Source organism: Loxodonta africana, chromosome 21 (genome assembly GCF_030014295.1).
Source record: "Loxodonta africana isolate mLoxAfr1 chromosome 21, mLoxAfr1.hap2, whole genome shotgun sequence".
Classification (NCBI taxonomy): domain Eukaryota; kingdom Metazoa; phylum Chordata; class Mammalia; order Proboscidea; family Elephantidae; genus Loxodonta; species Loxodonta africana.
Window position 1 is genome coordinate 31,067,311 of NC_087362.1, and position 141,954 is coordinate 31,209,264.

General features: G+C 47.5%; 3 protein-coding genes, 1 non-coding gene and 1 pseudogene across 20 annotated transcripts; 3 read left to right on the forward strand and 2 right to left on the reverse strand.

The window, feature by feature from the left end:
• Nucleotides 1–2,996: 2,996 nt before the first annotated feature.
• MAP1LC3B (microtubule associated protein 1 light chain 3 beta) lies at nucleotides 2,997–15,341 on the reverse strand. Of its 15 annotated transcripts, XM_064273682.1 has the most exons (5): nucleotides 15,215–15,341; nucleotides 14,257–14,301; nucleotides 7,671–7,726; nucleotides 5,904–6,010; nucleotides 2,997–4,816 (listed from the first exon to the last, which is right to left on the reverse strand). In XM_064273682.1, the coding sequence occupies exons 1-5, from the start codon at nucleotides 15,252–15,254 to the stop codon at nucleotides 4,642–4,644; spliced, it is 423 nt and encodes a 140-aa protein (XP_064129752.1). In that variant the 5' UTR covers nucleotides 15,255–15,341; the 3' UTR covers nucleotides 2,997–4,641. The 15 variants fall into 15 exon arrangements, 6 of the variants coding, with proteins under 6 accessions (XP_064129752.1, XP_064129755.1, XP_003418117.1 ...); XM_064273685.1 differs by lacking the exon at nucleotides 14,257–14,301 and having other exon boundaries at nucleotides 2,997–4,813; nucleotides 15,215–15,339; XM_003418069.4 differs by lacking the exon at nucleotides 14,257–14,301 and having other exon boundaries at nucleotides 15,215–15,338.
• A 12,625-nt stretch (nucleotides 15,342–27,966) lies between these two features.
• On the forward strand, nucleotides 27,967–28,039 carry TRNAM-CAU (transfer RNA methionine (anticodon CAU)). Its single transcript has one exon. It is a non-coding gene; the product is annotated as a tRNA-Met (tRNA).
• A 505-nt stretch (nucleotides 28,040–28,544) lies between these two features.
• Nucleotides 28,545–65,787, forward strand: FBXO31 (F-box protein 31). Of its 3 annotated transcripts, XM_023558093.2 has the most exons (11): nucleotides 28,673–28,875; nucleotides 45,085–45,156; nucleotides 48,751–48,837; nucleotides 54,508–54,584; nucleotides 56,055–56,222; nucleotides 57,425–57,499; nucleotides 61,157–61,266; nucleotides 61,836–62,123; nucleotides 62,202–62,355; nucleotides 62,852–63,234; nucleotides 64,339–65,786. In XM_023558093.2, the coding sequence occupies exons 3-11, from the start codon at nucleotides 48,783–48,785 to the stop codon at nucleotides 64,559–64,561; spliced, it is 1,533 nt and encodes a 510-aa protein (XP_023413861.1). In that variant the 5' UTR covers nucleotides 28,673–28,875; nucleotides 45,085–45,156; nucleotides 48,751–48,782; the 3' UTR covers nucleotides 64,562–65,786. The 3 variants fall into 3 exon arrangements, with proteins under 3 accessions (XP_003418118.1, XP_023413861.1, XP_023413860.1); XM_003418070.4 differs by lacking the exons at nucleotides 48,751–48,837; nucleotides 61,836–62,123 and having other exon boundaries at nucleotides 28,545–28,875; nucleotides 64,339–65,785; XM_023558092.2 differs by lacking the exons at nucleotides 48,751–48,837; nucleotides 54,508–54,584 and having other exon boundaries at nucleotides 28,766–28,875; nucleotides 64,339–65,787.
• Nucleotides 65,788–66,281: 494 nt separating this feature from the next.
• Nucleotides 66,282–76,021, forward strand: C21H16orf95 (chromosome 21 C16orf95 homolog). The gene is made up of 6 exons (XM_023558094.2): nucleotides 66,282–69,986; nucleotides 71,894–71,930; nucleotides 72,486–72,626; nucleotides 73,363–73,506; nucleotides 74,176–74,212; nucleotides 75,336–76,021. The coding sequence occupies exons 1-6, from the start codon at nucleotides 69,895–69,897 to the stop codon at nucleotides 75,548–75,550; spliced, it is 666 nt and encodes a 221-aa protein (XP_023413862.1). The 5' UTR covers nucleotides 66,282–69,894; the 3' UTR covers nucleotides 75,551–76,021.
• A 47,728-nt stretch (nucleotides 76,022–123,749) lies between these two features.
• LOC100669130 (inorganic pyrophosphatase-like) lies at nucleotides 123,750–124,998 on the reverse strand (annotated as a pseudogene).
• Between the last annotated feature and the right edge of the window lie 16,956 nt (nucleotides 124,999–141,954).

Here is a 141,954-nt window from a genome sequence, read left to right on the forward strand (position 1 = left end):
ACATATACGTTATACGGTACAGGAAAAATTCAACTGCTGATATTTGAAATCTCTTCCTAAATGTGTCCCACACTTGGACTTCGGAGTATTTGCTAGCAGTATTATCTCTGATGAATTTCTCTCCACAAGTCACCGGAGTCGCTAAGCCTAACGAGCATTTCAGTCATCAGAAGACGTCATAGCCAGTTGAAAACAGATCACGCAGCTCCCTCGCCCTTGGTCATCTACCTGAAACGGTGATCTGTTCAGATGCTGCAGCGGTCGGTGAGGCACCACCCACTCATGTGCCCCCGAGCATGGCTTATGTTAAAGGTTCTCACCCATTGATCTCCAAGAATGGGGAGAGTGGAATGTACAGATCAAAGTAGAACACAATGTTGGGATAAAACAACTATTTAGTCTTTTTTCGTTTAAGCAAAATGCTCAATTTTCTACTTTCTTTGTAATTTTTATTTCACGGTGATACAGAAAATTGCAAAGTGTTTAAATGTTAACTCCTAATTGCTGAAGAGCACTGAGGAAATGGGAGCTAGCACTTAACAATAGAAATAAAGACACTGTTCTTGAAAGCGTAAGTGATTGGGTATTAAAAACCAGCATCATCTATAATCTCCACAAGACTACAGGAGTCAGCTTGTTAATATAGTAGTTAGTAGGTTCAGTATTTTAATTCAGTATTTAGAATTCTAGTTCCTTTACTGCAAGAAGTCAACAGTTAGTTTACACTACAGACTATGTACCGAGGCACAGTAGCAGTGTATTAACTTTGCCTAAAGTTAACAGCTGTCTTACTGTTTCCTATTGGGAGCACAGTCCACATTAGCTCCCACTGTGATGAGCACTGGCCGAGGGGTGTTGGGTGGCTCCTTCCTGATCCGTCATCCCCTCCTCGCTCTTCCTGTGTCAGTGGCGTTCCGTTTTACGCCATGCTAGTTTTGCATACTGGTAACCGGTGGCATTGCACATTGAAGTATTAGGATTGTCAGGGAGATGCCTGGCTGCTCACTGTCCACCACCCAGAGCAGCCCTATGGGACAGGAGCGGCTAGCCAGTCTCCAGCACAGGGAACTCCCAAAGATCGAGTCAGGGGACGCTGAAAGCCATGGGTTCCAAAGAGGCTGAGCCGCTGAGAAATCCCAAGGGTCTGAGTGAAGGTGAGCATCTTTTATCAACACTCGCAATATTCTAGAAAACTACATACTGTGCTGGTTGAGGCCAAAGGTCAACGTTACTATGCTATTTACTGAGGGAGGGGAGCAGAGGTCATCAGTCCCCAGACACAACTTCATGTGTAATAACCCCTCATCACGTTTTTTTTTAAAAAGATATAAGTTCTTACATGCACAAAAAGATAAAGGCTTTGGTACTGAAAACCTTGTGTACTCAAGAATCTTTACAGCTTCTATTGGACTTTTTCTTTTTAGGAATGAAGGAAAATTCTCCCATTTTTGAGCCATTCTTTTATGTCAATTCTACAAAATTGCATGTAACTTTATAAATATTTTTAAAAGATATAGTTTTGTAAATATTTAATATTCTGCTAATTTGATTTTGAATTGTAAATGTCAAGTATTCTGTTTTTGGGGTTTTTATGTTTTATTATACTTTGTTAAAAAGGAAAAATTGTACATTTTTAGAATGTTTTTATGAGTAAATTTAATGTACTGAAAATAAAAATTAAAAAAAAAAAGGCTTTTAGTGCTTCATTTTGTTAGGTTTTTTTTTTTTTTTTTTCTCATAGACTACAAAGGGCGTATCTTTTCAGTTCTATTCTTGATCTCCAAACTAGGGGTTTAGTCCTTCCTCCCTTATGCCTAAACTGGCAAAAAGGACACCTGGTCTTGAACCCATTCATTGTCTTGTAAAGCTTCCCAATATTTTGTTTTTCTTAAATGTCCTTGCTGAGAATATAAATGTAAATGCTTCATTTGGGGTTAAAAACACTGCTCTAGGTTCCGTAAAAATCAAGGTTGACAGTAATACATTCAGTCCACGGTGAACATGCATTGAGGCAGGCTTTTTCCCTGAGGAAGCACCCTATTACGATTTTTGACCTAGAAAACTGAGGGTAACTACGTGGGGCAATTTAACAAGGAGCCATACCTACACGGCATCTAAAATCCTTTTTCTGCATTTGGGTAGGTGGCGGTATAAAGACGGATTCGTCCAGGACTGAGGATGTGAGCTGAGTGTCAGGCACCAGAGGTAGAATTCTGGTGCCTTTTACCCAGCTGGGAGACCTCTTGGTCTTGGTCAAGTCTGTGTTTAGGACAAGAGTGCGCATACAGACATACAGTTCCAGGCACAGGAGGGGCTGTGCTCAGATCAATGAGACCAGAGAGAAGCTGGCCACTGATAGGATGGTCCTGTTTGAGCTCCAGGACCTCCGGGTCACCTGAAGGAGCGCACTGGCCAGAAGCAGCAGGAAGACCAGTGTAATTCAATACATTATCAAGCAGCCGACTCTGGAGAGCAGTGTATCCTCAGCCCCCAACGTTAAGAGACAGCTTAAGTCTGAGCTGGGTCCAGAATTTGTCAAGTGGGCAACGCTGGCTACTTCCTGTCTGGTCTCACCCTGCAGGTACATCACTAAGTACACTAACACCACAGCATTACCGAGTAACAGCCGCTCCCATGCTGTCATGGGAGGCTCCAGAAACCATGTGATGTTCTGACACGTACATACACACTTCCTCTGTTTTACCTTGTTGTCAGGTATGTTTCAAGTCTTTACTCCCCCCAGAACCCATAGGCCCCACACATCTACCCTCCTCCTGATACTCTGTGGCATGTCAACACAGTTCTCGGGAGAGTTATTGTCAAGGCGTGACCTGGTGCAGGGCCTTGCACGGTGAGGAAGGGGCCCTGAGAAGTCGCTGCGGCTACATCTGCAGTGTGCTCCAGCACCCCCAAACTAGCTTATGCGCTTGTTAAGAAAGTACAAGCAGTGCGTAGGACTGAAGCCTCAAACAAACACTGACCCCATTAAATTGAGCTTTGATGAGTTTTTCGTTGTGCCTTTATTCACCTTAGTTCATTAAAAATGTTTCAAAGATCCTATAAACAAAAATGACCACCTGCTGATGTCACAAATCACCCCTCTGGGCATGGTTTCTTTTTTTTTCCAAACAGTTGCTTATAGGAATCTTATCTATCACACAGTAGTTACAAGAATGTCAGATATAACGATGTATACAATCAAAACAAGACAAGCTGGTTAAGAATTTACATAATGTGGCAAAAATACACATATTAGAAGTGGGCACTGTGGACAGCCGCATGCAGGAGAAGGTCAAGGGAAGTGGAGCTCCGTTAGCGGCAGGGAGAGCGCCCATAGGGAAATTTTGCTTCCCCTCCGGCAGAGTGACGGTTACTGACAGGGATCCCACACACCTACATACACAAGGATAAGCTGAGACCTGCCACACAGTCTACAGGGACTGACTTTCAAGGATGCTCCCATGAAGCCAGTAAGTAGTAAACCCATGCAAGGAGAAGGAGGCATCAAGTCATTTGTTCTCAGGTGAACTCCAACGATACATAACTCCTGTCATTTGTGAACAGCTTATGTCTCCTTTTGCTACATTTTCCTCACAACTGACATGCACTTAGAACGGGGGGATCTTGGTGGTTTCACGTAATGGTGATCACTGAAGTACTCTTAAAAATGTGAGAATTTTTAATGACATTTTAGTCACAGTTAACATATAACATGGACTTAAGCTTGGTGGGGAGGGGTGCATCTGAATTATAATGCTTTCACATTTTAGCATTCTATATAGTTTCTACCACTGTCCTAAAGAATGGAATTGATATAACTGCGTATTTACCAAACCATTACTGGTTTGAGTTCTCAGATTGGAAAAAACCTAAAATAGAAAAAAATACCATTCCTTTCTCCTCTGGGGCTAGAACAAAATTATAAATTATTCAAGATTCCTATTAAGCTGTGGTGTTTTTCTATGTGTAACTGTCTAGAGAACAAACCAAAACAAACAGCTTGGTGTTTATTAAACTTTGTAACACTGGAAAAGAGTTGACTTTTGCTATTCTTCCTATAAGGAATCAGGAAGCTTGGACAGCAGCTCGGAGCCAGAGGTGTGTTTTTAATTTACCCCACTTTGTGCCACCTACTATGGCAAATGAGTTTTGGGGGCGCTATGCTTGACAACTGATGTGTTTGAAGATACTCTTGTGGAGATTTCTCTAATGGAGTAGAAAGCCTTCTGTAAAAAGTCTGCAGGCTCTCTGAACCTCAAGAGAAGACTGAGTGTCTCTCTGAAGGACTTTAAATTACTGCTCAGATTGCATGTTCCTACTGGGGAAAAGAGCATTGTAATAACTCCAAGATCTATTTTATTGGCAACTTACAATGCAAAGTATTTTATTTGTAAACTTCTAAAATTTGAAAACAAGATAGCCTAGGTTAAATAATAAAAGTTTTCTGAAGCTGAATGCGCTCATTTGGAGCTCAGTTTTGCTGCTTGAAAATACAAAAACAACTCCCTAAAAGTCCTAGGTGGGAACACTACTGCTTTGATGACCTGTGATTAGATGAACTGATCAATCTCAGTTGGTAACATCCCTTTTTTTCCCTCAATAAGGGTTTAAAAATTCTAGAATAGATGTGTTTTGCTAGCCTTACACGGTGGATTTCATTCCAAACGTCTCCTGAGAGGCATATACCATATACAGGAATCCATCTTCGTCCTTTTCACTTTCATACACTTCAGAAATGGGTGTAGAGACGCTCACCATGCTGTGTCCGTTCACCAATAGGAAGAAGGCTTGGTTGGCATTCAGCTGTAAGCGCCTTCTATTGAAAGAAAACAACGGGAAGAAATATTGACACATCAGTACAATTTACACACCCTAGTATCCAGAATGGAGCACTGTGCCTCCCTCTAGGTTTTTATGAAGATTTTATGCGGTGGGTGGTCTTGTTTCCAGGCTAGTTCTCCATGTTTCACTGGTACACTGTATCACCTATTAACCTTGAGGAGTAAACGAGGCGGTGGATCACAGCACTCTTGTTGATGGCACTGCCCTGAAATGATCACATCTGAAATGCAAGGGAGCACTGTAGCTCATGCACATTCCCACCCTTGCCTGGCCTGATCACATCTCAAGCTGTGGAAGAAGGGAAAAGTAGAGACTTTCTTTCTAATTCATGTTAGAACTATCTTCTTGACCTGGATAGTGGACAATTTTCTTTGTAGTACATGATCTAAATGTAGAGTGTAACATAAAGAACAGTAAGACAGTCACAAAAAGGTCTGTCTAATGTTTTATATACGGAGTGTGTGTGTGTATCACCTACCCAGATTGATATAAAAACGCATAAAGATTTTGTAAATGCTGCTTCTGGCAAGATAAAGTATATGCCCTACTGAGGATGAATCTCATATTCTAAAGCACAGGAAATTTTCTGTGATTATATTCATGGTAAGTATTAGCTGTAATCAATGACAGATAACCCTATGGCACTACTGAGGCCATCTTTAAACTCGTATTCTTTCTGAACAGCAGTAGTGTCTAATGTGAGAAAAATAGTTCACAATATAATTTAAAAACTATTCTAAGATCTAGGCCAGTGTAACCTGCCATTGTAGCGTCTGCAATTCTACTTTGCTAATTTTACTGTATAAAACTTTAGTAACTTCTCACTTTTCTGATAAAGAAGAGACCACATCTAGGCTGAATAATACGAATGAATACAGATGGGACACAAGGTCCAGCAGGTAAGAAATATAAACTTCAGAAACGAAGCAATTTATAGATCTCTAGTTTTACTGAACTTGCATAGACTTTAACCAGAACTGCACTAAAAACGTCTCTGTAAGTCTGATAAAGAATGAGAAGGTGCCCAAAGGACAAACAAAGCACAACAGGTGATTCAATACCTGATTATTTTGATGAGTTCACTCATGTTGACGTGATCCGGCACAAGGAACTTGGTTTTATCCAGGACAGGAAGCTGCTTCTCTCCCTTGTATCTTTCTATTATCACCTAGAAAAAGAAGCCAGAAAAGTGGTAACACTTCTGCTGATTTTTTAACAGTGAAAATGCCTCCCATGTTGTACCTGGCACATACCAAAATGGGATTAAAAACCAGCACATTCCTTAGTCTCCTTAGAGCTGTCTTGTGAAGAGTGCTCGTTTATCAGCTGTTTGGCTGGCTATTTATTTCCAGCTATGAGCATGTGCCTGCAAAGAGACACAGCAGTACTCCAAGCAAAGAAAAACCTGAAAATTACTTAGTAATTTTCTCCTGCAAAGTACAGGTGGACCAGCATTATTCTGGAAGGTTCTGTGGTGAAGCTCTGGTCCTAAAGGGCATGGTCTGAGAACCACGCTGGCTCAACAGGAGAGACCAGGCTGGGGAGAAGGAAAAGCCGAAAAAGCACCCAATTACTTCAAACCTTGTACAACGTTAGTGGATATTTTTTAAAATGTTATTTGCTTGCTTCTTAAAAGCGCCAGGGAACACATGGTCTATTAATAGGTAGAAGGTCTCTGAGATGTAGCCCCCTGACCACACTCAAAGGACTCTACCCAGAAGGCTCACCCCCTGGGCCACAGAATGACCCCCAAGTGCAAAGACAGGCTGTGAACTATCCAGCCAGGCCAGTGAAATCAGAGAACACCACACTTTTTACTGTAGATTCAGTTGTGAAATGCCAAGCAGACAGATCTTTGCTCCTTTTATGCTCTTCAAAGCATCAACACGACCAGCTCAACAATGCCACTGCAATGCCGGCATCTCAGATCTTCCTCCCCCTTTCTCTGGGGCATGATAACCAGTCAGAAAGCCAAAAGCTAAGTTTCCACAGAATTTAGTGGTGGAATTTCTTTCCAAGTGGTCTGCAGAATTAGGAAGAGGTGATTTCAGCTAACATTAAGTGACTACCATGTGCCCAGAATTATGCAAATCTTTTAACACCCATAGGGGTGGGATTTTCTTTCCATTTTGCAGATGAGGAAGCTGCAGCTCCTTGCACAATTTCAATAAATAGCCTAAGGTCACTTAGAAATAACCTCAAACCGAGGACTTGACTTCAGCTCTGTCTGAAAACAAAGGTAGGTTCTTCTGAACCATTTCTCTCTAGGCCTGATGGTTGGGAGGAAGCCATGAGCTAGCCTCAGCAAGTAGCGTCTGACGCCCCTGCATGTGACAAGAAAGAGCAGAGTCATCTCCACCTCCTGCTTTTTAAAAAAGCCAAGTCTAAGAAGAGACTTCTTTGGGGCACCTACTCAATTCAAAGTCAGGCAGCCTTGACCTGCAGTGATGTTCACATTTTGAGCACTACTGAACCTCACAGCAGTCATCTCTGCTTCCTTGAACCAAATACTTCCTTCCATTATTAAAACACTAACAGTTCTAGCCCCTGACCCCTTTCCTCCCAAATGAATACATTTGATTTGTGAAGTGTGTAACATTAAGGCAGCAAATGCAGAGAAAAGAGTGATTAAATATGGATAGAGGGGAAACTGATCTCTTCTAAAAGTTACTTTAAAAAACAAAACTGTAGATTAAGACATCTCAACCCAAGGTCCCGCACTGGCACATGGTGTTGAAGAGTCTGCGTACTCCTCCGGAGGCCCCTGTAGGGTGGTTCTAGGTCAACGGTGCTCTCTCCTGCTGTAACAGAGGGCTGAGGCTACCTACCGGGATTTTGGTAGGATGCTGCTCTCGGATAAGTCGGACATCTTCCACTCTTTGTTCTGCAAAGAAAGGAAAAAAGATATGCATTATGATGGGCCGGACAGCTCTTTCCTGCATTTCCACTGGACAGTTCCATGTCTGAACTCAGGCGTCCTGAGCCGTGGCGCAACTAAGCAGTGAAGGCATCTTTCCCAGAATTCAGAGCCATCAAACACGAACATTTCATATCTGACGATGTTGGTATCTAAGTCCAAGGCAAAGTAGCAAAGCATATGGAAACCAAGATGTGATTACCTGATCTCTCAGGTGGTCTAACACAAGGCCAGAACACCAGAGTTCCTAGTTAAGGGACTGGGACCCTGGGTTGGCAGTCTCAGATATGGTCCGGAAATTAACTGGGTGGGATGGACAACGAATCGTTTCTCCAAGGACTTCTACCACTCATAATATTCAGGTCAATTTTTATGAATTTGACATAATTTGTTAAGTTAGTATAGGAATTCATTATAAACCACAGGCTGTTCAATACAATTTTCTTTCTTCTTCCAGCTTTTCAATGACAACACGCCTGAGAAAAGAAAGTATCCAAGAAGAGAAAATGATTATGGAAAGAATGCTGTTGTCTGAGTTGTCAATCATTTTGCTCAGTGCCTAAAAGCAAAGTTTAAATCACAAAGTCTACTGCTGAGTACTTTTCTGAGAATATCTCCCGATTCCCCTTTTTAACATCATCAATCATTTATGTTTCCAACAATTGTACTAGGCTCTAGGGAATACAGGAAAACAAGCCCAGTCCTGTTCTCGACAAGCTGACAATTAGTTGGAGAGGCATGTCATACACAGGGCGATACACATCTATATAATTTAGACAGCTATGTTGTCTAAAACTTTCTACCAAAATATTAATAAAAGCACCTTGACTTACTGTGTAGGATACATTTCTCACGGTTGGCAAATAAATTATCAAAGTCACGAACTTCCTGAGAAGGTGCTTGTCCTGGTGCTTCCAGGAAAAAGATGCTATGAACTATATGGATGTGAATTTATTCTAGTATTGCTGCCAATTTCATTTGTGTTTTTTTAAAAAATGTTTAGCATCATCTTTCAAAAAAAGGATTGAAAGAATCTCATGATATCCAAACACAGCCAGATAGGCTCTATGCTCCCACCCAAGGTTTTTTTTTCTTTACATCGGCTTCTAAGACATGCAAATCTCTACGTAGACCAAGAGGCACTCATTGAAACAGAACGAGGGGATACTGCGTGGTTTAGGATCCGGAAAGGTGTGCAACAGGGTTGTATTCTTTTACTAGAACGCAGCATCAGGATTGGAGGAAGACTTACTAACAACCTGTGCTATGCAGATGACACAACCTTGCTTGCTGAAAGCAAAGAGGATTCAACAAAGCACTTACTGATGAATATCAAAGACTACAGCCTTCAGCATGGATTGCACCTTAACATAAAACAAAAATCCTCACAAATGGACCAATAAGCAACATCATGATAAATGGAGAAAATACTCAAGTTGTCAAAGATTTCATTTTACTTGAATTTACAATCAAAGCCCATGGAAGCAACAGTCAAGAAATCAAACCATTCACTTAAAGCACAGTAAAAAAAAAAAAAAAAAAGAAGAAGAAGAAAGAAATCAAACCATGTATTGCACTGGGCAAATCTGCTTCAAAAGACCTCTTTAAAGTATGAAAAAACAAAGTTGTCATCTTGGGGACTAAGGTGTGCCCAACCAAGACACGGTTATTTTCAGTCTCCTCAGATGCATGCAAAAGCTGGACAAGAAGGAAGACTGAAGAAGAACTGATGCATCTGAATTATAGTGTTGGTGAAAAATACTGAATATACCATGGGCTGCCAGAAAAAACAAATCTGTCTTGGAGGAAGTACAGCCAGAATGCTCCTTAGAAGAGAGGATGATGAGACTTCGTCTCACTCTGGACATGTTATCAGGAGGGACCAGTCCCTGAAGAAGAACATCATGCTTGGCAAAATACAGGGTCACCGAAAACGTGGAAGACCCTCAATGAGATGGACCGACAGTGGCTGCAACGATGAGCTCAAACATAGTAACAACGATTGTGAGCATAGCTCAGAACTGAGCAGTGCTCTGTTCTGTTGTACACAGGGTTGCCATTAGTGAGAGTTGACTCAGTGGTACCTAATAACAACAACAAGACAAATTACTAAGTTTAAACATATTTGCTATAGACCAAGAAGATTACAAACTCATAGATTTCTACCAGTACGTATTCCTATTCAATAAATGAGGATAAATATAAAATGTATCTCATCCTTTGAGTATTAAGACTTCTATTTAAAGTCATGAAAACCTAAGACGGCAATATACCTTTTAGTATCTTTTGATTAAAGAAAGAACAAGCAAAAATTATGAATTTAGTAGGGTTTCTAAATAAATGTTTATTTTTATCATCTTACAGAAGCTGGAAAAGGCTCTGCTTTAAGCTCTTTGAGATGGAGAAAAAAAAGACTCCTTTCTTTCCAGGGTGAGCCCTGGCCTCAGGTAGTTCTGAAGGCTGAAGCTATAATAGCCCTCTCCTTTGGGAGTGTCTCCTTAGGGTCCCTCTTCTTACCCCTCCCAGCTTTAAGGTCTCTCCCTAGGGCAGCTACCCAACCCCAGAAAAGGTGCCCTGCAACCCAGACTTAACTACCAACCCTCATCATCATAAAATCTTCCATTTCATCAGTGTAGATTATTTCATGGCTAAGGCAGTCCCCGGGTTATGCAGATACATTCCTAAGTATGTCTTTTATCTGGATTTATCCCCAAAATACATAAGGCACAAAAGGGAAAGATAAGAATGATTACTTTTATTAAAAGTGGGACCACTGGGGCATGAAGAAGACAAGTGACTTTTTTAAGGTAACAGAGTAGCACCAAAGTCCTGTAGGAAGGTCGTTAAAGTCTAGGCCGGTTGCAAGGAAAAACCAGATAAGCCTGGAGAAATTGAGAATATACAGTATATGCTGACACCTCACTTTTTTTTTTAATTAGATAGCTGTTTTCACAGGGTACTGAAGGCATTACCAATGCAGAACAATGGCCCATAAGAGCAATTATTTCCTCAACGCGGTAATTATCTGTTTACTATTTCTGCCTCAACAGACTACCAACTAAAGGGCACGGACCCACCTCTACAGCTCAGCATGTTGTTGGGTACCGCCAGTGGATTCCTACTTATAGCGACCCTGAAGGACACAGTAGAACTGCCCCACAGGGTTTCCCAGGCTAAAATCTTTACAGGGAGCAGACTGCCAAGTCTTTCTTCCGTAGAGCTGCTGCTGGGTTCAAACCGCCAACCTGTATGTTTGTGGCTGTGTGTTTTAACCACTGTACCATGAGGGCTCAGCACAGAGGGTCTGGTATTAAAAAAAGAAACCAAACCCATTGCCTTTGAGTCGATTCTGACCCTGTAGGACAGAGCAGAACTGCCCCGCAGGGATTCCAAAGCTGTAATCTTCACAGAAGCAGACTGCCACATCTTTCTCCAGAGGTTCAAACCAACGACCTTTCAGTTAGCAGCCAAAAGCTTTAACCACTGCGCCATTATACGGTTAAGAAGCAAATCAATACTGAAAAATGGAAACAAATACTGCTCTAAATGTCTATCAAGATATACTCCCCCAGATTCCTTTTCGTCCTGCCTCTAAGAACCCTTATAAGCCTTGCAAACAAAGAGGTGATAGGCACTTAAGGTTTCTTAGTTAACCAATATCTCACTTGCAAAGCTGCTTTGAGATTTCATAGGCCATTTAAAATAAACCTTTATGTACACAGATTTTCCAGGATTTATTCTACTTATTTAGACCAACATATAAACTTCCCCTAAGACATGCAGACACTATGGTTATTAATGAAGCAGCTCAAGGCCTAAGTTTACTATCCTCAATAAAATTCCACAGGAAGTATCTGGGGGACTGATCTGTTATGAAACAAACTGAAGGCATCCCAGAAGAAAACTGAGTGAAACTTTGACACCGAGAGGACCCAATCCAAAATTACGTGCATGTATATAATTTTTGAAGCTTATGAGTTTTCAAAAACATTTGCAAGGATACACTATCCCTCTTGACTCACAATCTTGGTCCACTTCATAGAGCTGGAAATGATGGCTATTCGAGGTTGGAAGAATCCACACCATTTTGCTCCTCCATTATCTTCTGTTAGAGGTTAAAGGTACCAGTCCAGGCTCTGCCACTAGGTGGACCATGACCTTCACCTCTCCAGGCCCCACTGGTTTTCTTCAGGTACAAAAGGAAGAGGTTGTTGAGGGTGAACTCTAACATCGGTTTCAATGTTAAGGATGCTCTCAAGCCCCCCGCCCCGGGGGGAGGGAACATCAGCATAGTTAGGTGCACTTTTTCGTTAACCTTAACCTCACTTACTTGGCAACAGAAAGAACCGTTCGAGTTTAACTGAGGCTAGTATTGAGCTGCATAAACACGTTCTCTCAAAGAATTATCTCCCTCATGTACTGTGCTACAAATCTCTCCAAATTGTCAGAGCTGATAGTCAAGGTTTACCATAATGAGGAGCAAGGAAAGGCAGGAGCCATTAAATGATACTTGATATTTTTCTGCAAGATGACTCCTGAGATCTTTAAAAAGAGAAAGGTGAGCCTGCAAACACAGTATGATGGGGGCCAGGGGAAGGCGTTCCTGCCTGTTCACCTCCAGGGCCACTTTTGGGTTCCAGGCCAATTCCTTGTTCTACTGTGTAGTCTTTTCTTGCTCTCACCATCTACTTTCCTTACAGATTATGGCAGAATAACCTAAAAATACCTAAGGAAAAGGCAAATACAGTTTCTTTCAAGAGGAAAAGGGCATCTTTCCCATATGACTGTCCCCAGTTAATTTTCGAATCCATGAGTCAATGGCTCGTTACCAGTGGTTTAATGGTATGCCAGTCCTGTTTATGCCTCTGGACTTCACAGATAGCATGTTATTCCAGTTCTCATGTATTTAGTGACAAGGTGGGTCTTTTCTGAAATGCATGGAGCTCAGCAGACCAGAGCTGGAGACTCAGGGTTGCACAAGCTGAACATTCTATTAGGTGATGCTCCCCGGATGTGTTAGTTTGGTAAACTTTCGCCTTTTTAAAAATTTATTTCTGTGAGATAAGGCTTGCAAGCATAATTATGGCTTTTTGGTGTGATAGTTAGGGAGCCCTGATGGGTTTGTTTTGATTTTTCAGTGTCATATTTGGAAAACTAGAGGGTCCGCATGTAATCTAGCCGGAAGATGCCTGCAAAAAGCTCTCTGGTTCTTACCGTTGCATTTGTTATACCACAGATCAGTGGTGCCAGAGCGGCGCTTGCCTTTTTGGTGGCTCACATTACCAAATCATACTTCTCAAAATCCCTATTAACCAACCCCCAAACCCGCTGCCATCAAGCCAATTCCAACGCATAGCGACCCTACAGGACCGAGTAGAACTGCCCCATGTGGTTGCCAAGGTGGATTCAGACGGCCGACCTTTTCGTTAGCAGCCAAATGCTTAACCACTATGCCACCAGGGCCCCAAAATCCGTATTACCCACCAAAAATTTAAACACATTCTATTAGTAATTGTGCATTCCAATACTGAAAACACATGCCGTCAAAGAATTTTTTAAAAAACAAAAATTTGGTAATGAAAGAGTTTTCAAGCATAGCCTTCACTGTGTCTAATTCAAACACTAAGGTTACAAAGTATGAGCTGGACTTGTCACAGATTCAGAATGTCCCACTCTAAATGGGGTCTAAGCAACAACTACTATGGCAGCATCTGACACCATTAATTGTGATGGTCATATTTTGGCTACCGTCCTGGGTGGATTTATTACCTGTGACTGAGGCTGCTGACAGGAAGACTGGAGAGAGATCTGAGAGCATGCTGGTATTTGGGAACCTACCTAAAAGATGCAATCCGCCGATTTTTCTGCTATTAATCTGGCAACCCTAAGTCACAACCAAGGAGCCCTGGTGGCGGAAAAGCAAGCAGGGGAGCGAATGGAAGCCAGATACAACAGCAAATCTACTTCAAATGCTGCTCTCTGAGGACTCCATAAAATCTAAACAAATTTAAGAGTTCATTAAGGTCACTAAAGAGAAAATTTCCAACAAGAAAAGGCACATTTAAGCCTTGCTAACCAACAAACTGCCTCAGGAGGCTGCTTAAAAAGATAAGCTCAGCAGGCCAAAGTAAATTTTCAATTACTGAGGCTTCTCAGGCACAAGATACCAAACAACTATCAATAATAATGAGATCTGCAAACCACGTCCAAGCTCAAATGAATGCTAAGTTCTTTCTAGACTCCAAGCAACTAGATAAGAGTAAACAGTATCACTGTTGAAACTCCTAAAGATTACCACAGGAAGTTTTTTGTGCACTGAATAAACACTAAAGTACTCCCTTACTATACCTGTAACTCCTAAAACTGTTACCAACAAGTCCTACAAAACAGATATCCAAAGACTGCTGCAACCGTTACTCTGAAATTTTCTCAATAAGCTTTTTCACGTCATTCTCCTTTGTGTACTGGAGGTGTAAACATTATGATGATGGCCTTACTTTCATTTTCAATCAAATGCCAGTAACCACAGTTGAGTTTCTCATCTAAAAGGCAAGAAAATTGATTTATTACTGGGGTGAAAGTAAGCATATAATTCTAAGCCAATATGAAAGACACCCAAGTCCCCCCTGTGCTACAAGTAAGAATTCTAAATACCGAAAATCACATGCCCCCGGGCGATATCCGGTCTCCCCTGGGAGAGGCAGCTGCCTGCCAAACCGCACTTGCAGGGAGTTCGCCCGTTTTTACTCCTTCCCTCAGTTAAGGTATCGACTTTATATGTGATCACCTGTGATCAGTAAGAATTTTTCTTTTTAGTTAATAAAACTGAACCTGACGGTGGTTCACTTGCCGCCTGGGTACCCCCCCTTCGAAACAGAGCTGTCATGTCAGAAGCTTAGCGTCCAGGGCTCCGGGGCCCCCGGTCCTGTCTGCGGCTCCCAGAAGCAGGGCACCTCTCCAACGAGCCTGCACCTCTGCTGGCGACGGCAACCGACCACAGCAGAGAGGAGAGCGGGCCTTCAACCCGCGGAGCCCCACCCGTGCGGGCCAAGTCGACCCAGCCCCGGCCCGCGGGCCTCCCCCGGACAGGCCGAGCTCGAGGCGCGGTCTCCCCCGTGGGCTGTAGGCCGTTTGGGACCCACACCCTCAGGGAGTCCGTCCAAGCCCGGAGCGGCCGGCCCACGGCCGTTTACATAACACAGGACCACGGGCGAGCTCTCCGGCTGCTCCTCCGTCCTCCAAAGGGAGCCTGCCGGCGGCACGAACGGACGCAGCCTCCGGCCCCGAGCGCCCTCCAGAGCGCGGCCCGGGGCTGGACGCCGGGCGGGCAGGGGCCGCCTCCTTGGCCGGGCAGCGTCCGCCCGGCCGCGAGCGGGATCGGGGCTGGGGCCGGGGTCCCCGCTCGGCCCCACGGTGCCTCCGCGCGCCCGCCCGCCCGCCCGCCGCGATACCCACCGAAGGTACGGCGCTGCTTGAAGGTCTTCTCCGACGGCATGGCGAGGGACGGCGGCGGCGGCGAGGCTGAGGGTCTCGGCGGCGTCTGGCGCTGGCTCCGACTCGGACGACAGCGACTTCCCTTCTGTCTCCTCAGCCTGCAGCCGGGTCAGGTGACCAGCGGCGCGTCATGGGGGCGGGGCCGGCGGCCGGCTCGGGCCGACGCCATGGCGGGCGTGGCGGAACCCGCCGGCCGCGCGCAACGGTGAGGGCGGGGCCGAGGGCTCCGCGCGGCAGGGCGCGTGCGCAGAGGGCGAGGGCGAGTCACGCGCATGCGCTGACCCGCGCTGGGGGCGGGGCGGGGCTGGGCGGGGGCGGGGCCTTCTGGGGCAAGGCCGGGCACCTGAGGTGACTGCAGCAGGCCGCTGAGTCGCGGGGCATCCACGCCCTGCGGTCTCAGGAGACAGGCGGGTCGGCGGGTTGTTGACGCTTCGAGAGGGCCTCCGCCCGCGCCCTCAGGAAGCCCGCGTCGCCTGCTGGCTCGCGGTTGAGAAACCCCCTGAGGAGAAAGCACCGCCGGGCGCTTGGCCAGGGGCACTGACCGGCCCTGGGGGCAGCCGGGTGGTGCCCAGCCCTCAGGCCTCTCCCAGCCGCGCCGGGCCTCCCTCGGGTCCCCGCAGCTTCCCAACGCCTGGCCGTGACTGGGGGGCCTGGGGGGTGCAGACCACACTGAGTGTCACTGTCGGACGGGGTGACATCAGAATGATTGTCTATCAGATTTTTGTGCCGTTTCAGAGAAATCCATTATTTTTTACTAAAATATCCCTGTAGCTATAATAACAAAAAGATTTTTTGGACGCCTAGCTTGCATGTATCCATATAGCTACAAGTCTAAAACTGCATGCTAAATGACGTTTTGAACCTTCTAAATGCATTAAAAAAAAAAAAAAAAGCTTTTTTTTTTAATGCTCCCTGGTAAGAGCTGCCAGCCGTTATCACCCAGTGACTGCTTGGAACCACGTGGTTTGTCTGCAGGCACTACAAGCACTGCTGTTGTTTTCCTTGCTGCCTGTGTTCTTAACAGTTGCTGATTCTGTCAAATTTTCTGGTGTTTTAGCTACAATATTATGGTAATTGGAGCCCTGATGGCACTGGCTAAGAGCTCAGCTGCTAACCAAAAGGTGAGCAGTTTGAATCCACCAGCTGCTCCTTGGAAACCCTAGGTGGCAGTTCTACTCTGTCCTATACCCAGACCCCTATAGGATTGCTATAAGGCAGAATGACTGGATGACAACGGGTTTGGGCTTTTTTTTTTTTAATTGTGGTATTATTTGTAAACCTATATCAATAACCTTTTGAAAAAAAGTAGTAAAGGAAAAGGAGTGACATACAGGAATTACAATTTACAAGTAACAATACAAACCACATTACAAAGATTATAGTTTGGTACTGGAGGAGGTCCATGGGGAGGTGACACCAACCCTAGTGACATCACTGTCTTGAAGGCTGCACCACTGATCAGGGACTAGCTGGGCACCTACGGCCCTCAGGGTGAGCTCTGGGGGAAAGTGCAGGCAAATACCCCGAGGCAAGACTAGTCTCTGTCTTTGGGTACCGTCTCAGGAAGTAATCCCAGGAGCCCTACAGCAGCCAGGACAACCCACAAAACGCCCATTGCCTCCTAGGCAGAGGAGCCAGGCCAATCTTAACATCTCCCATTGCTTCCAGAGATAAGATTGTAAAATCCTCTCTCAGAGATTATCCCAGAGACAGAACCTGGCAAGGTTGCAGAGAGGATTAGAAGAGATAGGGTGGAGCTAGGTCAACTTTAGTGAGGGCTGGCTTTTTTTTATCAGCAGCTCCCACAGCCTCCTTCCCAAACACAAAGTAATGTGTTTGAGGTAATGTGAAAGAGGTTTGTTTACCAGGGTTTCCAACCAGTTCACAGCCAAGGTGAACAAGGGCAGTTTATGTGTTACATAGCAACCAAATCTGTTGCCCAGTGAATTTTGAAAAGGACTTCGCTTCCTATCTTTGCTTTTGGCAGTCCCAGCAGTCTGAACCAGGGCTTCCAACCGGTTTGGAATGGTTCGGTAATTACTGATATTAAACAAACGAGGGCAGCGTAGGAGTAGCATAGCAACCAAATCTGTTGCCCATTGGGATTTTATTATTATTATTTTTTTAAGAAACAAACAGCAGTGCCCCACTCAAAGATGGCGACTGACCGCAGCACTTTGAATGTATATTGCTCCCCACAGTCCTGCCAATAATCCAATCTCCTGCAGGGAACCCAAGTAGGAAACAAACATTGCCTCATGCGTGCAAAAGCTGGATAATGAATGAAGAAGGCCAAAGAAGAATTGATGCCTTTGAGTTGTGGTGTTGGCAAAGAATATTAAATATACCATGGACTGCCAGAAGAACCAACAAACGTGTCTTGGAAAAAGTACAGCCAGAATGCTCCTTAGAAGCAAGGATGGCAAGACTGTCTCATTCTTTGAACATGTTATCAGGAGGGATCAGTCTCTGGAGAAGGACATCATGCTTGGTAAAGTGGAGAGTCACGGAAAAAGAAGACTCTCAGTGAGATGAATTGACACCGTGGCTGCAACAATGAGCTCAAGCATGACAACAGTTGTGAGGATGGCGCAGGATCAGACAGTGTTTGCCTCTGTTGTACATGGAGTCACTGTGAGTCAGAAGCAACTCGATGGCACCTAACAAAAGGAAACAAACACAGGTGCCCTGCTTAAAGGCAGTGGCCTGGCCAATTGCAGCACTTTGAATGCCTGATGTTCTCCACAGCCTTGCCAATAATCCAATCTCCCACATCAGCCTCCTAAAACTTCCGGGTTCCCTGCAGGAGATTGGATTATTGGCAGGACTGTGGGGAGCAACACACGTTCAAAGTGCTGTGGTCAGTCGCCGTCTTTGAGTGGGCACTGCTGTTTGTTTGTTTGTTACTCAGGTTAAAATCCGGATGGGCAACAGATTTGGTTGCTATGCTACCCCTATGCTCCCCTCGTTTAATATCAGTAATTACTGAACCATTCCAAACCGGTTGGAAGCCCTGGTTCAGACTGCTGGGACTGCCAGAAGCAAAGTTAGGAAGGAAAGAAAAGTCCTTTTCTATGTCCCCAGGAGCTTAGTTTATGTTCCCTCATCTCCTCCTACTTGTGTCTGAACATCCCCTTTAAAGGCAGGGGCTGTTTGGAAGCGGCTTCCTAAACAAGAGGAAGCCTTTCCTGGGAATACAGTACATTGTTTCCAGGCCAGGGAATCCTGGCTCCCGAACGCGGGCTCGATGACACACAGCCACTCAGTTATCGTAGGATCGCTTCTGTATCCCCAGCAGAGTGCTCAGCCTGTACCTGGGGACAACATGCCACTGTTGACTCTGCAGTAGAAAATGCCACTGCTGTCAGTTTGATCGCATCAATGTCCCTGTCATGAGGACATCATGCCAAACAAGTGAAGCAGGTCTCAATCTGGGAATGGCTTCACAGCCCATCATGCCAAACAAGTGAAGCAGGTCTCAATCTATCTGGGAATGGCTTCACAGCCCATCATGCCAAACAAGTGAAGCAGGTCTCAATCTATCTGGGAATGGCTTCACAGCCCATCATGCCAAACAAGTGAAGCAGGTCTCAATCTATCTGGGAATGGCTTCCGGAGTAGCCAAGCTGCTTTTGAGTTAGTCAACCATACTTATTCCAGCCCTGTGGACTGATGAGGAATACTATTTCAACCTGAAAATAAATAGTATCTTTACTGCTTCCGTTTTATGAATACCACTGATTCAGGACATAGTGGTGGTTTCTCAGGTCTAAGTTTTTGTTTCTTTTAGTTGTTTTTGTACATCAAACTTGGCTCAGTGTTTTGTTTTTTTTTTTTTAAGGAAACTGCCCACTGGTAATTTCCATCACATGTTGCGGTAATTCAGATTGTTTAATAGAATCCTACCTTGGAGAAAGTCTGAGGATAATGATTTTCATCTTAAGGCCTCCATGTTGTTGTTAGGTGCCGTTGAGTCGGTTCCGACTCATAGCGACCCTGTGCACAACAGAACGAAACACTGCCCAGTCCTGTGTCATCCTTACAATCATTGTTATGCTTGAGCTCATTGTTGCAGCCACTGTCTGTGTCAATCCACCTCATTGAGGGTCTTCTGTTTTTCTGCTGACCCTGTAATTTGCCAAGCATGATGTCCTTCTCCAGAGACTGATCCCTCCTGAGAACATGACCAAAGTATGTAATACGCAGTCTCACCATCCTTGCTTCTAAGGAGCATTCTGGTTGTGCGTCTTCCATATTGAGCCTAATTCCTGTTGCGACATGATACTACAGTGACTTCTGGATGGTGCATAGAGTGTTATGATTTATACATTATCAAATCAGCCATGATGCATTACCTGCCCACCTTCACTGGTCTCTGCCGTTTTCATGGGAGGGAGATTTTCTAGTCTCTCAAGTACTGAATCTTGCTCATCTTTGCACCCTTCAGCCTTCCTACCACTAACTAGCTAAGCAACCTTGAGCCCGTAATGATTTTTCTGAGTCTCAGACTCATCAATTGTAAAAAAGAGAGTAATAATACTTCAGAACTCAAAGTGTTTTGTGAGGAGCAAAAGAAAGTTGTTTTGTAGAATATAAATCACTATGCGATGTTTAGTTATTAGTACTGTTATTTCCCATCTCAACTTCTGACAGACATGTCTCTGTATGAACAGCACTTGATTCTTTGGTAGTTTTTACTGTTGAATATCTAATACTTTGAAAGATTCCCATAGGCCCAAGCTTTCCTCTTTTCACTTTGTAAATGCATTTCTTATATGCCGTTTGACAAAGTAATGGATTGTACTAATAATATACATTATAAACTTGAAACATACAAAATATACTGAAATATTGTTCTCAAAGTAGTTTTAATACAGCTGGAATTTCTTTCTTTGTAAAGAAACGAAGTATTTCGTAGCATCTTGTAAAAATATTTCACACCACCAGAAAACTAATGTTACTTGTAGTGCTTTATTCTACCACTGTTTACACAAGAATATGGCATTTGTGCATATGACATTTTCTGTACTTTTTATTTTTTTACTCTTTTGGTTACCTTCTTTACCTTGAACATCTGTAATACTATATAGTTAGTAAAAAAGAGTACTTAAATGTTCTATCCGGTTTTCACAATACCAAAGAAAGGTCTTTATGCCCAGTTGTACCATCATGTGATCTAGGACAGAGTTCTTTGGAAGATGTCTGTGGCTTGGTTATTCTGTGAAAATTGAAAAAATGACAACCACCAAAAACAAAAACAAAAAACAGTAAACACTTACTATGTGCTTATCTTCTGCCAAACACAAAATTATCAATTTTGAAGTCTTAAAAGAGAGCAAGATTGAGCGGGGACTGTGTGTTGCTCTCTTCTGGATTTTTATAATATTAAATATTGACTGGTGAGTGCTTTCTTGGCTTGCTTGCTACTTTGTAAGAAATGTTTTTTTTTTTTTCCCCCCTCTTGCCGGGTAACTGTTCCAAAGGCAAGAAGAGAAGGGAAAATCAATATCTGGCATATGGAGGTGAGGGAAAGAGAAGGAGAGTCTCATATTTTCCTAGTCCCTGAGGCACCCATAGAGCTTTACCAAATCACCCAGGCCTTGGGCTCATTACCATGGGGATTAGCCTCAAGGGTTGTGGTAGCGATGGGGCAGGGTTCCTCTTTGTGTTTTTAACGAACGTGGCAGTTACAGTTCTTCGCCTAACCTCTAACTCCAACTTGAATCTAAAACCACATATCCCTACGTGTTTCTCAGAAAATAATCCAAAGCAGCTGAGGTATGAAGATGGCTGATAAGCATCATCTTCATGTGAGAACAGCTCATTCATATGCATTAGAAATGATATTTATGAAGTACAAATAATATAAAAAAATACAAACAAAACGTCAATGTAAACATGAACCTTTTGAAAGTATGCTTGAGTCTATGTGAAACATTTCGTGTGCCCTGAGATTGCAGTTTAATAGAAACGTGGTGAACAACAGCCAGGGCGGTAGATTAATATTATTCATGAATTATTTTAAGCTAGTTAATATTAGCATAGTATGATCTATTTTTAAACAAATAATATAAATCTCTATTACTCATCCTTGAAATAATCCATATAAACAGGATGGCAAAAACACGTTTTTCATCTTAAGTTCGTGTTTTCTCTAGGAACCTCATAGTGCTTTTAAACTATCAAATAATTATTCCTTCTTTGGGAAGCCAAGCAGTGTCAGTTTTAAATAAGTCTCACAATATTCCTTTACTCATAACATGAAATGACCGTAAGGAAGAAGGTATGGGGTAGGAAGGTAATGTAACTGCTAAAAATAGAGAATATGATGTTTAGCAATTATGATGTAACATGGTTGTAAGTCAGGCTGTCTAGATGCATTTATAAATCATTGCCCCCTCCCCGCCGCAGCACACAGCGCAGCAGAGCTATTTAGCCACACTCAACATGGAGGGCAAGTCATACAAAGGAGCGCGTTCAGCGCCCCAAGCCTTCTTGGCCGCACCCACCTCTCCGCTTTCTGATTGGAAGAGATGCCACACCGGCTTTGTTGTTCGGGCTACTATTGGCCAGCTGTCCTATCAGTCGTAGTGTTACGGCTTTGCTCTTCAGAACAAGTCGACAAACAAGTATTGCTCAAGAGAAGCACCCAGAGCTATTCCCAGGAAGGGTTCAGTCAGGAGGTTTTTGCAGTTGACAAGCTGACCTCAATAGATTGCAGTGTTTAGGAATGTCCTTACTGCGTTCTTAGGGGAATTAGTAGCATCCGAGAGAAAGCACTGTCCTCTTGAGGGTTTCCGCTCTGTTTCTGGGTTACAACTGCGGAAATCAGCTAACTAGTAACTAGTAAAAAAAAAAAAACAAAACTAGTACATGCGGTAAAATGACCATGAACCCTCCATATAATCTGAAGTTATTTCTGAAATGAGCGGATAACAACTGGTGGAAATGGCTGAGCTTTCAGGGCTTTTTGTTTGCTTCTAAACGAACTCGGAAAGCTTACTGTTTTCCCGGCTTTTGCCCCCTTATGGGACTGGGGAAGGTGTACAACTGTTGATGTTCCCTGGACCCTCTTGTTTTAAACTGTGAGCATCTTGCTTAGCCTTTGAATATTTTTCTTTTCTTTCCATTAGTGTGCTTTTTCCTTCCAAGCGGTGGGCAAGATGCTGTTTTCTAACATCTGGATTCTGAGGACCAGCACCCGTAAAGTTAACACGGTTTTCTGAAGTCCAAGAAATACTACTTTCAGTGACTTTTGAAGTAATGAACTTTGAGGCCAATCTGCTGTATAGTCTGTGTATTTCCTTAGATTTTACAGTCCTCCCTAACAAAGATTTCATTGTTGTAAAGCCTCCTTATAGTGTCAAAACAATCTTTTCCGTCTAGTGTTTCCTCATTTTACGACAAGTGCGTCTGCCTTGTTTTTCTTTGTGAGGGATGCAGTTCTGTACAAGGGATTGTAAAAATGTTTCAGGGACATATAAACTTTTCAGGGTTCAATGTGTAATAAACCAAAAAGCCCACTGCTGTCGAGTCAATACCAACTCATAGTGACCCATAAGGTTTCCAAGGCTGTCAATCTTTACAGAAGCTGACTGCTGCTACACCTTTCTCTCAGGGGTCAATTGGAGAGTTCCTTCCGCTTCCTTTCCACCAACATATATTACCCAAGTTCCCACAGCCGTTCTTTTCTTTCTATTCTGAAGATAAGCACTAATTCAATCCTTCAGCAGGTGGGTTATTGTAACAGCCTTCTGTTATTTCTGCTGTCAGTCTTTTCTCCTCTAATTCAGTGCTTTTTCAAGCTTGGTTATCACGTATCACCCTCATCTGCATTATTTATAGTTAACATTTTCTTTAAAATGACTCAGTTTTTACTTACAGTATTTAAAAGTAGCTTTGTCATAAGTAGTAACGTCCACGCAATCATAGATTTGATGTGCTGGCTACATTTTCAGTTATGCATATTGAATACTAAAACTATGAAATTAAAGTGTTCTCATCCCACATAAACTCGTTTTGCATTCCATTAATTTGCACACCCTTCTGCACACTGAAGCCTGAGTTGGCTCCTCACGCACCCCTTTCATCACTGTGCCATTTTCGAATTCAGAAAATGTCAAAGGCATTCTTGGCCCAAATTCATGAATTTTTAGTCTGGTGTTCCCGGAGTTCTGGATTCAATTTCTCCTCAGACCACTCCCGGACCTGAATGTTGCTCCAGTTCTTCTCTGGCCTACTGAGTTCCTTATCTCTGGGCAGTCATGCTCCTTCCTGCCTTTGTCCTTGCCATTGCCTTGCAAGCTCCTTGCCTTGCCTACAAGTTTGTCAGGAACAACTAGCTGTTCTCTCTTTCTAGAACGTTCTTCCTTCAAGTGTTCTCTTGGCTGATGCCAACCCATACTTTATTTTGTAAATGTCACTTCTTTAAAGATCTTTTCTCTGGTCTCTCTGCTATAAAATCTTGTTACAATCTTTACTTATAGCACTTACTGTAATTTTTAATTATGTATTTATCTGTGTGGTTATTTGTTTAATGGCTGCCTTACATACTAGACAGCAGGGTATCCAATGGAGGTGTTATTAGTTGGAACTACTAGTTCTCTATTTTATCCCCAGTACAGAGCATACTGCCTGGGACATATCAGGTGTGTAATTAATAAATGTTGATGCAATTAGTGACAACCATAAACATATATTCAGTGCATACATTTAGTATATGCGTGTTCCTCGTGCCTTTCTTGTAGTATCTTATTTGATCTTTCCAACTACTGCTTGGAATAGGTGTTATGTTTTGCTACAAATAAACTGCCTCTTGCAATTTGTAGATGTTACCATGTATTATTAGTCACATCTAATCCAGGGCTTCCCACCCACCTTTCTGAGGCTAGTAGTAGTATAGTAATCTCACCTTTAGCCTATATAATCTCTTTTTTCCCCTAGAATTTACCATATACTACCAATTTAATATTTAAACATTGTTATTTATATTTTCATGTCTTTTCTTATTATTCTTAATTATACAAGTAATATGTGAACAATTCATCAGTATTCATAGATTATGATTCATATATCTGTTAAAATATGTAAACAGTACAGATAAAACTAAAGTTTCTATTGATCACCATCCATTCTCCTCATGGTCCCAGAGATAATCAGTGTTACCTATTTGGTGTGTTTTCTTCCTGAGCATAAACATCCACATAGACTTACCTGCAGAAATACATATTTTCACATTTTTTTCTTCTTTTGCATACAACACATTTTTTTAACAGCCTAGTTGCACCGTCCAAATTATGAATGTAGAATAGTTTAACCATTCTTCTAAAGATGGAAATTTAACCAAATCGTTTTGACATTTTAATAAATTCTAAGCTCTTCTAAAGAAAAAAAAATTGTGTTTTATTAATCTTTTCACACTCAGCTCCTAGTATATACAGCCTGACACATAGTAAAGGGTAGACAGATATAAAAAAAAAAAAATACATGAAATGCAATAGCGGTGAGGACTACACTTTAGAGTCTACGGGTTCCCACCAAACATGGAACATAGTCTGGTCAGGCATTGTGTAAATATTTACGGAATTGTTGATGCCTTTTGTTTGCATAGGTCCTTTCTCATTTGACTCAGTCTGGTTGATGGTCCACCAAATACAAAAACCGAATCCACTGCTGTCAAGCAGATTCTGACTCATAGCAGCCCTATAGGACAGAGTAGAAATACCTCACGGGCTCCCAAGAAGTGGCTGGTAGATTTGAACTGCTGACCCTTTGGTTAGCAGCTGAGCTCTTAACCACTGTGCCACCGGGGCTCCAATAAAAAAAACCCTAAAACAAATCCATTGCCGACGAATCAATTCCAACTGATAGAGACCCTATAAGACAGAGTAGAACTGCCCTATAGAGTTCCCATGAAATACCTGGTGGATTTGAACTGCCAACCTTTTAGCTAGCAGCCATAGCACTTAACCACTTTGCCACCAGTGTGTCCTAATAGTCCACCAGTGTTCTCTAAATCCAATTGGTTTCACCCTTTTAGCCAGTGTATTCTTTTTTTTTTTTTCATTCAGTTAGTAAACATTCATTGATTACATGATATATGTTAGCACATCACATGACCAGGGATACATCTAGTGTGGCTGGTACAAAAGGCAATACGTGTTTGTAAGAAACTATATGATAATGTTGTTCACAATAAAAGGATAATCCTCTGATGGGAAGATGTCAGGAAGCTTCTGAGAAGGGGAGGGCACATTTGAGGACAAGGAGGAAGGGGTGTTAATTGTTTAAGGCGCAGAGTTGAAGATGGGTCTTCACTGCAGTGGAAATAGCTTGAGCAAAGTCATATAGATGTGAGAAGCCGTGGAGAGTTTTGGAAAGGCTAAGGAATTGGATAACTCCACCTTAGGAGGGTATGTTGAGATGAAGCCAGAATGGGAGATTGGGACCACATTGTGAGGTATTCCCTGTGTCCCAAAAAGGAATCAACAGGGGACCAGTAAACATTTTTAAATAGATGAGTAGCATGATGAGTTTGCTTTTTGTTTATTATTATTTAAAGGAAGAGAGTTCTGACACCAGTTTGGAGAACAGACTGAAAACTTTGAGTCTAGATGCAGGAAGATCAGTTAGGTCTTGTTTTTCAGTTGTGTGAACATGAAGTGATGAAGGCCTGAGCTAAGGTACACTTGTATTGTTATTTTTGTCAGAAGATTTGCTTCACTGTTCTATGGACCAGGGTAGACAATCCTCTCCTCTATTCCTAGACTTCCTTGAGGAGGTGGTAGTGAATAGTGAGGAATACATGGAGGCTTGGCCCAAGGAACTGACGTTGTTTTTCTTAGGTGCCGTTGAGTCAGTTCTGACAGCGACCCCATGTCACAACAGAGTGAAACACTGCCAGGACCCGCGCCATCCTCACAATCCTTGCTGTGTTGTGTTTTAGCCCATTGTTGCAGCCACTGTGTAAATCCATCTCATTGAAAGTCTTCCTCTTTTGCATTGACCCTCTACTTTACCAAGCATGATGTCCTTTTTCAGGGGCTGGTCCCTCCTGATAACATGTCCAAAGTAAGTGAGACAAAGTCTCACCATCCTTGTTTCTAAGGAACTGATAGGGTCTGCATAATTTTCTATTTGATTAGCAAGATCTGACGCTTCCCCAGAAACAGTGGGGTGGCCGGTGGATCCTTAGCTTTGGTTTTGACTGAGAGCAACTCCTTCAACCCTACAGGACGTTGAAGTAAGTTTTGATCAGAGCCGCTTGGGTAGACCCCAGCTGTAGAGCCAGTTTCTACAATCATCCCATACCCTGGGCCAGTCTCCAATTCTATGGATTATATTACTTTATGATGAGAAAGGCAGTCCAACCCAGGGCAAGTGTTTTAAGGTTATACCGTTAAATTTTTTAATTTTATTAATTTAAAAAGAGATAACATTTGTGTACAACTTAGTGGCATTAATTCACCATGTTGTGCAACCATCAACATTATTCCTTTCCAAATTTTTTTTTATCATAAAATGGTTGAAATGGCAAATGTTCTCTTAGATACATTTCACCACAATAAAACTTTAAAAAATACAAAATTGACGTGAATAGTGCTGGCTAATGCCAAAAGTCCCCCTTCCCCTCAAAAAGAAAAAAAACAAAAATCCACATAGAACAAAAAGGTGAAAAGGATATACAGTGAAAATTCTGCTCACCAGTTCGGTTTTTCTCTCTGGAGATAGTAAGTTCCTTGTGTACCTTTCCAGAGACACTGTACATATACTAGGAAAAATATTTTAATTTCAGAATGGGTTGAAGAAATAAATCAAGTGTATTCAAGTGAAAGAAATGTATTTAGCTGTACATGTTGTAGGTGGAAACCCTGGTTGCCTACTGGTTAAGTGCTAAGGCTGCTAACCTTATAGTCCAGCAGTTCGGATCCACCAGGCGCTCCTTGGGAACTCTACGGAGCAGTTCTACTCTGTCCTATAGGGTCGCTCTGAGTCAGAATCGACTCGACGGCAACGGGTTTGGTTTGGTTTTGGTTGTTGCAGGTGCCTTTCTTGTAGTGTCTTATTTGATCTTCCCAACTACCGCTTGGTGTAGGTATTATGTTTTGCTGAAAATAAAGAAAATGCTTTATATGTAGCAAAACATAATAATAAACTCACATAAAAACAATCTCTCGTCCTCCCTTACAAAAATGGGAAGAGAAATACTAAATCGAGAGCCGTTTAAGATGAAGCCATGGCCGCGAGCTGAGGACTTTCCATGTCTTCTCCAATTGTACCTTGTCTTTTAGGACACACACACCGTAAACAGGTAAATAGGACATAACCTCACGAGATCACTACAGAGCTGGGGGGGCAGGTCGTGCATTGAACCGAAGAGCCACAATTCCATCACTAGGGTGATTTCCCCCTTTCGCCGTCATAAGAGCAGAAATTTTTGAATGTCAGTTTTAGCTAGATCAAAAGAAAGGACAAATAGGTGCAGTTCAGGTGTCAGTGGGCTTGAGTGTAGTTTGGAAAAAAAAAAAAAAAGAGTGCTATAAAATCTTGCAGCCTTTCTAACTCATTGGGAAAGAGGCACAAGAATTTCTGTTTCGTACATGAAACCTTAAGGAACTAGAACCATTTGCCTTCGGCTCAATTCCTTCTCACAGTCCCTCGTTGGCAGCGGTGAGTGTATGCAAAGGCCACTTGGCGGCGTGAGCCACCCAGGAGCCTCGTTAGCGCAGTAGGTAGCGCGTCAGTCTCATAATCTGAAGGTCGTGAGTTCGATCCTCACACGGGGCATCCAGCTCTTTTGCTGCGGCTATGGCCGTGGATGGTCATTGTAAGAACGCGCCCCGTTTCCAAGCAACAACGAAGCTTCGCTGTCCAGCTTGGGAGACAGCTCCTTTTCCCGGTGGTTGCAAGGCGTGCAGCTTCGGGTCTGGGCCGCAGGCTCGAAGCCCAGTGTATGCCTGTAGGCGGGGAGAGGGGGTCTGGGGCCGGCGTCCTCCCACGGCGGAAACAGAGGCATCGGGACCCCCGGAACTGCTCGACAGCAGGGTGACCACCCTCGAAGAGAGGTCTCCGAGGGCCCACCCTGCCGTCGCCTGGAAGGCCCGCGGGTGCTGGGCGGACGCCGTAGACAGGGCGGACGGGGCGGGGCCTCCCGGGGGCAGGGCTAGGCTCCCAGGGGCGGAGCTCGGCTGCCCGGGGGCGGGGCTCTGCGGCGCGCTCACGCCCCCCGGGGCCGGGCTGGCGGCGGGCGGCGCGTGCGCAGAGCGGCGCGGCGTCGCTGTCAGTTGCCGGCATGGCGGTGTGCGCTCGCCTCTGCGGCGTGGGCCCGTCCCGGGGGTGCCGGCGGCGCCAGCACCGCCGAGGCCCTGCCGAGGCTGCGTCGGCCGACAGCGAGCCGGACACGGACCCCGAGGAGGAGCGCATCGAGGCCGGCGCGGCGTTGGCCGGGAGCAGGCCGGGCCCCTCGGCCCCGCGCTGCTCGCTGCTGGAGCTGCCGCCGGAGCTGCTAGTGGAGATATTCGCCTCGCTGCCCGGCACCGACCTGCCCAGCCTGGCCCAGGTCTGCACCAAGTTCCGGCGCATTCTGCACACCGACACCATCTGGAGGCGGCGCTGTCGGGAGGGTGAGTGCCCGCAGACGCGCGTGGGGGATGACTTGGGGCCTGGGAGGGGACCCTCCACAGATCGGGGGTGCAGGAGGACCTCGCCGGGGCAGGGGCTCGTCCTGGGAGGGTGTACTTGTTGAGGGGGACAAGGGGACTGAGAGGAGCCTTATGGGGGGGGGGTGACCTCAGCGGCCTGGGGGGGCCGGGCTAGGTGGAGCTCCCAGGTGAGGAGCAGAGCCTGGCACCGCCCGCATTGGGGGCTCAAGAGAGGGCCTGATGGGGTGACCCCAGCTGCAGGGGCACAGAATTATGCGGAGTTGAGGGGAGTGACGCGAGCTGGGGTTGGCTGTTCACTGCATTACGGAAACCTGGAGGGGAATAAACTGTTGTCTTTGAGTTCCCTCATCCGTCCCCAGCCCTTAAGGCGTGGACCTGAGGGCATCCCAGGATAGAGATAGGATGAACTTGAATAAAGTTAGGGGAGCAGGGCCGCCTGATGGTGGGGTGGACCCAGTGTATAGAGATGTGGGAGGGAGCCAGGAGCAGTGCTGGGAGAGAGTGTCATCTTCGCCCTCAGGATTGTGATACATTTGATCAAAATCGAGGGTGCTGGTGGCAGTAGGGAGGGAATGTTCACCTTTAGAAGGAGTCACAGTACTCAATCTAGAGTTCAAGGCTCTCTGGGTTTAAACATTGACAGATGTCAGATGTTAGATCAGCTCTGTATTTGGGTTAAAAGGATAGGTTAAGACAAACAAACAAGTAATGCAGAACAGCAAAAGGAAAAAAGTGAAAATCGTCAGAGACCCCTGAAATCAGAGGCAAACCACTCTTACATTTAGGAAGACATCTCTTTCTATATACACAATAAAGACATGTATACGTTTTATCCCAACTAGAGTCATACCATCTATATTCCACTGCATACATACAGCACAGACTAGCCTTCTTCTGGTAGTCCTTTAAGTTTTCAGTTTTTCCTTGTTGTAATTACTGCTGTGAAGAATGTCTTTGCAAACTTCGCAGGAACTTACGAGATTTACGTGTCTTTTAGAACATCTGGCATCATATTCCTAGATTATACTCTAGGAATGTGGGGTAACAGGGTATGCACATTGATAAAACCTTTGGATACCTATTTTGCAACTGTTCGAATTTGCACTCCCAAGAGTGTACATGGGAACGTCTTGCTCCAAACCCTCCCAACACTGGGGTTAGTCAGTCATCTCATCTTTTTGATGGTCAAGACCCCAGATTTGTAGTCAGCTGACTTGGGTTGTGTTCCCAGCTCTATTTATCTGTGATACCCTTCTGCTTGCCACATCTTAGTGCTTCTTCTTGCCTGTGGAATGGGGATAACAGCAGTGCTGTTCCTTCGAAGGTTAAATGAAAAGACACACACAGCGCCCTCGCCCCTAAGTGGTAGCTGTTTTGTTAGGATGCCTCTTGGCCATTTTTAGTTCACATTTTGTGAATTGCCTGTTCCTCCTTTTTGTCTTCTTTTTTTCCCTTGGGCTGACTTTTTGTCTCATTAATTTGTAAGAACTCTTCGAATATTAGCGATATTAACCTTTTGCCATATGTGGCAAATAAAGGTTCTTTTTACATTTTCAGGCAGAGGCAAAGATAAGCCTACTTTCTGGTTCTCTGTGAACCTTTTCATTTGCTTTATTTTGCTTTGTCTGGGGCAAGAGGCAAACTCGGCACCCAAGTCCCATTGTACTTCTGAGGAGTTTTTCAATCAGTCAACCAACCAGACCTTTTTTTGTGATCTCAAGGGGCTTGTCTTTGCGGAACTGTGAGGCATATGGCTCAACTCTTAAGCACAGAGAGTCACAGAAGTTTTTCTGTGTAATTGAAAAACTCAAAGGTATCCCACAGAATAAATGAAACTGGAATTACAGCTCAAGGTGAGTTCTTATAGAATTGCGAGTGGAACATAAGCAGTCCTGGTGAAGATGCAGAGAGAAATTGGGGACAGAGGTACGTGGAAGACTCTCCAGTGCTTCCCACAACATTCGTGGGACACCATCATGGTGCAGCCAAAGCATATTACACACCTAAGTTGCCTTATAACAGTAGTGAAACTTTTAGTTTGAGAAATTAAAAAAAATGAAAAACAACAATGATAAGACATGTGTATTCCCAGTCACCCCCAACAAATAAGAGTTAAATCTTTTGTCTTATTTGTTTTTTTAAAAATTATTATTTTGTTGTTGTTGAGAATATACACAGCAGAACACACGCCAATTCAAGTTTCTGCGTATACAATTCAGTGACATTGATTATATTCTTCGAGTTGTGCAACCGTTCTCACCCTCCTTTTCTGAGATGTTCATCCGTTAGCATGAACTCCCTGCCCCCTAAGTCATATTTGCTTTTGAGTTCTCTACTTCTTCTTTTTTTTTTTTAAGAACACAGCTAACACTCAAGTCCCCTCTGTTTACCGCTCTTCTTCCACCCCAAGAAGCATTGTCACGGGTTTCATTTGCATTTCAGGCCCTTTAAAAGCATACCTGTATACACATCAATATGTAATATTGCTTTGTGATATTTTAATTTTCAGAGATATTTCAGAGATTATTCTATATGTCATTCTACTTCTTTTCTTCTTCACTCGACTTGTGTTTTTCTGTTCTATGCATGCTAATGCGTTTAAGTCTCTTGCAGTCTTTAAGGCCATGTGGTAGTCCATAACTTGAACAGGCCACGCTTTATTCCTCCGCTTATTTTCTTCACTACCAACAGTATCACACTGAACCATTTCATGTGTATTTCCTTACACAGGTTTATTTGTGAAAATTTCTCTGAGGACTAAAACCAGAAGAGATGTTGTGGATCACAGAGCTATGAGACTTGCAGTTTTACCGGATTTGTCACTGAATACTGTCAAGTTGGTTCTGACTCATAGCAACCTCAAGTGACAGAGTAGGACAACTGCTCCATAGGGTTTCCTAGGCTGTAATGCTTATGGGAGTAGCTTGCCAGGCCTTTCCCCCTCGAGCTGCTAGGTGGGTTAGAACTGCTGACCTTTTGGTTAGCAGCTGAGCGCTTAACCATTGCATCACTAGGGCTCCTTCCCAGACACTGCTGCGTTATTTCTGAGCATGTTTTCTCTTGCTTGCACGCTATCGTTAGAACTCAACAACGCAAGTCACAGAAGGTGGAGTGAAAATGTCAATAAGTGTCATCACAGAATAACTGCCGTTAGCGTCCAAGTGCTTTATCTCATTCAATTCATTTCCCCTCAGTTCTCTCCAATACAGTCACGTGTCACTTAACGTCCACGGTACAGTCTATGAAATAGGACGTTGTATGATTTGGACGTTGTGGGACCAACATATTACAGACAGTCCCCAGGTTATGAATGTCTGAGTTACGGACAACTTATTACTTAAGGACAGACTGCCGCAAAGCCTGTTATATTAAATGAGTTAAATATACCTGGCAGTGCAACTGCTTTGTATACAAGAGACATGAGATACACGTGTTGGGTGTGGGAAGCTGTTGTGTTTGCTTAGTCTGGTTACGTCAGCTACGTCCCGTTCTCCGGTTGAGATTTCTGAACTCTCCTATAACCTTATGGGACCACAGGCATATATGTGGTTGGACTTTGCCCAAACAGATGTTATGTGGCCCATCCATGACTGTACTTAATGATCCATCTTGAGAAGCCTGTGCCAAGCTGGGTGAAAAACAGCATCTTATTTTAATTTGCATACACCTGATAGCTAGTGAAGCTCCACATGTAAAAATGCTTTTTGTTGGCCATTTGGATTCCTCTTGTATTTGCTAATCCTTAATCTTTCTCCCCTTTTTTTCCTTTTAATTTTTCTTCCTGATTTGTGGGCTCTGTTTATATAACTTGGACAGATGTCTGTTTAATATGTTGAAAAATGTTTCCTTGGAGTCTGTCATCATTTGCTTTTTAACCTTGTTTATGGTGACTTTTGTATTACTGAAATTTATAATTCTAATCTAATCAAAGCCATGAATTTTTAAATTGGTGCTTAAGTAATTGTTTATCATCCCCAGGTTATGAAAATCCTCCACAGCTGGATTTCCCGAGCCTCACTGGTTCATTCTGACAGCTTAATTTAACTTCCATATCATCTAGGTCAGACTTCAGACCGTTGGCAATCCTATGTGGTATTTATAGGTGTCTCACGGAGTTCGTCTCATTGTAGCTGGTATTATATGTAAGAATAGTTGTATATGAGGCACATGTGATTTTATTTCTCTGAGACCTGAAACTTCATCTGTCCTGAACCAGACATTTGGCTATGGTAGCTTGTCATGAGGCCACGGTCATGGTGATTTAGATAAAAAGCAAAGCACCTAGCCCGTGGGTGGAGACCCTGGCCTTGGTAAGCAGGAGCCAGGGTCTTGGCTGGTCCAGGAGGCGAATCTTCTAGCCCATCAAGATTCCTGGGGGGAGTATTTCCAAGTTCAGGTCTTTGTTGGGGTATAATGGTAGTGACATTTTAGTGTCTTTGAAGGGTTGAATGACTAATTAATGAATTTGCTTGTTTAATACTAATGCTTCCACGTTTGCTTCTTGCATTTTAATAATTGGATTTCCCAGAATAGAAAACAAGCCACAAAATATGAGTGTGAGAAAGAGAGTAGGAGGGCCTATGGGTTTGCGTTTCATTACTTCAAAGTAATGAAACATAAACTCGCTACCCCCTAAGTTTCCTGTGTAATCTTTTGAGTTGCTGTTTTCAATTTAAACAATTTGAGGCAGTGGTTGAGTTTCAGGGTACATACAAGGCATGCATGTTTAAAGAGATCTTTCTGAAATGCTGGGATGATTGTGGGGGGTGTACACTGGAAACTTAACATGAAGTAGTTGTTTTTAAAGTTTAGTGAGTAGCTCAGAATTCCAGTGTCCCAAGAGCAGTAAATCAATTATTTTTATGGTTCTTTGGCCTTGCTGGACACCCCCTATGTGTTGGAAAGGGGAATAACTCAGGCTGCAGTGGGTGTTGGGGCAGCATGGATCTGCTGGGTTGAGTATTTTCTAGTGGTACTTTGCTTAGCGGGTGGAAAGAAGTTCCCCCTGAGATGTGCTTCTGAGGGTATGTTCCTGATGTGGGGCAAGCATATAGTGAATAATCAAGATGTCCCTTCTTATAGGAAGCAAAGCAGAACGGTCATGACCTGCAGGGAAGGCCAGGTAGGGGGAGGGCGAGCCCTTTTTTTGATGCATCACTTCTTTGGCCCAAGGCCTCCTGCAGTTACTTGCATGCCAGGCTATAAATAAGTCATCATTCCGCAGAGTGCTGGCGGAGAGGCCAAGCAAGTGTCCTCTGCCTTTGCCCATGACTGGATGGTTCTCTGTCCAGACCTCAACACTTAAGGGGTCAGTTTTGGGATGCTAGCCAATTTGCACACCATTCATTAATTTATCTAATTTTTGTTGTTGAGAATATACACAGCAGAACACACACCAACTAAACAATTTCTATCTGTGCAATTCAGTGACATTGATTCCATTTTTTAAGTTGTGCAGCCATTCTCAACTTCCTTTTCTGAGTTGGTCCTCCCCTGCTAACATAAACTCACTACCCCCTAAGTTTCCTGTGTAATCTTTTGAGTTGCTGTTTTCAGTTTAATTCCTTATAGATAGATCGTAGAAGAGCACAGCTCAAGGAAGACATTCTTTATTAGTTAAGCTAAACTGTTGTTTAGTTTTAAGAAGACTTCAGGGGATATTCTTGGTTTCAGGTTTAAAGATTATCCCAGGACAATCGTTCTGGCAGTTCATTCAGCCTCCATGGCTCCGTAAAGTCTAGATTCCATGAGAATTTGAAATTCTCTCCTACATTTTCCCCCTTTTCATTAGGTTCTATAGAATCTTTGATCAAAATTGAACACTGTTCATTTATTACTGGTGAATTTTGGCAGTTAAGGCCATGGTTGTCAATCAGAATATTCAAGTATTAATAAAAGATAAGTTTAAATATTGGAAGTGCTCATACATGTATTTTTCTCCCCATACTGAACTCTAGATATTGAGACATGAGCATTTTGTATTATGTCAGCCTAGTCACCTAACACTGTCTGGTTTTGAACTTACAATGTATAAGTTGCCCATTTCTTTCCTTGAAGCGACATTTTAAAAAATTTTGGTAATATATATAATAAAACATTTGCCATTTTGGCTATTTTTAAGTGTACGATTCAGTGGCCTTAATTACATTCACCGTGTTGTACAGCTATCACCACTCTCCATGGAAGAGGTTTTAATGACACATGGAATGATATTCGTGAAGTCTTTGGATCAGTTCGAAGTCTAAAGCGGATTTAAATTCCATTATATTGTAACTAGACATACCCTTTTGCCATGAAGTCTGATATTTAAGACAAAAATGGGAAATTAAAAGCCAGCGTTTACTATCTGTTCGCATGCAGAAGAAAATGCTGTGTCTCCTGTATTTGATGTGCGGGTACGAAGTATGGGGAGTGTGGCTTTTGTTAAGTATGGCCAACATTGAAGGGGTCATCTCGTGAAAAGAGGTGAAGTGAGCAAGTTGTTGGTTTTCAGTTGGCTTTAGGAATATTCTATGGCTCCTGTGAAGCGAAGACTTGTTGAGCCCACTAGTTTGGGTGGAAGCAGGTGGGCCAGTCAGCAGTTGCGTAAGCAAACTGTCCAGGTACTAGAAACACGAGTGTCTGAACGCCACAAAGAGGCAGCGGTTCCCATCCTGGATGCGCAGCAGGCTCTCACACGGCAGGGAAAATCATCTCAAAGAGACAGCAGCCTGTGAGACTCAGCTTGCAAAAATACACAGAATTGTAGGCCTTTAAATTAGCAAAGCACAAGAAAAGGATAGAGGAGAATGATGCTTTTTTTTCTTTTCTTTTTAACCTTTACAGAGTGAACTAGGACATGAACTTGGTGCCTAAAGGCTGTAAGAACATGCTAGTTCCTTTTTCTTTAGCCATATTTACTTGGACAGATACTGGTGACTCGCCAAAAAACATTGATTTGTTGTTGCAGGCCCAGGAGCTGTCATTTCTACTGTCTGCTGCGTTTATAAAGCGATGACGTGATGCATCTGAGTGTCTGGGGTTTGTCTCTACGACCGGAAAGGCCATGCAAATACAAGGGCACCTTTGGGACTTTTGGAGAGGAGCAGTGTCCTGTCAGTGAATAAGTTCCTCCCGGCCTGCCCTCCTCTTTCGGAGGTGCCCTCCCTGGGTTTGGAACTCATGAGTCAGCATTTCTGACACAGATACCTTCATGGTCTACCTGGGACGGTGGAGAGGAATGTGCTTCTGTCCACCTGCTCACTGTGGGGAGGTTAGAGAATAAAATCCCAACCACTAGGCTACTCATGGAGTGTCAGTGGAGGGACAGGAAGGTATTTGCAATACCACAAAAGGTCCAGGGTGAGATGGTCCCAGAATCATCACAGGCCTGTCCCCTTATCTCACAAAGGGGCGTCAATGTTTGTACAAAATTGACTTCCGGGAGCTTCAGGAAGAACCTGCGTGGTAGCTGATGGACGGGCCACAGCAGAAGGAGGTCTCCCTTGGCCAGTGGGTGCCTGTCTGGGCTCCAGGTCAGCAGCCAGGCTTTCTCTGGCTGAGGGAGTAAGACTTCTCAGGGACCCCCTCGGTGCCGAGACGGCTCCTCTTTGCAGGGACCCAACCTGTGAGAGTAGGTCACATGTTTATGAGGGCCATTTCTGCTGTCCACTTACACAATTTGTTTGGCATCAGGAATATTCTAGCATTTGATGGGAGACACTTACGGGCCACATCCAGGTTTTGGTTTTGACATTCTTCTTAAGGCCACCAGCTCATCCTCCTGGGCCTTAAACTGTATTTTCTTAGGGAATACATAATCACCCCATGATTTAGTGCAGACAAAATGCAGCCTTTCCCATCATTGCCACCTCTGAGCCCTGGTGGCGCAGTGGTTGTGCTCTGCTGCTAACCTCTGCAGGAGAAAGGTATGGCAGTCTGCTCCCGTAAAGATTTACAGCCTTGGAAACCCTATGGGGCAGCTCTGCTCTGTCCTGTAGGGCTGCTATGAGTCGGAATCAGCTTGATTACCGCAGTGGGTTTTTATGGGTGCGTTTAAAACAAGTGGGAACCCCAGTGGTGTCCCTCTAGGACACACTCTGGAGCTTTCTTTTGATTCTTCTACTGCAAGGCTGCCACATCCCTATTACCCAAGGGTCTTGCCCCACAGCACCCTCATTTCTTTTGTCTGCCGTGGGCGCTCACTGTCTTATCCGGGGGTGAAGCAGCTCTCACCGGACCTTCCACCTGCAGTTCCAGGCACAGCTTCCCTGGCTCTGTGCTACGTTCACTGCCGCTTAATAGTGCGTCATGGCCAGGTCTGTGGGTGCTGTTTTTTACTTAAAACCCGTCAGTGCTTCTGTGGCGTCCCAGTCCATCCAAGACTCACCTGGTGAATGTGCAGATTTGCCTTAGATAGCATCTTAGTGCAGTGCCTTCTAACGTGGCTGAGTGCCCTCAGCAGGTGGCGTTTACTGGGAGGTTGATGCCAAATCCCTGTGATTGTTGTCTCCCTGTCTCGATGCCCTGTGCAGAACAATGGCCTTGGATTTCTTTGCTGCATTCCGATCCCATGCTTTCACAGTGTGCACAGGTATTAGTTGTGGTTACAGGATTGGCATCCCCACCCCAGCTTCTCTTCCAGGGTGGGAACTTCAGGAAGGAGCCGTGTGTCCTTGGGCTCTCCTGAAGGTAGAGAGGAAGGGGGTGAGTGGGAAAGAGAGGAAGAGAGGCAATCATTCTAAACCATCTCTACTCATAGGTGGAAACCATTAGATGTCAGAGCAGTGCATGTTCAGAAACGTTCTATGAGGATAGAGACTTTTTAATTTTAATATCTTTTATTATTTTCTTTGCTAAAGCACATTACATAGTACTGAGTGCTGCTGAGGGGCCCTGGTGGTTCAGTGGCTAAGAACTCGGCTGCTAACCAAAAGGATGGCAGTTCAAACCTATCAGCTGCTCCATGGAAACCCTATGGAGCAGTTCTGTTTTGTTGTATATGGTTGCTATGAGTCGAAATGAACTTGATGGCAATGGGTTTGTTTTTTTCTTTTTTTTTTTTGGAGCGCCATTGGACGCGGAATAAGTGTTGAACGATTGGGTGTTGTTGTTATTGTTGTTGTTAGGTGCCGTCGAGCCGGTTCCGACTCATAGTGACCCTATGCACAACAGAACAAAAGACTCCCCGGTCCTGTGCCATCCTCACAGTCGTTGTTATGCTGGAGCCCATTGTTGCAGCCACTGCATCAGTCCACCTCGTTGAGGGTCTTCCTCTTTTCCGCTGACCCTGTTCTTTGCCAAGCATGATGTCCTTCTCCAGAGACTGATCCCTTCTGACAACATGTCCAAAGTATGTAAGACGCAGTCAGTCTCTCTATCCTTGCTTCTAAGGAGCCTTCTGGTTGTACTTCTTCCAAGACAGATTTATTCGTTCTTCTGGCAGTCTATGGTATATTCAATATTCTTCGCCAACACCACAATTCAAAGGCATCAGTCTTCCTTATTCGTTGTCCAGCTTTCACATTATGCGATTGAAAATACCATGGCTTGGGTCAGGTGCATCTTAGTCTTCAAGGTGACATCTTTGCTCTTCAACACTTTAATGAGGTCCTTTGCAGCAGATTTACCCAAGGCAATGTGTCTTTTGATTTCTTGACTGCTGCTTCCTTCCATGGCTGTTGATTGTGGATCCAAGTAAAATGAAATCCTTGACAACTTCAATCTTTTCTCCATTTATCATGGTGTTGCTCATTGGTCCAGTTGTGAGGATTTTTGTTTTCTTTATGTTGAGGAGCAATCCATACTGAAGGCTGTGGTCTTTGATCTTCTTTAGTAAGTGCTTCAAGTCCTCTTCACTTTCAGCAAGCAAGGTTGTGTCATCTGCATAACGCAGGTTGCTAATGGGTCTTCCTCCAATCCTGATGCCTGCGTTATGCAGATGACACAACCTTGAATGACTGGCAGCCATTGATAATTGGGTGAGAGACGACTGTAGCTCCATGTTAGCCTTACTCAAGCTAAATGACTAGGCTGGTTTTTCCTTCCTGGCAAAGCATTTTCAAAATCACTTTTTGGAAACTTTCTAGTTGAAATATTTGAATACTGAAAATTTTTAGTTTTATGAGTTTCCATAAGTCCTGGTCACCCAATTTTTTTCCTCCTTTCCAACTTTAGTTACCCTGTTGCCATCTTTGTTTTTTCTTCTAATTTTTTTTTTTTTTATTATACTTTAGATGAAAGTTTACAGAGCAAACTCGTTTCTCATTAAACAGTTCAAACACATACTGTTTTGTGGCATCTGTTGCCAACCCCACAACACGTCAACCCTCTCCACCTCTTGATCTTCAGTTCCTCGTTACCAGCTTTCCTGTCCCTTCCCACCTTCTCATCTTTGCCTCTGGGCTGGTGTGCACATTTAGTCTTGTTTTGTTTCATGGGCCTGTCTGATCTTTGGCTGAAGGGGTGAACCTCAGGAGTGACTTCAGTACTGAGCTGTAAGGGTGTCTGGGGGCCATACTCTTGGGGTTTCTCCCCTGTTGCCATCTTTGGAGCAGACTCTTTTAAAAAAGAATTTCATAAGCCACTTTATGTAATAGGCTAGCAAAGAAAGATTTCGAGTTGGTGGCTGTTACACTAAATCCATTGTTCAGTAAGCAACTATGGCCAGCATGGGTAGCTGGGCTAGCTTTTAGTCATCTGGGATAAGATCTATGCACAAGAATGGGATAGACAATTATTAGCTCTTCTGGATGGGACGGCCCATGGTTGCTGGCAAGTACCCAAAAAACCAAACCTACTGTCGTCAAATCGGTTCTGACTCATAGCTCCCTTATAGGACAGAGCAGAACTGCACCATAGCGTTTCCAAGGAGTGCCTGATGGATTCAAACTGCCGACCTCTTGGTTGGCAGCCATAGCACTTAACCACTACGCCACCAGCATTCCCCTGGCATGTACGCTTGGTCTTAAAAGCCATTTTAAGGGCAGTTTCCTCTGATGACTTATGGGTAGGTTTACAGAACCATACGAGGATGTGGAATTGTTCTTGGAAACCCTGGTGGCATAGTGGTCAGCAGTTCAAATCCATCAGGCACTCCTTGGAAACTCTGTGGGGCAGTTCTACTCTGCCCTATAGGGTCACTATGAGTCAGAATTGACTCGACGGCAAAGGATCTTTTTTTTTTTGGAATTGTTCTTAGCCACTATTTTAAAAAAGATTTTTCCATCATGTAAAAAATACTGAACATTTCTAGCAGGAACGGTTGGGTCAGAATGACATTATTCTACTCTGATGAGTTCATTATGGCCTTTCGGGGCCATTAGGCAAACCCACTAAGGATTGCTGTATTCATTAGCACTACATAATCATTTTGTTATTTTTTTCTGCTTGTTAATGACATTTTTATGGTTGTTTTATCTGGTCTTGCAAGCTTATCTCCTACTCGATAGTAAAATACCATTTCTTGGCATAGTAGGCAGAGATTTGTGGTGACCTCAGGCTTGAGGATGTAGTCCTTTGAGCGAAATACCTTGGAATCCTTCAGAAGTCCAGATGATTCTGAAAAGATAATGAATGCATTGTTTCTATCATGTTAACCCAGACCCAGTGCCATCGAGTTAATTCCGACTCATAGCGACCCTATAGGACAGAGTAGAACTGCCCCATAGAGTTTCCAAGGAGCACCTGGTGGATTCGAACTGCCAGCCTTTTGGTTAGCGGCCGTAGCACTTAACCACTGTGCCACCAGGGTTTGTACGCAAATATAAACATCATAAACCAGGTCACCGACCATCAGCAACCGGAGCAGAGAAACTGCCTAAGGAATAATCCAGATGCCTTGCGAAGGCTTCCGGTGCAGGAGGCAAAATGAGTACAAGCGGATGCATCTGCAGGTCTGTGCCCTGCTGGCACCGAGGATGAGTGTGTCCTGCAGGTGGAATTAACATCATGGTGCCCCTACTCTGTCATATAGGGTTGCCATGGGTGGGAATTGACTCCACGGCACGGAACAACATCAAAGTGTGCCCTGTGGAGGAGCAGGACCACCAGGTGGCATTCAAGCCATCTTGTCTGTTGCCACTCAGAGACTCTCCCTGCCCCTTGCTGCATGTGCTGGAGACCTGCATGAACTGAGGAAAGAAGCCGTCCTTCAAGACAGAGCAGAAAACAAACTTACATACCAATCCTGTAGGCGGTAACAGTTCTGAAGTGAGTCATTGTACAACAGGAGGACAAAGTGTTTATGGAGAGCCAGACCCAATAGTGACAGCAGGCTGGTGGTTCTCGTAAGGACCACTTGCTTGTCATTGGCATTCAACAGAGCTGGTGGGAAATGGTGACCATAGCTTAATAGTGGAGCGGAGGCTGGGATAGACCAGTTGTTCCCACTCCCTCAGATGCCCTTGGTTGGTCCATGGTGCTACCCGCCTTGTCGTGTGGTATCCTGCATGGGATCCTGGGGTAGAAAAAGGAGATTAGGGAAAACTTAAGGAAATCCACTTCCCGTTTGGACCTTAGATAATGATAACGTACTAGTACTGGGTCACTAGTGACCAGTGTACCACACTCTTGTGAGATGTTAACAGTAGGGGAAATAGGGTGCAGGGTATATGGGAACCCTCTGTATTATCGTCACCAGTTTTCTGTAAATCTAAAACCGTTATACAAAGTAAAATTTATTAAAAAACAAAACAAAATGAACAACTGAAAAAAATAAAAGTTTTCCTCATTCTAAAACACTCCCCAGGAAGCAATACCACAGGCTGAGGTGACAGGGCCCAGACTAGAAGGAGAGTGACAGAAGTGAGACATGTGAGGTGGGATGATGAGCGACCAGAGGAGGTCTGTTGATCCCCCAGGTGGTGAGGAGGCCCCCGATGATTCTGAGGTGTGGAGATCAGGGAGGCAGGACAGAGAGTCCGCAGCACTGCACTTTACAGAAATAACTGTGCTCCACCAATCAACTGGAAGAACAGAATGTTTGGTACCCACATATCTGCAATGAAATTTTAATAGAACACGGGGGAGGGTAGAGGAGCCGGATGCAGCGGCTGACTCTCAGAATGTGAGGTCGATGGTGGCGTGGGGCCAGCGCCTGCTGCACCTCCCTCTGGGAGTCGGGCACAGGATGGGTGATGCATAGTCTCAGGGACACGGCCCCCTGGATGCCGGGCTTGTAGACAAGCCCCCTGCCTTTTCCTCCGGGTCCTCGCTCTCTGTTATCACATTCTCTCTCCATCTGCCAGTATCTGCTGATGAATATTCTTTCATCCCCAATTAGAATTATAGAATGTTAGAGGAAATTTATAGATTATGTACTCTAATCTCTTAATTTATAGATTAAAAAAATTGAACATTTTACTGCTCCAATTATTTATAACACAAACTAAATGTTTTATTAAAGACTGGCTTCTTTTTTCTTTCTACAATGCACAAATTGGTTTGTTGAAACACCTTGTTGACAGAGATCTTATTCTTTTATTTCCCCATAGCACTTAACTGAATGACACACGACATTTTCATCGAAGACCCAATGATTTATTGATTGCTGTAGTTCCAGGAAGGAGCCCTGCTGGCACAGGGGTTAAGTGCTTGGCTGCTAACCAAAAGGTCTCTGGTTCAAACCCACCAGCAGCTCCGTGGGAGAAAGATGTGGCAGTCTGCTTCCAAAAAGATTATAGCCTAGGAAACCTGACGGGCAGTTCTACTCTGTCACTTGGGGTCGGTATCAGTCAAAATCAACTCCATGGCACCCAACAGCAACGACAGGGCTGGGGGCGAGGGGGTGGGGAGTGACTGCTAAATGGATGCAGGGTCTCCTTTTGGGGTGATGGAAATGTTCTAAAATCGACTGTGTTGACGGTTCCACAACTGTGAACGTACTAAAAACCACTGAATTGTACACTTGAATGAGTGAATTGTATGGGATGTGAATTGTATCTCAGTCAAGCTGGTAAAAATTGTTTAAAGGGTTGACAGCTCAGAGGAGTGGAGTCGTGCCACCTACCCATCCCTGTCCTAAATGCCCTTCCTTTCCGGGGACAGATGTACTCATGCGATCCCTCCTGTGGTGTCCAACCCTGCTCTGTGCATTTTACCAACTCACATTAACGGGTGTGATCCTCAAGGCTGGTGGTTCAAACTCATCCAACAGCTCCATGGGAGAAAAGACCTGGCGATCTGCTTGCATGAAGATTACAGCCTAGGAAACCCTGCGGAGCAGTTCTGCTCTGTCCTGTAGGGTCGCTATGAGTTGGGATCAATTTGACGGTAGTTTAAGGAAATCACCTTAGACCACTGGAGAGTTCTAAAAACAACAAAACTCTAGAGAAGATTTCGTAGCCTTTCTCGATTATTATTCCAGCGTTGACACATTTTCGCTCAGGAAATTCTTCCCAGTCCCTGGTTGCGCCTTGCAGGCCAGCCTCAGACATCACCCAGGCTCCACGGACAGTGGGGCAAGCTGCAGAAAATCCAGCGTTATTTTGACGCTGTGGTTGTGATCCACTAGGTAGCCTGCATGGCTCCCTCCTTGGAGAAGGTTCTGGAACTCTATTTCAGGTCCTCTTCCTCTGACCCCATCTGCAGGGAGGACAGAGGTGTAACACAGACCCCAGGAGGGGTGTAACACCACAGGGTTCGTTACACTCAGTGAAGGTCTCTGTCAAGTTGCTCTCTAGCCTTCTCTTTCTCTTATTTTCTACGCCTGTCTCTGATTTTTTTGTTTTTAACTTCTCCTCGCGCCTGCTGGGAACACCCCGGGTCCCTAATGACAAATGGATTGATAAATGAAGGTTTTAAGATGGCTCCAGTTTCAAACCCTCCGCATAAGCATGTGACACACAATTACATTTTAAACTGGAATCTCACAGTGAGCGGACTCAGCCTACCAAAATATGTTTTTCTTCCTGCCCCATATTTTTTGAAATTGAGATCTGAAAACTAATGTTTTGGATGAGTCCTCAATCTGACTGAGCCTCAGCGTCCTTCTTGAACTGGGAGCAGTGACCCCAGCCCGAGAGGCATGCTCAGGATGGCTGAGACCATCCACATGAAGCCTAGCGTGATGCCTCCTTGGGCCCTGTGCGTAGCGAGTAGTAGTGGTGGGGTGCGTTGCTGTGAAGTCCTGGGAGCCCCACCAAGCCTCCTTGCTGAGCACATACCTGTGTTGGCACTGTGCTTACCAAGGGAGATGTTTCTACCAGGTGTCCTTCTGGGCCCACCAATGGCAAGCTTGTGTTCTTTGTGCAAGCCATGGCCCCTTTTTGCACCTGTTTTCTCTTCACTAAAATGGAGGTAGCAGTGCTGCCGCTGCTGTGGAATAGTGGGAGGGTTGAGTGCAGGATTACCAGTGAGTCCTTGGCACCGTGCCTGGCACGTGGAATTGGTTGACAACTGGCAGGTGTTATTATTGCCAGCTGTTGGCTAACAGGCCTTTGTGGATTTGTTCAGTTATGTTTCTTTCTTTCAAAGTGTGGCTGAGGACTGACCAAAAAGGCCAGCTATTCCAAATGGGAAGTGGTGGTGGCCGTGATTTTGAAAATGGAGGTGGGGTGGGAGGGAGGGACACAGAGGAGGAAGCTGGAGGGTGCCATGAGCCAGAGTGAGGTGTGAGGAGGTGGGGCAAGTGGGAAGTGGTCCTGGGCGCCTTTCTAGGGCAGCCTGAAGAAAAGACGACTGAGAAGTGTCCCAGCCCTCCTGGTGTCTTGCCATGGCCTCTCCAGCGCAGGATGTGGGACTTGGTTTAACAGTTATTAGCATCGGGATCTACCCTGTGAGCGAAAGAGGCCTTTGTGGCTGCCTGGAGCCCTAACCACCAGTTGTAACCGCTTTCCATGGGAATATGATGTCATTTCCAGGCTTCTGAATTTCTGCAGCATCTCACTTGTAGACAGGATGTCTGATTTTGGTTTGTGCTGTTAGGCTTCTAGAGCTTATTAGAATATGAGGGTTGTTATTTCACTGAGGGTGATGTTGACCAAAATAGAATAATGGCTTCTTTGGTGAATGAGTATGTTGACAGAATGTGGAGAAGTCCTTAAAATCTCTACCAGGCAAGACAGACTGAAACCTGGTAGACAAGGGTCAAGACATTTGCATGCTTGCTGGCTGTGTACGTGTGTCTGTCTGTCTATCTCTCTTCTGTTGTATGCCTCGATTTTAATTCTTGGCAAACGTTTCTCTTTACAGAGTATGGCGTTTGTGAAAACCTTCGGAAGCTGGAGATCACGGGCGTGTCCTGCCGTGATGTCTATGCCAAGCGTGAGTTACCCTCTGTCCTTACCCATCGTTAACTCTGTTCTCACAGCAGACTCTCGGGGTGGGTGTCGGTGACGGGCCATAAAGGTGGTCTCCCCACAGTTCCATCTTTTTAGACACTGTCCTAAAGTCATCACTGACTTACTACAGACCTTGTAGTCACAGCACTAAAAATGAGGGGGCTCTCTTTTCTGGGCATTGTCCTAACTCTTCAGTCTCTCGTGAGTAAAGGTGTGTTTTACTAGGCCTTGGGGACCTTTAGCCTTGAGGTAGGTGAACTGTTTCTGGAGCCTCCCCTTTCCCTGGGCGCTGGGCCCGTGGCCTGATCAGGTGTGTAGACAGCTATATTTTCCTCTTCCCTCCTTTAACTCCCTTTATTTAGCTCTCACTTCAAGACTGCTTTCTGTAGGCATGCCGAGCCTCCCCCTACCCCTGTACTGCGTATTTCTCTGATTCCTTCGCACCCCAGATTGTCAGAGACATTTAATGAATGCCAAAAGTCTCCCCAGCCTCCCAAACCACCTTCCCAGTTTGCCTTTCTTCAGGCAGGAAATGTTCGCATTTCTCCTTCCTTTCGATTAACATACCGAAGGCTCCTATTAAACACTAACATTATGTCAGGTGCTTCTGAGGAGGGGGCTGACTGGGAGGCGCTAGGTCAGGAACAGCTTTACTCCATGGGCTGGGATGTAGGGAGTGCACCCTGCACCGGGCTGGGGCGTTAGTGTGATGTGTGACTGATCACAGGGAGAGACGCAGGTAAGGGTGAGGAGTTGCAACCCAGGGCTCTTCAGCCTAAAACTGACCTGGTGGCCTCTCTAAACAGGGCCTTAAGGGCTCATCTTTAAACCAGCTTGGCACACTTTGGTTTTCATATTCTCCTGAACTTTCTACCGAGTTCTCTGTGTGAGAGCTTAGACCAGGTGCTGTTCCTTACTAAATTACCTGGCCCAGGAACTGAGAGGTCTTTACTGCTGGACAACTGACACGTCCGTGGCTCAGGACTGGGGCGTGAGTAGGTGTGGTGGTGGGCTGGGGGCCTGGCCAGTGGTGGGAAGGAGCTCTGGAAGCTTCCTCTCAGGCCTGGGGGCTTGTTGACTGGTGTCACTTGCTATAGGCCCTCTTTTCACTGCATTGTCACTTAGGGTCCCTTCACCCTCACGTCCACCCCCTCCTATCCAGGTGAAGCCGAGTTCCCTGTAGCAGCCGATCTGGCACAGGGAGGCACAGGGGTGCTTTCTATCCTTAAGTCCTGGCTGCTCCCCAAAGGGACTTCTCCCCACTTGATCCCCCAGATCAATTTGGGATAGGATTGTTGGGTGGGTTCATACTTCTGGGCTAGAATTGGGGCTAACTCTTAGGGAGAGCTCCTGTTTAAATGTTTAAAATGGAGATTCTCACCTACGATCCTTATAGCCTCCCTCTGAGACCCAGGTCATCCTCAGGGTACTGATTCCTAGGGGCCTCAGCCTGTGTGGTCAGACTGTCCTTGGGATGTGATTCTTGTGGAGCCCCTAACCCACAGCCAGGCTATACCTGCCTTGGTGCCATTCCCTGCCTGCCCCAGAGAGGGGTGTGGAAACACCCTCTGCACCTCATTGCTTGATGCTTGCAGCCCTAACTTCCGGCCCCTCGCAGAACTCCACCCCAGTCCTCGTTCCCTGTGCAGGTTCAGAGACTTGGGTCTTCTCTCCTGCCAGCCTTGCCCTGCGTTCACCACCTTGAGCAGACGTGCAGCATCATTCCAGGGGGCGGTCTAGGAGGCCAGATAGTCACACGACATCACAGCATCGCAGCCTCCTTGTTCTCGCTCCTCTCACCTAGCTGAGTGGTGCAGCTTCGAAACCAGCAAAGCCCAGAGCACAGAAGCAGAAAGCTGGTGTGTCCCCTTCAGGCTTTCCCCTGTCCCCTTATGTGCCCTCTGCCCTGGGGTGTGCATGTGTGCCCTTGTCTCGAGTCCAGCTCTGGGGTCTACTGCCAGTTCTTCCCTTGTGTGCCCAGATTTCAGCATCTTAAATCCCCGCACAGCCCAGAGCCTGGGAAAGTGACGCTTATTGTCAGTGTGGACATCAGAGTCAGGCCCACCTCTCCTTACAAGACGGTCAGCATGTGTATATACAAAAAATATCTGGGCTCTTTTTTTGGATGGGCAGCTGGTTTCTATGAGCATCCGATACAACGTGTACCCGTCTTGCAACTGCCTCTTGAGTTGTTAGGCCATTTGGCCCGTATCATTGCAAAGTGACATTAAGGCAGCTTTCTCTTTAAGGGTTAAAAGCACTAAAAATAACAACCCTGCTAGGGAGACAGATGAGTCCTTGGTGGGGCAAATGGTTAACATGCACAGCTGCTAACCAAAAAATTGGAGGTTCAAGTCCACCCAAAGGCACTCAGAAGAAAGGCCTGGAGATCTACTTCTGAAAGATCAGTCATTAAAAACTCGATGGGGCACAGTCCTACTGTGACACACATGGGTTGCCATGAGTCAGGGTCAACTTGACAGCAACTGGTTTAGAGATGGGCGTTAGATGTTGGTGCCTGTCCAGGTATTAAGGGGTATCCTGTGGCCCCAGTGGGGAGAATGTGTGAGGAAGGACTCGCCCAGCAGCCCCTTGGCTGTGGTGGAGGAGGCCCGTGTAGTAGGATGTCTGTGTAGGTGGGAGGCGAGTATGCCCTGACAGCGTGGGTAGGAGACAGTGTGGCTGAGGGCACGTCATGGGCAGGCAAGGGAGAGGGAAGGTAGGCCTCGGTGAGCTGAGTCCGCACACACGTGTCTGGAGGGACAGGATGTTCACGGGCGAAACAGTGGCACCTGTAGCTTCCCTTTGCTGCTGATTCTTGACCTCTTTAACATGTTCACCGAACCTGGATGATCGTTATCATCTGTTCCTTAGTACCTGAAGTGTCTGGCCTGCACCAGCAATGTGGCTTTTGGGTTTGGTGGTCACAGTGCAGCAGCTCGGTTTCTGTGAATCTGGGAGGACACGCCTCACCTGGGAGGACATTCCGTAGCTTTTGGAGCAGGTGGTAGAAGGAAAGCAGCCTTAGCCCCTGGAACAGGTCGACCAGCCTGGACTCAGAAGTCAGCAGGTTGGACTTGGAGCTACGAGGCTGGGAAACGTCCTCCTTAATCAAAAATCAAATAAATACACCCCCAAACAAAGGCAAAAGTGGGAGCCTCCCAATGGGCCCTGTGCATATCTTAGGGGGCGCAGGATTTCCTGAACAGTTATCCCAAGATCCTCCCACTTCACTGGGGCCCTGTGGACCCCACTGATCCCCGGCTGGGGGACACACTGGGGGCGTGCTAGGAGAGGGGGAGTGAGGTGGTATCCAGGGGCAGCTTCCTGAGCATGCCCTGCTGTCCTGAGCTTCAGGGTTGCATCCATTGGTTGAAAGGTAACCATTTCACAAAGTTTTCTTTGTAGGTAGGTCCATAACCTTTGGCAAGGGTTTTTCTCCTAGTGTGCTGGGTCGCTGACCATATGAAGGAATTGCGATGTCGGTGAGGAAGCGGGTGTTGGATGGTGTGAGACGTGCTTACATAGTCATGTGAACCCAAACCATCTCAGCCCTCTTCCTGCTGTGTCTGTCCAGGTATAAACCCTCGCGTGAAGTCGGGCCGTTTCATGAAAATCCTTCCCGATTACGAGCACATGGAGTACAGAGATGTGTACACCTGCCGTACGTACCCTCATACCCTCTGCGGGCTTGCCCTTCTGGCAGCAGTGAGCACGGCACGCGGCTGCATGGAGCGTGAGCCAGTTCACGAGTTGGGGGCATGGGGCCTGGAGCAGGCTGGGCTCTGGCTTTTGCTGTCTTTTCACTTTCCCCAGTGTTCTCTGTGGATCCCATCCAAGCTAGGGTCGGGGGGCTGTGTGGATGTGGGGGTTTGGCCACAGCTTTTGGGTTTTGGGGTAGAACCAGTCACGATCACTCTGTGGATGAACATTTTAGCATTTATTGTTTATTGAGAAGACTCCTGCAACATACCTGCTGAGGCCGAGAGATGCAGTCAGCACCTTCCTATTGTCGATTGAAATTCAAGCCATTCATCTCCAAGGTTTCTAGACATTTGCATTTCAATAACACAAATGAATTAAAAAAAAACTGCATACACATATACCCTCAGTAGACAAAGGTGTATAGAAAGAATTGATTGTTTAGTTCCCAGTTCCTCCTTTGCTGGCATTATCTGAGCTCAGGAAAATTTTCTAAACCTGATGCTGTAGATAATTAATGTTATTTTTAGGGTCGCTATTTTTTTTTTTTTTTATGAGTCGGAATCGACTCGACAGCAGTGGGTGGGTTACACTTTATTAGCTTGAAGTGAGATGGAGAGAGTGAATTTCATTTGTCAAAAAATACATTAAAGACATACTGGCAATGAAAGTAATTTCAAGTTTCTAGAAGCCCCCAGCCGCCCCTCCTGCTTGCTCCTGCTGCCCATCAGAAGGCCCCACGTTCAAGGCTGTCTGCCTGGAGTAAACCCACTTCTGAATTTATAAGTGCAGCCTCTAAGATAACCGACTCAAATGGAAGGAGTGAGATGGTTTATAGCATTTCCCCTCATCCCCTGTTGGAGCTGGATGCACAGCTGAGGTGTGGTAACCGGGCCCCATTCCTCAGGGGACAGTCCTAGAGTTGGTAGGGAGGGGCCTGGATGTGTTTACCATGCTTTGGGGCAGCCTTTGAGCACTGTACACACTTACTAACAAGCCCACTTGTTGGCATAAACGGGGCTGGAGGTGAGCCGTTTTACCAAGTGAAGGTGATGACAAGGCCTCGGGCTTGGAGCGTGTTTGAGCCGTGCATGAGATCGGGAGGAAGGGGCTGGCCACTGTAAAGACTAAACCTGCCTTCTCCCAAACCTCAGAAATTGCCTCCTGGAACATTGTGCTGGGGGTCCACTAGCCCCCTCCCTGCTCAGTAGTCACTGAGCCAGGCTTCCTGCTCCAGCCCTGTGGGAACCAGCAGTGACGTTGGGGGTATTGATGAGAATAATGGATCTCGCTCTGCTGACAGGAACAGCATGGTGTAGGCTTTCAGAAACAGATGGACAAGCTCTCAGCGTTTCCTTACTTCACACACTGTCACACAACTCCTCTGGAAGAATCTACCTGCCACTGAGTGAGGATGGGATTCTGACAAACTTCTGAGTCTCAGTAGCTGGGACTTGGGAAAGACTTCGGGCCGTTTCTGGGAGGAATTCTTCTTGTCTCCAGGGCAGGCTTAGGCAAGGAGCTTTCTGTAGCTTCTAAGGATTTCATAGTTCCCATGTTTTCACCACACTTCTAGAGCATCTAGAATTTAAAAAAAAAAAAAATTTATTGTGTTTAGGTGAAAATTTGCACAGCAAATTAGGTTTCCATTTGACAATTTCTATACAAATTGTTAAGTAACATTAGTTACGGTTTTTCACATACTGTCAACATTCTCTTTAATTGTATTCTGGTTGTTCCATTTCCAGAAATCTAGTCTCCCTGCCCCTTATCTTCTCACCTTTGCTTTAGAGTAATTGTTGACCTTTTGGTCTCATAGGTGATTTTTTAATGGAGCACCGCACTCAAGGGTAATATCTTTTATTTTGTGTGCCAGCCTGCTATTTGCTAAAAGTGTAGAGTACCTAGGCTTTTCACCCCATGTTGCGCTCTTTCCCCTGGTCAATCATAGCTGGCAGCTCTCTTACGGAGTTGTTTTCGTGGGAGCGTTACTGCCCCTCCAAGGCTTGAGTGTAGTTACAAAAACACAATGGTCATTGTAGAAACCTTGGAAAATCCAGAAAACGTGAAGAAGACAAGCAGTTGTCGACACTGGCCGCGTTTCTCTGTGGATGTATTTAAATAGTGGCTGGTCCGTTTCCTCCAGGCTGTGCTAAAGGATCGGGGAGAATGTGCAGATATGTGAAAAAGATAGCCAACTTCAGCGGCCCCAGCTGAAATCCATGGCGTTTCTGTGTTCTCAGTATTGAAGTGCTCTCAGCGTGTTTTTGTGGAACTGCCTCTCTCTAAAGGGAGGGTATCTCAAGATGTGTTTTCTGATATTAGCCAGACCCCCCAGCAAAGTCCGTGAAGAGTGGCTCGTGTTTCTGTTCTCCACGTGATCTTCTCCTGAGCCATCGGGACCTAGTGTTTCTCTCCTGGTCTGATGGGTCAGAGAGAGCCTGGGTGGAAGGATTACTAAGTCAGCCTGCGATTCCTGAGTGTGAGATGCTGCCTAGACAGAGAAGTCAGCATAACCTGGGGGCTGAAGACTCCAATTCCATCGGGTAGTTTTGTGACCTCACATCAGCTACTCTTTGGTGTCTTTTTAAATTTTCCGTCATTGGGAGCATGGTGTCGCCTGGTATTCCGTATGGTGTTGGGAACATTACACAGAGACGTGTTGTCCTGTGAGGTATTTGGCACATTTACTTGTGTGCACATTGAGGATGAACGTCAAGGTGTGTTTTGAAGATAAAATAACATCTCTTAGTGTAAGCATAGGGCTTGCTATTTCGATGTTCAAGCCTAGAATTCTGGCAGTGCCTCAAATTGCTCTTAAGTAGATGCAAGGAATTTGAGTTGAGCGTTGCCCCCCACGTGATGAGGTGGCAGATGGGCCACTTTAACCCTGGCCCACCAGGACACTGAAGGGTGTGATGGAGGACTCAGCTCTGACCCTCCCGTCTCCCACCTGTGGCAGCAGCACATTTCTTGGGTGGTGAGTGGGGAGGGAAGGAGGTCACTGGGAAGTAAAACGAGCAGAAGGCACTAGGCAAGGATAAAGGGTGACGGCACGTGTCCCTGGAAACCCGTTTAGGGTGTGGGGAAGGGGCAGAGACCTGCAGTCAAGCCACCCTGCAGAATCTCAGCCCAGGTGTTTCTGTGAGGGGTCTTCTGGTTGTGTCCTAGTTACCCAGAGCTACTGGTATGTGACAGCAAATCCCGTTGGTTGTGTTTATGCTTTGGTCCAAATCTTTTGGACCAAAGCATAGGACCGCCCCACTCTGCACCTGAGTTCTGCAGAATTTAAAGTCATCTTCGCTGCCTTGCCTTTGGGGGCAGCAGGTGGGTTTCCCTGTAACTGGCAGCTGCTGTATAGTTTATTCCAACTCATGGCAACGCCACGTGGGTCAGAATAGAATCAACCATGCTCCACAGGGTTTTCAACGGTGGATTTTTTTTTAGAAGTAGACTGCCAGGCACCTCTGGGTATACCCAACCCTCCAGCCTTTTGGTTAGTAGCTGAGAGCTTTAACCATTTTGTACCACCCAGGGACTCCTTCTGAAGTACAGGAATGTGTTCACCCCAAAGACTATTCTGACATCTTCCAGGCTCTATTCTGAGGCCAGAATCTCTGGTCCACAAAGTTGTCCCCTGACCAGCAGCATCAGCATCCCCTAGGAACTTGCTAGGAATACAGATTCTTGGGTCCCACCCGGCCCACCTGAATCAGACACTAGGGGTGGGACCCGCAGTCTTTGTGCTAGCAGCCCTTCCCGCTTCTGAGCACCTCTGGACCGAATGTCACAGGTCCCCATATTAGGTCATAAATCACCATATTTAAAATAGTATCTAATAAAAGGCTGTGTTTTCCTCATCATTTATGGTCTCCGTTTTTTAAAATCACACATTTAAGTTTTGAAACTAGAAGCTATATCCTGCTCAGAGCCCGTAACTCCTGTCATGGTTTTTGATATCCTGTGCCCTGACGCTGAGTGGCTAGATGGGAGGGGAGAGCGGAGAGCACAGGGGAGGAGAGAGCAGAGAGGGGAGAGGAGAGGAGAGAGCGGAGGGGAAGAGAGAGCGGAGAGGGGAGGGTAGGGGAGGGGAAAGAGGGGAGAGTAGGGGAGGGGAGGAGAGAGCAGAGCAGAGGCTGGCACTTGTCAGGAAAGGGTCCCACTGACTCCCACTGTTTGCTTTGGGCCGTGGGGCACGCCCACTTCTGAAGGTTGTTCACCAGAGGAGCAAACATGATAAAGCATCCCACTCCGGATGTAAATGATAGCTAAAGCCAAACGGAATAGAAATGAAGTTGTTCTAGTCTTCTATTTAGTTGTTTAAATTCATAGATTATTGTCTGGGAAGCATCTGCATCAGTCCTTTTTGGCCCTTTCTGCACTTCAGCATTACCTGAGGAGCTTAAAAAAAAAAAACCCAAAACACCAGAGCGCACTTCACCCCAGTGCTGATTTGAGCGGCTGTTCGGGGCCCAGGCATGGGTTTTCTCTGAAGTTCCCAGGTAATTCTTATGCTTGGCCATAGTGGGGATCCTGGTAAAGGAAGGAATAAATTTAGCTTTTGTTCAGTAGGAAGCGTTTGTGCAGCAGTTAACTGGCATCATGAAACATGGGTAGGCTACCTTCTGGAAAAATGTGCTTCTCAGACCTACAGAATTTGTAATTAAAAACTATCTCCATTTCCCAAATTTACTTTTGAAATAAGGGGACTGTGGCATTTTAAAAAAGAGAGCGCTCACACCCAGCTTGCATCCTAACCCACCTTGCAGCCCAGTGCACTTTGTGTCCCTGCCTGGTAGATCCCCCACTGTTTGCTATGTGCCCAGCATCTTCCCGGCTCTTCTTTCCTCTCTGTCATCTCTTGTTCTGTTCTCATTTGGGTTATCTTAGCTCTCATAAAAGTACGTTTTAATAGGCTTTAAAAAAAAACAACCATACCTCTGGCCATCAAATGGATTCTGACTCATAGTGACCCTATAGGACAGAGTAGAACTGCCCCATAGAGTTTCCAAGGAACTACCTGGTGGATTTGAACTGTCCACCTTTTGGTTAGCAGCTGTAGCACTTAACCACTACAGCACCAGAATTTCCTGAATTCGCTTAGTCTTTTTCAATTATTGGTATTATTTTACTGTGATCACCTGCTTATTCTTCTATATGAACTTTGGAATTATTTTGTCAAATTAAAAAAAAAATCCTTTGGATTTTAGTTGGACTTATACTATTTATAATAATTTGGAAGGAATTCATGTCTTTACAGTATTTTCTTCCTGTACAAGAACATCTCCCAGTCTTGCTTCCATTCCCTCACTGGTGGGAAACTCAGTACCTTATAAGGGCACTCACCCCACTGTGTGATTAGGTGTGATTCCTTACAATTGGAGGTGACCAGTTAGAGGCTGGATAAAAAATAACCCAGTCGTCTGTTTTATTCTTCTTTTAAAGCCATTTTTCATTCTTAGAATTCTTCATAACCTTGTAGGTAAGACTTGTTAAATCCGCATTTGTTCAAAAGGCTCTCTTAGCAGCCTGGTAAGTCGTTTCTTTACACTCCTTTCCCTCCTTCCAGCGGTTTTTTTTTCATGCATTGGCTCACTGGGTCTAACGTGAAGCCTGCTGTCTCTCCCTGCAGTGCTTCACCGATACCGACACATCTTGGGGCTCTGGCAGCCAGACATCGGGCCGTATGGGGGGCTGCTGAACGTGGTGGTGAGTGCTGAGCGGCTTCGTGGGGGCCTGGGCACGCAGCCCCTTATCCATTAGGGGTGTGAGCCAGCCCCAATCCCGGCATGACATTTGAGGCAACTAAAATAATGCCATTACTGTGTATTTTGCTCACCAGGTGGGGCAGGGGTAAATATCTTTCTTGTTTTTGGTAGAGAGCGACCCATGAAGACACACTTTGACTGGGTAGTTTCGTGTCCCTGGGGAGCCTGGCTTTAGTGTGCCTCCCCTGTGGAGGCCAGCCTGGCTGCGCACCTGGGCAGTCTCTGTTCCTTTAATCAGGGAGCATGAGCGTTGTTTTTCTTACTAGCAGTGGGTAATAGAGTTAAAAAAAAAAAAAAAAAAAAGCCTCGGAAAGCAGGGATAATTAGGGAAAATGGAACTCATGAAAGAACAGCGCAAACGTGCTCTGTCTCAGACCAGTTAGCCACTGAGACGGTGACACTCTCTTCTCTGTCACCAGCGTGGGAGACTGGGGGCCATGCTCTTGTGGGAGGGCAGGAGGGCTGCTAGCTCATCTCAGGTGGGGGCTTCAGAGAAGGGCTGCCCCCTCCCTCTGAGAACCTGCTGGCATTTGCTGAGCACCAGTGTCAGGATGACTGCAACCACGTCTAGTCTGTACCCCGTTACTTTCTACCATTAAAATGTATACAGCAGTAGAGACACTGGTATAACGAGCCCCACAGAACTCACCTCCCAGGCTCAGCAGTTCCCAGTGTGCCCTGTGCCAGCATCACCTAGCTCCTCCCTACGTCTTGGCATTGAAGCATTTTGAAGCTAACCCCAGGCCTTAAATCATTCCGTCCTTCCAGACTTTGCTGTGATCTCAGTAGGATAATTGAATATTTTCCCACATAACCCATGGATGGCATCAGCATTACACCTTACAAAAGTGACGATAATTCCTTGACATTATGAATGCCTGTCCATCTTTCAGGTTACCCCATTATCTTAAAACATGCCTTTTAGCAGTTGGTTTGTTCAGATCAGGATCTGATCAAGGCGCCCAAGGTTGCATTGGTTTGTTTCATTGCACGTGTCCCTTTCCTATTGAAAGCGGTGCCTTCTTGAGTTACCTCAGCGCCCTCTGGGTGTCTCACATTCTGGATTCTCTTTGCTTTAGCTTGTTCCCCTAACCCCCTACCCCCTACCCCCACCCCCCCATTTTAGAGCTAGAAGTTAGCTCCGGAATGCTTGCTTAGAGTTTCCAGTCTGTGTTATTAATTAACCAACTGTCACAATTCTCACAGTGGTTAATTACGTTATGATGCCTTACATGGGAGGCTCGAGGTACCTGGTGGTCCAGCAGGAGGACACACAGTGGGTTCTCGGAGTCAGAGACGAGGGCCAGTCTCTGTGGAGAGGTGGGGCGGGAAAGAATGGCAGGAAGCCAGCACTCTGCATCGGCGCCACATGTGAGCTGTCGGTGAACTCTGCCCTTTCTGCTTGGTGCAGGTGGATGGCTTATTCATTATTGGGTGGATGTACCTGCCTCCCCATGACCCTCATGTTGACGACCCGATGAGATTCAAACCTCTATTCAGAATCCACCTGATGGAGAGAAAGTCTGCCACAGTTGAATGTATGTACGGCCACAAGGGGCCCCACCACGGCCACATCCAGGTGAGGGTGGTTGGACCCTGGGACACAAGTGGGCTCATATAGGCAAGGGGGCGTGAACCCCAGGACATAGGTGGGCCTGTGCAGGTGACAGGGGCTGGACCCCAGGACACAGATGGACCTATGCAGGTGAAGGGGGGCTGGACTCCAGGACACAGGTGGGCCCATGCAGGTGAGTGGAGCTGGACCCCAGGACTTGGGACACCCATAGATGAGCAGGCTCAGGTGTCTTCTGCTCTTCAGGATCCCAGTGCCATCCTGTGTGAGAATCGGCTGAAGGGCTGCCATGGTGTTCTTAGCTGTAGACATCTGCCCCTGTCAAAGCCCCTGCCTGTGGCATTATTTTTACTATCTGAGTAACTCTAGACATTGGAACCCTATTGGTTCTGCAATCAGTGACAATGATCTGGCCTGTCAAATTGCAGTTCCTCACCATTTCTTCATTTCCTGTTTGTAAAAATGTCAACATTGAGTAAACTGCTCTGCTCTCTGATACTGGTTGGCAAGTAGCGTGTTATCTACTGTCGTGAGTGGCAGCCCCTCTGCTGCTCTAGGAGGTGCTGTTGGGAACATGCAAGTGGGCCCCTGTGGCTGTACATACACTCCTAGGACACCTCATCTTCCACTGACAAGGGGGCTCACATTCAGGTGCCCTGCATTGCCTTCTGCTCACCTGCTGTGTTCTGGCCAATCAGGGTGTGTCTTAGTCATCTAGTGCTGCTGTAACAGAAATACCACAAGTGGATGGCTTCAACAAACAGAAGTTTATTCTCTCACAGTCTAGTAGGCTGGAAGTCTGAATTCAGGGGGTCAGCTCCAGGAGAAAGTTTTCTCACTCTGTTGGCTCTCCAGGAAGGTCCTTGTCATCAATATTCCCCAGTCAATGAGCTTCTCAGCACAGGGACCCTGGGTCCAAAGAGATAGACTTAAGACACAAGCTAATCTTGTAGATTGAGTCCCACCTCGTTAGCATCATAGAGGTAAGATTTACAACACGTAGGAAAATCACATCAGATGACAAAGTGGTGGACAATCACAAAACTGGGAATCATGGCCTAGCCAAGTTAACATGCATTTTTTGCAGGGGGAAACAATTCAGTCAGAAACAGGATGGGAGGGGTGGTCTGCCCTGTTTGATGTGGTGAGGTTGTGACTAACTTAGTGTTGCACGTTACCCCGTTCTCCCTCGGCCATGAACACTGAAGATCGTGAAGAAGGATGAGTTCTCCACCAAATGCAACCAGACGGATCACCACCGGATGTCAGGTGGCAGGCAAGAGGTGAGCCCTTGCTGCCTGGAAGCGAAGGCCCTCGGTTGGTAGTGGTGACGCAAAGTGTAGACATGGTGGGTTGAGCCATTTGAAATCAATATATGGCCGCTGTGTTTCATGTGGTTCAACCGGGTGTTATCTGTGCAGAAAATGCATCTTTACTTCCTTTTTTTAGAAACAGCATCATATGGATGTGCATACATGAGTGCAGGTTTTAGTTTTTCTTCTCCGTCACCCTCAGAATGAATGATCCAGATGGAAATAGCTGTCCTTTTATGGTTTCTCCTTTGACAGAAGCATCCATTTGGCAGAGGGGCTTGTGGTGAGGCTGCCTCTGGAAGCCGGGAGCCTCAGGGGCTTCATTCGGAGCCTCTGTTCTCCTTTCTATGCATGGAGCTCATGGGTGAAGTTTCCAGATCGTGGCCAGGCTTGGGTAATCCTGGTGTCACATACCCACGGAGTTTCCATGGATTTTCCTTTTGTTTGCACGAGCAATTTTACTTCCCCTTTGAGTTTTTATTTTCTGTGTGTCTAAATCGTATGCCCATTTTAAAATATTTTTGAAAAATTGAACTTTTAAAATCAAGGATTCTCATCACAGCTGATGTTCGTTTGTTGGATGTACATTTTTTGGCCAATTTCTAAGTTTCCAGAAGCTTCCTCATTAGCTCAAGAATGGCAGGGAAAATCAGGATAAGCAGAATGTACATAATTTAGGGAGCCCTTAAAAGGTAAACAGAGTTTCTGTTTTCTCAATACATATGTGAAGATGGTAGATACAGAGAGGCTTCTTTACTTAGAACACAGTCGTTTTAAGTTAGATTGTACACTGTCATGTTGAGGGTTAGCTTCCTCCTGGAGCCCTTCCCTTGGTCTTCCCCCTTCAACATCTGATTGTCCTCCGTGAGCCAGCCCTGCTGGGGTCGTTAATTAGTAAAAGTACACTGACTAGGTGTGCCAACCCTCCTGTTGCCTTGCACCCAGACTCGCATGTCTGGGAGTTTTGCCAGGTTTGAGCACCTTTGACGCCAAGCAAAACTCTCGCAGCGGCACGATCTAACACCCAGGCACAGGGTCTCCTGGCTCCGGCCCCTGTGTGGTCTGCAGACTGGCAGCTGTGGCACCTGGTCCACCCCAGACCTCCTGCATCTTCTCAGTCCCTGATGGGGATGCTGCCAGACAGGGTCCTCTCTTCCAGGCCCATCCAGCTGCCCCCAGCCTTACTGAAGTCTCGCCAGCGCTGATTTTCTCTCTGATGGAAAGAACACTGGTTAAGCATGTGGGCTTTAGATTAGTTCTGATTTTGCCACTTAGCAACTAGTTGGCTTTGGGCAGGTATCTGACCCTTTCCAAGCTCCCTGTTATCCGTAAAGCAGGGGACATGTTCACGCCCACCTCATGGGGCTGTCGTGCAGATTGAGCCAGCGGGGGGAGGATGCTTAGCACAGAGTCCAGCACGCAGTCACCAAGCCCTGCACAGATTACATTTACTGTGGCCTTGGTATTGTTCTAGGCCCTCTTTTTTTCCTTGCACACACATATCTTGACCTTATAAGGTGCTTTTGTAATAAACATATTTCAGAGATCCTTGTTCTGAGTAATTGAGTTTGGTTGGTATTCCTAATGACTTTGTCCTTTCCATGCAGAGTAAATAAGATTAAAACTACACACAGTCATCTTCTGGATGGCGTTTAGTTGAAGTCTGTCTTCACCATGGCAACACTGGTATCTTTGCACATTACATTCACTTTATTTTGTTTTTAAATAACTGATTTTCTTTTATTATTAGTATTATTTTTGTTTTACACTTAAACTTTTGTTTTTGTCTGTGATTTTTCTTTTTTTTGGTGCTGGTCGTCCAAAGGTTCAGTCTTTTCTGCAGAAAGTTTTAATTTGGGTGAAGTCTAATTTGACAATCTTTTATCTTTATGGCTATTGTTTTCTATGGCCTGAAAAATTTTGCCAGCCATTAAGTTACAAAGATGGTCTCCTAGGTTATATTTTTTCCCCTCAAATTTTTGTAGCTTTACATTTCATGCAGCTTTGACATTTAGGTCTGTGATCCTCATTGAATTGATTTTTGTGTATGGTGTGAGGTAGGAATTGTGGTTCTTTTTTTTTTTTTTCTATATGGTTTTCTAGTTGTTCAAGCACCATTTGTTAAAAAGACTTCCCTTTTCCCCTGGGATTGCTTTGGCACCTTTGCTGAAAATCAGCTGACCAAGTAAGTGTGGCTCTCTTTCTGGGCTCTCTGGGTCCATTGATCTTTTGGTCAGTCTCATGTTAGTACCACTGTCTTGATCTCTGAAGCTTCACAGTAAGTTGTAATGACAGACAGAGTGAGTTTACCAACTTCATTCTCTTATTTCAAGATTGTTTTGAGTATTCTAGGTCCTCGGAATTTCCACATGGATCTAGAGTCAGCTTGTCAGTTTCTACCAAGAAGCTTGGTGAATGGGCTATGATTGGCCTGACTGAATCTATAGATCAATTTGGAGAGACTTGCTCTCTTACCAGTATTGTGTCTTTCAGTCCATATACATGGTACATCTGGCTAATTTCTTTAATGTCTTCTTTCTCTTAGCAGTGTTTTGTGGTTTTCAGAATAGAAGACTGGCATATATTTTGTTAAGTTTATTCCTAAGTCCTTTATGTTTTTTCAGGCCATTGTAAATAGAATTTTAAAAAATTTATTTTCCAGTTGCTTGCAGCTACCCATTAACCCATTGCCATCGAGTGGATTCCGACTCATAGGGACCCTATAGGACAGAGTAGAACTGCTCCAAGGAGTGCCTGGTGGATTCGAACTATCGACCTTTTGGTTAGCAGTCATAGCTCTTAACCACTACATCACCAGGGTTTCTTGCTTGCAGCTAGTATATAAAAATTTAGTTAATTTTCGTGTATTGATTTTTGTATCCTGCAACCTTGCTAAATTCTGTATTAGTTCTCCTAGCTGTTGAGTTTGGTCACTTTAGTAATTTGTGTTGGGGCAATTGACAGGCTGTAGCTCTTCTTTTCTTTGATAAATTGCTCTTGCTCATAGAAGCCAATTTTAGATAATCATGAGAAACACTATTGAACAGGAACACAGCGCTCTGGATAAGTTATATTGATCGTTGGACTCAAACTACTGGCACTAAATATCTTTGTCTGACTGCAAGATGCATGGTGCGTTCTTGAGCTTTGGGGACACGGTGTTTATGAAGCTCCCTCTTTACGAATGTTTACTGAACGGTGCAGCATATCTGTTTTATAAAGGGAAACCTGCCGTGGTCCCTCCCTGCAGCCGCCTCAGTCCGTGTTCCTTGTAGGAAGCAGCTCTGGCAGACCTGAGTATCAGGCCAGCAGTTTACCTAGGAGAAGGTGTCCCGGCCCCTCCCACTCTGAGGAAGCCTGAGGACCCACTCCAAGTTGTGTAGTGTAGACCCCAGCCACTGCCTCAAGGCACTGGAGTGAGACCTGGGCTGGTGGGAGGGCGGGACTCAGGGCCCCTGCTCCCCACCGCCAATGCTGTTGGAAGTCCCGACCTGCAGGCCCCGGAGCCTCTCGTCTTGCGGTGCTGGGCAGGCCTCTGACAGGCAGGGTGGTCAGATGCTGGGACCAGAACACATGTTCTCCGTGTGCGGCGTCACAGTGACCCCAACAGCTGTGTTCTGTTGTAAGGAGTTCCGGACGTGGCTGCGGGAGGAGTGGGGGCGGACGCTGGAGGACATCTTCCATGAGCACATGCAGGAACTGATCCTGATGAAGTTCATCTACACCAGCCAGTATGAGTGAGTGTGCCTGGGGGGGGGGCCTGTGCGGGGGGCGAGTATACGCAGCCCCTCTCCCCACAGTGGGGGTGAGTACACACAGCCCCTCCTCCTCGGTGGGGCAAGTACACGCAGCCACCTCCCGCCATGGTAGGGGTGAGTACACGCAGCCACCTCCTGCCGTGGTGGGGGGAGCACACGCAGCCACCTACCCCTACGTTGGGGGTGAGTACAGGCAGCCACCTCCTGCCATGGTGGGGGTGAGTACACACAGCCACCTCCCCCCACGGTGGGATGAGTACACTCAGCCATCTCCCCCCATGGTGGGGGTGAGTACACGCAGCCACCTCCTTCCACGGTGGGGGCGAATACATGCAGCCCTTCCCTCTCTGTGGGGGCGAGTACATGCAGCCCTCACACCCACCCTAGGACCTTGTTTTGGTTTTCGCTGACTTATTAGCTCACTGGCCAGCTTGGAGCCTTTTCGCAGCACCGTCTTTTGGAGGCTTGTGCTTGATCCTTCATTTCTGCTCAGGGCCGTGTCCCTTCCTCACGCCTCTCTCCCTGAACTTCACTCTGCTCCATTCCAGGGCCTGCTGGACCCTACTGGCCCTTTGTATCGTGTCCATTTCACCTGGCATGCAGGCTCCCTCGTCAGGGCAATGGGGCGAGAGTGGGACCCAGCCTCCTACAGCCCTGGTTCCTGGAGGCCACCCTGGAGAAGGGAAAAGGGGAAGCATGCCTTGGACTGAGGCTCCATGGACACGGGCAGTTGTGGATGTGCTTCCGGAAGGGCACACCTGGCCCTCAGGCCTGGTGAACACCAACACTGGTTGTCAGGGCCCCGTGTCTTGGCAGACCCCACATACCCGAGTAAGGTTTGTGTGGTCTCCGCATTTCTGGCGTCTCTGTGTGGGCTCTTCCTGGCTCTGAACTGCCGCCTCTCTCCCCTGCAGCAACTGTCTGACATACCGCCGGATCTACCTCCCACCCAGCCACCCCGACGACCTCATCAAGCCCGGCCTCTTCAAGGGCACCTATGGCAGCCATGGCCTGGAGATTGTCATGCTCAGCTTCCATGGGAGGAGGGCCCGGGGCACCAAGATCACCGTGAGTGGATGTGGCCCATGTGCATGGCTGGCCTGGGTGGCCATGGAGTGAGAGACCCAGGCAGGGAGGGTACACCATACCTCTACCCCAGTGGAGCCCCAAGCCCACTGCAGCATGGGCTTCGCTGTCAGAAATGCAGGGTCCTGGTCCCGCCTAGCCCTGCCAAGTCGGAATCTGCATTTTCACAAGCTCCCAGGGAATGTGTATACTTGACGGCATCAGCATGCCGGCTGTTAAGCTCAGCTACTCAGGGGAACCCCTGAGGAGTTTAATACATCCAGATGCCAGGTGCTGCCCTAGGACTTTGGTTTTATGGGCAGGGGTTCAGGGCATTCCTGTGGGAGACCCCCTGCTTTAGCAGACAGTTTCCTGGTACTCCCCACGGTCAGCAGCTAGAATGTTCTAGCATACGGGCTTGCTGTTAGATGCATGGGACAGCTGGAGCGTGGTCATTGGTCTCACTGGCCCCTTCCCTCCTGGCCCACATGCTCCCCAGGGTGACCCCAATATCCCAGCCGGGCAGCAGACAGTGGAGGTGGACCTCAGGCACCGCATCCAGCTGCCTGAGGCTGAGAACCTGCGCAACTTCAACGAGCTCTCCCGCGTGGTGCTGGAGGTACGCGAGCAGGTGCGGCAGGAGCAGCAGCGGCAGCAGGAGGGCGAGCAGGAGGATGGCCAGGACCCCGCCTCACCCACGGGGGAGCCACCGGCCAAGGGGGCTGCAGCGGGGCCTGCCGAAGGAACTGCCGAAGGCCACCAGGAACCCGAGGGCAGCAGCGGGGCAGCGGCCCAGCAGCCCACCGAGCCGGGGCAGCCATTTGTGCTGCCCGTGGGCGTGAGCTCGCGGAACGAGGACTACCCCCGCACCTGCAGGATGTGGTAAGGGCCAGGGGGCACAGACGGGGCTTGGGGGAGCCTGACATTCAGCCGGGAGCTGTGTACACAATTCTGATGACAACCACCGAGTTTGGACTTTACAGGAGACATGTAAATAATGCTAGATAGGATTTTAACTTCTGTACATTTTTGAAAGGCCGTAGAAGAAGGTGGCTTTGATTATTCTCCCTGAAAGTGTCCTACGGCTCCCATGTCTCCTGGCCAGCCCGGAGCCATGGGAACTGACCAGTCCCCACTGACCCACAGGTGGTTTCTCACTCCCATGGAGTATTGGGGCCCCATGGGCCAGACGGGCGCGTTATGTCCCCTTCCTGATTTCTGTGGGTGTCTGCAGGCTGTGGAGCTCTCAGCAAGTGCCTGGGACCTGGTTTCTGGGCTCAGAGGGCAGTGCTTCACCTGCCTGTGACCTATGCCCCCAAACCCTCCGGACCAGGCTATCTTTCCCCTCCCGCCTGATGGAACCCCTGTGTGGCGGGTGGAGGCTGGTGCCTGGGTGCAGTCCATGTGCTGGGAGATTCGGGGCCAGCTCCTAACTTCTTATCTGTTGGCAGCACTAAACTCTTTGAATTTCAGAGAGAAAGAACTAAGCATATTTCAGTCTAAAATTGGTCTTGAAACTTGGTCGCGCAGTAGGTATTTGAAAGTTCTGCTTTCTGGGGTAATGCCACTTGCATGCTGTTAAGTCTCTTGTGTTTGTCTGCGTCGTTTGCACATAGGCATAGACATCCCAGAATGGAGATGTTGCTACTGGTCACTAGGTGGGACCACAAGGACCTTGTCTAGCTCAGTGGGCAGGGGATGGCGGCGGTCAGCAGGAGAGCTGGCCACCTGGGTGGCCCCAGCGCTCCGCTGTCCGAGTACTGGCGGCCTGGGAAGTGAGATCTTGTGGCTGAAGCACCCCTGCGAGTTGGCTGCGCTCAGGGGTGGCTGGCTCTTGGTTCTCCTGTCAGTTGGTGAATAGTGACAGCACTCACCGGGAAGAAGGAGCGGTATTCACAAACACTGCCGTGCAGTGTGGCATGAACAAATGTGTGCTCTTTCAGGAACCCCCAACCCACCTCACTCTGTCCCTTTCTCGTTGTCCAGCTTCTATGGCACAGGACTCATTGCGGGCCACGGCTTTACCAGCCCCGAGCGCACCCCCGGCGTCTTCATCCTCTTTGATGACGACCGCTTCGGCTTCATCTGGCTGGAGCTCAAGTCCTTCAGCCTGTATAGCCGGGTCAAGGCTGCCTTCCAGAATGCGGATGCGCCCTCCCCACAGGCCTTTGATGAGATGCTCAAGAACATCCAGTCCCTCACCTCCTGATGGCTTGCTGCAAGAGGTGGCTGCGGGCGCCGGGCCCAGCTGGGGCGGGAGCATGCGCTATGGGAACCCGGCCACCCCCACACTGTAGAGCCTGTACCATACGCCTGTACATTTGTCAGTAGCCGCGGTGGGAGAAGCTGAGCATGTCTTACAAAGTGAAGCAAAGAAAAAAAAGGCAGCAGAACCAAACTGATGCAGAGGCCAGGCTCCAGGGGCCTGTGAGTAATGGAACTGGGGAAGCTAGCATGTCCTCTGCCTGCTAGCTCTCCTAGGGAAAACGGAGACCTCCCTCAGGAACATGTGCCTTGAGGAGGGCAGGGTCTCCCGTAAGCGTGATAAACTTTGCAGTGTGTGAGATGAAACTGCTGCCCCGATGCCTGACATCAGGACGGGAAGGAGTTATCAGGCCGGGATGCGGGCTCGGCAGTCAGTGAATGTCTGGCAGGTCAGAACCCCGGCAGAGCTCCCTGTGCCCCTGCTGGCCCCTCTGGATTTTGGACAGAGACGTGTCACCTATGGTCTCAGGAGAGGGTGTTCATGATGAGGTTACCAGTCAGGGTCCTCTGGGGCTCCGAGAGGGCGCTGCTGGGATGCGCAGGGCTGCTGGCCAGGCCCAGGGACCTGACAAGCTCTGTGGCTGTGCCCGTAGATGGCAGAGGGTCCAAGAGGGTCTGCTGAGACTCAGGGACAGAGGCTGGTGAGGACGTGTGTTCGGTCTGTGGCTCTGGGAAGCAAAGGGAGTTATTTATAGGTTGGCAGAGGCACAGGCAGTGGGAATTTGTAAAAAGGCTGGTCCCGGTGTTCCGGGGACACCAAGGGGTGGTGTCTGTATGGTGGCAGCACACAGTTGCCTTCGTGGGTCCCTGGGCTCATGCCTGCACTCCTCACCAGGCTTGACAATAAATCCCCAGCTCACCACCAGCTTGTGTCGGCACAGACCCATCCTCGGGTCCTGGAGGGGACGAGGGATATGCTTTCACTGTCCGTCCTCGGAGGTGTGTAAAGTGGACGGAAGTGGCGGGGTGTCTGGATGGTGGGTGCAGTGGCTGGGAGTACAGCTGTGCCCGATCTCCACGGGGACTGCGTGCTGACAGCCTAATGCTACACGGTGGCATTGGGGTGTGGACAGCGAGGGAATAAGGCCTTCTGGGGGGCTCGCTCTCTGGGCCACCGTGTGCACAGGGAGACCAGCCAGGACATGGCATGGGGTGGGACCTGGTGAGTTTTTTTTTTTTTTTTTTTTGCCTGATTTTCCCTTTGTGGTTACTTGTGGCCACACAGCCCGCTTGGAGAGGAGGACACTTGTTCTGTTTGTGACGTCTTCCAACCCTTGGACATATGGACTCCTGATGGGGGAAAAGCACAGTCATTCGACGTCAGCCTGTCTTGCCTGGGGAGGGTCTCGCCCAGGGAAGATCTCACCTGGGGAGGGTCTCACCTGGGAGGGTGCCAGCAGGAAGGACAGCGAGGGGAGCAAGGAGGGGATCATGGGCTTTAACCTCTGGGGAACCTGTGCGTGTGCCTTTGCTGATGGTGGTCCCCAGGGCTGGGCGTGGTTGTGTGTCCTTCAGTTTTAAATAAATACGTTTTTGAAACCTTGTCTTGTGCTCTGTAATCTGTTTGTTTTGGGACGTGATTCCAGTGGAAGCAGGCACGTCTCATACCCAGTTCTGGCAGAGCTTGATTCTCTCAGCTTTATGGAATGACCCTCCCACCCCACACATGCACATACACACACAGGCGGTGTCTCCAGTCGTGCCCACACGCTGCTCTGGTCTAGCCCTGAGGGTGAGCAGGCATCACAGGACGAGGGGACCAGAGCTGAGGAGAGACAGACCAGACCAGGACAGGGCATGGGCTGCTGCGGAGGTGGCAGCAATCTCCACCCATGGCTGGGAGACGGCAGACCCCCAGGGGTGTCACCCCCAGATAGCTAGCTCACTCCATTGGCCACAGCTGGCTGTGTACCCAGGCCAGACTGCAAACCTGAAGTCTTGATGGTAGAAGCAGCCCCGCTGCTACCTGGAGAGGTTGTAGCCTGGGCTTGGGGTTGGATGAACCTGAGAGGTCCTTGCTCCCCCTTACCGGCCGGGTGACCTTTGCAAGCTCCCTAACGCCCCCCCCCAACCTAGGCTGTTTTGTGGGGGCAGATTCCCACCCTCAGTGCTGCTGGCATTTGGGGTCCAGTGATTCTTTGTGTGGGGGCCATCCTGTGCCCTATAGGGTGCTGAGCAGCATCCCTGGCCTTCACCCACTTGCTGCTGGTAGCATCCCCTGTCTTTACAACCAAAAAGTATGTTTCCTAGAAATGCCATTGCCGCTGTCCCCTGTGGCAGTGACTGCTGGCCCAGTGCCTCCCTCTGCACTGGCCCTTCTCTTTATCTAGGGACATGGGTGGCCTTGCTCCTCTGGCTGTACTTGGCTGGTGGAGGAGTGGTGGGAGGGGAACCCCAGGTTCTGTGTGCCCACGTACTCATATCAGTGGCATTGCAGCAGTCCCAGGGGCAAGGCAATGACTCGGGGACATTGTAATTGTCCTTCCGTCACACTCACACAATACATTGGCGGCTCCCTCCCCACTCCCCTCTCTTTGCTTGACTGTCAGAAGACACCCAGACAGGTTACTTCTCACTACGTCCCTGCTCCACTACCCCCACTGCCTGTCCTCCCAACAGCCAGTGGGTGCTGCTAGTCCAACAGTCAAAGCCCTCTGCCCCATGCTGGCCAGGCCATGGGGTCTGCCCTCCACCTCCTGGCCTTGTCATCTCCTCGTCTTCCTCCTCCTCATTACAGCCTCACTGGCTCCCTGGTCCTCCTTCATGCACTGGACCCTCCTGCCTCAGGGCCGCTGCGCACACTGTTCCCTCTGCCTACAACGCCCTTCCCAGTGGTCTCAGCAGGCTTCTCCCCTCATTCCTTCAAACATCTTAGCGTCTGTCCTTGGAGGGGCCATCTCTGTCCACTCCTTTTGAAACATGCCCCCTCCCTGTCTATCCAATTCCAATGCAGGGGACAGGGGTTGCTGACTGTTGACTTCGGGTTGAGGGGAAGAGCCAGGTGTGTACTCGGTCCCCTCTGGCCTCTGTGTGGCCCGGCCAGCACTCTGGTCCCAGGTCTGCCTGCTGCACTGCTTGGCCCTTGGACTGTCCTCAGCTTCATGGCGCTCAGTAGGTCACAGGCCAGTGGCTCCATTTTCACTTTCCTGCCACCCCCTCACCTGGGAGCCCAGCTGTCAGAGGGGATGTGCCCTGAGACCCTGGAGACACCAGGTGACCCCCGCAGGAGGTGAGCATTCAGGAAGCCTCAGTGGACCAGACCTCGGTGGGGGTGCGGGAGCCTGGAGCAGCTCACTGTGGAAGTTCTCTCCCTCTGTGCCCAACGTTCCAGGTTCCGTCGGAATGTTCCCCCCCACCCCTCAGGGTGCTAGGGACACAGAGACAAGGCAGGTGAGACCCCATCTTCTAGGTAATGTTTTGGCAGTCTCGGAGAAAGCACTAGAACGTGGGCCTTGGTGCCACATGGTGGCTGTGGGATGGTGGGAGGGGCACTGGAGCTGACCCGGCCAGCCTTGCTCCATCCACATGTGATCGATCTCAAGAGGCGGATGGCTATCCTGTGTCCCCAGCAGGCTGCAGGAGGACCAGGTGACGGAGGAGACAGGCCCAGGCCCCGATGCCCTGTGGCCCATTGGCAGGGAAACCTGTGTGATGCTGTTGCCCCAGGTGGAGAGGCAGGAGAACTAAGACGCAGCGATGCATCCGGCAACTCCAGGAGGGATGGGTGAGAGTTGGGTGAGTGGGGTGGTGAGCGGGGTGGCACAGCGTGACACCTGGCAGTGGGGCTGGGCACAGGCACAGGCCCACTCTCCAGTGTCCTGGGGCAGGAAACACTTGGCTGGTGCTGGCCTGACCCTGGCCCAAACTGCCAAGTATGCAGGGTGCCCAGGTCTGCTCAGTGTCACCAGTTCCGAGGAGCTGGTTCCGACGTGCACTTACTGCATGCTCACTGCACGCTCCGAGCCCTTTTTCTCACCATATGTTCCCATCACTCTGAGATGGGGCATTATGGCCAAAAACTGAGGCCCAGGGAAGCCAGGTGCCTGGCGACATGCTTAGCAAGTGAGCAGCCGAGTGAGGGTGTGATAGGCCGATATACTGATGCTTGGGGTGGGTGGGGCTCTATGGACCTGCCCTCCCATCAGTGAGTCATATCGTGAGCCTATGGGTGCCTGGAGTTCGGCAGCTGCTCCTCTGGGCCCACCGTGCAGTAGGTGCGTCACGGGGCCTTTTTCCTGGTTGGTGGTGTTCCTCTCTGTTCCTCCCCTGTGTGGGCATTGAGTCACCTCCAGGTTGGGCCATCACGAAGGAAGCGCTGTGGACGTCCCTGCCATGTCTTCTGGTGGGCTTATGTGCTCATTTCCCTTGGGTCTATGCCCAACAAGGGACTGCTGGGTTGCAGGGTTTCTTGTAGGTTCTGGAGATGCTGCTGGACAGTTGCCCATGTGGCCACATTAGTTCACATGCCCATGAGCCATGGGCCACATCCTCGAGACACTCGGTGTTGTCTGTGCTTTCAGTTGTCACCATTCTTGGAGTAGGGGGTGATGAGGCGTTCTTGACATGAGATGGCAAGACAAGGTGCCAGAGGAGAACTGAGGCTCCCTGTGGGACAAGCCTGCCTTCTCTGGACAGCAACTTTCCAGTGGACCTGGGAGAAAGAGATAGCAGAGAGCCTGGGGGCATACCCAGCCGGAAACAGAACTCAGGGCTAATGGCGAGAGCTCCTGGATGATTCTGCCGTTAGCTGTAAAGAGACTGCTGACGGCATTATGCTCACGCAGAGGTGCACACACACACATGCATACTTGTGTTGCACAGGGGCTTTGTCTGAACGAGTTGGTGGCTGATGGATGGGGGCACTCCCAGTCTTCTTGATCCTGGAGCACAGTGTCCCCATGTTGCCAAAGAAAAACATTTCTCTGCAAGTCACATATGAGCCCATGGGCGGGGTTGCCAGATTTAGCAACTGAAAATACAGGACAGCCAGTCAAATTTGAATTTCATATAAGTGACGACTAACTTTTAATGGAAGTATGCCCCAAATATTGTTTGGGACATCAAAAAATAAAAAACCAAACCTATTGCCATTGAGTCAATTCCAGCAGCTGGTGGGTTCGAACCGCCGAATTTTCGGTTAGCAGCCAAGCGCTTTAACCATTGTGCCACCAGGGTTCCTTTTGTATGGGACATAACTGTACTAAAAAAATGATTGGTGCTTGTCCAGACTTCAAATTTACCTGCGTTTCTCTGTTTTCCCCTGGCAACCCGACCTAGATGCTGGTTCCAACTCTTTCTCTCTCCCCTCTAGGGAACAAGGACCCAGGTTGGAGAGCCCTGCGGACCCACAGGCACATCCGTTGGAAGAGGTGAGGGAGTTTTCTTGGGGTCAGGGGTGGTGACCCTGCAGGAGCAGGTACTCACTCCAGCTAGGCCTAGGAAGTAGCCATTGTGGGAAGGACTTGGGCCCCCTTCTGCTCCCCAGACCAGTCACGCCCCACCCTTTCACTCCACTGCCCCAGGCACCGCTGACTTCCTTGGTCTAGTGCCCAAGGGGACCGGTGGGCCACCAGCTCAAGGTCAAATCCTGGAGGGCAGCACTTGATTGACTCGGAGTGGACCAATCAGCTGTACGGGATGTGGGCATGGGCGGGGCCACCCTGGAGAAGCTGCTGGAGTGGCCCTGGAGAGGACCAGTCTCTGAGGGCAGGGCTGGGAGGGCAAGAGGGGGAATGAGGTAGAGGCAAGAGGGGCAGTCTCTCCTGTAGAAGGGCAGAGGTTCCTGGAAGGGGCCAGTGGCATGGAATTTGGGAAATTTGAGACTATGCTTGTAAACTATAAAACGTGATGCAGATGGGAGTTACTCTCCATTGTATTGTTACCACCATCATCCTCATCATTATGCTATTTGATCAACATCCGGCACTCCTGGATGTCACTGGGCTTCTGTTTGGCTCTGTAAGCATGCACTCACACGTAAGACATGTTATGGCAGGCAGATAAACCCAGGAGTCCTACATGCCAGTATGCTAAAATCACAGCAGAGAACACCCGGAGTCCCCCTTGATCAATCGCCTAGTTCTAGTGTACCCTACTAGTGCATAGGCAGGGCTCTGGATCCCAACTGGCAGGAACCACATTGACATAGACATAGCACAGAAAGGCAAGTTGTTATTCCAGATAACTAAACATGTCAGGAGTAGGCTAGCTTCAGGCATGGATGTATTCAGGTGCAGGAAGGCCATGGCCTTGGAACTGTTTCTCTCCACCTCTCAGCAGTGCAGCGGGGGGAGGCAGCGGGGTCCCTGACGAAGGCAAGGTGACCACTCATAACTCTGGAGGCTTGTATGCTATCGGATGATCAACCTTAACAGAAAGGAGACTTTTCTAACAGTTCCAACACAGAGTCCCAGAATTGAGTCTCTTTGGCCTGATTTGGTTGGGACGCTGTCCCAAGCTCACCTCTGAGACCAGGTGGGCTTGCTGATGGACCTTACCTTCTGGGCTGGGAGAGTTGGGTTGTGCCCACCTGAACTACACAGATGGATGGGTGTGAGATGCTGGGTGGGCAACATGTCCCAATCTGCCCCGCCTTCGAGCATCAGCTGGGTGTATCGGGCTCGAAGGCCTGGCACTATCACGGTTGTGAAATAGCAGCAATAACTCCTCACGTCACTCTTAGAGTCCAGTTCCCAAGCACTAGGACACAGTGCTGTCTGAGAAACCTGCTGTTGACTTACTGGCTGCAGACACTGCAGCCAACCTTCTGGCAATTGGCTGGCAGCAGGGCCTCAGCAACCCCCAAATGCTCTGCCGCCTGACACAGAAGAGCTGGGCTCTGATGCCGAAAGGACCTTCACGGAGCACGGTTTTGGCAATGCTTTCCTTCAGGGTGCCACGTAATCCTGGGGTCTCTGCAAGGCACCCCAGCTGTGGCTGGCAGCCTCACCTCTTGGGGGGCTCTCACCATCTTGAAACACTTCCTGCCTTCCAGACAGGCCTGTCACATGCTTAGCTGGAGCATTCTAGAAGCCGGTGGGGCCAGGCATGTGGTTCCCACCTCAGCCTGGCACAGGGATCCCAGATGCTGACCCGTGAGCATGCCTGCTTCTGACATCACTGCCCACCCTGCCTGGCTCAGAGAATGACGCCTACCACTGGAGTCTCGTGAGGAGACTCAGTTCCAGGGTGGCCACCCTGGACCCTAACCCTGCATCCTTGCCCCGCCAGTTTCCACAAAGTCCAGAACTTTCTAAGCCTTACTGTTCTTTTCTAGGAAGAGCACATTTCAAACCTTCGGGAAAGACCATTTGGTAAGGACAGCCAGCCAGCCTTTGGCCACTTTGCCATGACCTGACACCCCTGCGGGTGGTGGTGGTGGGGCGGGAGGATGTGAGGCCAGAAGCAGCAGCTCATGAGAGAGGCTGAGGGGCCATTGCCATGTCCCCCAAATCTCTAGGTAGGCTCCCCGCTGCCCTCCAGGTCCTCATGACACCTCCCTGAATGCAGGAGCCCTCCTGATTGGCTCCTGGGCATCATTACCTGGGGGGCTTTGAGGGTTCCTCTGCAAGCCACAACACACTTCACACAGACTGTTACAACCACATACAGGGCAGTCTTGAGAGCTGGTTTATTCAGAGGGGGACCCTGAGACTGTCTTAGCTAAGGTAGCAGGGAGGGGCCGAGAATCCCAGCATGCGGGGGCTCCAGGCTCTGGCAACCTTGCTACCACAGTGACCGCAGGAGGCCCTGTCCTGGGCACTGGCCTCCAGTCTGCCCCTCCCTGAGGACAGCTCCCCCATCCAGAGTCCCTGGGCTCTCTTCCCAAGCAGCCCCACGCCCGAGCCTCTCTTTTCTGGGCCTGCCAGGTGTGCTCCGTCCCCAGCACCGTGCCTCGAGACCCCATCTGCTGTGGGTGCCGGATAGGACTTGGGAGCCGCCTGCCTGTGCACAGAGCAGAGGCTGCTCTGCCCTACTGGGTGCCTCTGTCTCTGAGACCCCGGAAACAGGTAGGTGGCTTGAGCCAGGCATACCTCACCAGGGGGCTAGTCACCCCTCCGAATTGGGAGAATATATGAATGATGTTAGACATTTCTGGAAGATAGTTGTGTGCTTTTTTAAACCAGATTAAAAAATATAAACATTTAGGGAGATACGATTGACATACAATAAACCGCATGTGTGTGACGTGTACAGTTTGGTAAGTTTTGGCGTGTATACTCCCCTGCAAAGCCAGCACCACAATCGAGATAGTACATCTATATACCAGCACACCCGTTGCCACTGAGTCAGTTCCAGCTCAGGCTGACCCTGTATGTGCGGGGTAGAGCTGTGCTCCACGGGGCTTCAATGACTGAGTTTTCAGAAGTAGATCGCCAGGCCCTTCTCTGAGGTGCCTCTGGTTGGACTTGCACCTCCAACCTTTCAGTTAGCAGCTCGGCACGTTCACTGTTGGTGCCCCAGGGACTCTGCTCTTTATCTGAGGGGACAAAATTCAGTGTTTGAGCATTAACTAAAAACGCAGCAGGGCCTCTTCATAACTGGGTGCACTGAGGCTCAGAGAGACGATCATTGTGCCCAAGTGCTGCTGAGGGCTGGAGAACTGGGCTTGGGACAGAGGGCTATGTGGGGGCTTGCAAGAGGGGTGCAGAAAGAGGACTCTCAGACCCCTTGCTCAATGCTGAGACCAAGGGGTGTCTTGTCTGGGGTCGTTCCCTTTCAGCATCAGCTTTTCTTCTCTACTAGATCCAAAAGATGGCCCGGGCTTATATCCCCAGGACCTCTAAGGTCTGTCCCTGCCCTTGCCACCAATTTGGGGGTCGCCTCCCGACACCTAGAGACCAGGCAGTGATGCCCTACTGGGTGCCACGGTACCTGAGGACACAGAAGGTGAGAGGAGAAGCTCAGGGAGGTGAGAGGCTGGGCAGTGAGGGACAGAGAATGGGTGTCTGGGCACTTTACCCATGGTGGACACATTGGGTTCAGGGGAGGGCTGCTGACAATAATGGCCTTCTCTTCCTCCACCTCTTCCCCGATCCCCTTACCCTTCCTGCTTCTTGCTCTTTCCCCTCCTTCCCTGCATCCCTGACCTCCCTCACTTCTCTCCCTTCTCCCTCCTTGTCCTGCTTCATTCCCCACCTCCATCTTTCTCTGCCTCTTTGAGCTTTCTGCCATCATGGCTGAAGCTCACCAACGTGTGTGTGGTGGGGCAGGGAGGGTACTGAAGAAGGAAGCCACGCAGGGCTCCGGCTTCTCTCTGTGGCTCTGTCTGGCTGCCACTGTAGCCCTAGGTCCCAGAGCATGCCGCTGGGAAGCAGCCATGCCAACCCCTCCTCAGCCCCACAACCCCCATGGCTTTCCAGGTATCCTGGGTGGCCTTGAAGAACTTCCTCCCGTCACCCACACTTCCTTTGCTGGTTTACCATAACTGCCCAAAGTGGACCCCCGAGGTGGTCTGTCTGGGACACAGCCAGGCCACAGCCCCTCCCAGTTCAGGTCTCCTTGGGCCCTGCCTGCTGTGGTCACCAGCCTGACCATACACACATCCTTGTCTCTCAGGTGGAGAAAAGGCAGCAGAGTGTTAAAGCCTTCTCAGGTAATTCCTCTTGCCGGTGGCCATCCTGTCTCCCTGCCCCAGGAAGGGGCTTCAAGGGCACTGGGAGGGGGTAAGGAGTTTCTCCCATTTGCTGGGAGCTCCAGATCCAGGTAGATCAGTCACAGGGACTTCCCAGGTGCTCTGCTCGGTCTCTGCTTCCTTGGAAATCACTGCCAGCATTGCACATGCCCTACAAGGCCTCTTGACAATAAACAGTGTCTTAGAACCAGAAAGAGATGGGCCAGTGAGGGTCTGGCTTTGTTTTGGAGGGGCGCTCCGACCCCTAGAAACATGGGGGTCTGGATCGGGAGGAACACTGGGAATCATCTAACCCAGGGGCTGGTGAACCTTTTCTGGAAGCAGCCAGATAGTAAATATTTTCAGTGTGGCAGTCTCTGTTGCAACTACTTTGCCCTTATAGCGTGAAAGCTGCCACAGATAATCTGTAAATGAATAGGCATTGTACCAATAAAACTTTATTTACAAACTGGCAGCAGCCAGATTTGGCCTGTGGGCTGTAGCTTGCCTACCCTGGCCTAGTTGAGTCTGAGTTTTCAGGGTAGCCCAGCTTAGAGAGCAGAAGTCCAGGGAGGTGTCAGAATGAAGGCATGGTTTTCACATTTAGGTCCTTGATGCATTTTGAATTGGCTTTTGTATATCGTGTGGGGCATTGTTAACTTTTTACTGTGGAAAATTTCAAGTCCTTTCCAAAGTGGAGCTTGGTTTAGTAAACCCCATGCCCAGCTCCATGTTATCAGCTACTAGGCAGGCTGGTTTCTTCCAGCTTGGCCCACTCCTTCTACCCCCTCCCCTAGATTATTTCGAAGCAAATTCCAGACAGATGTCATATCATTTCATCCATAAATATTTCAGTGTACAGCTCTGAGATAAAAGGCTTTTACTAATCACGGCCGTGGGCACTGTCATACCTGAGATGTGGAAATTGGCAGGACTCTCTCTCTTCAGTGAATGTCACTTGGCGTCCACGCTCCCCACCTCTGTGACCCTTCCTGCTGAGATAGTGGGCCTTATTCTCGGTCCCGGACACCAGGCACAATTTCAAGGAGGGTCCCCCTGGGCTTGTGGCCCCGCCCAAGGGCCTGACTCCCACTTCTCCATGCAGAATGCCCCCTGGACTCGAACTCCTGGTACAATCGCTGGCGGATCTGCTGTGACACGCCCTTTCTCCTCAAGTGGCAAGAGCTGCAGGCCCTGCACCACGACACTCCTGCCACAGGGAGGGAAGTCAGCCTCCCTGACCCTGCCCTCCTGCCCCTCGGTCTCAGCTTCCTGACTCTCCTCCATGCCGTCCTGAGGGTCCTCTCAGTCATTCGGTGAGCTGGGGCCAGGGGGCATGGCTGGGCGGCCCAGGCAGGTCCCCACCTTCCTGGGCTGGTCAGCCCCTTGCACAGGGGGTGCGACACTGCCCACCTCACAGGGGCTTGTGACACTCAGTTTGAGGTCGGGGCGTGGAAGGACTTAGTTATACAGTTAAAGAAAAGGGTGAGAAATGGAAGCGGCTGCTATTACTATTATGTTGTTAAGGACCCCTAGTGGTGCAGTGGTTTAGCACTTGGCTGCTAACCGAAAGGAAAGGTCAGCTGTTGGAACTCACCAGCCGCTCCGCAGGAGAAAGATGTGGCCATCTGCTCTCGTAAAGATTACAGCCTCGAAAACCCTATGGGGCAGTTCTGCTCTGTCCTGTAGAATCACTAAGAGTTGGAATTGACTCGACGGCAAACAACAACATTGTATTGTTATAATATACTTTTATTACATTTAACTTAAATAATTTATTATTAAATATATTATTTGATATATTCTATTATGGAAACCCTGGTGGCGTAGTGGTTAAGTGCTACAGCTGGCTGCTAACCAAAGGGTCGGCAGTTCAAATCCACCAGGCGCCCCTTGGAAACTATGGGGCAGTTCTACTCCGTCCAATAGGGTCACTATGAGTCGGAATCGACTCGATGGCATTGGGTTTGGTTTTGGTTCTGGGTATATTTTATTATAGTAATATTATAGTATGGTATATATATGGTATATATAATAAAATATATTATTACTATAGTATAATATTAATAAAATATACAAAATAATATACTGTAATAATATAGTTGTTTTGCTCATATATAATGTAACCCACTGTCATCGAGTTATAGATATCTTTTTATTGAAGCAAATATAATCTAAGAAAAATCTAGATGTGTCTGAGTGAAGTGGTGGGGGGGGAAGGGGAATGGAGGAAGGAAGAAAAGAAGAAAGGAGGGAGGAAAGGAAGGAAAGAAGGCAGGAGGGAAGGAAAAATGGAGGAAGGAAGAAGGTTCCCAAACTTCATGCTGAGCTGGCCTCAGGGGCACGGCTGGCTGCCCTGGTACTGTGGGAGGGCTGGGAGAGGGCACCTTCCCGACAAGGAGCCTGAGGAGCTGTGATTTCACGGAGCACTTGCCTACGTGGTTAGACCTGCCACAGCCAACCTTTCATTCAATTCCCTTCCCGGTTCTGCAGAGTGGGATTACTATGGGATTGTTGCCTTTGTTTCCCAGAAAAAGAAAGGGGAGCTCTGAGAGACTGGGAGACCTCCCTCTGACCCCTCACTACACCCTGTCCTCTCTGGGGTTGTTGGTGCAGTGGGAACTGACAACACCCACTGCCGCAGAGGCTTCGAGCTCAGTGGCGGACCCACTTAGTGCACTTCTCTCTGCTTCCAGCCAGTTGTTCTGGGTCTGAATGTGGAGTCTGCAGCCGCTCACCAGAATGGTTGGTCACAATCAAGATCGTGGAGGCAAGCTGGCATATCAAGAGGACTCCTCAGTACCAGCTATTTTCTTAGATAATACAATCCACGCCCATGATTCAATCTGAGTGATGTATGACTGGGCGATAATCCGTACCGTGGAGTCGGTGCGATTTCGGGGGCTGAGGAAGCAGCATCAGCAATAAATGTTATTGGTGAAGGCCCACAGCGCCACTCTTTTTGACAGCCATTGGTTCCTTCTTTACAGAGGGACTTCTTGTCCACATCTGTGTCCCTGGGGAGGGGTCCGTCTGTGAACTTCTCTCCCTCTGCCAGAGGACAGCAGGTCCACTAGGCAAGAGCCCTGATGTGGTCAGTTTTAGCCCCTGTTTCAGGGTAAATGGCACTAAATTATAAGTAAGCCGAATTTTTAAAACGTGGGATGTAATTCACCTACCAAAAAATCCAGCCTTTTAAAGTGTACAATTCAGTGGATTTTAATATATTCACAAGGTTGTGTGACCATCACCACTATTTAATCCCAGAACATTTTCATCACCCCTCCCCGCAAATACCCCCGTACCCTTCAGAAGTCACTTATTCATTCAATCGACAAACATTTCTTGGGTGTCTGCTATGTTCCAGGCTCCATGTGAGTCACTGGGGAGACAGGGTAAGAAGCCTTGCCATGCCTCCAGGTCACCAGTGAGCTGGTGGTGATTGTAATACAGGTGTGAGTTGTCTTGAGGAGTGAAGGAAGGGAGGGAGGGAGGAAGGAAACCGTGAGCGCAGGGAGGGGTGTAGGGGGTGCTTTCGACACCCCCCCATCCTCTTGGTCTCCCCATCCCTGTGTTGACGTGAGTACCAGCAGCCCATGCCCAGGGCGTCTCTGTCCACTTGGGCAAGCTGGGTGGGCTGGGGAGCCAACCCCCAGGAGCACCCACAGCCAGTGATGGACGGGAGGTGTGGGTAAGCCCCGGCTTCCTCCCCTTCAGATGGGGTAGCTCAGGGCTGTGGCCTCTACCAACACTCAGGGGTCCCAGCAGGTCTGAGCTGACTGCTCAGTGTGGTGACCGGGTAATGTACTTTATGCTGCTCCCCCCGCTTTCCCCCTCACATCCCTTCCCTCAGGTGCCCCAGCATCACCTCCCCAGTAACACACTTGCAATGAACCCTTGTCTCAGGCCCTGCTTCTGGGGAACCCAAGGTAAGGTAAATGTACCAGTGGTTTCAAGGAAGGTTCCTGAGGAAGGGACCCCTGAGGCCTGCAGACAGAGTCCAGCTGGCGGAGCAGTGAGGGTGGGGGAGCGACGTGCCAGGCAGGGCCCACAGGTGCGCAGGCCCGGAGGTGCCGAGTCTGGTGCTTGCTGGACGTAAGAAGCTCAGGGCGGCTGGGTCATGGCTTGGAGGCAGAGAGAGACAGAAGATGGAGCAGGACCAGGCAGTGGAAGGCCTTGGACGGTGACTAAATGTCATGGAGAAATCACTGTGGCTGGGGTGAGTTGAGTGGAAGGGCAAAGTAGATGTAGGAGGCCAGCTGGAGGCTGCCGAGGAAACCTGCCTGAGGACAGGGTGCTGGGCTGCGGCGGTCAGCCGGGGCTCATTTCAGGTGCATCGCTGCATCTGACCTGGGAGGGATGTGCAGCCTGTCGGCAGCTGTGTCACTCGTCACGTTACCACAGTGACAGCATCACTTGTGTGGTTAGCTGAATATGCCCTTTCCACAGAAGTGAGCTCATCTCCCTGACTCTGTTTTCTGGAAGCCTGACGCTGGAGCCACCAGAGGGCGCTGGCCAAGTCTTCCATCCGGAGCGGGCATGGAGGAGCGGGCAGCTCAGCTCAGCGCCCAGCTCGGCGCCCGGCTTACAGGAGGGGGCAGGCGTGGCCTTTGTTCACCCAAGCGGGGAACCGCCTCCTCCGTGTCTGTCCATCACTTTCCCCAGGTGAGCCTGGCAAGTCTGGGACCTGAACCCCCAGAAAGTGCTGTAAGGAATTTAAGGGGTGTAGAGAAAGGTGTTCCTACTGTCCATGCCACCTCAACTTTGAGGTAGGGAGCTCACAGAAGCGTCTTTTCGCTTCTCTTCTTCTTCTTCCTTCTTTGCTCCTGCTCCCCCTCCTTCTCTCCCTTCCTCCCATTTTTCCTCTCTCCTTTCCCCTCTTCCTGTCTTCGTCCTCCCTCTGTCCCATACCATTTACTGAGCAGTTACCACATTGTGGTGTAGTGATTAAGAGCTACAGCTGCTAACCAAAAGGTCAGCAGTTTGATTCCACCAGGTGCTCCTTGGAAGCTCCATGGGCCAGTTCTACTCTGTCCTTTAGAGTCACTGAGTCAGAAACCACTTGACAGCAACTGGCTTGGCTTTTTGGGTTTACTGCGCTGCCCAGCTCTGTCCAACAGCTCCTTCTGCCACAATGAAAATGCTCTCTGCACTGTCTAGGACGGCAGCCATGAGCCACGTTTGGCCAGTGAGCACTTGAAATATCGCTGGCTCCACTGAGGTTCAGAATTTCTAGTTTAACGTTCATTCATTTGAATTTCAGTAGACTCTTGTGCCTAGGGCTACCACAGTGGATGAGGCAGAGGTAGCCCTTGCTGCAGAATGTGGCCCCTGTGTTGGCAGCAGCAGCGTTGCCTGGGCACTCATTAGAGATGCGGGTATCTGGGCCCACAGACCCACAGAATCAGGATCTGCCCTGTAAGCAGACCCCGGGTTGCCTGTGCCTGTCGGGAAGCTGGGGAGGAGGCCTGTGCTGCGGGCACAGAGGGGAGAAGGCAGCACCCTCCTGGGAGCTCCAAGGCCAGTGAGGGCTGCAAGTCAGATGGAGAGTGCGGTCAACCCCAGCTGTGGGTCAGGCCATCCTGTAGCTGTGTTGTCACACCTTCCGGAGTCTCTTATTTACAAAATGAACGTTTCATGCACTTGAGTTTGAAAAGATGAACTCGTTTTCAATTATAAACGTATACATGCACATGTCAAGAAAAGATACTCAAAGGGCACAAAGAGGGTGTAACCAGGAAGAGCAACCACCTTCTCAGTTCCTCCAGATTCTTCCAGAATGTTCTATCACCCATTTTAATTTAAAAAGCAAATTTTTATGTGCCACTTGCCTTAAGGGTTCTTTTCCTGTAGGGAGGCCCTGGCCCTGACCGAAAAGAAGCCCACTGGGATCCTTTTATTTTCCCACGGAGAAGATGAGAACGGCAGCCGATCCAGGCCCCAGCGTCTGCACAGGCGCAGGCCGAGTTGCAGTCTCGTAAGGGTCTGTCTGCCTTTGTCACAGTGTTGAATGTCTGTCCCCACCCGGCCCGAGGTTATGTGTCTGGAATCTGATAGCAGTTTGGCTGCACCAACAGCCATGACATCACTTGGAATTTGTATGTTGTCAGCCAACCATGCAGTAAAAATAAATTTGCCAGAGCCTGTGTTGTCTCTAAGAGCGCGTGTGGGCAGGTCGAGCTTCCTGACATGTGCCTGTCTTTGGTCCTTTCGGGACCCAGACTCGCACTCACCACCCCTCCCCGTCTGAGACCAGGTCCTTATCCATCAGCCTTGATTTGCTAGAAGCACCTTGGATGTGCTGACATGGCTTTGTTTCTAAAAGGCTCTTCAGGAGAAAGAGGACAACAGGGTGAGCTGCGTCATATTTTCTCCAGAGATGTCACCAGAATGGAATAACACGATAATAATAATGCTAATAATAATAGTTTCCAGCCTACCTGTGTGTCACAAAGTGACTGGGTTGCAGGGAGGGGAGAGGAAGGGGTTGTGTGTAGAGGGGATGCTGGGCGGGTGGGTGGTAAGGGGAGGCAGGAGGGTGTGGGGGCAGTCGAAGCTGCTCACTAACCCTCTGGTTGGCTGGGCTGGCAGCTCCCAGGGCTATTGAGGTCAGCTAGTTACTCCAAGAAGGCTTTGTTTCTTTTCCCACAGACCCAGATTGCCCTCGAGTTAGTGGTGTCAGGCCAGGACCCTTTGTGAAGTGAGTGACTTGGGGCTGGGCATGTCTGTCCCTCGTGCACCATGGGCGGTATCAGACATCACTGTTGCCTGTGGAGGGGAACATTTAATGACATTTACCCTTATATTGGTGCCAGGTGTGTGAAGGTCTGAACTTTGGGTTGCAAGTAACAGAAAGGTTAACTCAGACTGGCTTAAGCCAAGAAGGAAATCTGTTACCTCATAGAGCTGAAAAAGCTAGGGATGTGACAGCTTCAGGAACAGCTTGATCCAGGGATACAAATGGACCCATTTTCTGCTCCCCTCTATATCACTTGCAGCAGGCTTTTCTGAAAGGTGGTTGTGAGAACCTCTGACTTACACAGTAGTGCCAAGGTCAGTGGAAAGAGAGAAGCCCTCTTTTTCCATTGTTAGAGCGAGAGTCTGGAATTTGCTCAGGTGGAGCCTGATTGGCCTCACTTAGGTACATACTCATTCCTGTGCTCATCGCTGTGGATGGGGCCTGTCATACTCTCATAGGCTAAGTCAGAGCCACATGTCCATCCCTTCCAGTTTCTTCTGCTGCTTAAGAACCATCCCCAAACTTAGTGGCTTAACGCAACAACAACCTTTTATTTAGCTCATAAATCTGCAATTTGGGCTGCACTCAGCAGAGAAGGCCCCTTCCTGCTCCACATGATGTCAGCTGGGGCAGCTCAGCTGGGCTGGAGGAGCCTCTTGAAGATGGCGCGCTCATGTTGGTGCTGGCTGTTGTCTGGGAGCTTGGCCAGCGCTGAGGGCAAGGGACCTTCGTTCTTTTCCATGTGTCACTTCTCACAGACCGTTCAGACTTCCTCAGGGCACGGGCTGAGCTCCAAGAGTGAGTGTCCCCAGAGACAGGAAGTGGAAACTGACAGTTTCTTAAATCCTGGACCCAGAAATTGGCCCAGCAACACTTCTGCCATATTCTATCCACCAAGCCACCATCACAGAACCCAGATTCAAGGGAAGGGGACATAGACCCCTCCTGTTAATGAGAGAACTGTCAAAGAATTTTGGGGCCACTCTATGAGTCGGAATCGACTTGACGGCAGTGGATTGGTTATTGGTTTGTTCTTAAAACCACTGGGGGACAGTGGTGGTTCAATGGTAGAATTCCCGCCCACGATGTGGGAGACCCGGGTTTGATTCCCAGCCAACATATCTCATGTGCAGCTGCCACCCATTTGTCAGTGGGGAGGCTTGCGTGTTGCTGTGATGCTGAACAGGTTGCAGCAGAACTTCCAGACTAGGACATACTAGGAAGAAAGGCCTGGCAACCAGCAACGGATCAGCATCTTCCTGCTAGAAATAGTTCTCCTATTTGATGAGTTCTTCTTCACTCCTGGACAAAGCAGACCCCAACTGGTGGTTCGGGGAATGAGGTGAACTGCCCTCCCCCTCCAGTGACAGCTTGGCTTGGCGTCAGAACAGCAGCCCCAGCGATCAGCGCAGCCCCCAACACCGCCGTGTGTGGAGCAGCTGCGAGCTTTCCCCTGCCATGTGGTTAGTGAGATCAAAGAGGTTAATGGGAGCTTCATACTTGAAGGCAAAAGAGTGCTCCCCCAGCCAAGAAAAGAAACCGTCTGCAAGGAAAACAATCTTTTGGCAGACGGATCTTCCAATAGCTGAGTCTACGGTGGATTTTGGGCTGAAACACTTGACTCCGAATGCTACTGCTCTACATTTGGCCAAGGCAAGTGAACAAGGGTCTAGGCTTTGGAAAAACAAACAGATTAGAGAATGATCCTCCAAACTACTGGAGGGTGTGACCCACAGGCGCCTGCATAGGACTAGCGCCTTTGGGCTTCTCTAGTGGAGTTGGTTTTTTTCTTTCATTGAACTGTTTACAATTTGTACCCATTGCCTTTGAGTCGATTCCGACTCATAAAAACCCTATAGGACAGAGTAGCACTGCCCCATAGGGTTTCCAAGGCTGTAATCTTTACAGAAGCAGACTGCCACGTCTTTCTACCGTGGAGTGGCTGGTGGCTTCTAACCACCAACCTTTTGGTTAGCAGCGGAGCACTTAACCACCGTGCCACCAGGGCTCCTTCTGTAATTCATATGCATATGTATATATGTATTTTGTATTGTGGTAAAATTATATACCACCTTCCATCTGTCAGTGTGTTGTACTGCGGTGACCTGCATCTTGCTTTGATGTTGGAAGCTGTGTCACCGGCATTTCAAATGCCAGCAGGATCACCCATGGTGGACAGGCTCCAGTGGAGCTTTCAGACTCATACTAGGAAGAAAGACCTGGTGATCTATGTCTGAAATCAGCCAGTGAAAATCCTAGGGATCACAGCAGAATATTCTCCAATGTAATGCCGAACCCTGTTCGAAAGGGTCAAGCGTTTGGCTGCTAACAGCAATTCGAATCCACCAGCAGCTCTGAGGGAGAAAAGACCCGGCGATCTGCTCCCGTAAAGATTATAGCCTAGGTGAAAGGAGGAGTGTGCTGTCACATTACAGGGAGTGCAACTAGAGTCACATGACAATGTGTGTATAAATTTTTGTATGAGAAACCAACTTGAACTATAAACTTTCACATAAAGCACAATTAAAAAAAAAAGCGTGTAGACTAGGAAACCCTATGGGGGAGCTCTGCTCTGTCACATGGGGTCACCATGAGTCGGAATCGGCTTGATGTCACACAACAACAACAACACTATAGTGCTGGAAGATGAACCCCTAGGTTGGAAGACACTCAAAATACACAGTGGTCAAAACCATGAACTTGAGCGAACCAACGATGGCAAAGATGGCACAGGACCTGGCAGCGTCTTGTTCTGTTGTACATGGGCTTGCCGTGAGCTGGAGCCGACCCAAAGGCGACCACCAACACAAACAGCAATAACTGACGACACGCATCTTTTCGTGTGCTTGTTGGCCATTTAGGTGTTTGTTTGTGACTTTATCGATAGCTGTCTTTCCCTCCGGGCTCAGAGATTAGGACTTGGACTTCACTGGGGGGCTGTCATGCTGCTGCCAATAGCTACCATGGAGCACCCCTCCCCAAAACCTTGACTGGCATGTCCGTGCACAGGTATCTTTTGGAAAGTTCCTAAATTGTAAGCCAGAACCACGTCCATGGCTACACCCAGCTGTGAGGGAGGCTGGGGAAGGCAGGCCTTTATGTTGGCAGCAGTGCCCAAATCGGCTGTAAATTCGGGGTCATGACTAAGGAGAATAGGGAGAGGGGCTGTGGGAAGGACAATCAGCGATCTCTGTTGCCATATACTTTGCAGTCTAGTTCATCTTTACAACAGCCCAACAAGGGGGTTGGTTTATCGTGCCTGTTTTAGAGATGGGGAAACTGAGTCTCAGAGAGTTTAAGTAACTCTTTTAAGGTCACACAGCTGGCAAGTGGCAGTGGTAGGATTTGCACTCTGGTCTGGGTTCTGGGCCACTGTGGACTGCTGCACTGTCTTCATTTGTTTTATACCGTGGCCCTGGGAGGGAGGCACTGCTATGATATTGATTCCAGATGAGGGGCCTCAAGCTCAGAGAGGGTAAGCAACTGGTTTTAGGTCACACAGCTGGTAAGAGGTGGAGCTGGGATTCAAAATGGCATCTTCTGGCCTATGATGAGGCCATGCGGGGTCGCAACTCCAAGAGGCCCTCCCTGTCTGTGAATTTTACTGCCAACACTAAACCCAGTTCACACATGCTGAGCATCTAATAGAACCACCCTGGGTGTCTCCCGGAAACCCTGGCGGCATAGTGGCTAAGAGTTTGGCTGCTAACCAAAAGGTCAGCAGTTCGAATCTATCAGATGCTCCTTAGAAACCCTGTGGAGCAGTTCTACCCTGTCCTATAGGGTTGCTATGAGTCCGAATCGACTTGACGGCAACAGGTTTGTTTTTTGTTTTTGGTGTCTCCTGGGGCAACGACCAGGGGACCTGTATCACAGAATCATTGCCTGGCGACCACGACCCTCTTTATTGCTATCATGGACTTTGGGCATGTGAGCATTGTCTCCATTTGTTGGCCATTTGCTGGAGACCATCTCTCTCCACCCACTAGACTGTAATTCACAAAGTCAGGGCCCTGCACCCTGATGCATAGCCAGGAGCTTGGCACACAGTCGGTGCTCAGTAGATGTTCCAGTGACTGAATGAATGAATCCTGAGCTCCACTTGTGTGCCAGGACACATCACACTCTTATCTGTGGACATGCTCTGTTGGCTGGCTATGTCCCCAGATGTGGCTCTGGGAAGTCAGTTGGTGTCCAGTCTAACCCCTTCATTTCGTGGATGGCAATGGGGAGACCCAGAGAGGGCAACACCATGTCCAAAGTTACACAGAAACCTGGTGGCAGATGCAAGACTCAAACTTGGCTCCCTGGACCCCATACAGGTCACTGTGCACTTGATACCCTTACCGTGCCAGGAGCTTCCTCTCCGCTCCTCCATTACAACGTAACTCCTGAGGGTACTGGGTCCCTGAAGTCTCCTGTTATGGGAATGACAAATAAGTTTTATGTCACATGGAGCTAGCTGTGGCCAAGACCCAGTCTACATTCTCTGCAATCAATTAGTGATGTCTGTCACAGGCACAGTGAGGCTCAGGCGTGAGAATCATGGGTTTTTCATTATTCTCTAGGAGCTCTTGCAGGGCCACAGTAGGTATTTCATTAGCACTTGTCCATGTTGGTGTCTACGGTTTCCTCTGGTGGGCGGCCCCTTGGAGGTTCTGAGAACCCCCTGGTGCAATGGGCAACTTCTTGTTTGTACTTTGGCCATTTCCAAGTGAGACAGCCCAGTTCGAGGGCTCTGTTTTTATGTTGAAACAACAAACCTCAGCGCTGGTACATGGCGAGAGGAAGGTGGTGGCATTCTGGAGGAGGCCAAGTCTGGCATTCCAGAGTTTGGGGAATGTTGTCTCAGCACCAGCCAAGCAAGGGTATCCTTTCCAGACATCCCCCATCTGGAGTGGGGGGAGATTCCAGGAATCACAGCACGCCCACTCCCCAACCCAGACCAAGGCAGCATGAGCTGATAGGTTTGCATCTGTATCACCAGCAGTGGGAGCTTGAGAGGCTCAGGGGCTCTGGGTTTGGGGTACCTAGCAGGGTTGAGCAGAATTGTCTGTACAGGGATTCCGAATAATAGACTCTCACCTGTGCCTGCTTCACCTGTATCAACCTCTACTCCCACACTGCTGCCTGTCCTCCCCCTCTTTGCTCCAACAATGCTGGCTTCTCCCCTGTCCCATACTTTCTTGGCCAGGTGACAAATGTGTGCCCCCATCCCTTTCTCTCTCTCTCCCTTTCTTTCTCTCCATCCCTCCCTCCCTCTCTCTTGCTCTCTTTGTCTCCCTTTCTCTCTCTCCCTGCCTCCTTCTCCTCTCCTGGGAAATGCTTGAGTAAAGAGGTGGTTGCCTAAAAAGAGTGAAGAAGCGCTGAGGTCAGGGTAACACTAGATGCTGTAACAAATGACCTCCAAATCTAAGTAGCTTAACACAGTAAAGCTTTATTTCTTGCTCATGACCCTGTGCAACAGGAGTCAGTGTGTGTGTGTGTGTGTGTGTGGGTGGGGGGGCGGTAACCAGGGACCCAGGCTCTGCTATCAGCTGATGAGAGCAGAGAGCAACCAGGACCATGGCAAGGATTCCTGGGGCCGGGCTTGGGAATGGCACACCATCTCTACTGAGCCGTGTGGCCCCTCTAACAGTGAGGGGAGCTGCACGTTGCCCGGTTGCATGCTCAGGGCCAAGGACATGGTGCAGCACTGTCTCCATCACTCTAGGCTGTCCAAGTCCTTTGCACTGCTCTGAAGAGGTAAAGGCCTGCCCCCCTATGCTCCTCTGCCTGGCTTGGGGACCTGGAGCAGTGATCCCCACACTTCTGGCTGCACACCCCTCTCAGGAGATGTTTTTTGAACAGACCTCAATATAGATCTAATTCACATGATTTAATTAAGAAGGCAGCAGCTTTCCCACATGTGTGAGCATCTGGACAGCTTCTGCTATGAGTGGTCAGTCCAAAGCCTTTGCCCACCCCTTCCACCACCTGGGATGGTTCCAGCCCAGGACAACTGGAGAGGCTGGTCAATGTATTTAAGGAAAAAGAAAGAAAGATAACCAAAAAGTGATGTCTCTGTGACTGCCATGTCCCTGGACTGTCTTGTGTGCCTTGAGAGGGTGTCTCTGTTTTGGGTGTGATATGATGTGGGTCTCTGAGTCAGAATCGACTTGACGGCACTAGGGTTACGATGTGGGTCATGGACATGGCCCGTGTGAAACACAGAAAGTCATCAGGGTGTAAATGACATCACACTCTGAATGGGTGTGTTTGTGATTGGTTAACTTTTATGAGTTGGGAAAGCAATGACCAAACCCTCATATCTCCGGTGTTTATCAGTGGACACGTTCCAGGACTGGAACCTGCTGTCTCGTGCAGGGAACATCAAAAGACAGTAAGTGTCAGCAAGCGACCAGGTGCTGACCAGGAGGCAACAGGACTGCAGGAGGCAGGGCAGGGCCAGGGAATGGCGTGCATTTGTTAGGTGGTCGAGGAGGGCGCTCTGGAGAGGGCAGAGGACGGAGGAGCAGTGGCCCTCAGGCATGGGCTCGTGGTGAGTGTGAGGAACAACAGGAGCCAGGGTTTGGTCAGGGAAGGAGGCTGAGCAGGCAGCCCAGGCAGATCACCAGGCTGTGCTGTCAGGGGAAGGACTTTGGGCCTGGTCCTCTTGTAGAGGGGAAAGAAGCCCTTGGAAGACTATAGACTGGGAGATGTGACCTAACTTGAGTTTAAAAAGCTCCCTCTGGTGGCTGTGCTGGGGATTGGCTGTAAAGGGCTAGGGAGAGGAGAGACGGGAAGGAGCCTGAGGTCTGGGGTGTATTGTGAGGACCAGGACCACAGGATGTGCTGAGGGTGTGGGTGGAGGGGCAGGACGGGTGGCAGAGCCGCTGACGGAGTGGAAGATGGCAGGAGTGGTCTGGCCAGGGTGGCGGCAGGAGGCCCAGCTCAGGGAGGCCCAAGTGGACGTGGTGGCGCGGCCGATGGAAATAGGAGGTGTCAGGGTCAAGGTGTAAGCCAGGTCACTGCCGACCCCTCCACAAAGCCACCAGGCGATGCAGCCACCTGGCAGTGGGTGTTGGTGGAGATGGGAGGCAGGAGGAGAGCAAGAGGCCTAGGCCCAGAGTCCCACCATAATGCTGGGTCAGAATTATGCATGCACGCCCAACACCCACTCTTCTGGAACTGGAAGAAAGAGCCGTTACTACATGGTATTTAGGTCCCCCCGGCGGTGGAACAGGTACGCAGCATTAGAACCAGGTCTGGAGTCACACGCACTTGGGCTGAGTCAGCTCCACACAGCAGCTCCTGACCTCTGGCTGGGTGTGGCGTCTCTGAGCTACTGTCTAATCCCGAGCAAATAAGGAGGGCAGTAGTGTTGTGTGCACTGGTGTGGTGAGGCATCAGTGAGATAGTGCCAGGCAAGCTCTCTGCAAGGGTCTCCTCCTCCCTCCCTCCCCTTCCCCTCTGGTTCTCCTTCCACTTCCTCCCTGCTCCCTTCCTCCTCCCTTCCCCTTCCCTTCTTGTTCCTTCCCCCTTCCTTCCCTTTCCCACTTCCTGTCCCCTTCTCCCCTCCCCCTTCTCCTTGCCTCCTCCTGTCTTGCCTTGTCTGGGGTGGCTTTCCTTCCCATCAATGGTTTTGCACTAGGGACGTCCCTGCAGCCCTCCAGTGTCAGGACCCTGTGGACAGCCCTCCTGCTGCAGACGATGTTCTACCTGCCCTCCTGGTCTGGCCACTGCATCCTGCTGGTGGGGCACTCTGCACAGTGGTTGGTTTACATGTGTTGTTCAGCACTTCTGGTTGGACTTGGGCACCCTGAGGTGAGCAGAGGAAACATCTACCTTCATCTTACTCTGGCCGAGCCACCTTCCTAGGGTGAGGACGCCCCCATTAGAGGGGACGACAGCTTCGTGGCTGTGCGTGGGCAGGCCAACAATGAGTCAGAGTGTAGTGCCTAGAGTGGTTCTCCCCCAAGGTATCTAAAAACTCTAGAATCAGAAAATTACTGAACACGGGCGCACTCGGGAGAGAAACGGGGCTATAGGTTTGCTTTGGGAGCAGATCCTATCCTCCTTTGTGCCCTTGTCTTTAACACTGGTGCTTCTACTTCTTGTGGGTTTTCCTCACTCAGGTGTCCTCTAGAACTACAATGCGAGCCACTATGTAATTTTGCAAATGGTTTGAGCTTGACTGTTAACTGAAAGGAGTCCCTGGGTAATGCAAATGGTTAAGTGCTCTGCCCTAGAACCACTGGCTGGGGTCTGCTTTGTCCAGGAGTGAAGAGAAACTCATCAAATGTGAGAATTGTTTCTAGCAGGAAGATGCTGATCTGTTGCTGGTTGCCAGGCCTTTCTTCTTCGTACGTCTTAGTCTGGAGGTTCTGCTGAAACCTGTTCAACATCACAGCCACACACAGGTTGAACCCCCCCCACCCCAGCAGCACTGTGGAAGAAATGCCTAGTGAAAACCCGACTGAGCAGTTCTACACTGCACACATAGGGTTGCCATGAGTTGGAATTGACTCGATGGCGACTAACGACAACATTAACCAAGCGGTTAGCAGTTTGAAACCACCCAGGTGTACCACAGAAGAAAGACCTGGAGATCTGCTTCCATAAAGATTATAGCCATGAAAACCCCATGGAGCAATTCTACTCTATAACACATGAGGTTGCCATGAGTCGGAATTGACTCAATGACAATGGGTTTGGTTTTTGTTTTTTAGTAGGCACCTTAAAAAAAGTGAAAGGGAACAGTGAAGTTAATTTGATTAATATATTTTATTTAACTTAATATACCTGAAATACCATTTTGACATGTGGCACTGACTGCATGTCCAGTGCGCCCCAGCCCTACGTGGCTAATGGCTGCCATATTGGACGGGAGACTCAGCGCCTGCCCCTTGTGAATGGATTAGAGCTGCTTTGTGGCTCCATGGTCTAAAAGCCCTACATTCAAATCCAGGCATTATTGCTTCCTAATAGTGTGTCCCTGGGTGTGTGTCCTAAACGTCTGTGCCTCAGTCTCCTCAGTGGTCAGATGAGTATACAGATACCCACGCTGTAAGGTTTTGGGAAGGATTAGATAGTGTAGCACGGATAAAGTATCTGTTCTATAGTAAATGTTTGACATGTCAGCTCTCCCTTTGCTTCCTGGTGGTCTCAAACATGGACTGTGAGCTGGATTGTCTGGTTTGAATGTTGGTCCTGCCACTAACAGCCTGTGTGAGCTTCCTGCCTCAGTTTCCCCATTAGGGAAATGGAGACAATGACAGTTCCTACATCCTATGCTTGCTGCAGGAATTAAATGAACTAATATTTATAAAGTGCTTTAGTCAGTGCCTGGCCGGCAAGTGCTACGGATGTGGTCGTTAAATAAAAACAAGTAAATGAGTCCTTGGTGTTTATTACTGGTTATTTGCTCTGTGTGTACACGGATTGTCCTCAAACTCTGCTGTTGTGGTCCTTGTCTCGCATGGCTCAGAGGACGGTGAAGGGTGGGGTCCAGGACAGAGCACAGTTGGTGGAGTCGGCCGATCTGACCCCTGTGCCCGTGGGAGTCTGTGGATGTATTTACACACTTTATGGGGTGCCTACTATGTGCTAGGCAATGTGCCAGCCCCTCACATGGCGCTGATGGCCGGTGCAAGGCCTCTTAATTGGTTTCAAATGGAGCTGCAGTCCTCCTGAGGGTTTAACGACCCTGGATAATGAGCACTCCCGGCCTCCTATTTGTTTAATGCCTCATTCACGGGCACGGGGAAGGTGGTAACATTCATTTCAGGGGGACTTTAATGATGTATGTGTTTAGTGAAGTTCCCAGCTCCTGACCCTTAGGCGCTAGATCTGTTTGGGGCTGTGTGAGATGTTTTGCCTCACTTGCAAGAAAGTAAAAAGAGGTGCTGTTTTTCCCTGGGAGAAGAAGAGGCATTTCACAGCCAAACTTTGTTCTACTGTGGAACATTTGTCAAAGATGGCAGAAAGCAAACCTGTGGAAATTATCAGCACTTCTCCTAAAGGTAGGGTTGGACTGTCACAACTGGAACAATGATCCTAACCCTCTCTTTGTTAATCTTTCCTTCCTTCCTGCCTTCTCTCCTTCCTGGCTTTCTGCCTGCCTTCCCTCCCTCCTGCCATCCATCCATCCCCTCCCCCGCCCGCCCGCCCATCCGTCTGTCCGTCCGTCCATCCTTCCACCCACCCATCCACCCATCCTTCTTTCCTTCTATCCATCCTCCACAACTGTCCCTTCTTTCCTTCCTCCATCCATCCATCCATCTGTTCATAAATCCATCCATCCACCAACATATTTATTTAGCTACCTACTATGTGGCAAGGAGCCCTGGTGGAGCGATGGTTAAGCACTTGGATGCTAACCAAAAAGTCAGCAGTTCGAACCCACCAGTGGCTCTGTGACAGAAAGACCAGGCAATCTACTTCTGTAAAGATTACAGCCTAGGAAACCATATGGGGCAGTTCTGCTCTGTCCTAAAGGGTCGCTAGGAGTTGGAATTGACTCAACAGCACACGACTAGAACAACAACACTATGTGGCACACACTTTGGGAGATATAGGAGAAAGAAGAAGTCCCTCCCCCTAAGTGGCTTACAATTTAGCAGAGCTCTTAAGACACACAGATAGTTACCACACTAGACATGCCAGTATAGTAACCAGATGGGGTACCATTGCACGGTGGTTAGGTGCATGGGCTCTGGAGCCAGTTTGCCTGGGTTCAAATCCCAGTCATGCTGCTTCCTTGCTGTGAGGCCTTAGGCAAGCTACTTAACCTCTCTGAGCCTCAATTTGCTGATCTATAATTTGGAAATAATAATAGATAATTGTTATAAGGCTTAAATGAGTGACTATTTGTAAATTTCCTAGAATAGGAATTGGCCCACTGTAAGTCTGTGTTTAATACAGTACCTAACTGTCATAGACACGAGATGTTATCCTACTGGAGATGCACATAGTTGAAAGTCTTGAACACCAACCTGTTTAAAAGTTATTTCTTCCTGGTGTGAAATAGAGGGTTAAGGTTGTATGGTGGGAAAAGGCTGGACAGAGATTTATAGTGCTATTTCACAGACCGTGAAGTGTCTGTGACTGAATATTTCTTTCTTTAGGTCACTGCTGAGAATGGCCCAGAAGTTAGCAGAATCTAAAGCTTCCTGATGGGACTCCCTGCTTCCATCTTGGCCCTACTACAGATTCTTCTCAACCCAGTAGCCAGAGTGGGTCTCCTCACCTAGAACCCTGATCTGGCCAACCCACTCAAGTCAAAACCAAAGTCCCTGCCACCTGGCCATACAGTGTCCTCTCCCAGCCCTCACATCCCTGACCTCATCTCTTCACCCCTCCTGTGAGGCTATCCTTTGGCCTTCCAGGCACACACCTACCTGGGGCCTTTGGCCTGAAAGGCAGGCTCTGCTCTCAGGTGTCCCCATGGCTCCTGCCCCCACTGTAGTGGGCTAGATGGTGGCCCCCGAAAGGGCATGCTCACATTTTAATCTCTAGATCTGGTGGCTGTAACCTAAAAGGGCAAAAGAATGAATGCAACCCTTCTTGGAAAAAGGCACTTTGCAGATATGATAGAGTTAAGGATCCTAAAATCAGATCACCCTGGATTATTCAGGTGGCCCTAAATCCAGCAAGCCCCCAGAAAAACCAAACCCCTTGCCACTGAATCAGTTCAGACTCATGGCGACCCTGTGTACTACAGAGTAGAACTGTGCCCATATTTTCTTGGGTATAATCTTTATGAAAGCAGATTGCCAGGCCTTTCTTCTGTGGTACAGATGGGTGGTTTCAAACTGCCAGTCTTTTGGTTAATGTCACCGTTGAGTCAATTCTGACTCATGGTGACCCCACTGTGTAGAGTAGAACTGCTCCATAGGGTTTCTTAGGCTGTCATTTTAATGGGAACAGATCGCCAGGGCCTTTCTTCCACAGACCTGCTTGATGGGTTCAAACCACCAACCTTTAGGTTAGCAGCAAATCACAAACTGACTGCATCACCCAGGGACTTTTATCCATGGCAAATGTCCTTATAAGAGAGAAGCAAAGGCAGACACAGATGGAAAAGAAGGCCATGTGACCATGGAGAGTGGGGCGAGTGTGGAAAGGAAATTACAGGTTTTGGATATGATCCATTTGAGGGGCCTCTATGACTGTAGGGGGCATTGTTGAGGAGGGGTAACACTGCGCTGTGTAGGCTGAGGGGTCTGCTCATTGCCCTTATTTTATGGATGAGGAACACCGAGGTGCGGAGAGCTCGGACTCCAGGCTCCGGTGCCTCTTAAAGCCCAAATGTGAAAAGCACAGGAGCCTGGGAGGGCCTGGAGTCCTGGGAGTGTCCCTCGTTGACACGAGCCGCTGTCATTTCCTTCTAGATCCTGGAGGTCCCTTAGGGACCCAGGCTCCAAGGGCTTGCTCGGTAGGAAGCCAGAGGCTGTAGCTTTCTACTGTGGGAACAGTGAAAAGATGAACAACAAACAGAGGATCACTTCATCACTTATTTTCCTGTTAACATAGTTACTTTCCTTTCCTTCCTACTCCCCTCAAATTAAAACCAAAGAACCAAACCCACTGCCATTGAGTCAATTCCAACTCATAGAAACCCTGTAGGACAGAGTAGAACTGCCCCATAGGGTTTCCAAGGCTGTAATCTTTACGGGGGAAGACTGCCTCATCTTTCTCCCACAGAGTGGCTGGTGGGTTCAAACCACCAAACCTTCAGTAAGCAGCTGAGTGCTTAACCACTGGGCCACCGGAGCTGTTTCCCCTCAAACTTTTCCAGATAAAATGTGCTTCTCTTTGGTCTATCCTTCCAGGGTAGAGAGAGGCTCTTTATGAGCGGGTCAGGCACAGAAGGCCCTGTTTGTAACCCCAGATTCTTCCTTTTTAAGTGAAGTTTAAGACCAACCAACACAGCTGGCAGGGTTGACCTCCAGGCTGTGATTCTTGGTGGAGTTTTTGAAATGCGTGAGAGCCACAGGTGTGAAATAATAACCTGACACTCCTGAGGAGGTGTTAAGACCTTAGGCCTTTGCCTCTGGTGAGAAACGTTGAGCCAACCTCTCCCATTTACTGTCAAATCCACCCTGTCTACCCTCACCAGGAGCTGCCATCTCTGCTGTTGTTCTGAATTGATGGCAGCCATTTGAAGATTTGAGGGAGAAAGACTGAGGTCCGCCTGTGTAGAGACAGACTTCAGGCAGCCTACCTCCAAGATGGCCCTGTGATCCTACCTCCAAGTATTCACACTTGTGTGTAGTCCCCAACCTCATTCTACCAAGGCATGTCTGTGTGGCCTGTAACATCTGCACTTCCAAGATTAGGTCATAAAAGATACTGCGGCTTCCATCTTAGTCTCTCTCTGTCTAATCTTTGGCTGAAAGGTGAACTCCAGGAGTGGCTTCAGTTCTGAGTTAGCAGAGTGTCTGGCCATAGTTTCAGTGATTCCTCCAATCTCTGTCAGACCAGTGAGCCTGGTCTTTTTTTTGTGAATTTGGATTTTGTTTACATTTTTCTCCCACTCTGTCTGGGACCCTCTATTGTGATCCCTACCAGAGCAGTTGGTGGTGGTAGCCGGGCACCATCTAGTTCTTCTGGGTTCAGGCTGGTGGAGGCTGTGGTTAATGAGGTCCATTAGCCCTTTGGACTAACATTTTCCTTTTGTCTTTGGTTTCCTTCATTCTCCTTAGCTCCAAACATAATGGGACCAATAGATGTATCTCCTTTACTTTGAACATGTTATCAAGAGGGACCAGTCCCTGGGGAAGGACATCATACTTGGTAAAGTAGAGGGTCAGTGAAACAGAGAAAGACCCTCAACAAGATGGATTTACACAGCGGCTGCAACAATGGGTTCAAACATAGCAACGACTGTGGGGATGGTGCAGGACCTGGCAGTGTTTCACTTTATTATATATGGAGCTGCTATGAGTTGGAGCAGACTCAGTGGCACCTAACAACAACAACAAGTGCAGAAATGATTTATTTAGAGGGAGAATGTACATCTGTGCCTTGGTGTGAATTAAAATGTGAGGATTCAAGGGGAAAATTCCCAGCCTGCAAAGGACCTCGTTCAGTGATTGCAAGAATGCGCATTTCCTTTTGGTACTTAATGGTCTCAGTAACCTGAGCCCTTCTGACCCCTGGAACCCCGTCTGCCTCCATCCTCTCCTCAGCCCATACTCCAGCCAGACTGGTCTTTTTATTTTCCTTGTCTTTGCCTGTTCACCATCTCTGCCAGGAGAGCCCTCCCTCCCTCCATTCCACCTATTAAAGTCCCCTCTGGTGTAGATGCGGCTCCTTTAGCCTCTATCTCATTCTTCCCTGCACATGTCCCTCCTTGCCCTCCAGATTGGAAGCCTCTGGAATGCAGTGTCATGGCTCGTTAAGTTCTTGGTGCTTAGTCCAGTGCTTGGGGATGGGGGGGTGGGTAACTTGGGAAAGATTAATAAATGAGCCAGTGTCTCTTGAAAAATGAGCAGTTCTCTAGCTGAGAGGAATCATATGCTTTCTAGCAACTTTCTCCCAGCTGCAAGAGTTTTAGAGGCAGTATTTGTGACCGTAGTAATCCTAAAAACACCCCATCTTTATCACAAACGTACTGCACTAAGGGCTAAGCATGTATCACCCCATTTTATCCTCACGCTAATCCTCTGGGGTGAATGGCATAGCCCCCTTACAGAGGGGGTTATGGAAGCTTAAGTCACTTGGGCAGGGCCCCAAAGCCGTCAGGAATTGGATCTGATACTTGTACCCAGCTGTACCCCAGAGCTCAGGCTCCCCACCAAGAAGGACTGCCAGGGCTGAGGAGGATGAGGGGAGCAGGGACTCCAGGGTCCTGTGCTGTGTGCAGAATCTCCTAATGCCTTTTCCCCTCTTTCTGGGGGCGTTGCAGCCAACACGGAGCCGGAGAACTCCTTGGAGTGCTGCTATGAAGACAAAATTAAAACCAATGACCTAGAAAAAAGAGCTTTGCAATAATCTTTAAAATCTACTAAAACCACCCCATCCAATAAAAATTTCTGCAAACATTATAAAGAGATAAGACTTGGTAAATTGTTAACTTTGGTAAATTCTGCAAGATAGTCATTCAGCAAACCGATCTCTGGGGAAGTAGCAAGAGGTGAGTTGACTCCAGTCGAGGCTGAAGCTGGGCCATACAGTGGAGCAGACACTGGGCCATGCAATGGGAACTGGGACTCAGTTCTGCTGGGGGTGTTCTGTGGAGTGCATACAGTGCACCTAAACGCTGTCCACTGGAGACATAGGGAGGCGAGTGTCTGCCCAGGGTCTCGTCTACCCCTGGCAAAGGCTGCCCCATGGGGTGTCCTGTCCTTGTCAGTCTCATGGCCAAGTGGCCTGCCGCAGGCTCCCCGTGGTGGGTGGCAGACAGACTGGGCAGAAAGCAAGAGAAATGCAGTGCAGCAGGTGAGGTGTTGCTGGGCTCCACCTGTGCACGGCTGCTTGTTGCAGCAATTGCTGGAGAAAAATGGCGGGCAGAGTGGATACCAAATGGGACAAAGATGGCTCCAACATGCCACAAAGATCAACCTGCTCTCCCCAGACATGTCCTGGGCTTTTCCACCTGCCTTCTCTGCTCAAACATTTCCTCTTTCTAAAAAGTTGGATCATGTTTCTTCCATGGAAAACGCAAAATGTGTGATCCCATTGACTAACATCCCATTTAGGTATTTTTCCATGGGCTTTATTTGCTGCTCCTAGCCCAGGATTTGGGGCAAAGCTATTAAGATTCATAATAATATTTACATATCAAGGACATAGGATCAAGGGCAGTTGGGAAATATTTCTTGGCTGGGTGGCTGTAGAGCTTGTGTGTGGTTTGTATATCCATCTTCAGACCAGCCAGACTTCCTAGAGTCTTCGCGAGGCCAAACTCAGAAGTGAAAATGCTCATCACGGATCAATGTGCGTTGCAGATGTCCAGGTATTAAAGCATTCCTTCTCCAATGTAAGCTGTTTGTGGTTCTCTTTGTCCTTTTCTTGAGGTAAGTTTATTTGTGCTGACCGCCATTACTAACCAAACTCTGCTTGCCTTGGTTATAAGCTCCTGGGGAGGGTCTAGTCTTTGTTAAAAACTAGGTCTGGAAACAATACCCCTGTATTTCCTTCTAGATGTGACTGACTTCTTTTATTTAGCATAATGTTTTCAGGACTCATCCGTGTTGTAGCATGTATCAGAACTTCATTCCTTTTTATGGCTGAATAATATTCTACTGTATGGGTATGCCACATTTTGTGTATGTATTCACCCATTGATGAACATTTGGGTGGTTTCCTCCTTTTGGCTATTATGAGTAATGCTGTTGTGAACATTGGTGTACACATTTTTGTGTGGACATGTATTTTCTTTTCTCTTGGGTATATGCCTAGGAGCTTAGTAATTATCTGGGATGAAGGACCTTCATGGGACTTAGCACACTTAGTACAGGGGCTTTGGAGTTGGGCCTTGGCTCAAATTCTGGCTGTGCTACTGAAAAGCTGTGTGAGCCTGGATAAGCTACTTAACCTCACTGGAACACAATTTCCGTACATTTAAAATGGAGAGTCTAACTCCTGCCTCATAGTGGTTGTGGTAAAGATCAAATAAGACAATGGCCATAAACTATTTACTGCAGTACTTGGCACCATGTAGATGCTCAATCCATTGAATGAATGGAAGAACAAATAAATGAATGAATGAGATAGTTTCAAGTGGCCTCCACCGGAGACTCTAGGCCACAGATGGTGCAATGGTGAAGTAGATTGCCAGCTTATCCTATAACAATGTTCACGGGAAGTTGTAGGGAGGGGCTTACCTGGACATTTGAACTTGAATGACTTGTTACTATCCGCCCTGTCATCTCCCCCATTTGGTGTTAGCTCTGAGCAGTGGGGATGCTACCTGCCTTGCTCGTGTCTGCCCCAGTGTCCACTGGCTGCTGGTCCAGGTGCCCTGCTTGTCGACTGACATGTCTCACTTCCTGACTTGTGCTCTCTGTCTAGGTTCTGTTCTGGGCATCTCTCTGCTTGTCCTGCTTCTGTCTGCCTGTACCTGTGATTTCTTACCTCAGGGCCCCAACCTTGCTCAGAAACATGGCCCCCTCAGCCTGCCCTCCTCCTCCCAGGGCCACTCTGGCCACATTCCAGCCACCTGGATGCTGGCACCCTTTGCTCACCGGCTGGCTTGGGGCCTGCCATTTGAAACAATGCTCTCGGGCATCCCCGGAGGCCCCTGTGGTATCTGAGTCCCGGCAGCAACCAAGAGAACCCAGGTAGGCCAACCAACCTCTGTTTCCACCAGCACCATGGACACCCTTTGTTTCTGATCCTAGTCCTGGTAACACAACGGTTAAGCCCTTGGCTGCTAACTAAAAGGTTGGTGGTTTGAACCTACCAGCCACTCCACAGGAGAAAAGACCTGGTGATCTGCTCCCATGAAGATTATAGCCAAGACTCAAAAATAAAGACCAGACTTGCTGGCCTGACAGAGACTGGAGAAACCCTGAGAGTATGGACCCCAGATACCCTTTTGGCTCAGTCACGAGGCCACTCCTGAGGTTCACCCTTCAGCCAAAGATTGAACAGGCCCATGAAACAAAACAAGACTAAAGGGGTGCACCAGCCCTGGGGGCGGGGAGAGGGGAACTGAAAAGTAGGAGGGAACAGAAAAGCTGGTAATAGGGAACCCAGAGTTCAGAAAGGAGAGTGCTGACATGTTGAGGGGTTGTTAACCAATGTCATACAACAATGTGTGTACTAACTGTTTGATGAGAAATTAGTTTGTTCTGTAAACGTTCATCTAAAGTTCAATTAAAAAAAAGATTACAGCCAAGAAAACCCTATGGAGCAGTTTTGCTCTGCCATGTGGGGTCACTGTGAGTTGGAATCGACTCAAGGGCACCCAACAACAGCAGCAACAGGAACTAGAAAGGCTCCGGGATGTCTTGGGGCAGCGAGGACTCCCTTGCCTGCAATCCTGCAGCAGCTGTCCTGTGCATGCTGGCCAGAAGGTGGCGCCATTCCATGCTTTATGGGCTCCAAGCTCAGGAGAGCAGAAAACTCCCTGTTCTATCCCCTGCTTTAATATTAAGGAAAAGTAAGGGGGCTTCGGGCCAGTGATCTGGAAGAAAAAAAGGCAAGAAAGCAAAAGAGAAGGTCCATTCAGGGTCTGTATCTGAGCGCCAAGTTCGACTGGTGTGGGGCTGATTTTAGGGAATGGGAGAGAATTTTCTACCTTAAGAGGCTGATGAGGCTGGAACTGATTCTCTTTTGTGATTGACTGAGGAGTGGGCTCTGGGCTGTGTCCCTGGGCAATAACAGGGCCTCTCAGCCTCAGTTTCCTTGTCTGAGAAGTGAAGATAAAAATCCAGACCCACCCATTGAGAAGATTTCAATGAGACGATGAGCAACCATGCTTAACACAGTGCCTTCCTACCCCGCAGTCTGTCAGTCTGTTGTAGGGTGGTGGCTGTGATGCTGGAATCTAGGCCACAGGTATTTCAGACACCAGCAGGGCCACTCAGGGTGGACAGGAATCAGTGGAGCTTCCAGACTGAGACAGACCAGGAAGAAAGGCCTGGGAATCTATTTTGGAAAATCAGCCAATGACAACCCTATGGATCACACAGAATATTGTTCAGTAGAGTGCTAGAAGACGAGCCCCTTAGGGTGGAAGGCACTCAAAATGCACAGTGGCTGCAACCATAAACGAGAGCATACCAGTGACCGTGAGTATGGTACAGGATCAGGCAGGAGTTGCTTCGTTCTGTTGTACTTGGGTTGCCATAACTTGGAGCCAACTTGAAGGCAACCAACAGCCACCACGAACACCGTGCCGGCTGTGTAGAAAGCACTTATTCTTACTGTTAGAGCTGTTGGCGTGATGTCGTTAGAGACAGCGCTGAGGTGAAGTCTCAGTCCCTCCAGCCACCCCCTTCTGTCCTCCCGTCTGTCTTCCCCTGCCTCGGCCCCAAACTGGGGGAGGTGAGGTCTGTAAAAGCCTTCTGACTCTGCTGGGTTTATCTAGGACTGTCTTCATCATTCCAAAGGCTGTTGGCTGGGCTTGGTCATCACTGCTGGAGCTCAGGGCTCCCTGTGACTATGGTCCCTCCCAGAGTCATGAGTCCGTGCTCAGTGGTTGCCATGCTAGGGGTCTCTGTGGATCTAGCTCTTTTACTCTAAACACATGCGCAGTCCAAACGTGGAGCCCTCCTGCTCTCAAGACCAGAGGACAGTAAACATGTCTCCACTGTCTTTTTGGAATAAACTTTTCTCAGTGACGTGACAGCATGCCGTGGGAATTCTCCATCTGTGTCTTTGTCAGGATCATCTCAGGCAGCTTTCATCTCCTCCCTCCAAAGCCTCCTGGATGCTTACAAAAACCTGGACCAGATGTCAGAATCTCCCGAAGTTACAAAAGCCCCAACACTGAGAAGAATTTTGGAGAGAGAGGAGTTCGATCAGGACCAGGCACGCCTGGGAGAGATGTCATGTGTGGTAGAGTCTGGGATGGGATGATGGAGGCTGCTTCTAAGATTAAGCCCCAGGTCGCAGCTGGTGGTTTTACAGCTTTCCGAGTGTTCATGCTGAGGCAAGACAGAGGAATAGGCACCCACAGGAACAATCCCTATAAATGAGGGAGAACTGAGTAATGAATGAATATCTTACAAAACTGATTACAGGCATACCTCATTTTATTGTGCTTCACAGATACTATGTTTTGTTTTTTTTTTTGTTACAAATTGAAGGCTTGTGGCAACCCTGCCTTAAGTAAGTCTGTCGGCGCCATTTTTCCAACAACACATGCTCACTTCGTGTCTCCGTGTCACAGTTTGGTGATTCTCCTGATACTTCCAACTTTTTCATTATTATTATATCTGTTATGGTGATCCGTGATCAGCGACCTTTGATGTGACTTATTGTAATTGTTTTGGGGAGCCACGAACCACGCCCATATAAGATGGTGAACTCAATAAATGTGTGTTGTTCTGACTGCTCCACTGACTGGCCGTTCACCCATCTCTCTCTCTCTCCTCAGGCCTCCCTATTCCTTGAGACACACAATATCGAAATTAGGTCGATTAATAACTCTGCAGTGGCCTCTGAGTGTTCATGTGAAAGGAAGAGTCTCATGTCTCTCACTTTAAACCAAAAACTAGAATTGATTAAGCATAGTGAGGAAGGCATGTCAAAAGCTGAGATAGGCTGAAAGCTTAGCTTCTTCCACCTAACAGTTAGCCAACTTGTGAACGCAAAGGAAAAGCTCTTGAAGGAAATGAAAAGTGCTACCCCAGTGAACACATGAATGGTAAGAAAGTGAATCAGGCTTATTGCTGATACGGAGAAAGTTTTAGTGGTCTGGATAGAAGATCAAACCAGCCACAACGTTCCCTTAAGCCAAAGTTTAATCCAGAGTGAGGCCCTAACTCTGTTCAATTCTGCGAAGGCTGAGAGAAGTGAAGAAGCTGCAGGAGAAGAGTTCGAAGCTAGCAGAGGTTAATTCATAAGGTTTGAGGAAAGAAGCCATTTCTGTAACCTAGAAGTGCAAGGAGAAACAGCAAGCACTGCTGTAGAAGCTGCAACAAGTTATCCAGAAGGTCCAGCTGAGACGATTGATGAAGGCGGCTACGCTAAACAATAGACTTTCAGTGTAGACAAAAAACAGCCTCATGGTGGAAGAAGATACCATGTGGAACTTTCATAGCTAGAGAGGAAAAGTCAGTGCCTGGCTTCAGAGCTTCAAGGGACAGGCAGTCTCTCTTGTGAGGGGCTGATGCAGCTGGTGACTTTAAGTCGAAGCCAGCGCACATTTACCACTCCGAAAGTCCTAGGGTCCTTAAGAATTATGCTAAATTTACTCTGCCTGTGCTCTATAAATGAAACGACAAAGCCTGGATGACAGCACAGCTGTTTACAACATTGTTTACTGAATATTTTAAGTCCACTGTTGAGACTTACTGCTCAGAAAAAAAGATTCCTTTCAAAATGTTACTGCTCATTGACAATGAACCTGGTCACCCAAGAGTTCAGATGGAGATGTACAAGGAGATGAATGTTGGTTTCGTGCCTGCTAACAACATCCATTCTGCAGCCCATGGATCAAGGAAGTAATTTCAACTTTTAAGTCTTATTACTTAAGAAATACATTTTGTAAGGCTATAGCTGCTGTAGATAGTGATTCCTCTGATGGATCTGGGTAAACTAAATAGAAAACCTTGTGGAAAAGATTCACCGTTCTAGATGCCATTAAGAACATTCGTGATTCATGGGAGGAGGTCAAAATATCAACATGAACAGGAGTTTGGAAGAAGTTGACTCCAACCCTCATGGATGACTTTGAGGAATTCAAGACTTCCGTGGAGGAAGTAAACACAGATGTGGTAGAAATAGCAAGAGAACTGGAATTAGAAGTGGAGCCTGAAGATGTGACGGAATAGCTGCAATCTCATGACAAGACTTTATTGGACGAGGAGCTGCTACTTACGGATGAGCAAAGAAAGTGGTTTCTTGAAATGGAACCTGCTCCTGATGAAGAAGTTGTGAACATTGTTGAAATGACAACAAAGGATTTAGATTATTACCTAAATTTAGTTGAAGTAACAGCAGCTTTTGAGAAGATTGGCTCCAGTTTTGAAAGAAGTTCTCCTGTGAGTGAAATGCTATCAAACAGCATGACATGATACAGAGAACTCTTCATGAAAGGAGGAGCCATTGATGCAGCCCCCTTCACTGTTGTCTAATATTAAGAAATTACCACAGCCACCCCAACCTTCAGCAACCAACCAACGCTCTTATCAGTCAGCAGCCATCAACATCGAGGCAAGACCCTTTACCAGCAAAAAGATTATGCTTCCCTGAAGGCTCAGATGATGGTTAGCATTGTTTAGCTACCTCAGGGCAGCCTCAGGGTAGAGATCGAACTCAAGTCAGTACAGCCTCAGAGAGGTCAAGAAACGGGCCTAGGGTCACACAGTTCCAGTGGCGGGGCAAGACCTCAAATTCAGATTTTTGGATGCTTAGCCCATGAACTTCCATGCCAACCTTGTATGGACTCAGCTTTTCTGTTTAGTATTTCATCTTTGCCCCATGTGGATATGTCGGGGGTTGCCATTGGTTTAAAGAACAAGCCTGTGATAGCATATTTACAATTTCCAACAGAAGGTGAAGCCTGTCCAGTTCATGTCTGATGGTTGATTTTATTCCTGGTGTTATGGTTTGAATTGTGTCCCCCACAAAATATGTGTTGGAATCCTAACTTCTATACCTGTGGACGTAATCCTGATTGAGAATAGGGTTTTCTTTGTTATGTTCATGGAGCCATGTCATTGAGGGGAAGGTTCTTAACCTAATCACTTCTGAGTTATAAAAGAACACATTAGACACAGAGGCAAGCACAAGCGGAGGGGAAGATAGATACCATGTGAGTGTTGCCAAGGAACCAAGGAACATGGGGCAACAAAAGCTGAAAGAGACAAGAACCTGCCCCCAGAGCTGACAGACAGACAGCCTTCCCCTAGAGCCAGTGCCCTGAGATCAAACGTTCACCCTCCTGAACTGTGAAAAAATGCATTTCTGTTTTTTAAAGCTACCCACTTGTGGTATTCCTGTTACAAGAGCACTAGGAAGCTCAGATGCCTGGAATGAGGACACTGTCCTCTTCCGGGTGCCAAACCAGGGCTACCTTAGAAGGCTACAATCTCAGGGTATGAGCAATTTTAAACATCTATCTTAAACATCCCCCAATGTCTTAACACCCTGGAGAAGCGAGGAACATTCCAGCAGAGGAAAGACACCCTTGAGTCATTTTGTCAGGCACATGTCACTCGGATTGAGTTATTTTTCTAGAAGGCCCACGCTTTTCAATAGCCTAGAGCACGGATCCGTCACTTGTTGGAGCTCTTGATGCGTTGCTGTTTTAAAAATTAAGTACGTGGAGTTTACGGAATGGACACGGCCTTTCAGTGTTTTCATTTAAGGTTTAAAAAGTGCTTTCACGCTGTAATCCCCGGCGGACAGGAAAAGCTGTTTGCTCTGTCCCTTGGCCTGCAGGAAATCTGGCCTGGACCACCTACGGGAAATTAGCCTCCAGACCTCGGCTGGGCTCCGAGATGACAGCAGCGCCCTCTCGGAATGGCCGGCCTCGTAGCCCGTTCGCACTACATAATCCAATCTTTCAAGGATATTTTCCTCTGGAGACGCAGGGAGCTGAGTAACTAAACAGACATGAGGCTAATCCCTCTTTCCTGAGGCTGACAGGTTAACTCCTTGCCTTCTGTTCCAATGTGGGCTGTGGGGATCTATGGCTGAATTTTTAAAAACTCATTTGGTTTTGCACTGTCTGTACAAGGGGAGTCGTCAGAGCTGACGCTACTCAGTTTCCCTGGACCAGACTATGTGTCTGCCACTGTTCTAAGTGCTTTAAGTAAAGTAATTTGGTTCATCCTAACCTATGAGGTAGGCGGAGTCCCTGGGTGGTACAAAGGGTTAATGTACTCGGCTGTTAATGGAAAGGTTGGAGGTTTGAATCCACCCAGAGATACCTCAGAAGAAAGGCCTGATGATCTGCTTCCAAAAGATCAGCCACTGAAAACTCTGTGGAGCCCAGTTCTACTCTGACACACAGGGAGTTGCCAGGAGTTGGAGTAACTGGTGGCACAGGTGGGCACTATCATTATGCACACAGATGTTAAGTAACTTGCCTGGAGGTCACACAGTGAGAGGGCTCGAATTTAAAACCAGGGTGTCTGCTTCAAAGTCTGCTCCGATTTCCGCAGGAAGGGCACAGACTACCATGAGCTGTGTGCCTGATGTTAATTTTCATTCATTCATTCATCCATTCATTCATTCACACCCTCGCCCCATGTACACGCAGCGCTTGCAATGCTCAAAAGCTGAGATGATTGAGATAGAGGCACTCGCTGCCTTCCCAGGGGCCGACAGCCAGATGTGGAAAAGAGTAAACCCGTACTCAGGATGCAGAGCGGAGGGTAACAATGGCTGAGCAAGGAGCTGAGTGCAGAGAGGAGCGCTGAACGTGGGAGAGGAGGAGGAAGTGGGGAGGTTTCTCCGAGGGAGTCAGTAGGAGGATCAGGATTTGCAGGGAGGTGGTGATGCTGGAACATCCAGGACTGAGGGTACGGTGCACCCTGGGGAGCTCTCTGGGCTGACCTCATCTCCCTCTCAGATGCAGTGGTCGGCGTAGGAGACCATGGCAGGGAGCATAGCTGAGGCTGAGAGGAGTAAACGTCATCACCTTGGCTTGGGTGGGATCCAAATCAGAATCTCTCAGAAAGCAGGCCACGTAAATGACCACTTGCCCTGGTAGCTCAGCAGCTTTGGAACCTGTGTTTCTGGGTGGTGCTTGGTGCAGAGGGACCTCGTGAAACTGGAGGATGCAAACTCTTACCTGTTCACCAGTAGGTCCACTGAGTGCCCCCACGAAGGCCTCTGACCACCAGGAGCTGCTTCTGTGAGGCTCAGCTGGATCCACCCCCCAAGAGACTCAGGGCTTTAAGTAAAGCAGTGTCCCCCCAGCCCCAGGACACAGGTCAGGGCAGGCTCCTGACCCTCGTCCATCACAATGTTAATGCCGGCTGGTGCAGGATGTGAGTGGGTTCCAGCTGGTTCCATCCCAGTGGCGACAGACAAACCTTCCTTGCATTCCTGCTTTGTGATCCCAGCCTGGATGGCATGGGTTGGGGGGGGGGTGCCCAGCAGAATGACCCTTTCTCCAAGGGAGCTGCTGTCCTCCAGCCTGACAGAGCTGGTGCTGAAAGCCCCTCGAAGTCTGGTGGGTTCAGAGGCCAACCAGAGCTGAAGATTGCTGTCTGCTGTTTTGAAAGGTGCAAGATGTTTGAATAATTACTTCCAAACATGGAGAGCTCTTTCCTTCGTTTCCACCTTAACTTCTCATCAGCTTCTTTCTGTCATACTTCTACAGTTTGAGTTGGTGCTCCTTTCTCCATCTCCTCCTTTGTTATTTTGTTTCTGTCCCCCCATTTCCTTCACTTGTTTTGGCAGCCCAGTTCCTCCATCTCATCTTTTCTTGCACCCCTTCCCTTCTGCTGGGTGCTTGGAGTGAGATCTAAGGCTCCTCATTAATGGCTTAGATTTCTCTCGATGGCTCCTTTCTTCGCTTGTTTGTTTCAAGGCTCTTTTTCCTGCTCATTGTCTCTCTGCTGATCAGATCTTCACCAAACGATGATCCCCCAGGCCCTGTTAGTGCTGCAGGGAAGCCAAGAGCTGTTTCCCAGGAGAGAATTCCAGCTTACACATCTGCTCAGGGAAAAGGCCCATTTGGAAGAGCTGTTCTCCAGGTGATGATGCAAATACTAATAGGTCTCATTTACGTGGCATTGGGTACCAGGATGACCCCTGTTTTATGGCTGAAGAAGAACCTGAAGCAAGTCACTTCCTTGGGGTCACACAGTACATTGTGCAAGTGGAATTAGAATCTGTGGACTGTCTAAACCGGTGCTGCCCAACAGAAGTGTAACGTGGGCCACAGATGTTGCTTAGTTCTCTGGTGCTGCTGTAACAGAAATGCCACACATGGGTGGCTTTTAGGATCAGAAATTTCTTTCAGGAGGTTAGAAGTCTGAATGCAGGGTGCTGGCTCCAGGGGAAGTCTCTTTCTCTCTCTGTCACTAAGGTCCTTATCTCTTTTCAGCTCTATTCCTCGCTTCCTTGGTGACCTTCATGTGGCATGGCATTTATCTTCCCCCATCTCTGCTTGCTCCTCTGTCCTAATCTGCACTTTTTTATATCTCAAAGGTGATGGGTGTCATGGATTGAATTGTGTTCCCCCAAAATATCTGTCAACTTGGCTAGGTCATGATTCCTAGTATTGTGTGATGGTCTACCACTTTGTCATCTGATGTGATTTCTCTGTGTTGTAAATCCTATCACTATGACGTAATGAGATGAATCAGAGGCAGTCGTATTGATGAGATTTGCAAGATTAGATAGTGTGTTAAAGCAATCTCTTTTGAGATATAAAAGAGAGAGGCAAGCAGAGAGACAGGGGGACCTCATGCCGCCAAGAAAGAAGCACCAGGAGCGGAGCACATCCTTTGGACCTGGGGTTCCTGCCTGGAGAAGCTCCTAGTCCCGGAGAAGATTGACGAGAAGGACCTTTCTCCGGAGCCGACAGAGAGAGAAAGCCTTCCCCTGGAGCTGACACCCTGAATTTGGACTTCTAGCCTACTAGACTGTGAGAAAATAAACTTCTCTTTGTTAAAGCCATCACTTGTGGTATTTCTGTTATAGCAGCACTAGATGACTATGATAATGGGCTTAAAACACACCCTACTTTGAAATGGCCTCTTAACATAACAAAGAAAACCCACTCCCAAATGGTATTACATCTACAGGCATAGCGAACACAAATACTGGGGGGACACAATTCAATCCATAACAAAAGTACTTTTCAGTTTTCTAGTTAGCCACATGAGAAAGAGTGGTGAGATTAATTTTAATAATGTGTTGCATGCAGCCCCATATATTAAAAATATCCTTTCAACACGTAAGCAGTATTAAAAATATTAATATTCACGTTCTTTTTTTTCATACTGAGTCTTCGAAATCTGGCGTATGATTTACAGTTAAGGCACACCTTGATTTAGCCATATTTCAAGTGCTCAGTAGCTGTGTGTGGCTCTTGGCTCCCACACTGGACCAAAATAAAAAGAAAAAACCCAAACCTGTTGCCGTCAAGTTGATTCTGACTCATCTCATGGCAATCCCATGTGTTAAAGAGAAGAACTGCCCTGTAGGGTTTTCTTGGCTGTAATCTTAATGGGAGCAGATCACCAGCCCTTTCTTCCATGGCACTGCTGTGTGGGTTCAAATCATTTGCACCACCTAGAAGCTTCACCATACTGGACATCACAGGTCTAAACCATTCCCTATGTTGCTATGTTTCCGGTACCTCCTGCACCCCTTTTTTCTTTGCTCATGTGGAAGCTTTGGGTCTGAGTTGGTTTTAGCGGAGCATGGTGCCAGCTCAGGGCCCAGACAGCCCTGTCTGAGTCCTGGGCCTACCTCTTCTTGGCTCTTTGCTTGGGGCTTTTTGAGTTGCAGGAGCCCTAGTGGCACAGTGGTTAAGTGCTCAGCTGCAAACAGGTCAGAGATTCCAACCCGCCAGCTGTTCCATGGGAGAAAGATGTGGTAGTCTGCTTCTGTAAAGGTTACAAGCTTGGAAACTCTATGGGGCAGTTTACTCTGTCCTGTCGTGTCGCTGAGCCAGAATCCACTTGACAGCAGTGGGTTCGTCTTTTGGTTCTTTGAGTGGTTCAGTAGTTAAGTGCTTGGCTGCTAATCCAAAAGGTCAGTGGTTCAGACCCATCCAGTGGCTTCTTGGGAGGAAGATGTGGTGATCTCCTCCTGGGAAGTTCTACCCTGTCCTATGGAGTCCGATGAGTCAGGATTGGCTTCACGGCACATAACAACTTTGCGTCCCCACCGCGTATTTCCTTATTTGTTCTCTTAATGACGTCCACAACAAGTCTGCAAACGGGCACTCTCCTTCTTTGGTGGATGACGAAAGGACGCTCAGAGGGCTTCAGTAGTCTGCTCAAAGTCACACAGTAAGTGTCAAGGTTGGGGTAGAAACAAAAGCCCACAAACACCAGGTGGTCTGACTCCAGACCCTCCTGACTGCATGCTTTGCTGCCTTCATACTCTAGAAGCTTCCATGAGCTCCAGAAAGGCGGCTGCCCTTGGCATCACCGTCTGAGACATTCAGGGGTTCTCAGGCTCACAGAAGCCTGAGACTCGGGATACCCCTGTGTACTGGAGGGGATTGCTCAGGTTCCCCCAGAAAGCGGAAGCAGCGTGCCACATTTGAATTAAATTTAAAACCTGTCTACAACTATTTCAATGTCGTTTTATAATCGAGGAGGTAAGATTAATTTCAGCTCCTTCCCTCGTCAATGACACAGGAACAGAAGGTTCTCTAAGTCCTTAGTGTCGTGGTCTTAGTTGCTTAGAATGACCCTATTTTATTATTATTATTTTTTCCTTGAGAACTTTATTATGTATTTTAATAGCAAAAACTATTACCTTGGAACAATAGGGAAATATTGAAAGCATATCGTAAAAACACTAAGTTGTCCTCAGAGGCAAATTTGCACACATGTGGATTAGTAGTTTGTATAAAAAATATAATGTAACTGTATTGTTTTCGATGCTAATTAAATACATGAACCCTGAAAAATTGTTTTTTTAAAAGAGCTTAGCCCTTCATGTGACCTCACTTTACCTCAGTTTATAAATTTGGAAACCTAGAAAACGGGGAAATATAAGAAGGAAAAAAAAAAAGGGTTAAAACATATTGCTTATTCTAATGACGTAATACCGCTGAGTTTTAGGGTCACCTTTGGACCTGGAGAATTCTGCTTGCACATTTGGTTTTCTTTCAATTCATTTATTCAGAAAACACTGGCGTCAGACCCTGTGCAAGGAGCTGGGAAAACAACGGGAGCACAGGGCCGTAAGGCTCCTGCTCACCCAGGGCTCCAATGGGGAGGGGGGGTGGTGGCAAATATCTTTGAATTGCTACGTGGTGAGGATTATAAGGGGGAAGTGAAGGTGTGTGAGAGTTTGGAGAAGGGGGCCTTAAGCTGGGAGGAAGGAGCCCTGGTGGCGCAGTGGTTAAACTGCTTGGCCGCTAACTGAAAAGTCAGCAGCTTGAACCCACCAGCCGCTCTGCAAGAGAAATGCCTGGTGATCTGCTCCTGTAAAGGTTACAGCCTTGGAAGTCCCATGGGGCAGTCCTACTTTGTCCCATAGGGTTGCTATGAGTTGGAATAGACTCAACAGCAATGGGTTTTTAAGCTGAAAGGGGTGGCATCTGGAGCAGGGGGGTTGTCCCTGGAAGTCGATGCTCTTGCTGAGATGTGAGGGCGCAAGCCAGGTGGAGAGGAGACGGGGAGAAGTATGTTGCAGACAGAGGGGACAGCGAATGCAAAGGCTGGATGGAGTTGCGAGAGTTTGATCCAATCTCTGGCCAGGTGTAAACGGGCAGAGGAGACCCCCTGTGGAGGCAAGGGTTGACCCCAGCTGTAGAAAGGAACACTGTAGCCTGCACCACACCCCAGCCAGCAGGCACAGAACCCATTACTGTCCACCTTGTTAGAAGCCAAGTAAGAGAGCTACAGTAACAGAGGAGAGGCTTTGGAGCTGGGTCTGTGGGAGGATTCTAAGAGCTGCGTGGAGCCTGGGCTTCCTTCCAAAATGGGTGAGCCGTGGCAAACTTCGGGCAGAGCTTTTCATCCGTTCTGCAAAGCCCCAGGCTCTTGGTTTTCTGTTACATTTTGAAGCTCATGGCGTGTGGATTTAACTTAGTGACTGTGGCTAACTCTGCTTCTCTTTTACCTGATATCCACCCCTCCTTTTCCTTTCTACCAGAACTCTGATTTCGTTCAGGGCACCCAGCTCCAGGGATGGCTCATGATCCACCTATGTCAGGGTCAGCAAACTACAACCCAAGGGCTATTGCCTGTTTTTGTGAATAAAGTCTTGTTGGAACGTAGCCATGCCCATTCGTGGACATATTGTCTCTGGCAGCTTTTGACCTATGAGGACTCAGTCGAGTAGTTGTGACCGACTAAGTGGCCTGCAAAGCCTAAAATATTTACTCTCTGGACAGCAACAGTTAATTGATCTCTGGTCTATGTCAGTGTAGCATTAAGTAGTGGTAAAGCTCTTGGGCTTGGAGTCCAACTAATTGGGTTCAAATCCTAGTGTGACTACTTTCTAAGCCTCAGTCTCCCCATCTGTCTAATGGGAAAATAACAGTAGTAACTCAGGGCTACTGAGAGGATTATGTGGCTGATAATGTAAGTAAGTTCTTGGTGCATAGTAAGTGCTTAATAAAACTAACCAAACCAAACCAGTTGCCATCGAGCAGATCGTGACTCATGGCGACCCCATGTGTGTCAGAGTAGAACTGTGTTCCATGGGCTTTTCTTTCTTTTTTAAACTAATTTTATTTTTTGTTTTGTTGAGAATATACACAGATCCACAGGGTTTTCCATGGCTGATTTTTCAGAAGTAGATTGCCAGGCCTTTCTTCTGAGGGTCCCCTGGGTGGATTTAAAGTGCCAAACTTTCGGTTAGTAGTGAGTGCTTAATTGTTTGTGTCACCCAGGATTAATAAAACTGGCTAACCAGCTTTTGCCAACAAGGAAAAATATGAACCCAAACTCAACTATTTTGAAGGCCAATTATTAAAAAAAACGGAAGGAGCAAGCCAAAACCATTGAATGAGGTCCAATCTGAGCAGAGAGCCAGGACCCACCGGTCCTGGTTTGATCTTGATTGATCTTGATAAAATAGGTACTTCTGTTATTCCTGTCTCTCTGATGAGGAAAATGAGGCGCAGAGAGGATCCCATATGGCTCTCAGCTCGGCAGGTGAGCAGCAGACTGGTGCCCAGCCCTGTTCCTCCCCCAGCCTGTCTTGCCCTCGGTTTCCCCGGATGGGGATTCGAGCCCAGCCCCCAGGCCAGTCCCAGTCTCAGCAGCCAACGGTCTGGGTCCATAAGTGTTTTTAACTCTCTTTGCAAAGAAGTGGGAAGCCAGGCCCAGTAACTGGCCCAGGACCACAGGGGTGTTGAAAGGCTGCCTGATTAGTGCCCAGAGCTGCCGGGTTTATGGCTGGAACCTAGATTACCAGCTCAGACCTCATTTTTTTGGCCTATGAATTTCTATTGAGTCAGTTAAAAAACAAATGAACCTATTTAAGTGAAAATGCTTAGAGGCAGGGAATTTAATTACTCAATGACTTTTTCCTTTCTTTTTTACTACTGAAATAAATTAAAAAATAATTTTGAACATGTATGGCTGAGACTGTGCCAGGAACACGTGACATGTTACAATTATTCCCCTGTATATTAGGTATTCATAAATCCCGACTGGTCATCTGTTTTCTTAAGACTATTTGGAATCCACCTTTAGGGATTTTTTTTTTTGGTCAAACAAATTAAGATTTTTAATTTTCTCTTGAGAAAGAAAATCCTGATGGACACACGCACACACACATGCATGTTGTTGTTGTTAGTTGCCATCCAGTCGATTCCAGCTCCTAGTGACCCCATGTGACACGGTAGAACTGCCCCATAGGGTTTCCTAGGCTGTAATCTTTACAGGAGCAAATCACCAGGTCTTCCTCCCTCAGAGCCATGGAGTGGTTTTGAACCGTCAACATTATGGTTAACAGCTAAACACTTAACCACTGCTCCACCAGGGCTCCTTACACACATGTATACATGTACATATATGTAGTATATGTATATATGGATATATAATACACGTGTATACACAGGTGTGTATACTTTTAAACCCATTGCCATTTATTCTGACTCACAGCAACCCTACAGGACAGAAGAGAGCTGCCCCACATGGTTTCTAAGGCTGTAATCTTTATGGAAGCAAACTGCCACATCTTTGTCCTGTGGAGCAGCTGGTGGGTTTGAACCGCTGACTTTCCAGTTAGCAACCAAATGCTTAACCACTGTGCCACCAGGGCTCCTTACATATATGTATTTATATAGCATATGTATGCATAATATATATGTGTACATATATGGGCAGATTATCTTGACATAGCTTTTAAAGCTAGCTTGTAGTGAGCGACCAGAAATAGCTGAATGTCAAAGACTGTAATATTCGTTCAAATATTGACTTTTAAGTCATAAATTCTTATTGACATCAACATTGATTTAAATGTTTGGCTCATTTCTTTGTTTAAAACTTTCTTCCTCCTGCTATTCAAAGGGTACTTACTGATTAAAGACAAGTACCCTCATCTGTTCAGCAGCCAAATATGACCCTTATTAAATGTGAAGTATTTCTTTCCAGTGTGTATATATTTTTGTGTGTCTCCAGTTAGTACTTATAAGTACAATTTTGTATTCTGACTTTTTCTCTTGAAATTATGGTATAAACACCCCGGGTATGACACAGTTTTTAAGTCATTTTTGGTGGTTGCGTACTATTTCCTTGATTGGATGCTAGATTAATGAGCCACATGCCTGGTTTTGAACTTTGAGGCTGTTTCTAACTTTTTGGTATTAGAAATACAATTTAGCATTGTGTAAAACAACATTGTGTAAAAATTCCTCCCTGCATTTTGGATTTTTTGGGGGGATAGATTTCCCAAACTGGAATTTCTGCGTCAAAGACTGAATATTTTTGAGGCTCATGAATAACAAGAAGAATAAAAGCAATGACAGGAGCTAACGTTTACTGGCCTTATCACCCACAGGACCAGATACTCAAATCTTTGTAAGTGTTCACTGGCTGAGCTTCCACAGACGCCCTCTGAGGAAGGTGCTGTTATCCCCACGGCCCAGGTGAAGACCCTGAACCTTAACCTGCTCCGGTCAGGGAGTTGTGGAGGACAGAGCCTTGACTTGAATCTAGAACTGTGTGATGCTAAGATCCTGTGCTTAACCGCTGCCACTCCATGCCCGCCTTTCACGCATCTATGATGTGGATCGTTTCCTCTTGATGCCAGGTGTACAGTTTCTAGAATGACTGGGTGGTTACAGTTATGAGCCATGTGGTTGGGGCATCTAGACCGTTTCACCCCACAAGAGGCTTGAGTGACCGTAAATGGGGGGCAGAATCTCTTCAGCTGAACTGGGCTGCTCTGAGGGAGGTCTGTCTTCCAGGGTGAGGTGGAGGTGTTGCAGAGGGAACCTCAGAGCCTTGGCAGTTGCTGGTGTCCAGTTGGTATCAAAGGGTCAACCCCTTCTCTATGTGGAACCCCGTATGCTCCAGGAACCCCAGACAATCAGCGTGTGACTGGCCTCATTGACTCTAGGACAGTGGACAGTGAAAGAATACCCCTCCCTCTGATCTGAGGGTAAAAGCAGCCAGTGCAAACCTTTTTGAGACTGTCAGAGAAGCTGTCTCTCACAGTGGTTAGGAGCCCGGCTCTAGTATTTGGACTCCTGGGTTCAGGTCCTGACACCAAAGCTGGGATTGTCCCTATATGAATAAGGATGTGGGAGTTGAGTGTTAGAGCTCAGAAACCAGAGAAAGGCCTTGGTGCAATCATTAAATACTATTTATGGCTCTTATGCCCCCACTGGCCTGTCAGTGTGTTGTAGTGTGGTGGCCTACGTGTTACTGTGATGCTGGAGGCTACACCACCAGTATTTCAAATACCAGTAGGGTCACCCATGGTGGACAGGTTTCTGCGGAGCTTCCAGACTAAGACAGACTAGGAAGGAAGGCCTGGTGATCTACTTTTGAAAATTAGCCACTGAAAATCCTATAGCAACAGAATATTGCCCAACTCACTTGCTTCGAATACCTCATTGGAAGGAGTCAATCACTAGAGGAGAACATCATGTTTGGTGAAGTAGAGGGCCATCGACAGTGAGGGAGACCTCCGGGTAGATGGACTGGCACAAGAGCCTCAACGATAGACTTGAACATGCCGGCCATTGTGAGGATAGTGCAAGACTGGGCAACGTTTCGCTCTGTTGTACGTGGGAGTGCCATGAGTCAGAGAGGACCCAACAGCAGTTATCTCTCTGTCTGCTAATCTATCCATGGCTGTCACGGGGAGGGCTATGTGCGGAGTAGGGGAAATGGAGGCAGTGTGGTGGAGACCCCAGAAGGGTTGGCCCCTGCAGCCACACTCTCTACCTCAGGGACCCCTAGCAGGCACTGTCTGCTACTGCTACCCTCCCCAGAGAGCATGGTAGCCACCTTCACCTTCACCTCCAGTTGGGGTGAGCCACTGAGGAGCTGAAGGACTGTTGAGCGACTTTGGGATAGAGAGACCCTGGGCCCATCAATCATGGGCCCTCTGACTCTGGGCAAGTCACCTCACCTCTCTCGTTTCCTCCTTTTTAAAGTGGGGTGGTATAGTCCATACCTCCCAGTGTTACTGTGATGACTAAGAGCAACACATTACGCACTTCATATGTAGCCCTGGTCATGATGATCAAATACGGGCATCTTTTAGGGTCATCCCGTTTTCTGCTTTGGGGTGTGTGTCAGGTGAGAAGTTTGTAGCTGCCCAAGCTGAGTCTCTGGGTTCACTTGGCTTAACAAGGAGGCTGTTACTATTTCACACGTCTCAGGAAGCTGCAGTGGTTTGGATTATTGGGTGGGTGATTGCAGTCATTGCCAACCTCCTCTAGGACACTCTGTCCCCCTCCGTCTACTCTGTCACCCACAGGGTGTTGGCCATGACCCCAGGCTGGTTCCCCCTGCTCCCAAGATGGCTGCCTGGGCACCAGGCCTGGTCCATGTAGAGTGCCCAGAGCACTAAAGTTCTGCTTTTCTGGACCCAGTTTCATCAGTGAAGATGGTCTTTTCCAGGAGCACCCTCCACTCCACCTGGAGGCTCCCCTTCATGCCATTGGCTAGAGCCATCACGGCAGGGAATGGGGCCAACTTGATGGGAGAGCCCTGGGGCTGGGAGGGGTCCACCTAGCAGACCCCGGGCTCTGTTAGGAAGAAGAAGGGGTTATGGCTGCTGGGCGGACAACCAACACAGCCTGTACAGGGCAAAGCCTCCCACTGTCCAGTATAGGGGGCTGAATAGTCTCCCCCAAAAGAAACGTGCACGTCCTAACTCCCAGAGCCTTTTCTTAAATTAAATAAAACAGATTTTATTTTTTAGAGCAGTTATAGGTTTACAGATAAATTGTGCAGAAAGTACAGAGTTCCCGTAGACCCCCTCTCTCCCTGGACACAGTTTTTCCTATTATTACCATCACGCATTCCTGTACGTGATGGTTAAGGTTGTGTGTCAGCTTGGCTGGGCCATGATTCCCAGTGATTTGATGTTGTGATCTCTTCCATGATGAGATCTGATATACTGTGATCACCTCCATGATGGGATCTGCTTCAAGTAGCCAGTCAATTGAAAGAGAGTTTCCTCGGGTGTGTGGCCTGCATCAAATATAAGTGGACATTCTGGCAAGGCTTGTAGACTTTTGTTTGCTCTGGATTCTGCAGCTGGCTCCTGTTTGTCTGACCTCCGTTTCTCAGGACTTGAGCTAGCGGCTTACCTGTGGTCTTGCCTGCTAATATTGGGATTCGTCTATCTTTGCAGCCTATGAGCAAGAGCCCAGCTCTCTGACCTGCTGGTCTTGGGTTTGCCAGCTGCTGCAGCTCTGTGAATCAAGAGAAGCCTCTACCCTGACCCAAGGACTTGGGACGTTCCAGCTTCTACAGCCATGTGAGCCATTGTCTTGATATAAATCTCTCTCTATCTGTATATTTATACGTGCCACTGGTTTTGCTTCTCTAAAGAAACAAGCCTTAGACGCTGTGGTACGTTCATTACAGTGTATGAACCAATATGTATACGTCATTATTTACTAAAGGCCATAGTTGACATCACGGTTCCAGCTTCATCTTGTTCAGTCCTGTGGGTTTTTGATAAAAGAATAATATTACGCAAAATATTTTCACTGCCCTAAAAATGCCCTGTGCTCCACATGTTCCTCCCTCCCCTCTCCCCCTGAGTCTGGCAACCACTTGTCTTTTCACTGTCTCTGTAGTTTTGCCTTTCCCAGAAAGTCATAGAGTTGGAATCATGCGGCATACAGCCTTTTCAGAACCCCTCCCCTTTTTTTGTTTGGCCCATTTGAAGCTGAGATGAAAACCCACCGACAGCTTCATTTGGTCACCAAGGCCCCTGGGGACAGTTTCCTTGACCCCTCTCCATGGCCAGGCCTTTGTCTGGCTTTGCAGGTGTGGGTCTCTTTCATCCCGTGTTTCCGGTGAGCAGCTGACACGTTTCTCCTAACGCTGCCTCATAAAAGCTGGAAATGTACGGAGCAAGGGCCGCCATTTCCTGCTGTCGGTCCTCAGAGCACGTACCAAATTTTCCTTCTCGAGGTCCTCCAGGGAGGCAGCACTGCCAACCGTGCTGCTGAATCAATGTTGACACTGTGTAATTTTTCTCTGAGGTAAAGATTTCATATGCAGTACAGGAAAAAAAGGCAGAGGCGAGACCAGTGGAGGTAGTTAAAGACAGGGAAAGCTATGAAATGAAGACAGAGCACCAAGGGTTACCTAGTCAAGTGGGATGAGGCCAAAACATGGCTAATTTGGATGATCTTCTAGGGCTTGCTTTCCTTGCCCTGGAGCTGTGGGGCAGGCACCCCAGTATGTATCTCAGGAGGGGTGAGAGGCACACATCCATCCCGTTTCCCCTATGGCTACGTGCTGTAAAATATTTTCAGTAATTTTTTTCTTTTGTTAATGCCCCTTTGTTTGAGGCCGTGAGCTGGCTCTTGTTTGTTTACGAGCCCGAACCGACCAGGAAAGGTTTTTTTTTTTTTTTTAATTAATAGACTTAATTTTAAGAGCAGTTATAGGTTAATAGAAAAATAGTGCAGGAAGTACACGGAGTTCCCATAGATCTCTCCTCACCCTGCCCCCCCCACAGTTTCCCGTATTATTATTATTATTATTATTAAATATAATTTTATTTATTTTGTTGTTGAGAATAACCCATTGCCGTTGAGTTGACTCCAACTCATAGTGACCCGATAGGACAGAGTAGAACTGTATCACAGGGTTTCCAAGGAGCAACTGGTGGATTTGAACTGCTGACCTTTTAGTTAGCGGCTGTAGCACTTCACCACTGTGCCACCAGAGCTCTGTTGTTGAGAATACACACAGCAAAACATACACCAATTCAACAGTTTCTATACATACCTTTTAGTGACATTGATTATATTTGAGTTGTGTGACCATTCTAACCTTCCTTTTCTGAGTTGCTCCTCCCCATTAACATAAATTGACTGCCCTCTAATCTTTTGAGTTGCTATTGTCAATTTGATCCCATATAGATAGCTCTTAAAAGAGCATAATACTCAAGGCAGACTTTTTTTTTTCCAGCTAACCTAAACTATTGTTTGGTCTTAAGAAGACTTAGGGGATATTTTTGGTTTAATGTTTTAAGATTATCTTAGGGCATTTTTTTTTTTTTTTTCAGGGCATTAGTTTCAGGGATTCATCTACTTTCATGGCTCTAGGAAGTCCGGAGTCCATGAGAATTTGAAATTCTGTTCTGCATTATTCCCCTTTTGATCAGGATTCTTCTATGGAATCTTTGACCAAGATTTTCAGTGATGGTAGCTGGGCTGCATCTAGTTCTTCTCGTCTCATGGCAAAGGAGGCAGTTGTTCATGGAGGCAATTAGCCACGAATTCCATGTTCTCCTCCTATTCCTGACTGTCCTTCTTCCTCTGTTGTTCCAGGTGAATAGAGGCCAACTGTTGTACCTTGGATGGTTGTTTGCAAGCTTTTAAGACCCCAGGCACTACCCGTTGAACTAGGAGGTAGAACAGAGACATTAAACATGTTATTAGGCCAATTAACTGGGATGTCTCATGAAACCGTGACCATAAACCTCCAAACCAAGGAAGCAACTCCCCTGAGGTATTTGGTTGTACATAAGTAGCCTCAGCAGCTGCTCTGTCTTTTCTTTGTCATTGTTGTAAATATATCTATCACACAACTTTTGCCAATTCAACTTTTTACAGGTGTACAACTTATTGACAGAGTTGCAATAATTGACTGTGTAATCTACCTTAATCAGTGTGATATTTCCATCACTGTTAACACTCCCCCCCACCTCCGCCCCTTCCTACCCGTGGTAACCACTAATAAACTCTGCTCTCTATGCATTTGTCTTTTCTCGTCTTTTTATATGAATGGGACCATACAATATTTGTCCTTTTGTGATTGATTTATTTTACTCAGCATGATGTCTTCCAGCTCCATCCCTATTATAGCTTGTATCAAGACTTCATTCCTCCTACTGGCTCAGTAGTGTCCTATTGTATGTAGGCACCACTGTTTATTCCTTCTTCTGTTGATGGGCATTGAGATTGTTTCCACATTTTGGCTCTTGGGAATAGTGCTGCAATAAACATTGGTGAACAAATCTCTGCTCGGGTGTCTGGTGTCAAGTCTTTTGGACGTACACTTAGGAGTGGAACTGCTGCGTCATGTGGTAGTTCTGGAAACCCTGGTGGCGTGGTAGTCAGGAGTTCGGCTGCTAATCAAAAGGCTGGCAGTTTGAATCCACCAGGCACTCCTTGGGAACTCTACGGGGCAGTTCTACTCTGTCCTATAGGGTTGCTATGAGTTGGAATCAATTTAATGGCAATGGGTTTGGTTTTAGTATATATATTTTTAATGATAGTTCTATTTTTAGTTTTTTTAAGAAACGCCACACTGTTTTCTGTAACAGCTGTACCATTTTGCATTCCCACAAGAAATGGATAAGGGTTCCAATTTCCCCACAATCTTGCCAACTTTTTTTTTTTTTTTAATCTTAGCCATCCTGGTGGGAATGAAACGTCATCTCATTGTGGTGCCATTTGCATCTTTTCATGTGTTTGGTCTCGAGTTGAATGTCTTCTTTGGTGAAATGTCTATTCAAGCTCTTTGCCTATTTTATGATTGGGTTATTTATCTTATTGTTAAGTTGTCAAAGTTTTATATATATTTTGGTTATTAGGTTCTTGTTGGATATATTGTTGATGAAGATATTCTCCCAGTTGGTAGCTTGTCTTTTCACTTTTTTGGTAAAGTCTTTTGGTGAACAAAAGTTTTTAATTTTTATGAGGTCCCATTTATTTATTTTGTTTTTTGCTGTTTGTGCTTTTATTATTGTTATTATAATTCACTGTTAAAAGCTAGGCCTGACGGAGTTGCCCCTGCCTTTTCTTCCAGGAATTTCATGGTTTTAGCTTGCACGTTTAGGTCCTTAAACCATTTTGAGTTTGTTTTTGTGTATCGTGTGAGGTAAGAATCCTGTTTCATTTTTCCGCATATGCAAACTCTATTTTCCCATCACCATTTATTGAAGATTCTTCTTTCTCCAATTAACGGACTTAGCACCCTTGTAAAAAAGTAGGTGACTATAGATGTGTGAGTTTATTTCTGGAATCTCAATTCTATTCCATTTGTCTGTGTGTCTATTATTATACCAGTACCAGGGTGTTTTGATCACTATAGTATGTTTTAAAACCAGGAAGTGTGAGTCCTCTTTGTTCTTCTCTTTCATCATCGTTGTAGCTTTTTGGGGCCTCTTGATATTCCATACAAAGTTGAGGATTGGTTTTTCTATTTCTGTAAAGAAGGCTGTTGGAATTTTGATTGGGATTGGATTGAATCTATAGATCGCTTTGGGTAGTACTGACATCTTAACAATATGAAGTTTTCCAAACCATGAACATAGAACATCTTTCCGTTTATTTAAATATTCTTCGGTCTCTTTCAGCAGCATTTTATAATATTCTTTGTATAAGTCTTTCACGTTCCTGGTTAAATTTATTCTAAGTATTTTACTCTCTTACATGTTTTTGTAAATGGAATTGTTTCCTTGATTTCCCTTTCAGAGTTCTCATTGCTGGTGTACAGAAACTCAACTGATCTTTGTTTGTTGACCTTGTACCTTGCAACTTTCCTAAATTCCTCTATTAGCTCTAGAAGTTTTCTTTTGGACTCTTTGGGATTTTCTATGGGGTGGTGACCCACATGTAGGATCATATCATCCATAAATAGAGATAACTTTACTTCTTTTCCAATCTGGATGCTTTTTATTTCTTTTTCTTGTCTTATTACTCTGGCTAGGACTTCTAATAAAATATTGAATAGGAGTGATGAGAGCAGGCACATTTGTCCTGTTCCCGATTTCAAGAGGAAAGCTCTCAGTCTTTCTTCATTAAGTATAATGTTGGTTTTTGGCTTTTCATATATGCTCTGAATCATATTGAGAAATTTCCCTTCTATTCCAATCTTTTTTAGGGTTTTCATCAAGAAAGGGTGTTGGATTTCATCAGATGCTTTTTCTGCATCCATAGAGATGATCATGTGGCTCTTTTCCTTTGTTCTATTGATGTGGTGTATTATGTTGATTGATTTTCTGAAGTTGAACCATCCCTTGCATTCCTCAAATAAATCCCATTTGGTCATGGTGTATCCCCTATTATTATTATTTTCAGTTTCCCCTATTATTAACATCTTGCATTTGTGTGGTAACTTTGCCACAATTGATGAGCCACTACTGATAAATTGTTATTAACCAAAGTCCAGCCCTGGTGGTGCAATGGTTAAGTGCTTGGCCGCTAACCAAAAAGGTTGTAGCTCAAACCCATCAGCTCTCTGAAGTAGAAGGACCTGGTGATCTCCTTCCACAAAGATTTCAGTCTAGGAGAACTGACTTGACAGCACCTAACAATAACAACAACGTAGTTTACATTAGGGTTCACTCGGGGTTGTCCAGCCCTATTGGTCACCAGTGATGGTCTTAACTAAATTATTTATCCACTTACCAATATTTTGTTGAGAGTCTACCACGTTCTATACATAGTGCTGGGAGCAGGGTACATGGGGTGGGGGGGGGTGAGTAGAGTCAATGTGGCCCCATTCTCTGAGGGCCCCAATCTTGTGAGTGAATCTGGCTGAGCTCCAGTCACTCTGTTTGCAGAAAGGCCACATGAATCCTTCCCGTGCCTCCTTCCAGGATTAACGGGAGACTTAAATGGAGCCTCTGGAAATACTCTGGGCATGGAATTATTCTAGCCTCCTTTGGACTGGGCAGTGTTTCACTCTGTTGTACATAGGATCGCTATGAGTCAGAATCGACTCACCGGCACCTAACAAGAACAACAACTTCCTACAAACATGACTTTAGGTGTGGTATACATTACAAACAGTACCACCAAAACTAGGTTGGAAAAAACCCACTGGAATAGAAGAAATTGGGGGAGATATTTTTTCCTTTTCACTCTTACTTTTGAACCGATAATAGACTCCCAGGAAGTTGCAAAAATAGTACACGGAGTCTCTGACCCCATCATTCAGCTCCGCACAGGTGACGTGTAACTGCAGTGCAGTATCACAACCTGGAACTGACGTTGGAACGGTGCTATCACTGGGCTGCAGGCCTTACTCGGGTTTCACCCATTTTTTATGCACTAGTGTGTGAGTGCATGTGTGCGTGTGCATGCGTGCGTGTGGTTCTAGGCTTCTGATCTCGTGTAGATCTGTGGAGCCTCCACCACCATCAGGAGACAGAACTGGCTCATTGTTGCACAGGAACTCCCTCATGGTCCATGGGGGATGTTTTTAAGAGTTAAAATATGCTGTTATGTGATTGGAAATGTTCAATATCAGACAAAGATTTCTGACACGATCTCCCACCAGTCAGAAATGGATGATCTCTTTTTACTTCTTTGCAGATTTTTGTTGAATCCTTTCTTTAAGCACCACCTTGATTTCTTTCTAGGTACCTCCCTTCTAAGCCTCATCTCCTACGCACAGCTTCTTTAGTCTTTATCTTCCTAAGACATAGACTCGAATGTTGATGTGCATGTCTGTATTTTGTGTGTGGGCTTGCTTCAAGCTCCTGGAGGCTGCGGGACTTGCTTCTTTACGTCCACCAAAATGGTGAGGACTGAGCTCTCTACGTTCAGCTGCTCAGGCAAATGCTGGAACCATCCATTCTTTTGAGGACAATGGGCCCATGTTGGAGGAGTTGAGAGTGTAGGGCTCTGAAGGCAGAACTGTCAGGGTTCAGGTCCCCATTTCATCTTGTTCTGGATGCAAGAGCAAGTGCTAAACTTTCCTGAGCTTTGGCTTATCTGTCAAAAAACTGGAGCGATGATTTTGTCCTGGCCCATAGAGTGTGCTCATCAGAGATGCGATGTGTTCCATCATGGAGGCTCTCTGGGGCTAATGTGGAGGGACCTATGGCGGCTTTGGGGCATTGCTCCCCCCCCAAAAGGGCACCATTCTCACTATGTGGCCCCCTGGGAATTCAGGGAGACTTGACATCCCCCTTAGCACAGGGCAGTGTGAAGGCGCAAAGAAAAAGAAGGGAAGCTGAGTGGAGAAGATGCGAAATCCCAGAGCACAGGTGGCCACGCATGTGGGACTGCAGGAGTGGGCACGTAAGGATGGCACGTTCTCATCTAAACAAGGCTCTGTGGATGTGATGCTCTTTGTCTATGTGGATCAACAGTGAGCAGTTAGTTGCCCCCGTTTCTGAGCAAACTCTCAGGGCTGGTTTAGCGATCCCCCACTGAGCTGCTCAAGGCAGAAGCCCAGTCGCCGAGCCTCCAGGCCTCAGTTCGGAAAAGCAGATAAGAAAGCAGTGGATGGAGCTGGTTTTCCTCCTGGGATTTTCAAATAAAATCAGAGACTGATCCCTCATCTAATACCAATTTAGTCAGGGCTGGGTGAGGACGTAGCTGGCTCCATTTATGAACGGCAGCTAATATTTCTTTATGGAAAGCTATACTATTTTTGAAGCATTGCAGACAAACATCCTAAGAAGACTTAGCAGACTCAAGATGTTTACCTTGGACCTGAACCTTATTCCTAATTAACCGAGTCTTCAGCAGTCCATCCCAGAATGCAGTGACCTGCCAAGTTTCACACCTATGGGGAAAAAATACTCCCAATAAAATTTTCCTTAAAAAAAAAAAAAAAAAATCCACTCACTGTCACCACTAAGACATTCTCAACATATTGAAATCAACCCCTCTCCACTAAGACACAGACAGTGATCCTTCCAGATCACTAGCCTGTCTTTGTGGAGCCCAGAATTCGCAGAAAGCATGTTACTTGACGTGGAACTCTCAGCAGGAGCAGAAGGAAAGATTCAGGCGGATGGACAGAGAGGGTGTTGGGTGTGTGAGCGCGGGCAGCCTTGGTTTCCCAGGCTGCGAACAGACATCCCTCTGATCCCACAGAATCTGTGGGGAAAGGTTAAATGATCGCATTGATTTGATTTATCTGGCAGAAACAACTGCTTATGGAAAGCGGAGTTTTCCTTGCACCGTGTTAAAAAAGAAACCGATTTCACTGAGAGGCCGCGGGTTTTCCTCTTGCTGCAACATCAAGGAGGGTTTAGAGTTTATTTCGATGTCTTTGGCGGGGTGTAGTGTTTGTTTCCCAGACATAAGCTTTCTGGGGTCAGGCATGAGCTCTGCAGGGGCTGAGCCTGTCTCTGTCCTGTTAACTGCCCTCTCCCGCCATGCTGCTGGGCACCCAATAGGCTCTGTTCAATATTTACTGAATTAAAAAAACTATTGGTTGAATAAGTGTGAGAGATTGTTTTACCAATAATTTCCTAAATTGTAGCTAAAAAGATTCTAGGAATTTTAGATGATTTGTTCTACCCTAATAAAGATACCTGCACACACACACACATATGCACACAGACTCACACACACACAGGCACACACACCGACACACACTCTTTCACACACACACAGAGACATACACATACTCACTCAGTGACACACAGACACACAGACACACACAGAATCATACACACTCACACATACATACCCCTTTTCCATCGGTTTTCTTAGCCATCAATGCTGTCCGATGGTCATGGCTGCTTTTAATAGTATCAGTTGCAAAATCCTTATCTTTAAATTCTGCATGGACAGCAGACTGGTTCTCTGTTTTTCCGTCAGTAGCGTCTAGGCACCCACGCTTTAGCCATTTGACATCATTAATATCATTATAACTGGCTGCATCACATTAATGGCAACGACTTTCCAGTCGGCTTCCCCTTCATGAATCATAGCCAGTATGTCCAAAAGTTTCACAATGATTATTTCACCTCTCCCACATACCTTGCTTTCAATTTCACACACATCAATTGGGTCATTGTTGCCACAACAGCCAGTGTGTCTGTCGTTGTGTCCTGGGTCTTCCCAAGTCTGAGGGAGGGTGCCATAGGTCCAGATGTATCCTTTATAAGGGAACAAATTTGCAACACAATAGAGTTTTCTTATTTTCACATCTTGTTTCATTGGATTTAATGGGTCCTTTGTAGCAATCTCCGTTTTTGCATCAGACTATTGTGGTACTTCAACCACAATGTGGAACACACCCTAATCTGCATAAATTGGAATATCATGAAATGGAGATATGTGTTGTCCTTTTTCGTTTTTGAGGAAGACTCGGTACTCCAGAGTGAAGAACTCAAGTAGTGCGCTCCTTGCTGCTGAGGCCATTCATGGTGCCAGAGATGAGTCAAGGCTGAAATAGTTGGCCAACCCGCATGAGGCACCGACCTACAAGGGAAGACCCTGGAACATTACTGATCTCAGTCTGAAAGCAAGGTTTTGTCAGAGTTTGGAATTGTGTGCAGAAGTTAAAATCTAAGAGGCTGAAAGTTGTTGACCTTTAGTTCTGAGTGGTAAAAAGAAATGTTAAAGTTTGCTGGCTAAAGTGTAGATAATATTTGAGTTTAGGACTGATAAAATTAAGTAAGTTTTGCCAAGAGAGGGTATGTGATATGGGGGGAAAAAAAAGCACTGGGTGGAGGCAAAGAAGTGTGGGTTGGAATTGCAACTCCACCAACACTTTTGATGCCTTAGGAAGGTCCCACAGCATTTCTGTGCCTCAGTTCCCTCATCTGTAAAATGAGAGAGCTGAACCAGGCTTCTCTGAGTTCTCCCACACACCAGTTCTACTCATCGTGAAACTATGATGAGCATTACAAGGGAGCAATTTTTTTTTTTGAATGCTACAATCAGACTTGTTTAAGACACAAGCCTTGCATATCAGAAATCACTTGACACCTTCGTATTCTACTCCCTAGAAAGTAAAATGTCCTCTTCTCTAAAACAGAGTGTTTGTCACTTCAACCTTTTTTATATGTGCGATTCCGTTGACATTAATTACGCTCCTGAGGTTGGGCAACCATCGTCACTATCTGGTTCCAGATTTTCCCATCACCCTTTGCAGAAACTCAGGGCCCCTGAGCAATGACTCTATCTTTCCCCCTACCGCCCACCCTCGGTAACCACTAATAAACTTTGGTCTCTATTCATTTGCCTATTCTAGATATTTCATGTAAATTAGATCATACAGTATCTGTCCTTTTGTGACTGACTGATTTCGCTCTGTATGATGTTCTCAAGGTTCGTGCATGCAGTAGCATGTATCAAGACTTCCTTTCTCTTTAGGGCTGGGTAATATTCTATTGAATGGATCGACCACCTTTTGTGTACCCATCCATCTGTTGATGGACATCTAGGTTGTTTCCACCTTTCGGCTATTGTGAATAGTGCTGCTGTGAACATCGGTGTACATGTGTCTGTTTGAGTCCTGCTTTCAAGGTCACCTTTTTATATAACCAGTCGCCATGGAGTCAGCCCCAACGCATGGTGACCCCATGTGTTTCAGAATAGAACTGTACCCCACAGGGTTTTCAGTGGCTGATTTTTCAGAAGTAGATTGCCAGGCCTTTCTTTTGAGGTGCCTTTGGGTAGACTTGAACCTCTAGCCCTTCAGTTAGCAGCTGGGTGCGCTAACCATTTGCACTACCCAGGGACCTACTTCTGAAAAATCAGCCATGAAAAACCCTATGGAGCACAGTTCCCTTTTTATACAGCCTCTTGGAAAAAAGATCCTTTCCTGCCACGGTCAGTTCCTCCAGGAAGCACCTCTCTGGGATCTGGGCGGACGCGTTTGGCTGCAGGTGGAATGTGCCCGCACACGGCGCACTGATGGTTTTCTCAGGCGCAGCCAGAGCAATGGCGAAGCTGGAATGCCGCAAGGATATGTTTCCAAGAAACTGTCCCTGGGCAAACGTGTTGCCACTCTTACTAGGGAAAAATGGTTTCAAATATTGGCTTTTGTTTTTATGGAAAATGGTGCAAAATTTGAGGGAAAACCACAAAATCCTTTGCTTTTATTGAAACCACAAAAATTGATTAAAAAAAATTTTTTTAAAGCAGTTTTGCTGAGGGCTGAACTTTCTTTTTTGAAAGACTCTACTTTTCTTTTTTGGAAATCTCTCCTGAGAGTCTAATGAAAGGCCCTTCTGTTAGCTTGACTGCACTGAGCTCAGGCATCCCGAAGCTTGACACAGAAGTGGAATTTTTGTGCCCAAACGCTGTTTGTTGGGGTTGTCTTCATCCCTGGATCTGCAGACACTGGCTAACTCTTTCCAGGCCCCCAGGCAGGCACCGTGCCTGGAAGCTGGCGAGTGTTACCTGGGTAGTGCCATGGTTGCACGATGTTGAGGGCAACCTTGATAAAGTCCTTGAACCCAACCATCCCTTCCCAGCCTGTTGCTTTCTTGCTGCCCAAAGCCGAGGCTCTCCCCAGCTTGTGCTGCCTGCTTCTTCCTGTGCAAGTGGAAAATGGCTTGCACTGAAGCTGCCCGGGCCGGTGAGGGCCTTGCGGTGGACTTCACTAATCAGTTGGCCCTCTACCTGAGGGCTGGCACAGGCTGTCCCTGGGCTGGAGATCATCCGTCCGTCAGCTGAAATCTGTCTTTCCTGTGCCCACGATGGACCCGCTGCCAGCCCAACCAGGGCGTTGCTATCTTCATATGGTGTTTAATTTTTCTTAGTAAGGGAAGCTGGGAATTTTCTTGTGTCTTGTGAGATGGAGTTGGTTTCTGGTCACCAGAACAGATTTGGTCTTCATGCATGTTCAAAGGCTGCCTGGGGGCATTTCTGGGGACCCCTTAGCATGGCTCAGAGGCAAGAGACCTGGTGAACTGACGGCCCAGTTATGCCGGAAAGATCTTGGTCTATGTGGGACCCCTCCCACCTGTCCCTGTTATCTGACCCATACACTGTACACAGGGGCCTCCCTTTCTGGGGCTGGACTGCTGGCTTTCTGTTCCACTTGCTGCCCTCTCCTCCTGGCAGGCTCAGTGTCTTCTGGGCCTCAGCTTCCTTATCTGTCAAATGGGGGTCAGGGAAGCACCCACCACATAGTCCTGTCGTGAGGATTCAACCGGAGAAAACATTTCAAGTGTTCGGACCGTGCCTGGCACATAGAAAGTGCTGCATGTCATTATTTTAATATGATAGAAATTATTATTCTTACCCTCCCTGCAGAATCCAAGTCTTATTTCATTTTACAAATGAAAGGACTACAAAGTGACAAAATCCAAGACAACTTAAAAAAAAAAAAGATTGATAATCTCCCACTACCCCACGGCAACAATTATATTCAATTTCTGCATTTTACCTTAACGCTACTAATCTTTATCATCATCTTAAAGTTCAATGTTCACAGACTAAGAGCTTCAAGTAAGCCAGGAGTCACACTGAGGGCATCCCAGGCGTCACCTCACTTGATCCATCAGACCTGGGAGGTACCCACCCCACAGACGGGGACCTGAGGTGCGGAAAGACATGCCAATCCAAAGTAAAAAATTTGAACCCTGACTTCAGAAACTCTGGGTTTAACGAGAATGTGATGCCGCTTCTCTTCCTTGTATGTTAAAGTGCATGGCATTGTATTACGTATTTTTTAAAGCAGGAGTTTTAAGTCTGAAGCCTTAGTCCAGTTGGATTCTGTACTGGCTGAGTCAGTCTAGGAGAATCTCTTTCAACCTGGCAGAGGTAGTGATGGAATGGAGCAGAGCACCCGCCCAGGTTGTTGCCTGGATGTCCCTGCCCAGTGCAGTGTGCCAGGCTGCGTGACAGTCCTTTGTGGTCATGAGCTGCCGTCGTTGTGTGCATGGAGACACCGCCTGGTCCTGTGCCATCCCCATGACTGGTGGCGGATCAGGTTATTGTGATCCATAGGGTTTTCACGGGCTGATGTTTGGCATGGACGAACCTTGAAAACATTATGCTGAGTGAAATTAGTCATTCAGAAGAGGACCAAAAGATCACCAGGCCTTTATTCCTAGTCTGTCTGAGTCTGGAAGCTCCACCGAAACCTGCTCAGCATCATATCAACACGTGAGCCTCCACTGACAGACAGGTGGCAGCTGGACATGAGGTACACTGGCTGGGAATAGAACTCGGGTCTTTCACTTGAAAGGGGAGAATTCTGCCACTGAATCGCCACTGCCCCTGTGACAGCCTGGTCCTCTGTCAACCAGATCCAACATCCAAAGCCATTCCAAGTCCAGAGAAGGGAACCGGATGCTTCCTCATTCTTCCTCATTCAGGTCACGTCCACACAGAGAAGGTCCTGGGAGACCAGCTCTTCTCATGAAAGCGCATGCCTCCCCCTTCCATTCTGCACTATTATCACTCAAAACATAGCCCGCCCCTTGTGCAAGAAGCACACTTGAACAGGCAAACACTGCTCTCCCGATGGCTGACCTGTAATTTCATTAGCCTCTCAATTGAATGCAAACATTGTGTTATCATGGGCTTGGGTGCAGTTTAGAACAAGTCTCCCTTTTGTTCCTTATCTGATTATCTTTTAAGAAAACACCTCATTGTTCAGATACAAGAATAACAAGTTTTACCACACCCAACCTCCTCAACTCTTCATTTGTCTTCATTCTCTCTGTCCTGTGTAGCCTCGAATAATTACAGAAACCTGTCTGTAAGCTACTGCACATCTGATAATCAGATTTTCCCTTGTTCGTGATCCTTCCCCGTCTGCCCCCACCCCCAGCCACTCTGTCACACCTGGAGCAGCCCCCGTCTCTCCACGCCCAGCTGACTCCGGAACTGTTTCCACATCACAGCTTTCCCTTCCGGCCCTGGCTTCCTGACATGCTCCATAATAAAAAAATCAGGCCCTAAATTATCGTTCTCTCCCATCTCCCTCCGCTTAGACAATAACTGCGCAGCAGAGCCACAATCTCATTTCTTCTTCTCTGGCTTTGTCATGTGCAAATATAATTTCCAAAAGGTAAAATAACAACCCTCACGCAGATGTGAAGGAACACACGCAAAGGATTTGATTTAGCACACCCGTGAGCTATTAAGATGTTAAAGGGGTTGCTGGGTGGTGCAAACAGTTAACGGGCTTGGTTGCTATCCTCAAGCTTGGACGTTCCAGGCCACCAGAGGCACCAGTGAAGAAAGGCCTGGCAATCTACTTCAGAAAAATCAGCCATTGAAAACCCTGTGGAGCGCAGTTCTACTTTGACGCACATAGGGCTGCCATAAATCCGAATCAACTCCACAGCCAGATGTGGATGGCCAGTTGTTAAAACTGGTTCAAGGGAGACTGAAGAACAGACCCACATATATGTAATCTTCCTATCCATAGGGAAAAAATGTTACTATCTACAGGGGAAAAAAATGTAATGTTTGAAACCATCTTTTCTACAGGAGATTAACTGTATCTCTACAGGATGGGCTTGGTTGTGTTTCTCTGGGCACGGCTCATTTGTGTGACCATCAGAGTTCTATAACACAGAGTTGTTGCTGAGTTAAAGAAGAAGGGGCAGAGTTTCCCCAAATCTGAGAACTCTGGAAGGTTTGCCAGGCAATGGCCAGCAGTCCAGTGAAGGCACATCCAGTGGTCCTTTTTGCCCATTTCAAAGTGTTTCCCCTTTTTTGCTAACAGTCATTTATTCTGAATATCTAGATGGAAAGATCATAACTTCCAAACTTCACCTTAGGAGAAGCTTAGTAGAACAAAGTCAAGTAAGGAGATGGGAAATCACTAGTTCAAGGTAAATCCTCTAAAAATGGTACTTTAGCCCAGGACCATTCTTGACTCAAAAATTCTTGGCTCCCGGATACTGCTTGATACTTTCCAGATACTTCCACAGGGCGTTTATGCTTGTCTACAACCTGGCCTTGATACATGTTTAGATACTCAGAAAACGTTGGTCTAATAAAATAATACATGCCAACTGCAAAAAATTCAGATTATAAAACCACATAAAGCAAAGACTAAAAGCCCTCTCCCTGTCCCAAATCCTTAGCCTGGATACAAGAAAAAAGAAAAACTGGTTAATGGTCATTGATTCTCAACTGATGGTCAGCTTGAAGTGTATATGAAAATCTCTTAAGCATTTTATCAGAAATGGAAATTTCTTTCCAGAAGGAGGTTGTGAATGACATCATGCAAGAAGGTTCTGCCCCAAACGAGGTTTGGCACAATTTTTCATTATCACCTTTTTCTAGAAATATAAAACCAAAAAACCTGTTGCCATCGAGTTGGTTTGGACTCATAGTAACCCTATAGGACAGAGTAGAACTGCCCCATAGGCTTCCAAGGAGCAGCTGGTAGATTTGAACTGCTGACCTTTTGGTTAGCAGCCCAGTTCTTAACCACTGTGCAAACAGGGCTCCAGAAATACAGAGTCAATTTATATTTACATCTGTATCTACATAGTTTTAGACATAAATGGTATCATTCTACCCATTCTGCTTTTTAAACAATATATCTTAAGTTGTTATGTATATATATAAAAAAACAAACAGTTGCTGTGGGGTCTCATGGCAGCCCCATGTGTGTCAGAGTAGAACTGTACTCCACAGGGTTTTCAATGGCTGGCTGATTTCTTCCGTGCCTCTCTAGGTGGACTCGAACTCATCCATTTGCACCACCCAGGGATGGTGAACGGTTGGCTGTTCGAAACCACCAGCCCCTCCATGGGAGAAAGATGTGGCAGTCTGCTTCCGTAGAGATTTATAGACTTGGAAACACTATGGGGGTTGCTATGAGATGGAATTGACTTGATGGCAGTTGATATGTATATTTAAAAAGCCAATGCTGTAGAGTCAATTCCAACTCCTGGTGACCCTATAGGACAAAACAGAACTGCCCCATTGGGTTCCCAAGCCTGTGATCTTTATGCAAGCAGACTGCCACATCTTTTTCCCACAGAGCAGCTGGTGGGTCCCAACTGCCCACCTTTCGATTAGCAGCTAAGTGCTTAACCACTGCACCATCAGGGCTCTTTACTTTTATATGTAGAATATGTCTAATATATCTTAGCACTCTTTCTGTATCAGCACAGACATGTCTACTCATTCTGGCATATGATACATAGTATCCCATCATCTGGACACACCGTAATTTATTTAGCCTTACAAATTCTTCCAGCCCACTTTCCTGCAATGTGGTTTCTTCCACTGGAGCCAAATTAACCCATTTTCTTAAAGCCCTGTCCCCATTCCTGCTCGTATGTCTTCCCACCCAATGTTACTTTCAGCCAGTAGTAACATTCAAAATGTGGGCATTAACCAAGTCAATAGGCTGACCAATATGTGTGTGGCCATGCTGGTGGGAACGGGGACTGTCCTCCTGTCTCTGCCTCACATCCTCAGGTCCAGCTGAACTTTGACCTTCCAAAAAGTTGTGAGCATGTCCAAGATTTACTGACCATTTAGTGAGGCAGACAGTAAGATGGCAAAGCTGGTTCAAAGAGCATTTGTGAAACAGAGTTGATATATATATTCCATCCTTCCTTCCTCCCTATCCACAAATATTTCTCTATTCTGAGCCATGCAATCACCAAAAAGCCAAACCCATTGCCATCAAGTCAATTCCAACTCATAGTGATCCTATAGGACGGAGCAGAACTGCCCCGCAGGGTTTCTAAGGAGCACCTGGTGGATTCGCACTGCTGACCTTTTGGTTAGCAGCTGTAGCTCTTAACCACTATGCCACCAGGGTTTCCTGAGCCATGCCGTAGATGCTGGGAATTCAGCAGTGAATAGAACATAAGCACTGTCTGCCTGTTGGAACTTCCAAGTCACACTGAAGAATGAAACGTGTGTAAATATCACAGCACAAACGGAGATATTTGCTCTAAAAGAAAAGCCCAGATACTCCGAGGGACGCAGCAGGATGTTCAGGGAAGGGCTTGTGGTAGTGACCTTCAACAGGAGATTTTCTTTCTTTTTTGTATATTTTTCAAACTTCATGTAGACAGTATACTGTAGCCATTTTATAAATCGGTTTAATTCCATATGTTTTTGAAATTTCTTGTTACTGATTGATACAACTTAGTTCCTTCATTTTTGTGGTATTTGCCCAACTACTGGCTTCTGTGTTTCTGAGGACTGTCGTCCCCACCTACAGGGAGACGGTGCATCGTGTGGCTACCTGGCCATTGTTAGTTGGATCAGGTGATGGGTGTTTGACTCCAGACAGGCAATCATATTCCCTCACTTAGAAATCTGGGCTTCAGAGACACTTCTCTGAGGGGGGCTTGAGTGGTGGGCATATAATATGGGAGCCTTGGGGCATTCGTATCCTGCCGAGTGCATAGAAAGCCAGAGAAAGTGTGTGATCATTAGGAAGAGAGAGAGAGAGCGGGAGAGGAAAATGAGAGAGAACAAAGAGAGGGAGGGAGAGAGAGAAGGAGAAAGAGAGAGACAGAGAAAAAGTGTGGGGGGTGTGTGGAGAGACAGAGAGAGAGAGAGAGACTAGAGTGTCTACCTTAATTTCTAATTTCTTGGTTCTAGCCCTCTGTGACACCTGAATGTCCCAAGAGATACCCGTGTCATCTTACAACCAATCCCACATTTTGGCTCAAGCTAGTTTGATGATTTTCTGTCCCCTGCAGCCACGAGGGATCTCCTAGAACCAGTCCAAAAGTGAGCAGGCGGAAAGGTAGGCCAGAACTCAGCCTACTCGTGGGGTCACTGTCCTTTGCTCTGCAGTGGTCTTCCTCCTCCTGCCCCACTCAGGGCATCATGGCCCCTTGGGGCCAGGAGTCAGGGCCTCCCGAGGTTTTATTGGTACTGACTTTCCATTTAGACCCGTGATTGCCCCAAGCCTCCCTCCAGCATGGCCTGGCTCCTCCTCAACATTTGCACCTTATAAACCAGCCTGGCCAGCTGACAGGGGCTGCCGATGAGAGGCGAAGCGCGCCCTCGGTAACGGGGTCCCTCACTCTTGCTCAATGTTCCTCGGGTCTCAGAAGAAATAAAATAACTTACTTAATGGCATACTTTAATCTTCTGCATCAGCGTCCTCTTTACAAGGTGTTATACAGAGTCCGCATAAATCCAGACTCTGCAATGGGGTCAGTGTTCCCTAACAGGTGTTGGGTGGGTTGGAGCTAAGAAGTGCCCCCAACTCCCACCCCTACCTCCTGAACAAATACAGGAGCAGGAGCTGGCTTTCTAACACAGCTTGAATTTACAAGTGAGATGGCTGCTCAGGGCCAGCTGCTGGGCACCTTTCTTCCCTCACCTCAGGGAGTGTGCCCCAGCTCAACCGAAACTCAGGGAAAATGGGAATTTACTGCAAGGATGAAATCTAAGCCAAAGAAAGGCAGGAGTGTACCCAAGTCTGGCAATTCAGCCAGGGGATCACGAGACATCTTATATCCATTTCCCTCTGCATGCCCTCTCTTGTCTCTCTCTCCAAAGCAGCTCCCTCTACATGGGGGTGGAGATGGCTGCCAACCATGAAAAATCTCAGATAAGACTCTGATTGGGTCATATTGACTCATATGGGCTCCATGGGACCAATCAACTGAGGCTAAGGGGGCAGAGTCACAGAAGAATACTTACAGGAAATTGGAAAATTGAACCCTGACTAGACATTTGATAATATTAACAAATTCTCATTATTTTTAAGGTGTGATAATGGTACTATAAAAAAAAATAATAATAAAAAGAGCCCTTGTCTTTCCATGATACATAATGAGCTATTTGTAGATGGAATGATACGATGCTTGGAATTCACTCTGAGACCATGTGGATGGGTGGACATAGAAAGGATATATAGTTGAGCCTGAATTGCTAATTTTTAAGGCTGAAACTTGGGTGATGGGTACCTTGGCGTTCATTGTACTTGTTTTTCTATTTTTGCATATGCTTGAATTTTTTCATAACAGAAAGTAAAGAAAGGCTATGTTTGCTTGCCTAAAATGATCCAGCCCTCGGCAACATTTCTAGCAATATAAAAGCTAAGTAAAACATAAAAGTTTCTCATTCTCCCGAATTGCTTGCCATCCAGGTCAGCACTGGCCAGGATTTAGTGTATGTCTTTCTAGATTTTCCAATGTCTCCATAAACAATCAGAGATATTTATAATTCTTTACACCAATGGGATTATACTATATACACAGGTCTGTAACCTGCTTTTTTCACTCAACAGTATATCACGGCCAATTTTTCATGTTACAGCTCCATTTCTTTCTTTTTAACTACACAGTATTCCTTTGTATGGATGTACCATAATTTATTTAGCCATCCCCTTTGGGTAAACGTTCAGGTTGAGTGGAGTCTTTTGCTATTACAAGTCGTGCTTCAATGCATCTCCTTGTGCTTCCATCTTGGTGCATTTGTGCAAGGATTTACGTAGGATGAATTCCTAGAAGGAGAATTGCTGGGCTGGAATTGTGCGGCCAATACGCTCCCCTACGGGCTTGTGCCAGTTTGTCCTCGACCAAGAATCGTGTAACAGAAAGAAACGTTGCCTGGTCCTGTGGCATACTCACAATTGTGGGTATGTTTGAGCCCATTGTTGCAGCCATTGTGTCAATCCATCTCATTGAGGGTCTTCCTCTTTTTCAATGACCCTCTACTTTGCCAAGTATGATGACCTTCTCTAGGAATTGGTCCCTTCTGATAACATGTCCAAAGTAAAGGAGATGAAGTCTCGCCATCCTTGCTTCCAAGGAGCATTCTGGCTATACTTCCTCCAACACAGATTTGTTAATTCTTCCGGCAGTCCATGGTATATTCAATATTCTTTGCCAGCTTCATAGTTCAAATGCATCAATTCTTCTTCAGTCTTCCTTACTCATTGTCCAGCTTTCACACATCTATGAGGTGATTAAAAATACAGAGTCATGGATTAATTACAACATGATTGACAACACAGGCTCTCACCTCAGCCACCTGGGCTCACATCCCAGCTAGGCCTGATGGCTCACCTTTTTGGAGCTTCAGTCTCTCCTCTGTAAAATGAAGATATCACCACGTCTACTATGAAATGAAATAATCCAGGTAGCTCACCAGGCATGGTGTCTGAGTTCCAAGTGTGTCCTGAGCCGCGATGACGGTGGTATATGGAAGAAATATATGAGATATGATGGAACATTAGAGCATAGGAGATAGCTGAGGAGACAAGACTTACAAAGGGTGATTGGATTACAGACAGGTGATTAGGGTTATATGAAGGCACCAACCAAGATGTGAGAGCGTGAAGGATCAGGAGTGCTCCCCGAGGGCTTCCTGGCAGAGGTGGTGGTCTAGCAGATCCTTGAACGATGAGCACAGAGAATCAGAATAAGGGGCCAGGTAGAGATGTGGAAGGTTGCTGAGCATGGCCTGCTTCTCTTCTCTTCCCTGCCTCTCACTGCTCACATTGGCTTCCATCCCCCTCACAAGGGCCCAGGGACGGAGGAGCTGGGTTGGGGGATGAACAACTGCTCAGTGGGTATAAAAGTCCTTTGCTCTCTGTGGGATAAGTTTGGTTTCACCGGGCAATTTTGTTTTGAATAATTAGCTAATATATATATATAAAAAAAAAAAAAGCTGGGGAGATTTCCTAACAAAGACAAATACGGAAAAGTATTTTCCAGTGGGGGAAAAAAAGTGAGTTTTTTTTTCCAGTTCCATTAGTACCAGCAGGAATAAAACTCATAAACGTTATACCACGTCTACGCTTCTCCGAGGAAGCTGTGGTAGGAGTGTGTAAAACATGAGGGTGGGCAGTGAGGAAGTGCTTCCATGCTGGCAGGCCCCGGGTCTGGTCCAGGAACAACAATGCCACCCTGAGAAGTCTCCCAGCAGCTAAATATACCCACAGCGCTCAGCATGTGGCGGGGGCCAAGGAGGCTTTCCCATGAGAAGGCAGTGGGACAGATGGTGGGGCGAGCACCCAAAATGGTGGGTGTGCAGTCTGCTGAGGCTGCACAGTACGGGGTCTCACGTGGGGCCCAGATGTTCCAATGGGCAGAATGATTTTTTTAACATGTACCTCACAGGTCGTGGTGACAATAAATAAGGGAATGCAAATCAGGTGCCGTGATGGGCGTCTAGGTCTGTGTAACAAACGACCCCAATCATAGTGGCTTAAAGCAACGACCTTTATTGTATCTCAGGGTCCTGTGGGCCGGCCAAGGCTCAGCTGGGTTATTCTTCACTGTCTCGAGGTTCCCTGAGAACAGTGGGAGGGAGAGGCTGTGGCCGAGCTAGATGAATGGTTCCTCAGTGTGGCCCCTTTCCCCAGCCAGGTGGCCTGGGCTTCCCACTGGAGACTCAGGGCTCCAAGAGGGAGGAAAGGGAAGCTGCCAGGTCTTCTTGCTACCTGGGCCCAGATGATCGAAAAATGTCATTTCCCCTGTATTCTATTGGTCAACTACAGCCCAGCCCAGATTTAAGGGGCTTGGTAGGAAGGTGGTGCATGCCTGGGGCAGAGCTGAAGTGTTGGGGCATTTTGGAGACCACTTGGGGCTGATGCTCAGGCAACACCCCAATACCTTGACTGGTTAGTGAGTAACCGCTGCCCAGGACCCCCCATGCCGGCCTCCATGTCCCCAGGACCACTCCTCATGACCTCCTCAAGAAGCAGGGACTAGGGGGTCACACTGAGCACTGTGGGGGCCCCTGAAGCCTGCTCCAGTGCATCCTGATGGGGGGTTCCCGAACTGTTTTGAAAGCCCCTTCTGCCGGGCACAGGCTGTCTGGGTTAAATGCTCACTAAGTGGGAGGGTTCTCGTTATCACTACTGCTGCCGTTGCTGATACTGTTGTTACTTTAAGACAGGAGGTCCAGAGATTGTGCCTTTGGAAAAAGCAGAGATGAAAGCAATCTCCAGAAACGCAGCATGGCCTTCCTTGCGGAAAAGCCTGAGGCGTGAAATGAGAAAACCAATGCTTCCTCCATGGGTTTCTCTTTGGCCGAGGGAACCAGGGCTCCTCGTTTGCAGATTAAAGGGCAGGACCTCTGTCCTGGGGGCTCCCTGGTCCTCCGAGGGGCGCTGCAGGCTGCAGCAATGGTGCAGACCTGGGCCCCTGCCAGTGTTTCCCACCGTTTGTTTCCTGAGCTCAGGACCGACAGCCGTCTGCGAGCACCCTGCATACATTCCAAGGAGTCTTGACTGTGAGGTCCGATTTCAAACAAACAGACAGGCCTCCATGGACTGCTCAGCATGGGGCTGGCCCCACAGGCCTTGGAGATTGGGGCCTAGATGGGGCCTGTGAACTGGGGCTGGGGTCTGGGCCCAGGGGGAGCTGAGCCCTCCTGGCGGAGTGAAGCCAGTGTTGGCGGAGCCCACCAGAATGTCACAGCGCGCTCAGTGATTCCCATGGCCACGGCCCAAAACCAACCTCTACGCGGATGGGAAAGTCGACGTTTGGCCCTTCTGTGTGAACATGAAGAATTCTTTGAGGACTGCTCATCTCGGCCTCCTGTTTGGAAAAGCAGGAGGACCGAGAAAGGGGAAACCGCCTGTTCCATGCGCCTGAATCCAAAGGCTGGAATTCAGGCCTTCCTTGGAAAGTTCACAAGAATTCAACCTGTTTAGAGAACATTTCCTGTCAGGAATTGCCAAGGCCAGGAACACGTTACCAAAGGTCTCAACTTTGGAGACTCTTATAAAGAAAATAGCCTCATAGTTCTGGGAGACATTGCTAATCGATCTCAGAGCTCCATCTCACTGACCTTAGAGGCAGCCTCAGAATCCTTCTTAACACGGTTGTCCATGAAGCTGCTTCAGCCAAGCAAGACTGGGCTTCAGTGGAAACCCTTTTCTACCTCTGGACACCACGGTCACCACATTACTTATAAGCTGTGAAGGAACATTTCAAAACACCGCAACGTTCTCGAATTACAACGTGGCACATCTGAAGGGTGCTGTACCATTTCCACAGCTTCACGTCATACGTAGTGCTCCCATTTCACACATGAGAAAACTGAGGATCAGAGAAATGAAACAGTTCGCCCAAGGTCACTCAGCCAGTGAGCGGTGGGGACCCAAGATCTCTCACCTCGCTTGTCCGTGATCCTGTTACTCTCGAATATACTCTTGACCGTATCCCAGTTGCCTTGCAGTTATGCCAAAGGTAAAGCATTTATTGGTTTCAATAGTATTTTATTGGCTTCCAGGTATTGTAAAATAAATTAATTGGCTTTAAGTATTGAATTTAATTGCTCGTAAAATGATGGTATCTGATTAGTTCTAACTTATTGGTGTTAATAGTGATTTCTGCATTACGGGCAGTTGACCAGAGACTCCAGGCCTACATTGGAAGGAAGGTGTGTTGAGCTTTCCTGGCCCCCTTATTTTCAATTCCTTGTCACTGTTTTGTATCCTATTTCCAGTGAGACATCACCCCAAGTGTTTGCACAGACATTTCTCTTCCGGGCTCCCAATATCAGGGCCAGGTCTGTTCAGAAATTTGGCAAGAGAAGGGTTAGGATGCAGCTGAACACCGAAAATGCTTTTGTTATACTTTGACTTTCCTTTGTGGACTTAAAAATTACAGACGTATTGGTGCACTGTCTCAGGAGCTGCAAGAAACAGGGAAATTTAGGGGGAAAAAAGTTTATTTGTGTAATGCTTGCTCACAGGGGTTCCCTATGTGTAGAGAGTGGGCCCGTCGCCAAACCCAGGACATGCCCGGTGAAGTAGTAAGTTGATGCCTTAGAATTTATGCAAACCAGACACCAATGTGGTGCTGCTGCTGCTGTGTTTCTAGTCCACCATGAAAAAATGATAAAAGGGGAGCTGCCATCAATTGTGCCTCCAGCCTCTTTCTTCTCTCCAGAGAGAACCCGTGGAAGGATCTTTGAGGTGGGACTCAGGCAGACCCAGCTTCAATTCTCATGTCGGCCACGGATCAGCTGTCTGGCATCGGGAACGTTTGCCTTTCTGAGCCTCAGTTTTCAAATCTGTACAATGGAATGATAAAACCCAAAAAAAACCTGTTGCAGTCGAGTTGATTCCGACTCATAGTTACCCTAAAGGACAGAGCAGAACTGCCCCATAGGATTTCCTGGGAGCGCCTGGTGGATTTGAATTGCCGCCCTTTTGGTTAACAGCTGTAGCTCTTAACCACTACTCTACCAGGGTTTCCAGTGGAATGATGGTACGGGTTAAATGACATCACAAAGACACCAGTGCCAGGCGTAGTATCCGGCATAGCACAGGCACAACAGAGTTACTCCCCTCACAGAGAAGTCCCCGCCCAACTTGAGCATCTTTGTGAAGAATCTTCTCTCAAAATTTCCACAGGGTTTGACCTGATCTTGTATTCACCCCCAGAAGAGAGGACGCGCCTCTGTCACTGAGAGTTTGCGGAGCAAGAAGCCAGGAAGGAGAGTATTAACGCCTTAAAATGTTTTGTCTTGAATGATAAAAGGCAGACCAAACCAAACCAAACCCAATGCCATCGAGTTGTAAAAACTCATACATGCCACCCTTCTGTTCAGACATCTTAGGGGCTGTCAGGAAGAAAGGGGTCAGTATTATATTGACTGTATGGTGGTAGAATGGTTAAGCACTCGGCTGCTAACTGAAAGGTTGTCAGTTTGAACCCACTCAGCAGCTCTGAGGGAGGAAGACCTGGCGATCTGCTTCTGTAAAGGCTACAGCCTAGGAAACCCTATGGGGCAGTTCTACTCTGTTACATGGGGTCTGTAGGAGTCAAAAATCGACTCCACGGCATCTAACAACAACAGGAGACTGGTGGGCTGGAGCCCACCATTTGCATGAGAAACCACCTGCTGGAAAAGCTGAGCAGCTCTTCTGTTTGCCATTGTTTCTTCCAAAGGAAAGTAGATGTGGTGCTTGTCCAAAGTGGGCCACTGTCTTCTTAGCTGCACGTACACATTGGGCCTGAGTTCAAATCCCGGCTCTGCCACCTACTGGCTGTGTCTTTGGGCAAGTAGCCTCAGTTTTCTCATCTGTAAAATAGGACAGTATCCATTTCACAGGGCTGTGGATGAGCTAGAATGAGTTAATATATGTAAAGTGCTTAGAACAGTGCCAGGCCCAAAGTAGGTGTTAGCTGGCTTTATTAAGTATAGCTGAAGGCTTTTCCCACAGAACAGAAGCCGATCCTAGTTTTTGTAGCCTGACTGTCACTAAACTGCATTTGGCAAGTTATAAGTCCCTGTATTTCCACAGAGGAGGTAGGTTTAGAATTGAGGCAACCTTAAGGAAGGTGAGCAGGGTATTTAGCTCTTGCTCCTTGTTCAGAACAGGACCGATGGAATGCAATCCGGGCCCCCTTCCATTGCTGCCCCACGGCCTCGACTGTACAGTTTTACCTCCTAGACTTTGCTGAGATTTTGGAGATGGAATTTCATAAAGCGTTTTATATATTCTATCACGATCATTAAGTTTGCAGTATTTAAAATAGATGTGTAAAAGATACACAGCGTGGGTTATAAAACACCCTCAAACAGCTTTAAAACGGGAACGAATCCATTCATTTGGGTTTCGGCTGAGTTTATCTTACATTTTATTTTCTTAATACCCACAGACGTGTAGAAATAGGTTATTGAGTAGGAAGTTGGCCAAGCCAGGGCTCTGTACCATGTGGGCACTTGTGAACGCTGGCAAACCCTCCGGAATTTGATCCTGATTGAAATGTAGTCATTTTTCCACCTGCAAAAACAGTTCACGCTGGCAAACCTGGGTGGGAGGGAGGTTCATTCCTGCCCGCCCTCTCCAATGCGGACCTTTTACTTTCCATTGGGCCCACTGCCCTCGCATCGATACTTAGGTGATGCTTATTTGTCTGTTTAAAAAAAAAAAAAAGTTTGCCCTGGTATTTCCCATCAGACTGATGAGATGAGCTGTGTGAAACCAAACTCAATGTCCCTGGTGTCTTGCCGAACCCCCAGGACCTAGTAGATCTTCATAAACTTTTGTGAAATGTATAAATGAATGTCTTTGGGCCCATGTGTGGTAGAGGACGGACTTCAAGGGCATAGGTCCAAAGATACTTTGAGGAGAACTCAGTGTGGCAGGCAAGAGCCAGGATGCTGAAGAGGTAGGAAAGAGGGTGCGGATGTGACCCGGCCCTGGTATCAAACCCATGACTTCCCAGCCGTGACCAGGGGCAAGTCTCATAAACTCTCTGAGCCTCAGCTTTCTCATCTACAAAATGGGAACAATAATCCTACCTACTCTTTGTCTTCCTAACAATTCACTCTTGTCTCAGACTAACATATCTGTTCCAGGCTGAGATGGTCTTCAAGAAAGCATGGTCTTTGAAATGGTGTAAATTATGCAATATTTAACACATAAGTAGAACTTACAATGGGGACTCATAAATCCCCCAGCTAGCTTAAGAAATAATATGCTACCAACCTCCT

Bases quoted from the DNA above. Each gene is read 5' to 3' on its own strand.
- C21H16orf95 (XM_023558094.2), top strand. From the start codon at position 69,895: ATGCTGGTTCCAACTCTTTCTCTCTCCCCTCTAGGGAACAAGGACCCA. The intron at 73,507-74,175 runs GTGAGAGGAGAA...CTTGTCTCTCAG, and splicing joins GGTACCTGAGGACACAGAAG to GTGGAGAAAAGGCAGCAGAG. The intron at 74,213-75,335 runs GTAATTCCTCTT...TTCTCCATGCAG, and splicing joins GAGTGTTAAAGCCTTCTCAG to AATGCCCCCTGGACTCGAAC.
- FBXO31 (XM_003418070.4), top strand. From the start codon at position 28,545: ATGGCGGTGTGCGCTCGCCTCTGCGGCGTGGGCCCGTCCCGGGGGTGC. The intron at 56,223-57,424 runs GTGAGGGTGGTT...TGAACACTGAAG, and splicing joins CCCACCACGGCCACATCCAG to ATCGTGAAGAAGGATGAGTT. The intron at 63,235-64,338 runs GTAAGGGCCAGG...CTCGTTGTCCAG, and splicing joins CCCCGCACCTGCAGGATGTG to CTTCTATGGCACAGGACTCA.
- MAP1LC3B (XM_064273681.1), bottom strand. From the start codon at position 14,347: ATGCTTACTTTCACCCCAGTAATAAATCAATTTTCTTGCCTTTTAGAT. The intron at 7,727-14,256 runs GTAAGGCCATCA...CTTTCTTTGCAG, and splicing joins GCATTTGATTGAAAATGAAA to AACAAAGAGTGGAAGATGTC. The intron at 6,011-7,670 runs GTAGGTAGCCTC...TTCTTTTTCTAG, and splicing joins AGCATCCTACCAAAATCCCG to GTGATAATAGAAAGATACAA.